The sequence below is a fragment of the Falco biarmicus genome, chromosome 3 (assembly GCF_023638135.1).
Source record: "Falco biarmicus isolate bFalBia1 chromosome 3, bFalBia1.pri, whole genome shotgun sequence".
Taxonomy (NCBI): domain Eukaryota; kingdom Metazoa; phylum Chordata; class Aves; order Falconiformes; family Falconidae; genus Falco; species Falco biarmicus.
The window spans coordinates 96,091,957-96,213,852 of NC_079290.1; the positions used below are offsets into that span (position 1 = coordinate 96,091,957).

The window sequence follows — 121,896 nt, forward strand, 5'->3', positions numbered from 1 at the left end:
CCCTACACGGTGGCAAAAAAATGTCTTGTCCAGGAAATGGGATCATGGCATGTGCCCTCTGTTTTCTCCCCAAGGGACCTGCAATCTTGGATTTGACCCCTTTTGTGTTGGGTTAGAGCTACCCAACACTGCGACTCTTTCCTCCTGGAGATACAACGATGCCCTGAAGGCTGCAAGTAGGCCACCTTAAAAGGGACAGCTAGTGGTTTTGCTTCCAGCAAAATTCACAAACTGTTACAACTGACAGAGCTTTTGTAGGGGTAGGGAAAGAAGTGTGTAAGGGCTGACGAAACTTGCTTTTAACAAAGCAAGTTAAAAAGCTGCTGGTAGCAGCAAGGTAAAAAGCTGCTGATGGCTGCTGGTAGTTAGGGAATGCTTGTATTGTATACATCTAATAATATTGACTGGTAAGTTTTTCTTGCCATTGTATTTCCTGAGATGCTGATTTCTTAATTGTTCTCCTGATAATGCCCCTCTGTGCCCGGTGTTAGATGCTGCAGAAGACACCTAACCCTACAGTAGAAATTCCAGTGCATTTGATGGAGACTGTATCTGGTCTGGGGTGGGACACACCTGACTCATGAAGCAACAGAGCTTTGGGTACCCACATCTATCAGCTGCTCTTGTTAAGTATTTGGATTTTGTATTGATTTGTTTGGTTTTTCAACTGAGTTGGTTCTTCTGTATTGTTCCTTCCTTGGGGAAAGGAAGCCCCAAGAAAACACTACCATGGGAGGTTTCTCCGCTGTAGTCCTACTAAATTAAAGTGCCTCCAAGAAGAAATGTCACTAGTCAAATCTGACCAGTTCTGGCATGTTTCGGTGTGCAGGTCTTTACCCTCTGCCTTAAAGGGTGTTAGGGTTGGGGGGTGCTGCAGCGGCTCTGACATAATGTTTTGTTTTCAGTCATCGGAATTGGGTGTGGGGAAACAAACAGAAAAATTGCAGCAGTGGGGATAGCATAAGTTACTAAGAGTGGCAAAAGGAGTCTTTCAGACTGCCACGCAAAGCAGGCTTCCTGAAAAGCTAGATAATTTCTTCACTGTGTTGGCACATATCTGAAAAAAATGTTGTAAGCGTTCTTATATATTTCTGATTATGTAAAAAAAAATAATAATGGGGAAGATGGGTTACGGTGTTACCCAGTATCAGCATGCTTTATGTAATTCTGAGGCTGTAAAGTTACAAAATTCAGAGCAGTTTGGTTTTATTTTTTTTAAAGATGTTATACAGTGTAACGTCTAAAGCAGTTGCTACCTATCAAGGGGGAAGAACATTTTCTGCCAGTTCTTAAATCAAGGGTTATGTTTGCAGAAGTGACCTTGGTTAAGGCTTTGCATTTCAAAGCTGTAATCTTCTGAAGTCGTGTTCCTAGCAGAGCTGGGTTCTGTTGGTGTGAACGTTAACGCCTACATGCGCAGCCTCACATGCAACAGTTAATGTTTGAACAAAGCTTTCTGGCTCGATTGAAACCTCTCACAATTAGTAAGTAATTTAAAAAAAAATATAGTTTGGGTTTGGTTTTTTTTTTCAGTTTCTCAAAGCCAGTGTAAAACCCCCAAAACCTTATTGCTGAAATAATGGGAGAGGAGATCTTGTGTAATGCGTTGACATCTGCAAACCAGAGTTAATTAAATCTTTACAATAAGCTTTTCATAGGTAATCTCCTTTATCGCTTCTTGGTGAATGGAGCTAGCATCAGCTCCCAGCCGGAAGAGCAGGGCTACCCCACAATCTGGTACTACACTGGCAGCAGAATAGCACAAGTAGATCTGGGTTAACCAAAACTACCCTTTTACTTCTCTGTAGCCTTGACTTGGCAGCTCGCATTGCCCATTGACCAGAGTCCATAGCCATGCATCATCCTCTTTGCAGTCTGGAAATACAATGAAGAATATGCTTGGCTGTCTGATTAAAATCTTCCTGGCAGAGCTAATTTGAAAGTCACAGTGGAGTCTGGTCAATGAACTAGCAAAAAGGAGTAATAGGATAGCAAATTTATAGCCATGAACTAGGTATTACTTGGCACCTGTAACAGTCTTGGGATGTTAAGAATGATGAGACTAATTCTCCTGCTATTTTATTAATTAGTTAAGGATAGGGCAGCAGAAAGATCTTTAGGCTGTTATAAGCGAGAGGTGCGACCTAATGTTTTTCCAGGCTAGCATTTGCTATTCAAACAATCTGCACAGGGTTTGCAAAACCACAAATCAATGTAAAGGACGCTTACAAAGTGAATGCCTGAGGGAGGCGTGGATATAGAAAAAGCAGAGACAGCAAGCCGCTCTTCATTTTTCCCTCTTCTGAGCAGAGTATGTGTGATGTGCCGTCTCCACCACCAAATCTACTTTGTATTTGTTTGCATGATTTTCTCTGCAGCCCCATCTCTTCCACCAGTCTCCTCCTCTGTGAATGCTTTTGACTGCACGTTTCTACTTTGATAGCAGGAGTAAGAGCAGGGAGTAAGGGCAGAGAAGACCTTTCCTAGTTAGTCTGTTGTGTTCCGAAGTTCTCTTAATCCCGTGGTGGCCTGGTTGCATCCCTGCTTTATTTTCCCTTTAAGTGCCGAGTGACTTTGTCCTTGATGGAAATCAGATGTAGGTTGGTTTAACACCCGCTCCCTCCCACCTCCACCCATGGTTTATGGTTACTTTACTTAGGTTGTTTCGCCTCTTTTAATGTAACAGGTGGCAGGTGCTGAAGGCCTAGACTAAGGGAGTGTGATGTAGCTTTAAACATGATTTAAGTCTTCTGCGTATTCCTCAGGTTAGCAAAGGGCATTCCCACTTGCATCAACCTAAAAAGTAGTTGAAAACGGCAGCTATAAATATTCATCCATCACAAGCAAAGTCTGGGAAAACTAAACCCAGAAATTTTATGCTCTTTTGCTTTACCCTCAAATAAACTTTTTTTTTTGGCTGGATATTTTAGATGTATTTCCTTAAATTCCTCTTACGGACCAGATACCGTGGGTTTTGTTCACCATAAATCTTGTTTTGAAAGTAACTCCAGTGCAGTTAAGGCATTAATTGACAATGGGCACATAGCAAGGCATTACTTGGAGCAAGTGTGTATGGCAGAAGCAAGGTCTTCTTTATCTGCAGTAAGTGTGTCAACATGCGTCTTGTTGAGATTTTAACTGTGAGCACATGAAAATATGGGGGGGTGGGGATTGGGGGGAAGGGTGTGATTACAAGGCAGAAAGCTGTTACAGAGCCTTCCTCTCCTGAGTATATAACAGAGTCCCCTTTACTCTTTCAACCTGCTTTGAATTCAGCTGGGTTAAAACAGTGAACAAATATTGCATAATTGTTCACCAGGACTATGATGATCTGGTGACAATTACAGCAGAGGACAAACGTGCTGAAATGCCCAGTAACCTCATCACCATCCAGCAATTATGCTGGTACAACATCGAGCATAACTGAAATGCTGGTTAATAAAATGTAATGAGGTAATTCTAAAACTGTTTTCCTACTTTTCTGCTGGGCAGTATGAGAGGTTTCTAACCATCAGTGACATGGAGGGGACTTCACAGGAAGAGGGGAGAGGGAAGTCTAGAGAAAAGGGTTGAGACATCTGTGCATAGAGTCTTCCCTTAAACCTAAACAAAGATTTTTATTTTTTTTTTCTAGAAATGTGCAAGTTTTAGGATGTAGTTACCTGAAGCATTTTGTGTGTTGGCAAGTCTCACCTAAGGAGACTACCGACCTCTCGCTCCCAACGACTGTGCTGCCATATGCCAGCCTCTGCCTTGGCCGGTGCAACCATCTGTGGTGCTGCATGCTGGATGGGTTCCCCTGCCAAGGGACATGGAATGCCAGGGACCACCCCCCTGTGCAGCAGCAGATGCTGTGTTGAAGAACTTGACAGGCTTTTCTGGATACAGTCACATAAAAGCGGTGGCTGATAACACAGCGATAGGCTATTAAAAAAAAGCCCAACAAAACTGAAAGAACCTCTTGGAGTAGAAGCCCTTAGAAGGGCATGGAGCTCTGATTTCTCCTTACAGCTGGGTTATGAATTTTGGCAAGATCACTTCCTAAAACGCATTCCAGAAGACTATTCTGGTCTTTCTTACCACATTTTTAGAAGCGCAAAATAACACATTGGGATATCCAATGTCTCCTCTTCCTGCCTTCCCAATAAGGTCCCTATGAGCTGTGCTTGTCCCTCCTTCCCCTTTTTCAAGAGGTAGAAGCTGTAGATGCGAATGAAAGTTTAGACATGTAAATTCAGCAAAATGTAATTGCCCTGCAGGCAGAAAACCTGCCTGCCTGTCCTTAATTCCTAGCCTCTATGCACAAACTAGTCTTCTACAACTCCAATGCGCTTCATGGTTATTGTGTCGATTAAATAACACCTGTCTGCTAATATTCTAATTGTTCCAAAGTATAAAGCAGGGAGGGGGGAGGATTGCAGATCAAACTGTCAAAGGATATGCAAAGTATTTGGTGGCCTTCTGAATAGTATAATGTATACCTGCATTTTCATTAAAGTAACAGTCTACTCCCGAGCAAGACAGAATGCGTGTTGTGCCCTAAGGAAAGGTATGTGACAGAAGTCTGTGTTCTTAGAAAGCACCAGTAAGCTGTGCCAGCAATATCCGGTAGATCAAATGTTTCTAGGATCTCATGTTACTTGTCTGTGAAATCAAATTGAACCACTGGCTCCCAAGGAACTTACAATGTGAGTAAGGTTCCCCGCTAAAATACTGCTTTGTAAACCAAACGGCACTAAATGTATATTACATCTCCTTCATCACTACCACTAGGCAGCCCAGCATGCAATTGTTAATTCCAGCTGCATTTTAGTGGGCTCTTAGGCAATGAAACACTAATTCTCCAATGTAATTAGCTATGCTGGCTGCAAAGTCAATGCTGAATTAGTCACGTTTCTATCAACGTTTAGTTACCCTCCCCAAAGAGATCCTCTGGAGCTCAATAGCCTTGTTGTCTTTATTAACTGAATAAAAATGCAAAAGAAAATTGTCTTTCAGCCAAAGTCTACACTGGCATACGGAGGGTTTCTTCCTTCTGACTAGTGATATAGGATGCATAAGGTAGAGCATGCATGTTTCTGGACCTGCTATACACTGCCAGCCCAAGGTGTGTGCATACCATGCCTTGAAGTTTGACCTTTGCTTCCACTTCATTTGTGGTATGTGGTTGAGTCAGCAGAGGAGTCAAAATGAGTTGCAGCTGGATGATAGGGAGGCAAGAGTAGAGGGAGCAAACGGCTGTGCCCAGTGATATGGTATGAGAAACAGAAAGGGATTCAAGTTCAGGAGATTGCCATTAAAACATCAAAAGTTGCAGGTTATAGGCACTAACAGACCTTTGCTAGGCTTGTAGTATTATTATGTTAGTAATATGAAGGCATATTTTTGACTACGGGCAATGTATTGGTGATAATTGTGATGTTAATTCTGCACAGAGCTCTTCATTCACACTTGGTGCACATCTGGCGTCATCTTAAAGGTAACTTTGAACTTGCCACAGAGATCTGCATGGTACTGAGTTTATTGAAACCAAAACTGATTGATGTAAAACCCAGTAGGCTGTACAACAGGAATCAATATGATAAGTGGAGCAATTTCAAAAGTGTGCTTTTTTTGTTGTGTCTGTTTTCACGAAAGATGCCATTTCAGCCTTATGTGGAGAACCTGGCTAAAGCCTAGGCAATACTCCTGGACCATCTAGGCTCTAGCCCTTTGACTGATTTGGAACACTGTCAGAGTAGCGTATTTTTGGACTACTCACTCTGGTGTGGAATTTGACCTTTGGGTTTGTATTATCATACTTTGTTGCAAAAACCTGGTGAAAAACTGATTCTGAATATGACTACACTCTCCAAATATGCCTCCCTGAAGCTGACCTCTTTGCATTTTTTATCTGGCTACATTTAAAGTTGATGAGACTTTTAGGTAAAATTCAGTTCCATCTACTAGAAAGAAAAGACCAAATCTAACTGTGTTCTGCAGAAAACGAGCACAGCTACTGTAACTTATTTCTCCAGGTGGTCATACAACAGCCTATGATATTATGTCAATTGTTCTTCTTGTTGTGCTTTTCAAATTAGCATCCCAGAACAAAAAGTTTGTATCAAAATATCTGTTTAAGCACTGAGGATCAGCATCTCCTATTTAATGCCCTGGCAGGGGATGCTCTGCTGGGCGATTCATATTTCACAAATAGCGTCGCTGTCGATACTGGAGCCTGTAACAGAGTAAATAACTGAGGTGTCAAAAACTGACCTTCCACCACACAGATTCTATGTTTCTTTTGGATTCTTACTGTATTTATGGCTCAGCCCGTGAAGATCAGAGTGAGCAGAGGTAATGGTGACGTTGCAAACCATGGGATCAAACATCAGTATAACTTCCTGCTTAGGAAAAAAAGCATAGGGATTCACCCTTGGCGTGTAGGACTAAAGGGATTATCTGCTCTGCTAAATCCCATCCCTGTGATCACCTGACCAAACCAAGTTCCCCTCATGCATCAGAACCTACAAAACATCTCCCAGTACCTTGTAGCAACTGTAAGGTCTGTGGTGAAAGATGAAATGTGACGTAATGTACACCAGCTGAGGACCTGTTCCTTTCCCTCTGCCTCCCTCGCTCTTTTTGGTTGTTTAAGATCTCTCTAAAGTTTTGTTCTTACAAGTCAGGATATGATTAGCTTTTTGCCACATTGTGCCACCAGTGCCCAAAGTAGCAATAGTCTGTGCTGTGCACTGAAAAACAATATGAAGGGGACTAAGCTTAAATATCTCTAAATAAAATTTGAATGCAAAATAATAGCCTTCATCTTCTGTAACATACTGAACATAAATAAGGTAATACTGGTCTTGATCCAAAAGTCACAAGTTGCTTTAATTACACTGCTGAATGTTCCTGCTGAATTTTCTACGTCAGACATCTGTATGGCAGTGTTAGGTCAACCAAGCTAAGATTGTTATTCTAAGTACAGGGTGAAAAAACTAACCGTGACCTGGATTATAAAACGTTGACATTAAAGGTCTGCTGCTCCTTGTAAAGAGCGTGGTTTTGTAATTTATAGAAATCTGATCTCCTGAAAGTGCCCTGCTGGGCCTGCAGCTGACATCATGTTTGTCTGAGCTTTAACAGATTCAGCAGGACTCGTATGATTAAAGCAACCCTCAGCTCCCCGCGTTTTTGGAACAGAGCTGTGGAAAAGACACTTGGAGTTAAAGATGACAGCTCCCTGGAGATCTTGACTTTACCAGCTTCATTAGAAGTTAAATTATGAAACTTAAAGCTATAGCTGAAAAGGGTCCAGAATTTATTTGTGATTCCTTGGTTACCTGTGAAAAAAAGTTATTTTTTTAGCTGTGGTCATTTAGGACCAGTGCGAAAGGTATGTGCCCAGGAGCAAGTAAACTAAGATTGCATTCATCGGCTCTCATTTATCCTGCCGTAACCGGCTGTGCACGCATCCTTACCCAGCTACAAACGCGTGGCAGCTACTTCTCAGCAATGAATTCATGGCAAGGCAGGGTAATAAGACGTTGTCCTTGCTCCGCACTGATTAAATGAAGAGTAGACTTTCAACTCTGTAACTCTACTGTTGACATTTTATCACAACCCTCATCGAGAAGACTATCTTGGAAGGTCCAGAGGGGAAAAAGTGCACATAATTACCACATATGCAAATAGAACAATTGTATGATCAATAAGATAATCCTTATCTACAAAGGTCAGCAGGCAGGTGCCAGCTGTACTGCACTTGTACACAGCATGTTATCTACAATGTAGACAGGTATATTTCTGCACAGAGACCTGAAGTCTTGCTTTAAAGCAATTATCTTTTTTCTGCAATCTTTTAACGATACTGTTTTTCAATTATGTTAGGGGATTTCTGTATCTCTGCCTTTCACTTCAACTGCTTACTTGTCTTGATTTGCCCAAACTCCTTATCTTGAACATCACGGCTCCCATCACCATTATTACATTTTTGTCAAGAAACCCTTCTGGAAAACTACTCCATTACTTTACTAAAAAGCATTGGATGCAGTTCACCACTATGAGGCATATGGGCTTGCTTATGTTATTCACCAACAAGATCTCAGCTCAGTTTGGAAATGTGAGTGATGTTCTAATTTTGTAATGACTTCTTCATTTAGCAGTGATTTTCTCTTCTTAGAGATCCCTTCAAAACTGCAAAATCAAAACCCAATATAATCAGCAAGCCCCTGGCATGAAAACCAGATTGTAGTTGCAGAAGTCAAAACAAGAGTAATACAGCCAAAAAGACACAATGATCAAAGCACCACCCACTATAAGCCTTTAGGAATATACATTTCCAACTAAAAGGTGCTTGAACTTTGCTTTAACCTAGGAATTGTTACTCTAGACTTTTTAGCTGTGGCTGGAGGGAGTGGGTTGCCTCTGAACATGTAGAAACAGAAGAGCTGAAGGTGAGAGAGAAGTTCAAAAAGTGTTCTGCATGGCTATAGAGAATTGCAGGCAGGACCCCATCTGCAAGGAAGGCAAGGCAGCAACAATTAAGGTACTTCAGCGCACACCCTACCCTGGGCAAGCCTTGCAGCGAACCAGTACTGTGCCATGCAGCCTGGAAAGAGGGGTGGGTGACGGCAGGGCAGCTGTAAGCCCTGGGCAGCTCTCCAGAAGAGCTCTGGCAGCAGCAGCTGCGGATGGATGGCGTTGAGCCCTCGCACCCCGGTGGCACAGCTCTTTCCAGCTAGTGCCACCCGGGCTGTGAGCAGCACTGCTCTCCTTTGGTAGCTTGGGCTGCAGGAAGGTTGCAGCCACTCACTCCAGCTTCCTCCCCAGACAGACAGGCTGTCTGGAAGGCTCCGTGCCAGGGTTCGTGCTGTCTCAGGGGTTCAGCCCCTAGTTAGGAGGATTTCGTTACTAACGCGTTTGTAATACTGATGCTATTAGTACTTGCAGTACTGTGGTGCTTTTTACAGAAGCTGTATTTCTTCGCCTCTACATGAACAAGTAGAAACAGAAAGGGTGGGGTTTTTTTTTTATGTGATGTAGTGAGAAGTGGAAGCCAACGCTTAAAACCTTTTCCCTAACGTCCTGACCCACTGTGCTGCTTTACCCATATAGGCTGACAGAAACAGAGAACTTGGACCAACATGTATTTCTCCTCGTTTTGCAAACTGACCAAGTTCCTCTTTCAGATGCAAGGCAGTACGTGTACACACACTGTAAGACCAAACTGTTAGTTAATCCTCTGTTCTGGAACCCATCTGACAAAGGGGTAGGTAGTGAGACATTTTCCTTTTGTAATCTGTTTAAGTAAATGAAATTAAATCTCTTCTTGGCCAGTTTTAAAGATCAAGTCATAAAAGCCTGGAATAGTTCTGTTGTACACATTTCCCTTGGAAAATATCTGCTTCGGCTTTCTCTTTGCTAATCAGGTCTGAGACCTCCATTAGAGAATAGTTTATTCCCAGCTTTAGTTAATACTTTTCAAATGTGCTGTATTTGTATACATGAATTCCTGCTTTCTCAGCTCTCCAAGATTATTTGAGGACAGGACAGCTAATGTCTACCTGAAACGAGTCAGATTTCTTCCTGATGTCAGAGTAGGGACAGGAAAATTAGCTGTAGAAAACAACTTATTAAATTGGCTGTGGTTCTTTGTCTTTTGTAGGACTCCTCTTGATCATGTGGGTTGTTTTCCTGAGTGGTGGATCATTTAAAAGCAGGTTAGTTATTCCGCACACATTACGAACAAACCTGGTTTATTTCTGATGTCTTCAGGAAGTTTTTTCACCTTATGCATTGATTTTGCGTTATCATTCCTGTGATGACTGCTACCTGCATGCACTAATTCTGCTGTACTCTTTCTGTTCCTTACCAAGCAAGCAGAAGGTGAGGAAAATGTTTGTGAGATGATGTCTATCATCTTATCAGGACTTGAATTATGTTTAGGGCAGGGCCATAGCAACTGTTGCAGTCAAAAGCTAACATCGTCTAAGCTGAGAGTATTGCCATTGCACTCTGCCACTTGGGGTCAGATCCTGCCTTTCCTAGCAGCGATAAGTTTGTTTTACCTTCTCTTTCTTCCATTATTGCCACACAAGCAAGGACTTTGGACATACTTGTGTACAGATCCAGCTACACATGTTTTAAAAGAATGCTGCTGTCTTAACTACCTGTTCCCTCCCTCTCCTATAGGTACCTCAGTTTTCAGACCCCTCAGCTCACTACTCGGGTCTCAGTGCACAGCTTTGCCAGTGCAGGCTCCGGGGAGGACCCGAGGGAAGAATATAAGATGGTAATTTCCAGCGTCATTGCAGCCTTAGGCATATTTAAACTGATTGTGAAACTGCACCTCTAATTAGGGCTTTGGACAGCAAGCCTGGCCATGAGTGAGTGTGCTTGCTTACAGAATACCCCTGACTAAGGCATGTCCACGCGAGCAGGTGCAGATTACTTTCACCCAGTTCAGCCTGCACTAATGCTTGAACTGGGAGTGCAGGAGAATGAAATGTGGGAGGCAGCGTTCCTTCTCTTGGGCACAGCCCCGTGCAGAGGCGTCCTGCTGCTTCCAGACCCAGAGGGTGTTGCACTGTGTGGCTTTCTCGGTTCAAGTCTTTATCAGCTAGGTGCTCTGTACAACCAAATGGCAAAATTTTCCCCTCCTGAAAGAAAGAGATTTCTTACAGCCGACCACAGAGGGAGGCTGAACCCAAACACAGTGACTAAGGTCATCCTTTGAATGGGAGAGCATAATTCTCATTCTCACCTGTTTCCGCGTTCTTAAGACCATTGAGTATCACAACAGCTCACTTAGAAGGGTCCAGAAGAATGCTTCTGAACAGGGTGTTAAATATTGGCTCAATCACGTACTTCATTCCCCTACCTCCCCACCCTTAGGTTTTTTAATCACCTGGAGTTTACAAATCTAGTGAATCAAATATTTCTCCTACCAGTGGTATTAAATCGCATGAAAACACTGTGGGCAGGTAGCCAGAACAGTAACAAAGCTGCCTTGAAAGTATTTATCTCTGGCAATACTTTGTGCTTCTCATCTGTCTATCTGAATCTTTCAGTGCATTTTAAGCAGTCAGTGAATCAAACCTCGCAAATAAGGTTATCTCTCTTTTTCCAGTTGGAGAAACCAAAACCCCAAGGGACTACAAATAGAATTTGGAGGCATCTTTTGTGTTTTGAGTGTTACCCAGGCTCTGGGACCCACTGACGACAAGAGGGCTATTCACAGAGCATGATACTGTGTGATGTGAGTCTGGCCGTGTGACTTACCTGTCAGTGAGAGGGTAGTCTGGAGAAGCTGTGTCTCCTGATTCTTGGTTGTGCACCCCAGTTACACTGCGGCTTTTTCTTCTCTTTAGAAGCAACGTTACTGAAGAGTCAGGCAGTATTGAAGGCAGTAGGAACAGGCACTCAGAAGAAAAACTTTGGTGTGTAATTGGGTCACACACGCAGAATTTTATGAAGTATCAAGGCCTGGCCCAAAAGAAATGCAAAACTCCACGTATTTATTGCTTTAACAGTTACAACTACCTGCAGTTCCATATGACTTGGGATTTCTTTTCCTCACAACATTGGTATCCCCTTGCTGTACGCGTGAGCTGATGATTTTTTAAATTATTTTTATTTTCCTTTTTTCTACCCTGAGTCATTTTGCTCAGCAATGCAGAGGGTGGATACTTTTGGAAAGCATAGTTGTGTGGCATATTTATATGATCACCTTGAACTATGAACTAGGAGAGGAAAATCTAAAGGGGATGAAAAATTCAAAGACTTGTTAAAACAGCTTGAAAATTCCAGGAATTCAGATGGGAACCTCACAAGGGTCTGAACTCGCATATACTAGTGGTGGTGCCAAAAATTTCAGATTAACCAGTAAATTAAAATCAAGACAGGAGTCAGATTTTGAATTTCATGGGATGGTGGTAGAGCTGGAGGAACCAGGGGAGATAAAAACATGATGGCATGGTTGTACTTTTTAAAAAAGGGGAAGTGGATGCCCTTAAAGATATTATCTGAAGTAGACTGTATCGATAAAATGAGCAATTAGGTTATGTAAATCAGCACTGCAAACATGTTGGGGTAATCAAGAACTGGGTAAGACTAGATAAAACTGTTGTATGCTACAGAGGAACAAAAATACATACCTGTGGCTTTTTACTGGCAGAAAGGAACTGTTTCTTCCCTAAGGCAACTGAATCTCTAGAAACACCTGTAACAATTCTACTAAACATAATTATTAGTTGTCAGATGAAAAGATGATATGATAAGATCAGATAACTCCACCACTTGGAACTGAATGTAAAGTCCACTGAAATCAATTAGTTATTTCCAGGTTACTTCCATGGATGCCAGGTCAGTGGGGGAAGAGCCTGCTTAGGAACTGACTCTGGTATTGTAAAGCATGGAAATGATTTGTGCATAGCACAGCTGCCTTGGGGGGGAAAACTAGGAGTTTTGGGAAAATATCCTGCTTTGTGGTGCCGATGTGTCACCTCCTGCCTGTTCAAAAGTGCGTTGATTGAAGAGCAAACAAGAGGAGACATGGAGCTCAGGGTAAGGGCGCTGCAGATCATACATACATGCAGTTATTGCTTTAATTGTGCAGGCTCAAGTTACAGATGTTTCCACAAAATTTAGACATTTTGAAGCTGAGTTTTCTTGAATTCTGAATCACAGAAGAAATGCAAATATGTATTGCACATTAGATACCCAGTGCCCAGGACTGTATATAGAAGCTACGCTTAAATACCCATATGCTATCTGGACAGTAACATGCATATGTGAGGGTTAAATAAAAAATAGTTTAAAGAATGAACAGATTTCTCTACCAAGCTTCCAGCAACTCCAAGCCAAATAATTTTAAAATAGGATATTTCAGAAGTAATAACTTGACAATATCCTTGCTAGCTAATGACCTAAGCATATGAGAAACCTGATGTGGCTATCATGCGTCAAGTTGATGTGGATCTTGAGAGTCTAGTACATTATTTTAAAAATAGTTGGTGGGGAGGGGCTATTCTAAAAGAAATAAGTCTTGCAGCAAGTAAGCTTTTTGCATTTTAGCCCAATAACCTTTTTGAACATGGCACTGAAGAGAAACAAGGAGCAAGGGTTGTTCTCCACTTTTACTTTATACTTAACTCCTGAGGGAACAGTGAAACTAGATTCAGCTATGTTTTGAACAATGGTTGCTTCTGCTAGCCTATTCCAAATGTTTTCCAATGACAGTTTTCACAGGTAATTGCCTACTTTCAACCAGCTTAAAATGGGAAATGCAAATGATAAGTTAGACTTCATGTGAACTCTGATAATAGTCTTACTCACACGAAAAAATTCCTTTAGAAGTGTTCACACAGAGTGAAAAACAATCCTTTTATAAGTAGCTGCATAGTTGATATTAACTGTAGTCCTGAGTTAAAACTGTTCTGTGTGTGAGTGCACACTCCTCTGTGTGTGTGTGTGTGTGTGCAATGAGGGTAGGAGAAACCTTGTTTTTCTGAGTGGGGGTATGGTTTAAAACAAATACGTGGGTTGGTCTTTAGAGAGAGCGGACTTAAATGCAAAAAAACCCAAATTTAGATCCCAGTTTAGGCAGGAGTTTATTTACAACAGCGCTTTACAAGTCTTTTTATAGTAGTTAGTGAGACTTTGACATGTATTTCATGATGGGTCCAATCTTTAAGGCTTTTAATACATGCAAACTACTGGCTAAAAGTCAGTCTCTTTTACAGAGGGATAGTCTGACAGGACTAATGAATTTTTCTTTCAAAGCTTTAATTAAAAAAAAGGGGGGGGGATTCTAACTGCCGATTGCTAACACAACCCACAGGTATCGTGGATTCAATTATTATTAAAATAACACTGCAAATAAAGCCGTGGCAGCACGCAGCAGATGCTGCACGAGTCCAGGGTGTAGCCGGCGGTGCGGGGGGACCTTCAGTGCCCAGCGCTCCATCTACCGGTGCTTGGAGAGGTCTCCTGTGCACCTCCGCCTGCCTCTGCAGCCCTGGAAGCCCTCTTGGAATGATTTTTGGTGGCTTAGATCAACCTGTGAGGCTGCTTTCATGCTGGGGAGGGTTGCGATATTTAGCCTGTGATATCGCCTTACTTCCTTCCTCTCCTACATCGCCGTCAAGGCGTCTTCATCCATCACCAAGGCTAGGGCTGAGATCGCGTTTCAGCCTTTTAAGAGCTGAGATTACGAGGCCAACGATCTCCGAGTGACCCGGTTCTCAAGCCACAACTAGCTGTGGCTGCCAATTCTTCTGATGGAGCAGTAGCTGCTGTGTGTAAAATGGTGGTCGGGGGAGGGGGGGGGGCAAGTATGCAGAAATCTGTTGCTAACGTCTGAGGTACTCATTTATTATCTGCACTTGGTAATGTCAGCAACTTGAATCATAGGCTAAAAATAATCCTTTTGAAGTGGGGGGAAAAACATGGCCTGATATCTGAACAGTGCTGGGGTTATCCATTCAGGAAAAAACGATCTTTACCTGCAGTGCCGGTCAGCCTGCATGGCTAGTGCTGGTTAGAAAAACCTGAGTGGAAATTTTTGTCTTCAAGGGCACCGGAACATGTTGTTTCAATTTTGACTTTTTAGAATGACGAAAAAGCTTGATTTCATGATGCAAAAATGTGAATATATTTGCTTCAAAATGTAACGATGCAGGATGCTCTGTGTCATTTGTTTCCCTAAAAAGACGTGACTTAAGAAATGGGTTCATTTTGAACAGCATTACCTTTCCAAGTGGAAAATGATTCAGCCAAGGGCTCTCCAATCAAATTTATCATTATTTCTTCAGCTTCTGAAAGCAATACCAGACGTTAGCAACAGCTTATGTAGACATATTCTATTCTTTCACGGGGCAGAGAAGCTAAGCTGACCCTGCTCCTCCACCTGTAAAACTAATTTCCCTCGCCTGAAGTCGGGGTTTACGGCCAGCTCCTTGGAGTGCTTCACATCCACGCAGCTCAGGGAAGCTTCCAAATCTCCCGGCTTCTGTGAGGGAAACGGGGAGCTGGAGTTATGCTGGAAGGAAAGCGAGATCGTCTGGAATAAGGATTAGTCCGTGTGTAAGAGTGCAGGCGTTCCTCAAGGACCTCTTCATCGGTGCGTTCGTACTTTCGTAAAGTACTTCAAGGCTTTAACTACCCCGCGGCGCTGAGCGCTGCCTGCCGGGCCAGCGCTGCCCCGGCCCCGCAGCCGGCGGCCGTGAGGGGAGGCGGCCGGCAGGGGGCGCAGGCGGGCGGGCCCGGGACCGCCCCGCCGTGGGAACGTCGGCTGTGCCCGTACCGCAGGGGGGTTGTCTGTGGGGTGGCCTCCCCTCGCCCCCAGCTTTTCTTGCGGTTACAAACCTTCTAATTTCTGCTCCTACTCGTTTCTGTTTATCGGGGTCGGGTGTCCCCCTCCTCCTGCCAGGCTGCCAGCAAGGCCCCCGAGCCCCCTTATGCAGCCACCATCCCTGGTCTGTCCCCACGTCCTCTGCCGTCCTCGTCGTTGTCCCCCATCCCAAGGTACCACAAGGGTATGGAGTGGTCTTATCAGGCCTTCACAAAACATCAACTTAGCTTTTTAAATCCTTTAATACTTTAAAGAACTACCCTATCTGATTAAATACTAAGATCGTGTTCCTTTTTCTTTTCCTTTCCTTTTTCTTTTCCTCTCTTGTCTGCTTTATCTACCAGGGCACTGCTGCCCCTTGTGATTTCTCCTCCTTGAGATCTTTCCAGCCATCGCTGCATTTGCTTGCCTTGCCCAGGCGTCCCCAGCTTATTCTCCCCCCGGGTCACAGCTCCAGCAGCAACCTAAGCCCAGCTGCCTCAGCCCTGCTGGGGACCCCTCGATGTCACCGCTGTTGCTCCACGTGTTGCCGCCTACAGAGCTCATAAGAATCCCCACAGGGAGCAAATACTCTCAGGACTTCCATGGCAACACCTCCCAGGTGAGATGTCTTGCTGAGGACAAAACACTGGCCACAAAACCCTGCTCATATGTAGTCACAATATGGAGAGATGAATTGTGGTTGTTTCTGCTGCTTCGTCCAAGGCACGCTGAGAGATAGATGCATGCTCCCACATAAGCCTCTGGCCTACCAGATGGTCTTGCCGACATCTGTCAGTAGGTGACGATAGGGTTTCTAAGCTAAAATATTCACAAAACATTGGTTTTCCTTTTGTCTGAGAGTTTCTCTTATTACACCACAGTGTCCCTTAGAGTATACTTGTTCTTGGGGCATTGGTCTACAGTACAGATTGAAGATTGGGGATATTTCTAAGCACATTGAAAAATGTTTGCTTTCTCAAAGTTCAGCATGCAGAAGTTAAAAGGAATAAACCAGAATAACTGTTTCTGAACACTTCTTTGGATGTTTCACATACAAACGTAAGTAATACTTTATTTTCTCACTGAGCCCTACTCACAGTATGGAATAATTCTGCCCTAAAAATGAATCGCTAGCGTGTAATGAAAGCAATCATTTTCTGTGAGGCCTGAATTACGCAACTGCAAGGTGGCGGGATTGCAGGGCGAGGGAGGGAGGACCTACCCTCAATCACAGAACAGGACCTGGCTCAGCAGCTGCGTTCTTTATCCATCGCAGTGATCCTGTGCTTAATCAGTCAAATCCAGAGCCCTCCGGGGAGCTGTTCACTGTGAGTTTCTCATTGCCTGGCTTGATACCTACTTGCAGAAATGCCAAGCATTGTCAGCAGCAAACAAAAGGCTTTGGGAGCGGTCCACTGAGCCAAACATCCCACAATAGTCTGTCTGAAAAAAAAACGGGTCATTGGCATCAAGCAGGATATTAGCTGATTTATTGGTTGTGGCTCTTTATCTATAAATTGCAAATTACTTTACCCTTACATCAAAGGATGCTGACATAAAATGAAGAACTATAGCAAGCACTGTTGAAGGAAGGCCAGTGAGGAAATGCGCGCGCTGAATACGGCGTGGGGACACATATTTAAGAACGAGGGGGAAATTGCTGGCTTTTGAATCACTAAGAGCTGTGCATCCTGGGCTTTGAGAGAGGCAGCGTTCAGCTTAAAGACTGCATTTTTTAATTAATTCTTTAAAGCAAAGGAACTAACTGAAGGATGGTTACAGAATCCAGATTTGCGCAAGCTTTCTCACGTTTTCTAACTTCGGAGGGCTTTAACCGGCAGCAGCAGGGCCTGTAGAGCTCCGGGGTTCAGAGGAACAGGCGGGGATGTCGCAGCGCCGGATGCTGCCTCATGATGACAGCTCCTCGGCGGCACAACCGGTTATCACCCGAGCTGCGGCAGCTCCGGCCGTCCCGGGCAGCATGCACCTTGTGTGCCCCGGCTGCCCGGCCCGGCCCCGCAGCTCACCGCCTCCTTACCTCCCCTCAGCGGCGACCGGGGGCGGCCGGGGAGCCTCAGACCCGCCGCGGGCTGCTAACGGCCGCGCTCCCCGGAGCTTGGCGCTTTAACGCCGCGGGGAAGAGCCACCCCGTCTCTAACTGCCGGTCCCGGGCCGGTCCCGCCCGCCAGGTGAGCGGGCCCCGGGCGGCCCCACCGGCCCGAGCGGCCGCCAGCGGCACGTGGGGCCAGCCCGCCCCCGCGGCCGGGGCCAATCAGGGAGAGGCGTGCGGCTCGCGCGCTGCTTGACGGTCGCCGGGCCGCTGCCCCTTCCCCACACCCGGGCGGCGGCGGTGCCCGCGCCCCGCCCCGCGCCTGCGCGGGGCCGCCCCGCCCCTCCCCCTCCCGCCCCTCCGGCGGCGGCGGCGGCGGGCGTCTCGCGGCGGGAGCCGCGGGCGGCACGCGCCGCCCTCACCCCTCGGCCGCGGGCGGGGCCGCTGCTGCACGGAGCCGCCCGTGTGAGGCGGGGGGGCCTGGCAGCCGCCCCGCTCCAGGTGATGCCCGCGGCCGGCGTGACGGCGCCGTTGGCGAGGCGGCGGCCGTTACCGATGGAGAAGGAGGCGGCGACGGGCTCCGCGCGGGCCCTGCCGGCCGCCCCCGCCGGCGGCTCGCACCTCGGGGCCGCCCCGCCCTGCCCCTGAGCCGCGGGGAAGCGCCAGCGGCCGGCCCGATCGCTCGGCTCCCCCTCCCCAGCCGCTATCTCCTCCTCCGTCCTCGATGTCTCCCCCGCGGCGCGGAGGCCCCTTTGCCGCCTCCCCGCCCTCTCGCGCCTCACCGCCGCAGCCCTCCCGCCCCGCGGTCCGGCGGCGAGAGGCGCCCGGCGCCAGGCCGCCGCTGCCGCCCGTCCCCCCCGGCTGAGGAGCGGCGGCGGAGAGGCCGCCGGCCCGCCCGCCGCGATGAAGGTGGAAGCGGGAGACAACTCCATGATCAACCTGTCGGTGCAGCAAGTGCTGAGCCTGTGGGCTCACGGCACCGTCCTCCGCCACCTCACCGGTAACGGCGGCGGTGGGCGTGCGGGGCGGCGGGGGGGCTGGCCCTGCCGCACGCGTGGGGGCCGGGGCGGGCGGGCTGCTGGGCCGGGGGGGGGCGGTGGGCCCGGCGGGGCGGGGGAGCGACCCCCGCGGCACACAATGGCGGGCGTGGGTGTGTGGCATGGCGGGGGCTGTGTGCCCGAGCCGGCTGCGTGCGAGCGGGCCGAGGTGCTCCTTGGGCACCTACATAACGTGTGTGTATCCCCGGGGGAACGGGAGGGAGCCGCGTGTTCGGCGGCTGGAGGACTGGGCTGTGTGCCCGGTGTCTGCTCGAGTAAAGAAGCCGAGGGTGTGACTGTGTTCGCTCACTTTTGTAGTATAGATATAATAAAAGGCTAATGGTATAGGGTATGTGTATATGAGCGAGCTGGTAGATCCCTGTGTGTGAGTAAAGGGTTGTAGGAAGCATGTGTGAATATATAAATATGTATGGAAGGCTGGAGTATGTTTGGGGGAGTGGTTTGGTTTGGGTGGGTTTTGGATAGATGCTCGTTGGCGTTTGACAGCTATGAAAAAAAAAAAAAAAACTACAAAACCCCCAGAGAAATTAACAGGGAATTGGAGGCTTCTCCCCCACCCCACCACCAGCTCCATGGACAATGGGAGCTGTAGGAGTTAAGGAGGTGGCAGACGTTTCCTGACTCATAGACATGATCTTGAGCATCAGGAGTTCTTAGACTGTGCTTTTCTGAAAGACTTCTGTGAACCAAAGCAGAGCTTGGGCTTCCCCCTCTGTTAGGAGAGGGGAGCTTTAGCTGGCTTTGGCAAGAGCTGGCTTTTTTTCTGCTTAATCTCATGCTCAAACTTGGATGTGGACTTCTGTGAGACCCATGGCATGTAGTGGAGAGGTGTATCTTCTGATCTCCTATTCTGCCCAGGGGTAAACAAAATCATAAGCTTCCAGCTCTGAATAAGCAGAGATTTGGTGTCAGTAGCAGAGATGTTACTGGGTGAATTCTTTCTTCTTGGTATAGGGGTATGTCAGGTGGTGATGGATTAGTGGAAAATGTTGATGAAGGGGATGTATTTTAAATATTTATGAAAATACTCTAATATTAATGAGACACTCTTATGCCATCTTTCCCCCCCTGTATAGTAATGATTTATATATATATATAAATATATTTAAAATCTATTCAAGGTGGAAGAAGTATGATGAAAATAGAGGTCTAGGTGAAGTTGGAGCTGTAGCAAAAAAAGTGATCATCCTAGGCTTTATTACTTTACTTGTTCTTGTAAATGTAATGAAAAGGTTATAGAGATTTTTTTGTTTTATTTGATCCGTGAACTTTTTAAGATGTCTGATAATTGTTTTCCAGATACTAGTGTGTCACCACACTAATACAACTCATTTTCTGAGTATTTTTACATACTTATAAAAATACATCTTGTACTCTTAAATCCATTGTGAACTTTCCCCTTTAACTTTTCTTTGTGCCAGACATCCTCTATAAAGTTTTTCTTATTAGAACATTTTGCAACATACACATTTCTGTGAAATTCAGTGCTGAGTGTTAAGTAAGCAAAACAGTTTGTTTCTTCATTCTTTTGCAATAAGCCAGTTTGTTTCTTGACACTTTTGCAATATAACGAGGGGTTGTGCAAGGTATTTTTAATGTGGAATGGGTTTTCTTTTTAATTAAAAGAATCTGAAAAATAATGATTTATCCCTGGTAGTGTTGTTGGAGATTGTCTGTGTCAGTTGTAGTTGCGCTACAGTTCTTGAATTGGAACTTGAATGCCAGCCTGTTGCACTGTATTTTATGGACTGTTGACAGTTAATAATTTCACTGGATTTTCTATATAAGATACACTGTTACAGATTATATCTTAGGAGATTGTTTTTAATAGAAGAATTAATATTAAACAAATAATTGTTGTTAAACTTAGGTAAAACGCTCCTGAAATACTTACCAAAGAAAACTCTTTGTTCAGAAACATAAATTCTTTTTTTCGATGCTAAGAAAACAGCTGTGTGAATGAGTTTGTCTTGTTTGACTACTTAATTTTATTTGCTTTTCCATCTCTGTAAAGTAAAAGTAGAAACTCCTTCAGAGTACTGGGAAAAAAAATACATAAATATACAGTGCTCCATGAATATTCTTTAAGACTGTGTTGTACATACTTTTAGACTAAAAAGCTGTGGTCTGGACTTGGCTTGTAAGTTGCACAAGTAAAAATTTACCGTGTTTATCTAAACAATGTTGATTATGTTTGCACAAAGCTTTAAAATTTTACCAACATCCTTCTTAAAAATTCATTATTTTGTCAAAACTTCCAACAGGAACCTGATATGAACTCCAGCCTAAATCAGGAATGCTACAAACATGAATGGTTTAATTTTAGTGTTTTTTTCCTCTTAATGAGAAGCTGAGCCATTATTTTTTTTATACCTTATATCTGATCTAGGTTCAACAAAAAGAAATTCTGTCTTTCATATATGGCCCAAAGTACCCAGGAGACCGCAGACAACTTAATTCCTGCCACAATCACAACACACTGCAATAGCTAAACCTGCAAGCACTGTTCGTTGTAGCTGAATCTAGGCCTACCAACACAATGTACTTTGCTTTGTGTTTTCCTGCCTTGACGTGGGAGGTGGAGGTAAGGCTGTAGTAACCATGGGAGAGGTGTCTTTTACATCACCCTGTTTTACCTCCTCCAGCAAATCCCAAGAACAGCCCCTTTGTGTGAATGGGTTGTGTTTTAGAGTTAGTGTTAGATCAGCGTTTGCTAGAAGAAGTTGGGTAATAGCTGAATCTGAACTGAAAAGAAAATAATAATCCCAGTTTGAGTACCCATTAAAATAAATTATTTCTTTAAAGGCTACTTCCACAATGAAGAACTTGGTGATATTTCTACTCTTCCTGTAACCAACGTAGATGTTTTGTTTGCATCTGGTTATTGCATGTGCAAAAGGTATAAGCTTCTGGTCTGAGTAGGTTTTATATTAGCCACTGAGGAGGTGTGGGGAGAATGTTGTTTTCACTGTGTGCAGAAAAGTTTATGGGGGAAAAAAGCATGTGTTGTACTGTATTGACTTCTGAAGTCAGGGTTTTCTTCCTCCTGGTGTCCTAAGGTGGTGAGCTCAAGACTCCAGCAACTGTTTTTATACGCTTTGAAATAAAAGTCCATAATTTTAAAGTGCTAGACACTAGTAACTCCTGAATTTGTTGAAAGTGAACATTTGTAAGAGATTATGGGTGCCACATTGAAGATATTCCTTGTCTGTTAAATTTTTATTCTTTTTTTCCCCAAAGTTCTATCTTCTACATATTCGTCCCTGATTGTCTGGATGATGTCTTTGTCCCCTATCCTGTAACCTGAGAGGACTAATCTGTAATTTACGATTTAAATACTGTTGAGCAATTGCTTCTCTTCTGCTTAATGCAGCAAAACAATCAGCATCTCCAAAGAACAGTTTGACTGTATAGTCCTGTTAACTTTGAAAGTACTGGTTAATACAATAATTAAGGAAAGGGACCCAGTGATGGAGGAAATACTGTTGTATGTAAAAAAACTGATTTACATTTGCAGGTATAATATACTGTCCTTTCTTTATCTGAGTAGTAGATGGTAGGCTGGGTGCATAGATCAAAATCTCAAGAGATAATTTCTTTTGAAGTAATCTGTTTTGATTTATGAAATGTTATAGGCGATCATTATTTATTTGGCAAAACAAGCTAAGGACTAGAGGAAAAGAAAAATGCTGAAGATGAAGAGCTAAGGAGGTACTCCACGTTTATTGATGCTGAGTGGCAGTAGGACAGCATGCTCATTTATATAGCTAATACTTGAAATTGTTAGCATTTATAGACTTTGTGTGTTTGCATTTTGGTTTGCCCAGGATGAAGCTGTTGATAGAATGTGCAACTTCAAGTGTTGATATGATGGAAGTGATATGAATGCTATTCTAAACTGTGGCATGCTTTAAAAGCTCTTTTTCTAGTCTTGAAGGTTGTGTATACCTACACTAATATAGGTATAATGTGTATATATAGTACACAAGCATAATGTATGATATGTATCCAATATGTATAAATACCTAAATCAACAAAATACGCCTCTAAAACTGGAGTGATAGGGCATGAATTAAAAGCCATTTGAGCCTTGCAGCTTTTCTGGTAGAAAAAATCCCCACCCAAATCAAACCAGTGGAAAGGAACATAAACTGAAAACAAGGTTTAAGGTAGTGGTTAAGTGCTGAGAATTTAAAATCAACCTGAAAAATAGGTCACGGTTGTCCTTATTAGAAAACCTATGGCATCTGTGCAATAAATTGGATGTGCTTGTAAGCCAGTAAGTACTGGATCTTTCCTAGTTCCCTGTATTTCTTTGGGAACTGTAGAATTTTGATACAAATAAGTTGTGTTTTGGCTACTTAAAGTGATTTGGATACACTGAAAGTAAGCTTTGAAACTCTTAGGGTTATGCAAAAGAAGTTGGAAGGTTTTTTTAAAATTTTATTCTATTCATGTCTCTTCACTAGCTCTATGAGGACTTGACTGAATGTTTGTATCACCAAAACAGCAAGCTAATTAGTATTAGCTACGCAAAGACTGAAATTTTTTGACAGTGTGCTTTTTTAATCAAGGTAGCAACAGTGATCATTTAGGTAAAGTTATACCTCTTAAAGTGTCAATCAGTTAGTATATAGGACATAAGAACGTGCTGGTACAGCTGTTTAAGACACTTCAGTCTCACTTCCTTGCCTGTATAGGTATTGCAAAAAAAGTTCTCACTACTCGGGTATTTTTGAGCAATCAAAGTTTGGCCCATTTGTGTTCAGAGGTCCACATTCTCTGTTTCCTAGTGGCATCTCTCAGTGTTATCCCCAGCCCATTCTTTGCTTAAAGTTTTGCGTCAAGTTCTCTGCCCTCAGCATGTCAGGATAAGAATGACTGTATTGTCCTCTAGGTTTGTGGAGCTTGTAGCCTCCTCTAGTTTGCTTAAAAGATGGGCTGTCCTCCTTACCTTGGTCATCTGTGTTAAATACCTTACTCGGTTGTCTTCATCACTGGCCCAGTTAATCAGCAGAAGTAAATAAGTGAGTGTGTTGAACTACCAGGCTTAAAAAGAGTAAATAAAGCAGGATAAGAAAGGATGATTCTTCCTGCCTTTCCTAGGGAAGGTACTAAAAAGTGATTTGTCCTGTTTCAGCTTCCCAGACTAAGGTGATGTTTTAATGAAGTGAGGTGGTGGTTTAACCAAGTGGATAGTACCTATTCAGGAAGACAAAGAAAATTCTTGGATTCAGAAAAATTGCTAATAAATGTGTAGTCTGTACCTAAAGAACAGGAAACACTTATGTAAAATAGTCAATTGATAAAATTCTCTGAATTGCAGATTTTTTGTTTTTTAACAGCAACTTTAACATGACAAAGATGACTGATAAAAGGTTCATAAATTATTATAAGGCTCTGATTTTGTATGTCTTGTAAGTTTTCTGAAAGTTATGCTGCTGTTGAATTGAGTCCCTCACAAGAAAAGCCACCTTTGCAAGAGGAAGAAAGAGATGATCTAAATGAATGATTAAAAAGCTTTGTGTGATCAAGTTCTCAATTTCTTTGATATCGGATTTTGAAATGCTACTGTCATATGATGATTAGGTAAGCTGTCATTCCAGAATATTTGAGTAGTGTGGTTATTCCTTTTTTCTATTGTTGCATCCTGATACAAAATATTGTCTATTCATTGCTAATAACAATTCAAAAAAATATCCTATAATGGCTCTGTAGGAAACTTAGAGGATCTTGGTACTGAGGGAAGATGCTAGAATAGTTCCAACTGCAAGATTAAGTAGCAGAGTTGTACTTTGTTTCCTGTTCAGGGAGACTTTTGTCTTCCTTTGCTTTTAAAATCCAGTTCTTGTTGCAGCAGGTGAGGATCTCTAGTGAGAATGTGTGTGTGTGTGAGGGCAGGGGAGGAATGAAAAACCCAACCCTTCTAGTCCGTCTGCTCATAGCTTGTCTAGTAACTTGATAAAGAAAAGCTTTTCAGCTACTTTCATTTAACAGATTTAAGTATGTCAGTTGGTAAAGGGTGCATAATCTAGAGCATGTATATTTGATAGAGTTGCCCAAATCAACTCCAAATAGAAGATGAACTCTTGAGTAATTTGCCTACATACAGGACAAAGACAATTAATTCCACTGCTTGCTATGTCCCTTACACTGCTGCCTGCCCTCTGCAAATAGAAGTATCATAGGTGTATGTCCCTAACTTTTTTGTCCACAACTGTCACTTCCCCCTTCTGTCTCCTTCTCAAAGTTTTGATTCTTCCTCCCTCTTGCCTTCAGCTGGACTTGAAGGTGTTCCCCCATTCCACCCCACTCGCCTCCAAGTCTTCTGAATACCTACAAGTTTTAGCATCTACAGTCAATTTGGCAACATTATAAGGTATTATGGATAATTTATAGTAAGAAAGTACTGGGTTATTGCAGGTGTGTGTAACTACCTGTATTTCTTGCATCACTGACTTGACAATACTACTGACTTGGCAACCTAAGCCTCTGAAGTGCTGGTTTCTCACTGGTTTCTTTAAACACTACAGCTGCATTTGTGTGCAACAAGGAATATTTCTGGGTGTTCTCTGATTTCCTTCTGAATGAATTCAACATGTGTGTTGCTTTTAAGGACCAGGAGAAGGAAGTGTGTATCAAAGAACTCAAGTTTATATTCTGTTACCCAACAGGACATTTGGGGCTGGTTCTAGTCTCATGTCTGGTGGCTTAAATACGAAGTGAGAGGTGATGCTGATTTTCCTTGAGCTCGATTTGGAATGTTGTTGTGGTTTAACTCCAGCTGGCAACCAAGCACCATGCAGCTGCTTGCTCACTTCCCCCCCACCCAGAGGGGTGGGGAGGAGAATCGGAAAGAAATGTAAAACTCTAGGATTGAGATAAGAACAAATTAATAATTTAAACAGAATAAAAAGGTAACAACAACAACAATAATAGTTATAATGGAAAGGTGGGGAAAAGGATGAAAACCAAAGGAAAAGGGAGGAAGGAAAAACAAGTGATGCGCAGTGCAGCTGCTCAGCATTTGCTGACTGATGCCCAGTAAGTCCCGCAGCAACAATCACACCTTCCAAACCTCCCCCCCCCCCCCCGTTTATATACCCAGCATGATGTCCCATGGTATGGAATACCTCCTTGGCTGGTTCAGGGTTCAGGTCACCTGTCCTGGCCGTGTCCCCTCCCAATTTCCCATGCCCATCCAGCCCTCTGGCAGCCAGGGCCCAAGAAAACAAAAGTCCTTAACTTAGTATAAACTTTGCCCAGCAGCAACTAAAAACATCAGTGGGTTATCAACATCGTTCTCAAATCAGACCAAAAACACAGCACTGTCCTAGCTACTAAGAAGGAGGTTAGTTCCATCCCTGCTGAAACCAGGAAAAAATTAAAAAAGACCTAAGATAGTTGCTCACTGTGCAGCTATTTTGTTTAAAGGTTTGTAAATATTTTTGGTTCCTTAGTTACAGAGCAGTAGTTAGCTTTCCCATAATCTTTTCTTCTAAAAATAGACTCATCCTAATAAGTCTGGAAAGGTCAAAGACTGGAAATCGGTTGCCTTTTCTAGCTGTTGGGGGCTGACAATGTCTGCAGACACTGATTTCCTAAAAGGTGGTGCAATGCCTATAAACTCTGTGGATGTTAACAGGGAATGGCACTGTCTCAAGAGTCACACTTTCTTGGTCCAGTTTCAAGCTTTTCAGCTGCAATGGTATTTTAGGAGAGAGTGACTGGAAGTGCAGCTTTCAGTGTCTAGAGCATCCCCCAGGTACATTTGCTGAGAGACAATGTCAAGAGCTTTGCTGCTTCTCCTCGTAGCATATCTATATATTGGCAGCTCACTCTAGAGTAACTGGCTGCTGAATAGGCTGCCATAATTGCAGGTCCCCCTCACCTGGAATGATGGAGTCTGCCAGTGTTTGGATTCATGTTAAATGAGGATGAGTTTATCTCATTCTGATGCAGTTTTATGAAATCAGTTGATATGAACCTGAAGTCAGTATCCATGACAGCACACCTTCCAGAAGTTTGTTTATAGATTGTGGAAGGACTGGTGGGATGATACTGATCAATACCCCATTGTCATAGTTATGGAGTGTTTGCCAGTCTTAGAAGCCTGCGGTTGTTGTGTAACCTTACCTAAGAACCAAGCATTTTCTTCAACTGCAGATTTGAAATATGTGTTCTCAGAGTATCTCTGGAGTATCAGGTTATCTTTACTTTAGTAATATTGCAGAGGTCCTTGATTTTTTTTTTTTGATAGTTGATTCATCTCCTGCAATCTGCCTTACTCAAGAGAAATGAAAATTTGGGTCAAGAATATTGTCAGCACTGTCCTGATAATCCAGGCCTCTTTTACTGAGTAATTTGCTTATTAGTGTATGCTGAGTGGTATGGAAATTGTGTGACAGACTTAATTGCAGGAAAGGATGTTGTGTCCAGAGAATAGACAGCATTTCCACTACAGTATTTACTGGCACACAAAGCAAAACACCCTCTTTTGTATAAGAACAAGTTTTAAAGCTGCATTCAGCATCACGTTCACCTGCCAACAGTTTAATTTTGTGCTTCTCTGAGTAATCTGGGAGATGGGCTCAACCACATTACTGTGGAGAACTAAATTGGGAGACTGAAGAATAGGCACATAATACCTTGTAGGTGGAAGGTCTTCAGAGATCAACATCTGCAAGCAAGGAAATGCTTTGTCTTGCCTACTAGATACATTCTTTCTAATTTCTGTTCTTCATGGTTACTCATATGGTAAAATGGAGCATAGACCTTGTGGGTGATTTCACTGCCAGTGTTGCCAAAGCAGTTTAGACTTGAGGACCTGTTCAGTCTATTGCTGAACTAGTCTGCTCAGTCCATACCTCTAAAATTATTATTTGTTATCTGTGAACAGTCTATTTGGTCCTCATGGAAATGATCCTCCATGGGACAGGAGCTTAGTTGATATTTTAATAGAATAGTGTTTTGAGCTGTTAGGAATCTGTTTTTGTGACATCTTTCGATGAAAGGGTCATCCCTGGCAGCTCTTCTGATGTATGCTAGAAGAATGAAAATGTTCATTCCTGACAATGTTTTCCCACCTGAAATTGTATGTGATTTACTTTGCAGGGAAGTAAACTTTTTTTACTATCTTCTAAGGCTTATTTCTCTATGGCCAAACTGTAGGTCTAGCAGGACTGCTGGGTTCTGTATTGACAGATCCTTTGATTCATCTCCTTGCTGATTTGCTTCCACTAGAAAAAAAACAATGGGAATACCCAAGCTGTACCAGTAACAGACGAGGCCTGTTAGGACTACAGGAGAGGTTCCCCTCCCAAACTCCCCACGACCATGGCAGATTAGATATCAGCAGTTTATCTTTCTTAATGCTAGTAGAAGGGTTTGTCAGGTGTTTGTAGAGTGACGACTTGGCACTCTTGCCACTGTTCTGTCACAGTAGCTTCTGAGAATGGTGAGACATCTAGTGAAACCGTACTGCAGTCGTTTTCCTTTTGCAAGGATTTTTGGCACCCAACTTGGGGCCAGAGTGAAGGGATGGAAGATCTGAGGAGAGCTGCTTGGAGCCCCTGTCGGTATATGCGTGTGTATATCCAAGCACTTGGGAAGGAAATTTAGTTCTGGAACTACAGCTGAAATCTTAATTGAATTTAATTTACCACCCATCTTCCTTGCTGCTCTCTGAAGAGGGCCTTTTGGTTGCCATAATTCAGAGGAGTTTTAAGGCCTGTGACATAGTTCTGCTTTTTATGTCTGTGTGAACGGGAAGGGGTTGAGTTACTCTAAGTACTAAGTGAAAAGCTTAAACTCTGTGCTATGATTATACATCCAATATTGACACTGGACCCAAAGGGCTGTGGTTATCATGTAGCAACCATTCTTTCTCAGCATCCTTTCACAGTATGTTTTGTTAGAACTGCTAAGTACTTAAGTTAGCTAATTGAGTCATATTTCTGCTCCAATGACTGGTGTGTGTCAAGCTGTGATAAATAGTACAGGCTCACCTCATAGACAGCAAGTATCTTGCTGTTGTAAGGAAGCTGTATTATTTTTTTGAGGTGGAACTGCAGCAAAAAATCTGAATTAATGACAGTTTTGTGGGATTATGTCAGTCAGCAAATTGGGGCACATTTTCCTGAATTCTGTGATGATCTATTCCTACTGTAGTTGACTTAAAAAATAAATTATTTTTTTCTCTTTTGTTGCATTTTGCCACCCTACTAAGTTATAGTAAAACCAAGTGAGAAAGGTTCTTTACTACTTATGTAGTTTCATTGATGGTTCTTGCTCATTTCTTTGAAGGTAATGATCATGTCTGCCATTCTTCAGTGAAATGTTTGTACTCCACATGTTCTCACGATCTATTTCCTTGCTTAGTCGTTTAAATAATAGTGACTACCTGTCTCTCTGAAGTTCTGTGCTAAGCAATTGGAAGCAAGGAGTTAGACGTGTTAAAATTTCTTGTTGAAATTGTAGTGTTTTTATTTGTGCCTTTGAAGCTAATTCAATAGGACGCTGTTACAGCTCCTGGGTAGATAAACTGAAGTCTTTAATCTCAGTTTTCCCATTTGATGTTACCTGATGCTGTCTCTGTTTGTTTGGCTGTTTTTTAATACAAAAAAAAAAAACCCAAACAAAGAAACAACCCGCAATTCTTGACTATTTTTCTGGTTCGGTTTTTGTTTCAGAGAATATTTCATTCCTCGGGAGTAGTTACAATACCTGGTAAGAAGCTGCAATTAACATTGTTTAAAGACACCATTAAAAGAATGACAGAATTCTTGTAATAATACATCTGAGTTAAGAATTGTGACAAATCTTTTTTATAGTTTTTTGATCATAATAGTATTGTTGCTTTTTGATAGACTGCTAGAAGTGGGAAAGTGTCTTGAGCATATGCTGATGTTGTCACATTCATTCCTTGTAAGATTGAAATCAGTATTGCTGCTCCCTTACTGTTGGTTGTATGCAATGTTTTAAAGTTTCTTACTTACAAAATACTTGTCTCAGAAATATTAACCCTTTATTTGACTGCTTTCTTTCAGAGATGTGGTACTGGGTTTTCCTGTGGGCTCTCTTCTCCTCTCTCTTTGTCCATGGTGCTGTGGGAGTATTAATGTTTGTGATGCTGCAGAGGCATAGGCAGGGGAGGCTGATCTCTGTCATTGTGGTCAGCATTGGATTTCTGGGTTCTGTAACTGGAGCAATGATAACCAGTAAGTCCGTCTTTTGTTTTGGTGTTTGTATGTTTTTTTTTAATCTAACTTCTAAAAAGAAAAACCCCACTTTTTCATAGTTATTTAACTGTTTATTAAGGATTTTGCCTTAGTTATATAGCTATCCTAATGATAGTGACAACTGAGTTGCTCCTCTATTGTGTAAAGATAAAACTACTATAAATTGTCAGAGGAGTACAGAAATCATCCTACTCTTCTCACTTTGGAAACATTGGGTACCAAACTATTCAAAAGGTATATACTCAGCAGGTAATATCTTCTTGGGATCAGGAAGAGCAGTCCTGCCCTGCTGTGCTTGTTGCAGATTATTATTATTTTTTTTTTTTGTCAGAAGCTTTTGATCAAGATCACCTCTTAGTAGCCTTAAAGGCATGAGTTTCTTTTGGAAATGAGGCCCTGATTCCATTGGTTGCAAGGCTGAATTCCTGCTCATTTTCTTGGGTCTGCTGGAGGTTTTTAAATTGCACTTGGATAGTATAGTACCTTGCTCTTTTAAAAGAAATTAAAGTGCAACGTAGGTAGTGATTCACAGCTAAGAAAATATGTTTGGAGAAGTTACGCTTGGCTCATGGATTTGAAAGAACTTTCCAGTCTTGACTTGGCCATAATGTTCCTTTCAGTTTTATTTGGGGTAAGGAGGAAAGGGAGGAAGGCCATTAGACACCCTGCCCCACCTCCCCCCACCCCCCTGCAAGCACCCCCACCCCGAATAAATTAAGCTATGCTGCTGTTTTAGGTAAAATAAAATGCTGTTTGGGAAGGGCATCTGTTACAGAGTTTATGTTGTTAGTCTAATGCCTACCGCTTGATATATTTTTTTAGACATTTTATATTTCTTGGCATTGTATCCACAGATAAAGAGCTAAGCATTTTTTGTTAAAGCAGTATGCTGAAATTTTCATCGAAGTATCAATACTGTTCTTCCATCTTTCCTAAGAAGTTCTGTTACCTGTGTCAATAATGAAATATGTACTATAAGATCAGTAGGACGCTTTGGCTTTATCATATCCAGCCGTGTTTATCTAACTTATAAATAGACTACGGTAGCTTTCCTAAGCAAGTAGAACCATGGTGAGTTTTCTGTTGGAGATGGGGGGTGAGAAGTAGTGAATATTATTTTTACAGGAAAGAAGTTTGTGCTTTGTTGTTTGAAACAATGCTGGTAAGGAGTTCTCAGCATCAAAATCAGTTAATTGAATGGGGCCTGTGTTAACCCGAGCAGTAGTTTCTGCCAGAAGATCTTGTTGACAAGATAGTCTATCCTGAAAAGCCTTGGAGGGTAAGGAATTGTAAAGCTAACCACCATCATATAGTCTGTAGGCAAGCCTTTCTGCCTTTCATTCCCATTTTTCTGCGTATTGCCCAGATTATCGGAACAGTGGTATCACTTCAACTTTACACACATTCATGGAAGATTTCCAACAGATTATTTCTTACTGCTACTGAAAGTCCTTGCTTGTTGGTTTTCAAGATTAAATAAAAATGCAAATTTCATTAAAAGTTTCATGAAGACTTTCCTAAGAAGGTTGTTTTGATTGCTGTGTATTTCTCAGCCTAGAATTGCCATCATGTAACACAGTATAGTTCAGTATTATAACTCTCCTGGTTGGTATTTTTGCTAAGGTGAGGTGGAAGCAGTTGAGTGCCTTACCTTACATGTTATGCTGATTTTTGTCCTATGATTAAAATGGCAGTGGCCCTGTTACAAGGTCAGCAGTGTACGAGCATTTCTGAAGAACTGAAGATAGGAAATGTGATGCTGGAATATGAGGCTTTTACAGTATTCTATAGTGGGGAAGGTTCGGTGTTTCTCAGATGAAAATACTTTGTCTTTTATCTGTGCATAAGAAGAGGAGCAACACAGTTTATTTTTGGCATCCCAGTTTTGCAGGTCAAAACATTTAACAAGCAAGCAGTACTGTTTATGTGTAAATTCACCTGGAACTTTTTCCAGTCTTAGACTGCAGGCTTGTTGTGCTGTTTCTAGAGGTTTTGCACAGAGCACTGCAACTTGGTTAGCCGAATACTTTTACTTTCAGATATTTTTGTTTCTGGACAGCACTGGGTAGTTTCATGCAGAAAAAATTCTGTGGGGAGCTTCTAAAGACAAATTATGGTGATAAAATGTTAGAGAGGATTTTTAATAGCTATTGTGCTGCAAACTGGGATTGCAAGTTGAAGTATTTAATTGTTTGGATATGCCTGGTCCAGTGCTTAGAAAACTGAAATAGCAAGATTACTTTAATTTTGTATTTCCAGTCCTCTGCATTGCTTGTGTAGGTGAATGAATGCAGTATAGATTATTAAATAATGCAAGTTTAATTTTGCTCAGGTAGATCTGTCAAACTTTCTGGCCTTCTGGGATCTTTTTACTAGCATATAGAAAAGCAGGAAACCCTTCAGTTTCTAGGCTTTGAAAAACCATGGAAATTTATGATTATTAAAAGAAGTATTGAGATTTACTAAATAGCAGTGGATACTGTCCAAAAAAACTCCACTCAACCAAACACAAAACCTAACCCTAAGCCAACCACAGATAAATGTCAGGCAGTTTGAGGCAAGGTTTTTAGCTGTATTTTATCCAGAAGTGTCTGTTCTTCCTGTCTCCAAGCACACTCAAAGCTTTTTGGTGACTTATTCTCATTTCCCTCATTGGCAGCCTATTGTGGTATACTTTGGCTCTGTACCAATTGTGCTGGGTTATGCATTACAGTCTGCATTGTACACTGTTACTTGATTATAAAAACATAATAATTAAACTAAAAAAAAATGTTTTTATTACTGATGTTTTCCAGAATAGCTCAGTGTTTTCATAAGAAGCCAAAAATTTCTGTTACTGATTAACTAATAGCATCAAAATCTGGTATTCCAATTTGGTCAATTTGAATTCACTTTGAGAGTTCAATCATCAAAATAATTTCAGTGTCAGTACTGGGCTCAGTCTAAAGGATCTCTTTTCGATTTTGACAGCAAATACTCAAGGAAAAAATGGAAAAGCGTATGCAAGGTAGCTGAGTGAAATAATGTAAGGCTAGCCTTCTGGTGAGATATTTCTGACAAAAAAATACTTTACAGAATGTTTTTTTTAAAAGAACAACGATAAAAATAAAAAAAACCCAAAATTTACTCGCCTAACAGTCTCATGAATACTGTTTGTAGATACTGTTATGGCCACAATTATTAGTGAATTCTGTTCTTTCTAAAACTTTTGTAAAAATGAAGTGTTACTTTTTTAAGGCGTTCGATGAGTCAAATACACATTGTGCTTTCAGAAAATCTGTTGGAACTTAATGTATTTGTGTCATTAATGTTTTTTTGATTACTTCAGCAGACTATTCCTGTTAATGATGCTGCAAAACCAAGAAAATTCAAAAAATGAACTCTTGCCTATTAACTAAAAAATTACAGTGGCTTTTTAGTTGTCTTTTGAGCCTGAAAAAGGCTCTGTGATCTCTGAAAGCATTTAATTATAACTAGATAGCATCTGAGCCATACACACCAAAGATCTGTAATTGAATGTTGAATTTTTGTCTTTGGGAAAAATTAATTCATTCTGAAATAAAGGACAATAAACTTAATGTTTGTTTTTCAGGCAAGGAAAGCAAGCACTGTATAGAAATCACTAGTTCAGAAAGTATCAAAAGCTTCATTCTAGAGGTTTAGATTGAGTAAATTTTTTACCTATGGACACAGGTGTATACAAGCCTGAGTTTTTTGAATGAACATTTTAGATTCTTTATAAAGCTCAGAAGTTGCTTGCACAGAAAATGTTGTTCTGTATTGACATCCTTTTGATTGATTGATGCAAAGACTCTTCTTTTTCTCAGGCATTTGCTCTAAGACATCACAGCTGTACATTTGCTCTGAATATTTTTTGTTCAAATGCATGTGATAAATTCAGTATATAAAAGAGAGTAGAAGGCAGTTAGTAGCACCTGGCTTTGTTTACACGGCAGTATTTTATTTCTGGTTTATCCTGGCCATTTGATGTTATACATTGAAGATTTGCATTACAACTGTAGAGGAAAAGTGGTTTCTTAATTTTTAATGTGTTATAGCTCAAAATCTAATCATATTAGCTAGAAATTTCCTTTCATACATATTCATGGATAAGAATGCAATACTTTGATCTTTTTCTTAATTTTTTTAACAATTTAGTAGTTTAAATTAAAACTAAACTGGTAGAATGTGACTCAGTTATTCAACCAAAATATTAAATTAAGCTGATAGATGTGTGTTTACAGTTATTTGGTAGACATTAGAAGTTTTTCTGTTGTCTTCTCCCTGCCTATACAAGCAGTTTTTAGAGGATTTTTTGCTACTTTGTCAAATTAGTGGGAGGCAAAAATGTAAGAAAAGATTTGAAGATGTCTGCAGGGAAATGGCAAGATTCAGTTTTCTTAAATCACACTGATGTTGGAAAAGTTAATCATTTTTAGTGGGGAAAATCATTCCTGAAGGACTGACATAACTAGACAAATAAAAGCAAGGCTAATAATTTTATAATGCCAGAAAGTAATGCAGTGTTTGGTAATGTTCTATAAATAGTTGATGCATAGGCACAGTAAATATTTTTTTTTTTAAAAAAAAACCAGCAACATATTTAAGCCTTGGCTTTTTCTGTGATTTGATCGTTGTTTTTCTTGTGATTCTTAGGTGCTGCAGTAGCTGGAATTTACAGAGTAGCTGGAAAGAATATGGCTCCCTTAGAAGCGCTTGTCTTTGGTGTTGGACAGACAGTACTGACATTAATTATATCATTTTCAAGGATTCTTGCAACGCTTTGAGACTTATGTAGAAGGGGAAAAAAATCAACCAGTGCAAAGAAACCTTTAATCTGAAGAGAAGCTTCCTGAAAGTGGATTCATCAGTTGATGAACGTGAATTCTAGTGCAAGAGAAAGGAAGCATGTGGAATGTGCACTACAAAATCCAGAGGTTCAGTCAAATGAGCAGACTGCCCTCTAATGTCAGAACTGATGGCCTTCTGCACTGCGCCTGATGTGCCTCTGTCGCAGGCAAGGTGCAAGTCGTGTGTTCGAAGCTCAGATGAAGCACCTTGAGTAGTTGCCAGTCAGGTTGATGTGTGGGGATGGGGTCATTGTGCTTGACAGTGTTGTAATAAAATAAAGGGGCGCTCCACAAAATTGCTGTATGTGCCAAACTTGGAGTCTTAGTTCTTAACTGTTGGTTGGGTAAGCTTTGAAATTGTAATTATAGAAAAATGCTGTGAACACACACTCTGCTTGAATTCAGGTAAAATAGCAAGATAACTGACTTTTGTATCAGCAGAGTCTCTCTGAATGCTGAATATTCTTATTTAGCATTCAAAACAACTGTTAGGCCTGTTTTGAAGTGTAGGTGGATTTGGATGGGGCTTAAGAAACAGCTTTAGCAGCTGTGATGTCACTAGCACTATGTGTAGAACGGCTCATGGTGGTTTTCTGAGCACATCATTCCCTTATGGTTTTAGCTTGTCAGATATCAGTAGTTTAAGGAGACTGTATGAAGGTTTGCGTATGCACAAACAAATCTTAAATTGATGGTTTCCTTAAAATTACTTTGTCTTAAACATACAGATAAGCTACCAGCACTTCTGAAAACCTCAAAAAGGCTACTTGTTGCAAATAAGCTCCCTGTATTTATTTAAGCACTGATAGGACTCTTAACCCTACACGTATTCTTCCAAGAACACACAAATATAACAGACTTGAAGAGAATTAAACCTATGAGGAAAATGGAAAGTGATAAAAATATGATATTGGGTTTCTACTGAACAAAAAATATTAAATTTAATAAAATTGTCTCTATACTCCAAGAGTTTGCAACTGGGCAGTGCTAATGTATTTACTACCTTGTTTCTGAACACTTTGTATCTTTGGAAAATTATGATACCTGGAACTTCGAAATACTTAGTTTTCAGTAGAGTTTGTGCTTTTCTAGTTTAAAAGGGACAGTAGTGTTGTGCATGTGAAATGTCTTAAATGTGAATGTTTTGGAGTGAATAGAAATTTGAAGTAAATATTTATGAAATAAAATTTAAAGGGCACGAAGTTCTGTGTGAGGAATATGGATGTTTTACATCTTTTCTCAGCTGAATGCTATTCAGCAGTCAGCTTTTAATGCTGACAGTAAATTGCTCAAACATTTTGCTGTTAAGATATCAAAAAGACTTCTAGGACTGTTGAAACAGGATATAGTTAAAACATAACTTACAATCGAGTCATATTGCTTAGTGCTTCAAGATATTATAATGAATTAACCTGTCTGCCTTTATTTTACTCCATGTACACTGTTTTTGTTTGTTTTGGTTTTTTAAGTGCTGAGGATGCTAATATTATTTCTTTTCTTCTAAAGTATTTAAGTCTGGTTTGAAAAATGTACAAAGTTACAGGCTTTGCAGGGAACAATGTAAAATGTTATAAACCTTTTCAGTGTTATATTTTTGGCTTTGAATTACTTTAAAATGTGGTTTAATATATATATATTTGTTATTTTAAATGTCTTCAAAACCTTAGTTTTCATGGTTTGGGGGTTTTGTCTTGTGGCTTTTACTTTCTGCTGATACTTTTGGCATAACAATCATTGCACTTTAGTAGACAATGAAATTACTACTTTTGTAAAAGGCAATTTAAGCTTCTCCCCATTGTCTTAAATTATGAGAACTGCTTTCAGGTATTTAAGTCAAATTGAATAATAAAGTAAATGAAGATATTTCTCGTAATGTGCCTTGTTACATACATTTTTAGGGGAGAGGATTTTAAAAAAAAATCAAATTACCTTATCTTCATTCTTGTTCTATTTTTGCTATTTCTAATTTAGTTATTTGATGTCTTAACAAACTTTTAACACATTTCTGTTTGACAACCTAGAAATGCTTGTCTGGATTAAACCCAACAGTTTAATGAAACACTGGATTCAGTAATTTAGATTCTCATGATTTTACTTCACACTGGAACTTCTTCCCAGTTTCCAAATTTTGATTCTTATTTATTGTATAAGGCTATTATGCTACCACTGATCAATGGCTTGCTGTCTTTCACCAAGTTAAACTAACGGACAACTGCTATCTTACGAAATGCATATACAAAACTTTTATTAACGTCATTCTTCTTTTTAATTGCAGTGCCAATGAAATTGCTGTTGTAAGTTTCCCCTTTTGACAAGGAGGCATCTTTGCAGATGTTGTTACCTTCCTCCCAGCTGTTTTTTATTGCGTAGATCATTGTAATCACTTTTAAGACATTGTTAGGTGCTTAGTTGTCTCTGGTTTATATGGCATTATTGCCTGGCAACCATGAAGAGGCAGGTAATGTAATGCCTAAGTGGCTTAACAGAGACGAAGTTATGTATTTGGTAGAAAATTGTTTTTAACTATTTCTTGTGAAGAATAGATGAGGCAAATAGTTTGTCTATGATGTATTCTTTGATCATAGCATGAATTTACTGCATAATAATTCCAGCAGTGAAAGGAAGTGTAAGTGGCCTTATGTCTGTGAAACTTTAAAATTTCATTCCACATCCTTCGAAAGAACATTGTTAAACATAAGGTGCTCTAGTCAGTGCAGTGTATGTGTGTATATATGTGTGTGTGTATATATGAATGATGGTTTTGGAGTGTGTTCTATACCTTACACATACAACTGAGAACTTTTGCAAGAAAAAGAAAAATTATTTCAGATAACCTTTTTCTCCCCACTGCACCTAACGCCCCACCCCCCCCCCCTAGTTGTTAGGCTACAAAGATATCTTGTGTATGAATGGCACTGATAGTACTCTGGGTCCCTTTGGACAATACAGCGTTGTGCAGATGTCCACACAGGGTCTTTTAGTGCTATCTTCAAATAGCTCTGCCTGGCTCTGCATCATATCACCAGGCACATTCTGCATTGTTAATGATTAGTTTCTAGTAAAGAACAAATAATACATCAACACAATCTCTGGAGGAGGGAGGAATATTTAATGTGAAGAAGCTTCTACTGCTTTGTTGGAAGGTGCTGCTGTTAATGATTGCAACATTCCACACATTTCCAATTTATCAGTATGAACATGGAATCATAGGTTTGGAAGGGACCTCAAGGATCATCTGGCCCAGCCTTTCTTGGTAAAAGCACGGTCTAGCCAAGCACCCTGTCCGGACACATCTTAAAAGTGCCTGATGTCGGGGAATCCACCACTTCTCTGGGGAGATTATTCCAGTGGCTGATTGTTCTCACTGTGAGAAACTTTCCCCTTGTCCCCAGTCAGAATCTCCCCAGGAGAATTTATACCCATTACCCCTTGTCTTTTCCGTGTGACTCCTTGGAGGCTCCCTATTTACATCATCTTTGTAGCCACCCTTTAAATACCGGAACATGGTGATAAGGTCTTCCCCTAAGCCTTCTTTTCTCAAGGCTGAACAAACCCAGTTCTTTCAACCTTTCCTCACATGGCAGGCTTCCCACTCCTCTGATCATCTGTGTGACCCTCCTCTGGACCCTCTCCAGCCTGTCTGTTTTTTTTTTTTTTTTGCATAGAAGGGCCAAAACTGAACACAGTATTCCAGGTGTGGCCTGACAAGAGCTGAATTGGCATGGGATAATGATGACTTTACCTCTGCTGATGATGCCCTTGTTGATGCAGTCCAGCATCCTGTTGGCTTTCCTTGCTGCAGCAGCACGTTGTTTGCTCATATTGACCTTGTGTTTGCTAAGGCCCTCAGGTCCCTTTCTGCAGAGCTGCTCCCCAGCTGGGTAGATCCCAGCCTGTGCTGTGCTCCTGGATTATGTTTTCCCAGGTGCAAGACCTTGTTTTTGTCCATGTTGGAACTTCATAAAGTTTTTGTTAGCTTACTGTTCCAGCCTATCCAGATCTTCTGGCAGGGTGGCGCTCTCTTCCAAAGTGTCCACTTCTCCACTCTGGTGTCATCAGCAGATTTCATCAGGGTACGCTTGATTCCATCATCCAGATCACTTATGAAGCTATTGAAGAGCATTGGGCCTGATATTAATGCCTAGGGGACCCCACTTGTGACAGATTACTGATTTGAAAAGGAGCTATTTACCATCACCCTCTGGATGTGGCCTGTCAGCCAATTCCCCACCCACCACACAGACCACTTCTCTAGACCGTAACACATGTTTCTCTGGGAGGAGGCTGGAGGAAACTGTATTGAAAGCTTTGGAAAAATCCATGTAGACAATGCTCACCGCTCACCCCACATCAGCAAAGCAGGTTACTTTGTCATAGAAGGTGATCAGGTTTGTCAGGCAGTTTGCCCATGGTGAATCCATGCTGGCTTTTCCCAGTCACATGCTTCATTTGACTTGCGATAGCCCTCAGGAAGATTTGTTCCATAACTTTCCCAGGGGCTGAAGTAAGGCTGATGGGCCTAAATTCTCTGGATTGTCCTTTAAGCCCTTCTTGTAGATGGTGGTGACATTAGCATTCTTCCAGTCTTCTGAGATGTCCCCTGTTCTCCATAGCTTCTCACAGATTATGGAGAGTGGCCTTGTAATGTTGTCAGCCAGCACTCTGAACACCCTCCGGTGGACAATGGTCAGGCCAATTGATTTGTAGGGGTCAAGCTCTTGTAATAGTTCACGTACCAACTCTTTCTTCATGGGTGGTGGCCCTGGGTTTGCATCAACCTTTGTTTTAGTACTAACACTTGGTGTGCTCAGCAGGATCCCAAACTCCCCATTGTTGTGATCACTGCAGCCAAGGCTACCACTGAGATATTACAAAGAAGCTTGTCTTGGTTTGTAAGTAGCAAGTGTAGCAGTGCCTCATTCTTGGTTGGTGTATCTAACGTTTGTATGAGGTAGTAGTCCTCTGTGCGTTCCAGGAGCTTGATGGATGATGTGAGCTGCTGTATTGTTCTGCCAACAAACACCTGAGTAGTTGAAGTCACCCATAAGAACTAGGTTCTGTTGACCTGAAGCTTGCTTAAGTGACCCAAATACCGCTTCATTGGCCTTGTCGTCTTGGTTTGGAGGTAGGTAGTAGATGCCTAGTAAGATCCCCCTTGGAGATGGCTCCTCTGGTCTGGACTCAGAGGCATTCAACAGGACTTCCACAATCACTGTAGCTGGCTTCTATACATTCAAGACTGTCCTTAGCATAGAGCACGACTCCTCTTCCCCGTCTGTCTCTGTGAAACAGCCTATAGCCATACATCACCATCCTTCAGTCATGTGAGTTGTCCCAACACATTTCAGTTTTTCCTATATCAGAACTGTCTGAGCGCTCCTCCTCTTTGCTCCCCAGCCTGTGTGCGTTGCTATACATACACTTGAGGTTGTTGGTCTGGTCCTCATCTTGGGAGGCAGCTGAGGAACATTTCTCGCTGCTCTGGTTGGCCTGGCTTATTCCCCAGATCAAAAAAATTTGTTTTGACTCAAAACCCCAGCTACGCTGCAGAAAAAAATCTTCCAAATAATTATTGTCTTTCATTTTATGGGCAATTCAGAGTTCATGAAACTAATCTATGTACCATGACTGGTGAGATAATTTGAACTTTGCTGTTGATAATTTTTTAAAGAAACCAATAAATTAGGCAATTTTGAACGTTCAACATGGACCAAAGAGAGTAGTCCTGATTTTGTGTAAAGTAGCTTTCTATTTTTGAAGTACACTGGTTTTATTACTCTGATGGAAATAATATTCCCTCTTCAACATATTGCACAACGATATTTATTTTGCTTACAAGTTCCATTTGAATTCTGTTGGAGGGGGAGGCATATATAATGCCATTTGAGTGGAAGCTGTAGTGGAGTCTAAGCTCAAATAACTGTAAGAACTGATTTAATCATTATTTTCTGGTTTAATTTATGTATTTCCTGTGCTAAGTGTATTCTAATAATGCTTTTCCTGCATTAAATCTGAATATGATATCACGAGTATATTAAGCTGCATGGTTTTGTATACAGCCATTCAACATCACACGTGTATTTCCACATAAGCACGAACAGTATTGCTAAGTGTAACAAAGTGTGGATGAATCAGTTAAGGCCAAAAAAAAAAAAAAGAGTGACTTTAATAACACTTAGAAAAACAATCGTGAACATAAGAATTTTTTTAGTTACTCTTCTGTTTCTAGAAATATGCTTTTTCATCTTGTGTTTCTCAGTTAAGGGGTAAAATGTGGAAACTAGTTGTTAGGATGACAGCTGCAACCTAATCTAGTTCCAAGCAATTTGAGGTAAAATGAAATTCTGAATTTTGTTCATAAATTATAACGGAGTGCTACATATATGTAAATGCTAGAACATAACCCTATTCCAGTGTGACCAGAATTTAGCATACAACTGCATCAGCATATTGACAGAATACCTTTTGAATTATTTTGTTTTTTCAACCTCTAGATTGGGAGCAGCTCAAGGTGAAAAGACTGTTCAAATCCTCAGCTGTTGCTTCAGAAGGAGTAAGTGTTCCTTGTGTACAGGTGAATTTAACACAGCTGAAAGTTTGTATTGGGTTGAAAGTCAGATATCTGTCACCCCTTCATTACCACCACCACAGCCTTTAAGGTCAGTGGGATAAGTATTCTGTACTCCGTTACGGCGGTGAAACTTCAGCTGAGCTGCATTAGTTTGTGTAATTAACTGTAAATCCTTTGATGAAAATGAAGTTGTCATAGAAGTTAGACTTTAACCCAAGAGTAACCCACCATTTGATACCTTGTAAGTGAGAAAGATTGTGTCCCGACAGCATGCTGTTTCCCAAACTTGTGCCTAGAATTACACTGGAAATCAGTTTGCGTGTTAAGTTTACATGTAATCACACAGATATCTCAAAGTCCACAAAGACACGTTACTGCTTAGGGTATTCTTGCAGTACAGTACAGCAGGCGTAAAAACAGTTCTAAAGTAACGACCTAAAGAAGTGTTTTCTTTCAGGAACACCATTTTTTCACTTCTAATTGTTGATCTTGTAGATACTGAACACTTTAGGAAGTTACTGCAGGGGTACTAGTAGGATTTGTCAGTTGTTAAAGGGAATGGATACTACGTCCTTTTGTGCCTCTTCTGTGAATTGGAGAAAAGCCAGACCTATAAGGCACAGTAAATACTGAGAGATACTTGCAATAAAATAAATAATACTTGATATAAATGGCATTTCTTTTTATTCAAATCTAAGTTTAATTCAGGTATTTAATATCACCATTGTAAAATCTGTTTCTGGATTATCCATTAATATAAGATGGATGGATGAAGGCATAGGAGCTAAAAATCTAAAACCTTTTAAAATGACTTGGCTGGAGGTTTTACTTGTTTGAAACGTGTTTAAATTTATACAGGTAATGAAGTTTTGAAGGCCTGTAATATTTTAGGGGTTTAGAGAGTAATCAGGTATTCATGTAAATAAACTTTTGACTGTGCCAATATATAGAAGAGCACATAATTCTTCAGTGGTTCCTGTAAGCATTTCTGAAGATAGATACCTATTTTACAATCAGAAAAATCCTACAGTATTTGACATCTGTATTGATAACTGTAACAGTTGTACTATAAGCTTTACAAATACAAATAAAATCAGTATTTTAACCATTTGGATTTGGCTGAGCAAATAAGGAGGAGAGAAAAAAGGGATTTTGAAAATCTTTAAAAATGAAAAAAGCAAAAAGTATCCATTAGCCCACTGACAAAATTGTGCCCCACCAATACTGTTTTTCATCAAGCATGACTTAAACAATAGATCATACACAATGCAGCATAATATCTCGCATAATATCTCTCCATAAAGTGTCTTGTGGATAGAATGCATTCTGCAAATTTGTATTAGAAATAAATGTTTGTATTTTCACCTGGTGAAGTTGCCTAAGCTGGATCGTGAGCTAGGCATTGTTACGAAGCTCGAAGGTAGTGACAACAGTGATGGAGAGAGTGATTTAACATATAGTTGATTTATGTTCATACAGGACTATATTACACTGCGAAAAAGGTATTCATTCAGAGTTGTTGATGTTCTTCATGTAACAGTTTATCTGCAATTAAAAATAAAAGGTGAAATTTAAGCTGTAAATACTGTATACTATTATCTTTCCTTTTTTTAAGGAACTTTTTTATTTCCCTGTTTGTGTATAGTTCTCTATGTATATATTAAAAAAACACGAACCGACCAGAACATTTTGAGAAACTTTTCTAGTTACCTTCTGCATTTAATTGCAGTAACGATCTAAATGTGTCCGTTCAGCTGTTTGTTTAGTTCCAAGTTTTCATGGTATGCTTTCAGGTTCTTTGAAAAGCAGCAATAACAGTTGAACAATTATTTAGAGTAAAACTTTGTTCTGCACAATTTCCACTTCCATGCTTCAGAGTGGAGGCGCAGTGGAACACTCACCCAATTGTAAGATTTCAGGATCTTTTAAGGAGGTTTTATCTTTTTCTTTTGGGATATGAAATGTTTCGTAGCAGCTTATATACAGAATTTACAAGTCAAACACAATTTCTCATGCTCATTTATTTGATTAAAAGTTTCTGTTAAAATATTTTCATAAAACTTCCATAGCTTATTGCATGTTCTTATAAGTAATCATAAAACTATGCGTTGACCTCTGTATGAAATACTCTGATAACAAAAGTTTTACATTTTGTGAGCCTGATTGAAGTGTACAAATGTACACATAAAATAAAGCTAAAATTGGTAATTAAGTGATGTACTTTCTTCTAGACTGTAATGGTGTGTTCCTGCAAGCGTCTTATTTCTGTTTTATAGAGAGAAAAAACCCTCAGTGGGACCTGTGTTGTCACAAGACTGAAGTGAGCTGTGGGTGAGACTTCCATGTCTCCATTTTTTTCACATATTAATACCTATTGCCTCCGTTTCTGATAGTTAAATTCTAACGTGGAAATAAAGTGCCTGAGCAAATGAAACATATGTAAATGGCTAGTTATAAGTGGAACTGAGGCAGCTGCTTTTGCAGTTACAATAAGGATTTGTTTATGCAACTGGGTATGCATAGTTTAGAAAGCAAATTGGTTGCAGAAAGGAAAACCAGATTGATTTAGTTCATCAGGTTCAGCCAGCTCACAATGGAATGCTATCTGGGGAAAAATATGGTTAGTCAGCATGATGTAAATGTTTTTATCTAGTTTTTTGTTGACCTGCTGAGGTATATAGATGATACTTATTTCTGCTTTTGTCACATGTGCTTAATTTTTAAGGAAGTGTAATTCACCGTGAGTGTTATCAGTTGTTACCTCTTGGAGATGCCATTTTAACCAAGTATAATGTAAGCTTTGTAGTACTTACTTTAAATAAAAGTTAGTATTGTTTGCTTTAGATTTTATTAAATCAGTTTGAGAATGTTCACCAGTAAATCTGTATCTCTTCCATGCAGACTGAAAGTACTGCTTTTAGAGAAGGCATCACAGTAGCTAATTTCTCATGAAGAGCTTAAGGGGCTCTAAATAGAGTGTAAAAACCAGGTTGCTATGTCTTGAAGTAGTGGTGGGAGGTTTTTTTGCTGGGTGTCTTTGAGGTTTGGTGGTTGGTTTTGTTTTTGGGAAGTGGGTGGGTGTTGGGGGTTTTGTTTGTTTGTTTTTTGTAAATTAAAGTTGCTTTCAAATTAAGATTTTATTGCAAGCGGTGGAGGCACAAGAAGGGAAATCAGTCTGGAGGAAAAGATTCACAATGCCTGAATCTTCTGATTATAAACTCTAGAGAACTTGTGTAAAATACAGTGCCATATTGTGCAAAAATCTAAGCTTTCAGAGCCACTGCCAGAAGCAAGTAGCTACTTTAATTTTGTACCCTGCGTGGGCTCGGTGCCTCTGCAGAACATCTGGGTACCTTTGGGATCCGCCTCTGACCGCAGCAGGGATGCCTGGCTGCCTGCCCTGACCGCTGCAGGAACATCTGTGGAAAACTGAGCTGTGTCCAAATCAGGAACCAGGGGTACAGCAGGAGCGGAAAGTGCCAGAGCTGCTCCGAGGTAAGTCATCTCTGCTCCCAAACTGGAGCCTTCCCTCTGGGAAGGATGTCCAAATGCCATTTCTAGCATGCCTAAACAGCTCATTCGGAACTAGTTTGGGCACGTTTTCCTTCTTGACAAATCAGATGTGTTTATTTTTAAGATACATTTTCTTTTCACAGAAAGGTTTTTAAATCGGTTTCACTTTTTCTGATACAAAAGAAATAGTTTAATCTTTAAAATACTGAAACTAGCCTGGTAAGGTGAATTTTACCAGAATAAAACCCTAAATTAATGTGTTTTATTTATTATAAAATACATAACATGTCTACATAATACATGTGGATATAGATGTATAATACAGAATTTATATGTATGTCAGTGTTTAGTTGAACTGGCTATACTTGTGTAAATAGTGTGTGTGTGGGGTTTACCCTCTTTTTAAAAATAATACCTGTTATTTCTCTTTTTAAAGTATTTCTAGGAAGCTTGGGCACAGAAGTGTAGTGTAGATGGAGCTTGTTCCGCTGTAAAATAGGATACGTGTTTAAATTATTCAGAGCACGAAGACCTGATTTTTATTTCAAATATGTTCCATTTGTCCCAATTAATTATGGCCTGTATCAGCCCAACTGCGCTGACGGATTACAGAATAGCACTGATTACTGACATTCCAGGCGTGAGAGATCTTGGCAGTAGCAGAGATTTTTTAAAAATCGTTGAAAGCTGAATGAAAATATTGTTGTGGAATAGCAGCTTAAATTTTTATCAGTAGACGGCGAGCCAGAGTAATTAGTTGTCTGAGCATATAGCTTCCTACTTAATGCGTAGAGTTCCAAGACCAGACAAAGCTATTCCATTGCACAGCACCTAAATGTCAGCTGAGCAGTACCTTTGTACATTGGTTGCATTTTACTTCAGAGCTGTCTAAACTGTCCTTGGAGCTATTAAAAAATAAAAAAGCTGTCTCAGAAAAAGGAAGTTTCTAATGCCTGCACTCTTTCTTCAGTGCTGCAGCAGCTGCAGCTAATGCACGCCTTTCTGTTTCACAAGCTTGCTGGGCGTAGCTGCTGCGTGTAGTGCAATTCCTAGTGCCCTCCCTCACTAGGATTTAGATGTTATTTGTTGTCCTCTTAACTATTCAGCATGAACCATTGCTTCACTTTTTGTTCAGCCATACCTGGGAGAGGTGTGCAGCCTGGTTTCTAGCACTGGACAGCCTAGAGCTTGAGTCCCTGTGACTGTTCCCCTGCTGTGCTAGCGTGCTCACCTGCTGCTAACAGGCTAGGATTAAGTGTAAGGCGGTAGAAAGCAGTCCTCTAAAGACAGGATGGGAAGTACGAGGTGATAGACAGTGTTGTTCGGCATGCTAAAATGGTAGGGTTTAAATAATTATTTTTTAAAAGCCATAATTTAACCTTTTATCACAAAGCTAAGTAACTTGGGTGGTTAAGGATAAAGCATAACAGGGTTTGAGAAGTTAATGGCTGCTGGATAGCGACATGATAAGCCCATTGGATGTGGGTGAACATACCCTGTGCTATATAAGATGGCTGGAGTGGTACCAGCTATGGAATACCTTGAAGCAAAAGCATGGAACTTAGATGGGATGGAGGGGCAGTGCAAGGGATGGGGTGCCCAAGACTAGGATGCGCTGGGTTATGGCAAGGCTCTGTAGTGTGTGAAAGGAAGGGAACAAGGAAAGGTGCATGTCTCAGGAGTGGGGGAAAAAGGTAGTGCAGTAACAAGAAGGTAGGTGACAGGAGCTTCATCTGAAAGGCTAGTTTCCGACACGTCTGTCCTGTGTGTAGGAGAGATTTATTATTCAGAACATAAAAATGTAGGTCTCTACATCAAAGATCACGCCTCAAGTTTACCATTTTGGATGATGGCAGTGTTATATGGGGAGGGAAGGAAAGTAGTGAGATACGAAAGAAAAGAATAATGTATTTTGCTGGAAGAATTAGGGACAAATTCTAGAGAATTTTCATACTTCATGAAGCATCTTCATACTGTAGGAAGGTACATGCCCAGGGCCGGTGCCCTCATGGAGGAGGAATGCTTCCTCTCTCGGGGAGTTCTTATTCTGTGTTTTTTGAGGTCCCAACAGTTCAGAAAACTGCCTCTGTTGAGTAATGGCAAAATAATTTATTTTTTAAATGTTCAGGTTCAAATAATATTTAACTTCTTGTTATCTGTATTGTTAGTTTAGGGAATGTTGGAACAGGTGCTTTGCTAAATTAACCTTCCACAAATGCAAGAAAATATTTGTTCTTGATTATTTTTAAAACAGGCCAACAAAAAGAACCAAGTATTAAGTACCTCACTGCTATAGATTATACGCTTTGAATTTCTTCCTAATCGTGAAGGAATATATATAATCCTTACATTTAAGGATTATTATTGTAAGAAGTTTGGATGATTTGTTTCCCTGGCACAGTAACTTGTCTAATATTTAAGCAAACCACCTGCAAAACTGAAGTTCTGTCACTAGATGGTGGGCTTAGCCTGTGCATCTCTCTTTCTCCTCCCTTCTCTCCCCCTTTCCTCCCTCACTGCACTTCTAGGGAATGACTAAAGCAATAATTCTGTTTTAATGCTGCTTCTGAATATTATGTCTACAAAGGTAAAAAGTCTTAGCATTTAAAGGCTTAGGGCAAACTGAAACTATTCATCCGCATCTTTTGCCTTTCAACTTTATCTTTGCTTATGATGCCCAGTACTGAAGGCATTATTTATTATTTGTGGTTGGTAGCATGTCTAACATTGTGCTACACAACATGAATACTTTTTAAAAGTCAAAATAAAGACTAAAGAGTAGATGAGAAAATACAGAGCTGGAAAACTTAAACGTTAAATGACTTTTTTAAATGACCAGCAGAAGAAATGAGTTCTTTAAAAATAGAATAGAGTGGTAGTGTGTTGGTTTGGAAATCCAGGGCAAAAATTTCTGCCTGGTGACAGGTAGTAAGGAAACAGTAAAAATGGGAGTGGGCAACAAACTGGGACAGAAGGGAATCTCTCCTTGAGACTTGGCTTCTGTTGGACTTGCTCCAGCCGGTGCTTGCTCCGGTACACCTTCTTTTTTCCCATGCAGTGCAGCTCTAACTTGGCACCTCTTACAGACCAACAAAGTGGGCCTGTAAAACTGGGATTTTTTCAGGAATGGGATGTGATGTTTTTGTCTTCTGTATTTGCTAGTGCAAGTCCCAACTCAGACTCCCCCAGGCCAGCTTTAGGCTCACCTCGGTCAGCGTGTAGCCATGGCATTAAAACTTGCTATCGTTCCATTGTGTGTTTTGGAAAGTGAACTCCCCTTTGGCTTTCTATTTGGTCAGATTCCTCTGCTTCTAAATATGAAACGTGTTTCCAAAGCTGAGATTTCAGATGTATTAAGATGTGAACAAAATTCAAATGCTAATTCTTCAGTTTTGTGTAGATAGCGTTGGCCATTTTCCTGCACAAGAAAACATTGTGAACAGAAAGAAAAAAAAAAGAAAAGGGAAAATTTCATGCTACAGCTCTGTTGACCCTTTTCTTCTACTGTCCTCTGAACATTTTTGTTTTAACGAATTCCCTTTTGAGTCTTACATACCCAACTTTAACAAGTTGGCATCTTTGGCAGTTGTATCTATGAGAATAACTGATGTGCAAAGGTTTTCTTGCAGTTTTCTTCTCCCTAGCTCTAGGATGGGGAAATTGAAGAGACCTAATTATCCTTCAGCTTGTTACTGCATCCTATCATAGTAAAGAAACCCCTTTTTTAATGTTATCCTACTTGTCTGCCATTCTCTGGGTAGCAGTAGTGATTAGTTTGTGTAATGTTAAACAGATTGCCCATTTGGTCGAGGGGAAAAAACCCACCACCACAAAAAAAAACCAACAAACCAAACACTGAGAAACGCGGTGCAGTGGGTGGTAGGGTGCTGGTCTGTGGTTGTGGGTTTTTTTAATGTGAGTTATAGACTTGTATATCTCATTTCTCCCACCTCCAGAACTTCAAGAGTTCTGTTTCAGGTAGGAGATACTTGAAGAAGAAACACTTCAGTGCCAAGACAGGGTTGTGCATGTTAATCTTTGCAAAGGACTAACCGTGTGTTTGGCAGTCAGAGTAGTTTCTTTGCACAGAGAGATGGCCTTGGTCAACTAATACCTCGACTGGTGGGTCTAAGCAACTGCTATCAGTCAAAATTACATGAATATCTCAAAGTTAGCTGCAAGAGAAATTTACCAGTTCCCACTGGAACTAGAGCTATTTTGCAGGACTTAATGTCCCATGGGGAAGATTCCAGACAGTCCTGTAGTGAACTTCAACTCCGCTAGCTATTACAGTGGAAAAGGAAACTGCCTGAAATTCCTGATATAAGAATTCAGACCTCCAGACTTTCACTTATCTGCCTGAAGAGTCACATAACTGAAGTGATTGCCTATGCCCAGGGCTGAGCCACTCAATTTTGTATTTAAGACTTATGACTTCAAGCCTGACTCCACCTCTCAGAAGACCTCTTAAAAACAGATACTTGAACCATCCAGTTAGTCTGTCTTGGACTTGATGATTATCACTTTTCTGCTCAGTATTTTCCAGACCAGGTTATCCTTTTGGCAGATTGGTTTTCAAACATAGTGATCTGAGGACGCGGTGTTGTAGAATATATTTTCTTTATATATACATTTTCAAAGAAACCAAATGCCACCACCCACAAAACAACAAAAACAACACAAAAAAATCCACCAACCCCCCCCCCCCCCAAATCCAAAACCCAAACACCAAAATACCAAAACCCAAACCTCAACCCTGTTTTGGATCAGAAAGACTAGGTGACTGAATGCAGAAGGGGCTTTTCTTTACACAATTTGTTTTAATGTGCAATCTCAGTCTTCATTGAAACTTTTTGCCACCGTCACAATAGAAATAGCAGCACTTGCACTGCCTTCTGTACCTGATGGTTTGTATCTTGATTGAGAAGCATGCTATGGTATAGTATTAATGAACATAGCAGACAAGTTTGTTCATGCTATTTTTATTTATTTTATAATAGTATATTATCCTGCAATGAGTTGGGGTGGGGGCAGGAGGAAGGACTTCAGCCTTTGTATTTGAAGTGAATTCCTTTTTGGATCAGTAGGATAGTTGCACCTTCATGTTTACTTTTGTCAGCTTCTGAGTACAGATTTCAGTAGGTTAATAATATAAAAAATACTTCAGATCTCTTAATTTAAAAGGTGTGGGTTTGTTTTTTTGTGGGTTGTTTTTTTTTTTTCCAACCAGGCTACACATTCTTTGGAGTGCTTCTGCTAACTGAAGTCATCCAACTAATTATTTCAACAGGGTTAAATCTAAGCTATAAACATCTTTGAGATATCCTGTGGAAACTTCCAGTTGGAAAAATAAATGGTGAGTCCCTGTTGTAAACTTACAACAATGCCAAGAACAGCAATATTCTGCCTTTTACCGTAGGTCTGAATAGTGAGTTTTCTAGGAAGTTTGCAATGCAATAGTTGAATGTTCTTGCTTTTGCTAAGGGGCCTCTGAGCACAAACAATGTAGTATGTGGATCGTGTGTTTGAAAGGTACTTTAAATGAACTGTAAGGGAGAGATTTATTACCCCAATAATTAAACAGCAAGAGTAAAACAAGCATTTATTAAATGCCACAGGTTGCATGATGGGCTGTTGTTCCTGCTGTCAAAAATACTACCTTAGAAGTAGAAGAAAATTCATTAGGTTCAAACAGTTCCAATTTTGAACATGAAACTCATAGAGCTGTGGGTTTTGAAGAAATAATGCCTATGTTTAAAAACAAAGCAAACAAACGAAAGTCTAAATATAGCCTGATCTATTGCCAAACAAGTCCATACCTGAAGGTCAGACTGAAGTTCTGGAAGCACAGGTGGGATGAGTGCTGATAGCCATCTTCTGGGAGCAAACAGTGCAGCATACCCAGCACCCATCAGCACCTCAGTCAGTATGGAAACCTGGAGCTATGGCTGAACAAGGGATTGTTGCCCCTGACTTTGGATGTCCATGTGAGAGAAGGGGATGGTCTCTTTTAGCGAAGTCTCTGTGTTAGCTAAACAATGAACCCTATCCAACTATAAAAATGTCCATTTGAGACTTGGAAGAATATAGTTGCTGTTTGATAAAGTGGCTATTACACATCTTAAACCAAATGTCGACAAGGTACAGCCCGGTATCAGGCTTCTTTAGTCTTCTGCTGACCTTCCTTCAGATGTTTGACACTGGTCTCCCTTGGTTCATAAGGGTTGAACCTACTAATTTCACCCTATACCTAAATTAGGGACTTAAAGCTGAACATCTAATAGCCCCATGCCAAAAAGAGCAGAAGCAGCTGGTGCTGCACCTGTGTGAAAGCATTAGTGATGGTAACATTATCTGCCCAATTACTTCCTCTGACTAATAGATGGGTCATGACCAGGTTATATCGATTGATCTTTCCAGCTTCTCTTCTGTAATTGCCAGGAAATTTCCCTTTCCAGGCTCAGTTTCACAAACCTGTAATTTAATAGGGGCATGGCTGAATCGCTTGGCATGTATGGTTGTATGAAGACGAAGGCTGAGAGCTCGAGAATGTAAAAGCATGTGCAATTTTGGGGGATGAGGTGGTGGGTCATAACATTTATGACTAGTCCTTAGTGAAAAAGAGCCCTGCAAAAAGTGAACTTAGTGTTAGCTTTGGGTGCTCCTTTCTACTGCAGTGAATATTCTGCCAGATCTCCCCGGCACCTGCGTAGTCTCTGCTTTTGTATAAAGTGTGTCCTAAAAGCCTGACCTAAGCTTTAGGTGGGACCCCCTTTGGGGCCAGCTTGCTTCTCAATACTTCAAGCTCACCAACAGGTGCTACTCTGTTGCCTTCTGGTTCACAGGTTCTTGATGTGGGTTTTGCAGCAGCGCTCTTCTGGAAGGCTCTTACCGACCTGCACTGCTCCCTGCTCCCTTCTGGTTCCCCTGGCCTCCTCTAACTCAATCTTTACAGTGAGTATGAGATTAAGTAAAAATACGGGATGTATTTTTTTTTTTTCATTGCTGCGACCAACTGAGGTCTTTTGATATGAAGCAAAAATCCACTAGGCACGCTCTGTCTCATACATACATACTAGTTAGGGTAAAGCAAGCTGGAGTGAAGGAGCAATTCCTGGTGCGTACCAGTCCTGCATCACACACGATGCTACTCAGTTGCTCTGAACAGGTTTTTAAGGGTTTCTAAATTTCAGTAGTCTGCCAGGTCATATGCATGCTGTATGTTGGCTGGCACCTGTGCAGACTATGTGCCTTTTTTTCCATTGAGGATAATTTTCTTTCAAATACCTTTTAATTCCCGCTGGAGGCTTCTCTCTGGCTTCCCATTTTTTAATTAAGATGACACTTTTTTTAGTGGTTTGATTTATGTTCTGATATGGAATTACAGCTGCTTTTGCATGTCCCTGCATAATTTCCCCCTCCTCCCCCACTTCCAATAAAGCTTGCCTCAAAATATCCAAAATTATTTGTCTTGGGCTGCCTGGGACAGTTGATATTACAAATACGATGTTAAGCATAAGCACTGTCAAATATTTCTCTTCTCCAAATTTGCTTTTGGCTGCATCTTATCGGCTGGATTCCTTAAATGGGCTATGGAAAAGAGAACCTTTCCTTCATGCAGCTTGAGACAGAAATCAAACAGCCTAAAACGAACTTTTAAAAATAAAATCTATGCAAGATAAGAATTAAAAGAAAACCCAATATTATACTAAGGGCAAGCAAAGTTATTGTTTGCTCCCTACCCATGGGAACCTTTTTCCAGGTGCCCTAAGGACGTGCAGTAGCTGTCTGAATGCATTTATGACTCTTTTAGCTATAGAAGAGAAAGGGGATAACTGACTCATGCCAGACAAAAGGGCATCTGTACAGAGAATGTAGTTCTTGGTTTTTAGGAATCATTTGGGCATAGAGTAGCAAAATCTCTCCTCCTTGTTCCTTGGTACTCTAGGAAAGGCAATCTGCTAGGGAGCAGTAGGGAAATTCAAGATGAAGATGTGGAAGACTTCTGCAAGGGTGTCTACAGGGTATTGTTATTCATTTGCTTTACTGCCACGAGACCATTGTGTTGCAGCTAGAGTGGAGAAAGGGGAAAAGATCTGTTGGTGTGCCCTCATGTTTCATTCTGAGACCTGGGGTTGTTTTAGAAAACAGCAGTTCTAGGATAATGGCTTAAGTTGACAATATTCCTTAGCTAGATGAGCACTATCACAGCTTTAGTTAGCAAATATAGTGTTTTAAATTTACTTTTGATGAGTTACATATCCTAAAATCTCTGGTACATTTTTCCTAAGCCAAATGACACTTCAAAAGAAAAAAATAATAAGAAAAAAAAACACCCCACCACCAAAAACCCCAGACACTCATGCCATTTGAAAACTTTTCAATGACCCAGGATGTATTTTGAAATATATTGATGATTTCATCCTTTGCAGATGACTGTTCGTATTGCAAATGCCACCAGAAGAAGCTATTAGTGTATTTTGAAAGATTATGTGTATTGAACGGGCTTGGCAGTTTCTTCCTGTAAGAAGAAATTTTCTTTCTTCATTTTCCCGGGGCAGTGGTATCACAAGGGCTGAAGGGGTAGGGAAGAGAAATATGAGGAAGTTCCATTGCTATTTTCTGTGGCATCTTATTTATGTGTAGAGAGAGTATTCCCTCTCTCATTACTGAATAGCATTTGCAAGCCCTTCAGGAGAATTACAGTGATTTTAAACAGGCTCTGATTTATTTTCATAGATAGACTTTTGGGTAGATGCTTCGTGCCACTGACATTTGTAAGCAAGCGCTCCATGTTTTGCTGAAGCAGCAGTAAAAGCAAACCATACATTAACAAATGCATTTCACTCGTTCGTTGTTGCTGCACGCTTCATGGGTGCATTGATCCAGTGTCAAAAGTAGAGGTCAACTTTAGTTTTAAATCTTTACTCTTGTGATAGCGGTTCAGGCTCTGGTGAAGGATAAAACATACCATGTGCAACGGCTACATAAACAAATTGCCTATGGACAGGCAGAATCTCAAACTCTTCAAAAACCAGAGGGGCTTGCAAGGTAAGATGTGTAGGGCCTGGCTTCCTATGGATGTTTTCCATGATGTGAAATTAGGTTGAAAAATAATTAATTCTGAAGTAAGAGGGTCTGCATACACAATTAGGTGGGAATGGTTCACCTAGATTATGTGTAGACAAGTGTTGTTAAAACCAACATCTGAAACTGGTGTGCTAATGGTCAGCTTGCGGGAGACTTAATTGATGGGTCCTATACGATGCTGACAGAGATATCTAAAGACCCAGATGCCTTCCAAAAAGTGTTTGATCACACTAATGACTGGCTAAAGCAGCAATGACAAAGTCCTAAAACTTTTCACCTTTCCTCCCACTCTCCACGTTTACAATATTTAAAGAATCCAGTGAAAATGAAGTAGCAGTTGTTCACCGTTCTACCTAGCTGTGCCGGCAGTGTGGTGGCATGTTGCACACCCCTACCACCCTTCGCCTAGACGAAGCAGCACCTTCTAGTTCTCCAGAAGTGACTTTTGCCATCACCAGCAGTACACCATGATCAATATCTGGAAAGAAAAAAGCCCAATGTGTCGGTTAGGGTATGTTTTCTTATGGGCAAATGAACAACTGGTGAGAGGGAATGTCCAGTGGAAAAGGTTGCTGAGTGATGTGGGATGGTGAAAGGAAGCAAACGAGCAGTTGGTGATTTAGAGAGAGAGGGAGAAAGATGTTACAGGTCAGTTACAGCAGTGAGAAATGAGGTATTTCAAGCTAATTAGCTGGAAAATATTTGGCATGTTTTAATTTCCTGAACAATTAGAATGAATAGAAATGTCTTTTGCTTTCTTTGGAAAACATTTTTTAAAGCACATCGTGCTAGGAAATGAATTAAGGATCTGCAATAACAGAAATGGGAAGTTTAATAATCAGCTAATTAAACCTAGACAATAGATCCGGCTCTCATATATAATAAGATCACTCTCATATATAAGATCACTGTCTGTCTTCTGGGTGGCACTGAATAAAATCAGACCTTTTGCAAAACGTATTTTGAATGAAGGCTAATTCGCTTCCATACAGTTGATGCTTATTTTCTTAGAAAAAAAAAATAAAATAAAACAAAGCACCAGGACATTGATCTTGTAAGCTGAAAAGGGAAGCGTGAAATTTCAACAGTGGGATTTTTACAGAGTGCCAATGATCCTTGGGGGAGCAGGTCTCCAGCTGGTACAAATAATCAGAGCTTCATTATTCAGCTTCATTTTGTAGGTGGCTTTACAGAAGCTGTAGGTTGCCCCTGGGCAACCTAGATGCCTAGTTAAATTTTTTCCACAAATTGTATAAATGGAGAAAATCTTTAGCTGTGTGTTGAGGCTATGTGGGAGGGAGGCATCACTTCCATTCAGGACTGAATGGCTCACTCCCCTTTTTATTCTCAAACCCCACGGCATCCTCATGGCAACCTCATTATTATTTGCCTGGAAGTTAATCACAAGTGTAAGTGCATATTTTTAACTTTCTTGAATGTGAGCGGCTTTCTGTACTTGCAGGACTGTCAGCTCCATCACTGCAAAGCGAATGGAAGGAAGGGTGATGTGTGTGATTTTCTGTGCCGTGTCAGGGCTACTGGCCCTGTGTGGAGGCCCCTGTACCAGGCGGCTTCACTCTTCTTAAATTAAACATTTTAGGTGAAGCCTGGCCAAAGTGAGTTCCTGGGGTAGTTTTTTTTGTTTTTCACCTTTGAACAATAACAAAACTGGCACGCTACCAGGAAGGGCAGTGGCTGGGGTGGGTAGGAAGGAAAGAATCATATAGGAAATAATTGTGTAGGATGTTTCTTTAGCATGAGGAAGCAGAAACCAAGAGTCGACTCTATAATAGATTTGTGATTAATGCATACGTTCAGCTATAAGTGGTATCTGCACAGAAAATTGATCTATTTCTGTTTGCAGGCTTTGTTTCACCATTCCAATGTGCTGTCCTTGTTTTTCCCGTGAGCAACTCTGAATGCTGGGGAAAACTGAGGTTGCAAATCTGAACGTGGGATTCAGACTCATCTCTGGGGCCTGCGAGAAATCTGAGCGGAAGAATCACCTGGAGATTTGAACTTCAGTGGAAAACCACCGGGCTGCCTGGGAGCTGTGGAGGGGGTGCGGGATGGAGGGAAGGAGACCCGTGATTCCTGCCTGGCTCAGGTACTTGGAGGGCTGCATTCGCTCTGGTCATGGGAACAGCAGAACATCCCGACTTCCCAAACCACGAAGCGCTTTCAACTGCCCGTTGGCCGGACAGCTTCTGCTGTCTCTCCAGAGCGGGCACACTGCTGTGGACAGACGTTGTTTGGGGAGGGGGGGGAAGGAACAGCCTATGGAAGCGGGTGAGTGACATTGCAACTTTATTTCTCTGGCTCCGTGTTCCTTCGGAAGCACAGCTGTGGGGCAGAGGAGAAGGGGAAAGCTTTGTCAGTATGTGGGTTACCAGTGAAGCAAAGGGCTGATCGCCTTAAATGCACTGCTGAAAACAGAAAGCAGAATTAATCGCAACCTTTGGCTTTTTCTTCAGGAAACAGTTATGCAGGCAAATTGCACTTGTTAAATAGCTTTTTAGCACTTTCTCTGATCAGGCTGACACTTTTGGTATTCTTAATTAGAGGCTGCTAGAGCGCTTGCGGATAATTTTCGGTCCTTGCAAGATGAGAATGCCTGGTAACTTGCTAATCTTTATTTAATTTTTTAAATATGGTAGTCTAAACAGTGCCTTCTGAGGTCTGTGAGAGGTTGTCATGTAAATGGTGTTAGAAATAAAGCACTACATAAACAGCAGTACTGACAGCCAGGCAAAAAGATGCCTTAAGAAACAGTGCCAGAGAGAGAGCTTACTGTGCAGGACACCCACTGCATTTGAACCTTGATGGTTTTCTGGTCAGCGTTACACACTTGCGCAGCAGATCCTTTCCTAGGGGCTCTCTTGGTAGCTGTTTTCTGTTGTGGATGTGTGTTTTGTACTCACCCATGTAGGCATTCTGGATGCCTTTGCAGACTAAGGAGGCAGTGCCTCCCTTAGCCTGACTTCACAGCTCTACTAATTCTTGGGTTCTCTGTGAAAGACATAGCCTTGACACAGCTGCTGTCTTGGCTGTCTTCCCAGCACTTTTTTTGGTTGTTGGGTGGTTTTTTTTTTTGTTTGTTTTGGTTTTTTTTTTTAAATACAGCTTTCTTACCTGGCATAGAATAATCTGGGTGCTTTTTTTCCAAACTATTTTTCTGCTCTTATGCTCTGCATTTTTTTGGCTGTTTGTTTGTACACTTCAGCTAATCATCTCCATCACAAAGGCCTTTATCCTGCTGTTGAAGTGGTGTGTTGTGAGGTGCACTGTAATACTGTGCTCGGGAGAACTGATCTTTGATGATATCAAAGAATTTTTACAAAGCAACACCAGAAAGATCTGTGTAGTTTGTACTGCTATTGGCAGGAATATCTGGAACAAAGAAGCAAATGAGCTTTCGGGTGCTTCGGATCTGAAAGGGAAGCAGCAAACCTCAAGGTTGAAAGCAGAGTGAGGTAGTAAACTTGATCTGATTCACAAAAGTGCAATGTATTTGCTTTCTGAATTCTGAGGCACTCTTGATCTTTCCTTCCTCGGTTCTTAGGACACCATGAGTCATGCTTCTCCTGTGAAATCTGCTGCATCACATACTTCATACATGCATGGCAGGATTTTGTCTGTCACCTTCACAAGGGTGTTTTGTTTGGTCTCCCATTCCATCCAAGCCTGTCTCCCGCAGCCTGGGACTTGGCCAGTCAGTCAACATCAATAATTAATGGTGAACAAGAAATACTCGTTGCAGTTAATTCATGATCTGCTTGTTTGCACAGACTAGTCACTGCGCAATGGCAAATAGAAGCAGCAAGTATCTTGGACTGTTGATGCTCAATTTATGAACAGCAATGAACTGACTCCTTATCTATGAAAGATGCTTAAATGAACAGGGTATGAAAGCTAATTTAAAGACATGGGTTTAATCTTCCTAGCTGGTGGCTAACACTACATTCAGGCAGGTAGTTATTTGTAATATACTATGGAAATATCCGTTTACCACTTGTGTTGTGGCATTTACTTAATTTTCAGTGTTGTGGGTGCATATACGTATTTTTTAACCTGTTAAAGATTAGCGAATCTTAGAACTGCTTTCTGCTGTTACTTGCTTGGGGGTTTTGAGAGGGACTAACCCTAAACTGTTCTGTTTTGTTTTCAGAAAATAGCCAGAAGTGACAAAACTTGCCAAATCTTTCCTTTTCCTTGAAAGCCCAAATGTCTAAGGGAATGCTGCTTTGCAGGGGCTTTTACAACCTTTGTTTTTAACTGCTCTGGAATGTGACACATTGTTATCGCAGTTGCCTAAGAAGGCTTTGGTTGCAGGTTTATCATATACTCCAGGCTCATAAACTATTTCCCTGGGGACCACACTGCATTCTTGATTTGCATGGCGTCTCGTGGCCAGCCAGCACCATTCAATTCCTGTCCTCTTGGCATCCTGTCTTAGAAAATGACCTTCTGTTCTCCGCCAGTATCTCCAAGTTGCTATTGAAAAAGTGCCTGCTGTTCAGGAAGACCCACAGGGGTGTCTGGCAAGAGAAAACAGCACTGGAGTCTAGGAAGTTTCAGTGATGCATATACATACACACAGAGAGGCAGTCATCGCAGGAAAAGCAGGGTTGTTTATATTCCTGTCTTTGAAACGATAAAGAATACAGAAAAATTCCAAGTATGTACAGTATGAAACAGGTGCAGAGGAGCTCAGCGACACACAAAGGGCAACCCATAAAACCCCTGGCTTCCAAAACACGGGCTGAATTTGCACTTTGCAAAGTGCAAATTCATAATTTATTTCCAACATACAGTTGGGCAGATGCCAGGGGTTTTTTTGTGTGCCTTTTTATTTTAGGCTTTTTAAAAAATGAGTTTTGAGGGGAAGAAAATAAACAATCCCTTTTTAGGAATTCATTGCCAAACCATCTTGCAGTTCTTGAATGGTAACACTGTAGACATTAAGACATTTGTAGGCTTGGCAGGATCCCTGTAGAACAGCATTTTTAATCCAGTATGCACTTAATTATCTTAATTAAGGACACAAGTCAAGCCATTATATTTTTGGGAACAGGTGCCCACTATCTCCCCTACACAGAGGAATGACCCTCTAAAAAACACATTTTGCTGATAGCAAAAACTCTTTAATTTCCCTAACCATCTCTAGAAAAAACGTCAGTTGTAATTTTTTTATTCATGAGAATTTTCATGACACAGAAAAATATCTTTCATCTTACATTCATTACACTGCCATTCCAATCTTTAACTATGCCTTCCCAACTGAGAAAATGGAACAAGAAATTCCTAATTTATTTTGTAGCAGTTCCTTGCAAATCTTACAGTTTCCAGTTTAGCAAGATGGGTAAACATATATTCAGCTGCACACATGTTGTTTTCAATGAGTTAAAGTTGGGGTACATACTTAAATTCCTTGCTGATATGCATCTATCTTGTGCAATCTACTAAGTTTGATATTTTCAAAAAACAGTCTAGCTGCGTTTTAGAAGAGCATTGCTTGTGTGCAAACACAGTCTGCAGGGAGCATATGCATGTGTATGGTGATTTGTAGGATACTTACATATATGAGTGTACATGTGAAGTCTCTGCAGTGTATAGACCTATGGTGACTTCAGGAAAAAAAATATAATCATGCTTTTAGTGGGTATAGGCTGGCCAATATAAAGCATAAGATCCAAATTATAGAGTTGTCAAGGGTCTCTTAGGGAAAAGAGAAGAAAGGAGCGATTTATTGTACCTACTGCACTTCTACTTGGGCTGCATATCTGGGATTAGAGATGCTGCTAAGCAGTTAAGGATGGTAAAAAAGCATGGTTGGGTGGGTCTCTGACCAAAGCCCTTTCCCTCACCTGGAGGGCAAGGAGTATCCTGAGGCACAGACAAAAGGTGCCCCTGGCAGGGCTGTGGTCCCTCTGCAGGGTGCGGAAGGTGTGCTGATGCTGGTGCTGATGCTGGTGCAGTGGTGCTGATGCTGGAGCTGCCACCCCAAGCTCCGCTGCAGATGTGCATCTCCACCCCAGGTGTGGTTCAGCCTCACCGAGCAGTGTTGCACTGCGGCTAGCAGCTATATTGCTTTAAAGAAAAAAGCTATAAAGCAATTTACTTATTTTTTTAAGTGTTTTCTAGAATGTCTAAATACCAAGCTAAGGAACAGTGCCCTAGGAAACCTTGGCTCTCTACCCAAGCATTTTTCACTTGTTGTTTTGGTTTCAAAAATAGCTCTTGTCGTTAAGGCTAATCTCAAGACAATAACAAAGTAATGATGATTATGATAATAAAAAAATCTCCACCTCCCTCAGAGACTGGGTAGAAGTTCATACTCTGATCTTTCTTTCAAATTACCCTTTCCCTATCATAGCTTTTAAGGCAATTTGGATGCTATTAATGACTAAAAAAAAAAGTTATATCACTGCGGAGTACCAGGCAGGATTTTTTTCCCTTATCATTTCAACACCAGAAAAATCCCAAACTGTAAATTTTGTTCTCTTCAGATATTTATCTTCAGCACTGACAATGTTGATAGCGAGAGCCAGAGGCTTATGTCTGCAGGTTAAGTGCTTTTCCAGTGCTTTCAGTCTCAGCAAGTTTCAGGGCTGAGCGCTGCCTTGATGGTGGTGGGCAGGTTTTGGGGTGCAAAAAAACCTTTAAAACTACAAAACCTTTCCCTGATTTCAGCTCCATGTCAAGCTGAGGCCAGGGAAGCCTCCTCACCTTGCTCAAAACTCCATTCTTGATATTATTCCCAGGTCTTTGCCTCGGATACTAAAAGCCAGTGTTGTAGTATGCCCACGGTTTCATCTGGTTATATGATCCCGTGCTGATTTTGATGTTAATCCTTCAATTTGGTTTAACCACGTAGATTTACATTGATTATACCAATAAGCTCTTCAGTTAGGAAGGCTGAATCTAACTGCAGTCAACTATCAGCACGTTAGTGCTTAGTAATGTTTGTTCTGACAAGTCCTCAGAACTTGCTGTTGAAACAAAACAGTTGTGCTTTCTTATTATTAAAAATAAAACAATAAAAATGTCAGTAATTCCTTTTCCCTCTCAGGAAATGTTTAATGGATGTGGTTTGAAGTTTGTTGGTTTTTTTAATCTCTCATGACATTTTTATGTGCCTGTTGAATTGAAAGCTGTAAACAAAAAACTTACATATAATGCTTCTGAAAACCTTTGGTAACAATTTTGTATTAAAAAAATGAAATTCTTTATGATTAGAAAACTAAGCAAAAATAGAAATATTTTTGCCAAAAGCTTTTTTTTGCAGCTAAAAATGTTCCAGTAGACAACATATAAATATTTATAACGCTGCTTGAAAAATTCTTTTTGATTTAAGTAGTGTTAACAATAGGAGTTCAGTCAACCCTGATTACTACGGGCATTGTTTTTTGGAGGGCGGGCATATTCAGTGAAAAGAATATCTGAAACATGCTGCAATTTCTTCCCAAAAGAGCCTTTTGCTTATCTGTTGTTTTTGTTGTGTTTTTTTTTTTTTTAATCATTATAAAATATTGCTAAATTAAACTGTTAATCTGAACTTTAAGGAGACTTGAAATCAGGGAGGTTCCTTGCTAACTGGGCTAGGAAACATAGTTGAAATTGATCACCTGGATTACACTGGGAGGCTGCTGATGGTAATTAAAAAATAAGAAAAGACAAGAAATTTCCCGACTGGACTAATACTGGCTGTGTGTACAATGTCTTTTCATTCCTGACTAGTTAGGTGGTGTTTCTTTGCTGGAGCAATTATGCATTCATCTCCCCAGGGGCCCATGTCCTCATGTAAATGTTAACACACATTCCTCTCTAAAAGTTTTTGGGCATGTCCAGCTGAGGTCATGGTAATTAGAGATAGAAAAGACCCTTTGGATTACTGTGTCTTTCCCCCCGCCAATGCAATTCTGTTTTTTTTAAGAGGTGTATTTACAATTGTTTTAACAAAACTTTGGAAAAGTGACTCAAGATATGAGGCAAGTGCTCTTCGCTAGGGGAGACCATTCCACATCCAATACAGCATAAGAATAGTCTTTTTTTTTTTTCTTTTCCTGATGTTTTCTTATATTTTCCTTTGCTGCAATTATTTTTTCATCTGATAGGCACTTGAGACTCCCCAGTAACAATTCAGTTTGGAGCTTGTCTGTCATTAGCAACTTCCTACTTCATCACATTGTGCATTAGCTCACTCCCTGGGCAGACATTCGGTTCCGAGCTCAGCGCATGATGCGGAGTTTCTTAGCTTTTTATTACTCTGTTGTTGAGCCACTTTCTTTCCTGGGAACTCTTAAGCTCTCCTGGGCTTAAAGTCAAGTTTGCTATATGTGAACAACAGCATGGCAAACCAAGTGAGATCTGCAAATAAAGATTTTGGTTTGAGGGAGGTTTGGGTTAGTGGAGAATTTTTTTTTTTCTGAGCTGTTCTGCTACTTCTCGTTTGTAATACTGTCTCAGTCAAACCATAATTACTGGTCAATGTTACCTCTCCCCAACACGTCTTTTGACTAGATTTAAAAGACGAATTATGAGCTCACTTAGTCTGGGTTTACATCATTGTAATTCCATATGGTAAAACCATAACTCTGTTGAAAGCAATAGCAGGCTTTACCTGTTTTCCCTGGAGTTAACTGGTACAAATCATATATCAGCATTTCCATTGTCACCACATGTCCTCTCTTGTATGTGCTAATGTATCTATTTACCAAGAGAGGGTTTTCTTTCCCTGCATCCTCCTCTGAGTACCGGATGATAGGAAAGCTTCATGTTCTGTCATCGTTAAATAAATACCCTTGTATTTTAAACAGGGAAAAAACCCAAAACATTAAGATGTATTTGTTTTCAAAAGCTGGATGAGAAGGAGGCTGCTTTCTAGTTGCATGTGGTGTTTAAGATATAAACAAAAAGGAGTGGGAGATTTGTTTTTTAAAACCCCCATGTTCATGGCTGCCTCTGCTTTAGCAGGAGTGATCTCCTTAGGTTCCCCCCAACCCGAGTTAACCCATCACCCTGTGAACCTGTTTGAGGTGACAGTGGATAATCTAGATACATTGCTTGGGGAAATGGCAGTAATAAATGATTCAGAAGAAATGAATTGTCTGCTTCTGCCTTGCATAGCTGTCTTTTTACGAAGAGCCACAGGAATTTAGAATTTGGGGGGGTTATAATTCTCAGAATTTATCTCCCTTTTCTTTGCTCTTTTCTGATATCAGACACTATAAGAGACCGCAGTTTTGTCACTGGTAAGTTAAATTGCCTGCCAGGCTCTGCTTTAAAGTCAAACTGTTGCTTTTACAGAGAAGATAAAAGCAAAAAAAAAAAAAAGAAAATCACACAAAACCACAGCAACTTTCAAATAGCATACAGCCAGCAGGGTGCCATATAGGCATCCGTGCTTACAGTCACCTTTTGAAACAGCAGCAATTACACTGCATGAGGCACTATTGCTACTCATGTGCCAGTTTAAAAAGATGACTATTAGTTATATTTCCTCCCTGTGAGACACTGTGAAGTTGTTCAGCATTTTGAGCAAGCAAGCATGTTTTCTAAATCACATGCTCCCCAAAAAACACCACCACACAAGCAAACAATTCGGCATCTTTAAGGGGCATGGGATATAGACGGTGTAAGTAAAGGCTCACTTATTGTTGCAGGTGAGGGCTGCTGTCCATATTGCCACCACAACCTCACACTGGAAGAGCATATGTACAACACACAGAAGACCATAAGGGAAGAAAGCAAAAGCAAGTTGTGGAGTAAAAAGTAAGTCGATGTCACCAGCTTCACTGTTAAAATATTTGTGTATCCATTACGCAAAATTCTGATTCCTGCTCCTACACCACTGTGGGGTTTTTTTTAAGCAGTTCTTAACATTTCTAATAAGAAATGCTCTTTTAGGCTCATTGAACTCTTGCACACAAAGGAAAGAATTGAGAAGCTGACTCGAAGGCAGTGGAATAACGTTGTACTTTCCAGGTGCCTCTTTGTCCTCCTGTTGGTCTCACCGTGCACTTGCAGAAATCGTGGATGCAGATGCAGCTTCAAAAATAAAAGCTTGGTTTGTCAGAACTTCCCAAGGTCTCTCCGTTATGCTCCTTTCTTACTCTGTGGTTGGTGTGAAAGAGGTGGAGAAATGGAAAACAAACAGAACCTAGCATTGTTGCCAGGAGGGGCAGAAAGTGGACACAGTCTTTTTTCACCTGTATGTCAGCTGTAGGGTACCCTGGTGCTCACTAGCTGGCACAGGGATAGCATCCTGCCTCCCGTGCCGCCCTCCTCCGTGCTGCATAGCCTCGCGGCAGCCGAATGCCTCATGTAAGGAGACTGTACCAGAGCCTGGAGTCATTCAATCAATAAATAGTGCTCGTGCAATAACATGCTCGTGTCACTGTTCATCGAGAAGCAAAAGGAGCCTGAAACGGGAGTATCTGCTGTTCTGGCCTTTCTCAGGAGCCTGTGTTGTGTGAGCCTCATGTTAAGTAATTTCTTGTGTCTGTCAGATTTAATTATAAGCATTTTCAGACCACAGGAATGAAATAGCTAGTGAAAAGTCTCCAGTACGAAACTACGCCACTCATTTTTCATTGTGCTACAAATTTGCTCTAGTGACAGATGAATTGTATTAGAAATCATGCTCAATGAGTAGCACTGAGTTCTTTCCATTAGTGGCACCACTTTTAAGAAAATGGAAACTGTTCTGTGCTCTAAAAGAAACACAAAAGGTTGCTGAGGTCAGGCAAACTAGGTGTTTCACACAGAGTTAAATGAAATATGGCTGGTACTTACCACTGTGTGCTGGTTTCAGCTGGGACGGAGCTAAGTTTCTTCTTAGTAGCTGGTACGGTGCTGTGTTTTGGATTTGGTGTGAGAACAGTGTTGATAGCACACCGATAGGTTTGGTCCTTGTTGGGTGATGTTTGTACTAAGTCAAAGACGTTTCAGTTCCTCGAGCCCTGCCAGCGAGAGGGCAAGAAATTGGGAGGGGACACAGCCAGGACAGGTGACCCGAACTAGCCAAAGGGATATTCCATACCATATGGTGTCATAAACTGGGGGAAGAAGGCAGGTGGGGATGTTTGTCTTCCCAAGTCACTATTATGGGCGATGGAGCCTGGCTTCCCTGGGGATGGCTGAACACCCACCTGCCCATGGGCACTGGTGGATGAATTCCTTGTTTTGCTTTGCTGGTGTGCATGGCTTTTGCTTTGCCTGTTGAACTGTCTTTATCTCAGCCCATGAGTTTTCTCACTTTTACTTTTCCGATTCTCTTTCCCATCCCACTGTGAGCAAGCAGCTGCGTGGGGCTGAGTCACCAGCCAGCGTTACAGCACAGCACCCTGTAACTTGGTTCTGAACCTCTTTGTGTCTCTATCAGCTACCCAGTTTAGATACCTACAGCCATTATTAGTATGAAGGTCAGGGATGGCATTGAAAAAGTAGGTATAAAAAAAGAGAAGTATTTAAATCTGGTTTTATTAAGAATAAATAATATTTTTTTCTTTTTCTTTCTGAACTGTTAATTTCCAGGTACAAGTCATCGTATGGTTTGATACCTACTGTTCTGAAATTATATTGCTGCTTATTTGCATTTGAAGAGGAAAAATCTTCATCGTTATGGGTGAGTAGTCACAGGAAAACTTGCTATTGAATCAAAGCTGATCAATACTGTGCTTAAAAATACATTAGCTGGGAAAGCAGAACAGATGCTTGAGAAGAGGGATACTACCTGCCATTCTGTTTCTGAAGAAAGTTAGTTCTTGCACAATTTTTTTGAGGAATCCTGACCAGATTGTCCTGCTTGTTTTTTGAGAAAGAACAAAAATAGTCCGTTTGCTCTATCAGATCTGACCTCTGATCTCTTATCATAGAATTGCCTACATCTTTTTCCTTAATTTTTTTGGGGGGGATTCCAAGAATACTTGTCTCCGGGGCCTTGGCTTCATTTGTTCTGAGATCTAGAGAAGTCTGGTTTTGCCACCGTATTTGAAACCTCTTTAATTCTTGGGAAAAGGGTGAAGTTTACTGTTTAATTAAACTGAATGTGATTTTTCTGTGGTTGCATTTATGAAAAAGAAGATAACTATCCTGTGACAGACACGAAGTTTTCTGCTAAGAATAGACCTGTGTGGCCCATGAATACGCCTTGTGTTAAACAGGTTTTGATGGAAGGCTCACTGCTGGATTTCAAGATAGCTGGCATCCTTTTCTCCCAAGCTAAAGAGCTGAAGAAGAGCTACTTAAGGCTCCTCTATATGGAGAAGCTGTGGAGAGATAAACTCATGGGGGAAGTTAAAGAAGAGAAGCTGGTCTCTGGGAAGAGGCTATTGCTCCAGGAAGGCACCTTTGGGTCACCTGGTTTGGTTCCATTCCAGAGATGCTCAAGGGCCTTAACAACTGCCCTGTGTCCCCCGAGTACCAAACCACACGTGTACTCTTAGCCTGCCATGAAGCTAAGGTCAAATGTGGGCTTGCACATCCTTGACTGTGCAAGCAGGAGAGCAGGTTGTGTGCTGTGTGCCAGGCTGTTGTAAATAGCTGTGTTGCAAGCCCCTGCTTTTTTTTTTTTTTTTTTTTTTCTGTGAATCATGGTGGCAGCTTGGTTTAGGCTCCACAGTTCTAGTGTCATTTAATTATGAGAAAAACTGATTTTTCATAAATAGAGCATAAAAGACAGAGAAAGAGATTCTGATCTTCATTTTGCTTCTGAGAAAAGCATAGGACTTAATGGGTTATTGGGGCAGAATACAAACAAAAAGAACCTTGGCTGAAGTACTCTTAATGTCGTGGGTTAAAGACCGTGAAAAGCAGAGTGGAGTGGCAAACTACACTTATGAGTAAGCTGAACCTCTAAAAGGCATAAATAAATGGAACCAGGCAAGGCTTAAATAGGTAAGACTACCCATCTAAGTTTCCAGGTATTGAATTCAATCAATTAATAAGCCATTTTAAACTAACCTATTGAAAAGCTTGAATATCAGCATTCATTGCAGTGATCTGAGCATTAGTACCTCATGCTAATTCCTAAGAACCAAAACTTGACATGCTGAATCTAGAAGTAAAATGGACTTGCTCAATGGCACAGTCCAAGATGGGTGAAATGTAAATAAGAAAACAGCCATATGGAGCAATGTATCAGGTAATAATCACTTTATGTAGGTTATCAGACATAACCTTTTTTACCAGTAGAAGTTCTGCTAAGTTGCAGGGGCCAAAATGTTGATGTAGTTTACATGTGACCATTGCCAGTGCAACTGAGAACAGAATTTGTTCTACAATTTCAGTCTTCTGTGTGCACTTTTATTTCAAAATACCTGATTGCATGCCTGTATGATCAAGCTGTTTGTTTCTTTAGAGTCGGGATGAAGTGAAAGGGGAAGAATGTCCAAATCCCTTTTTATCTATCGTTATTGTTTTGGCACAGGAAGAACTCTCAGTCAGTTCTGGCATTTGAATCCTCCGGCTAAGAGCAGCCTGGCTTGAGGTTGAACTCAATGCGGCACAGCTACAAACAATGTGCTTTGTCCGTTTAAATGGTGTCTCTTTGCTGTAACATCGTTTACCGCAGCCTCGTTGCCAAGGTACACCCGTGTCGCCCCTGTCAAAATGTCACTTTAGATCGGTACAGCGATAGGACTTAATTCAGCTGTCTACATGATGCAGGGTCACTGCTCACAACAAAGCAACAGTCCCGCTGCAGGCTGGTAAGCTGGCGGTGGGGCTCGGGGGAAGGGAAGGCAGGGGAGGAAGGTGAGTGTGAATAAAACAAATAGGGAGCTGTAATTGCAACAAATGTGCTTAGCTTGATTACTTGATAACCACTGTTTTCGGCTCAGTGTGACCATGTGAACTTTGTGGCCCAAACTTTACTGAAACAATAGATGCAGCCGGTGTAACCTTTACTAATTAAAACCATAATGATAGCACGCGACTGTACGGGAGCACATGGTTGAGTGGATGGCCAAAGTTAAAGCCCAGTGGAAACATTTCTTGCATGTATTGATCCAAAGCCCAGTAAAAGACAAAGGGAATGAAATGAGGGTCTTGTGCCAGGAGGCAGAAGATCCAGATCCTCTTCCGATGTTTGGAGCGTTCTGACTGGGCCTTCTAGCTTCATGTGTTTTAAAAGTAGCTTTTGGTTTATGTGCTTTTTCTGTTTGAGGGTAATCCAGTATGAGACCTCTACGACCTGGACATCAGAAGTACTGTCAGGCAACCATTTCCCCTGACTTCTGTTGTGCCAAACTGTACTGAAAATCCTATCCTGAGGCATTTTCATGTGTACCCATCCAGAAGCAGCAGATATCATGGATTACCGGGGTCTTGTCTTCTCAAGACTCAGTTTCCCTGCTTTTACATATGGTATTAAAATATTTGTCCTATTTTTAGGCTTAATTAGTATTTTGGGGATATTTAGATTTTCTTAGATGAAAGAGCCATAATACAGAGTTACGTTATGCGAGGCTGGCAACTCCAGTCTTAAATTGACGTGATCCCACTAACTTCAGACAGAGCTATGCTGACACCCAGCTGAAGTTCCTACCCAAAGTACCTGGAGATTTGTTCAAACAAAAGATTGTTTAACATCCCCTTAGGAGGGAAGTCAATCTGCTGAAATAGAATTTCTGATTATTATTCTCTGACTTTCCCTCTTGCTTAAAGCTGCACAGAAGCCGTGGCCCTGGGATGCCAAAACCTCTATTAATATTTAACAAACTATGGACCTTTTCCTGAATAACTAACTCTTTGTTATCTAGGGTTAATAATGTTTGATAAAGTTTCCATGTCTGCCTCGGAGCAGAAGTTTGGAACAGGAGAATGAAGAGGAATGGTGCTTCTGGGAGGTCCTGAGAGGAAGGAGGAGGGAAACTTTGAGAGGGAATATGGCGTTTTGTAGAGGGTGGGTGATGGGCATCTGCTAGGGAGTCAAGTCTAGGATGGAGGAGGAGGAAAGGGGAGAAAAAAGAGGTAAGAAGCCTTCCTGTTAACTCAGTCTGTTTAAGACAGGAAAGTTTGAGGTGGTCCCGATCTTTCCAACCCCTCCAGGGGATAAGGGGATGCCCTGAGTATAAATTGAGAACCAGTTACGAAGGCAAAACTTGGATTCAAATTTAGGTGCTTTCTTCAATATTTGGCTTTTAGAAATGCTTTCATGAATGGGCTGAGGGATAAATTGGGTGACCAAGGTTGAAGTGGTGGCAGTGACCTGTCCTTGGACATCAGCAGCCTTGTCATGGAATAAGTTGTGAAGTTTCTCCTGTAGAAAGGCTGGAGGAATAGAATGGTGAAGGGCAAAGTGGGGCAGCTGGAAGCAGATTGTGCTACCAACTGGTGATCATTCTGTGTTATATAAAATGTTGTCATACGTTTTGAGGTCTAGTAGCGTGAAGACAATTTTAGCAGGGCATACTCTGGTACAAATATGAGGGGAAAAACACAGATGGAGAGGTTTGAGAACAGGACAAAGCTTTTTAGGAGTGTGAGGCTCAGAAAAACATAAAACCAGAAGTCATCCTTGGCGTGGCTATATCCATCAAATCACAAGGCAAAGACCACTCGGATGTATTCTTGTAGTGTGGAACTGGAGCATCATCTGAGATGTCAGAGGCTAAGTGGCAGTAAACTGTTATGAACATCATCCTATGGACAGAAAATACTTGAAAAAACCCACAAAGAATAATCAGCTGTCCTGCAAAGCGAGTATTTCTCCCAGGCAGAAACCAAGGCCAGTGCTTGTGCAGGGGAATGCTGTGCAAAGTTGTTATAAGGTATGTGCAGAAATTAAAAAAAAAATGTTATAAGGTATGTGCAGAAATAAAAACTATATGCAAGCGTGGCAAGGCATTGTGGCAGACTGATAGCTGCACTGTAGGAAAGGGCAATGTACTTCAGACTTGAAAAGTTGAAATAGTAACAGACTTTTCCTAAAGCATGGGGCATAAATGGCACTTACTGAATTTCTTCCACAAGCAAACGCAAGCTGGGTGAAGAACTGCATCCTTTGCATTATATTCTCTCCCCTTTAGCAGTCGCTGCAGGTGGAGTGCACCCAAGGTGCACAGATCCTCTCCCCATCCCAGCCAGGGATGTCCTGTCACCTGGGCAGGGATGGAGTGAGACATCCTCCACCCCCCAGCCCATCCTCTCCTCACACAGGAATACCCTCATCAGGGTGGTATGCACCGGCTGTTTAGCGAGGGGTCAAATCCATCTGGATGAAATTCCAGGGCTTCAGGAATAACAATGGCAGGAAGAGGGGTCCTTGAGCTGGCCCATGCCGGCCACCTGGAGCAGCACGTTGTTGACTTGTTGCCGGAGGTGCCACCCGCTGCTGCCTGATCCCTGGCTGCTCCCGACACCGTGGAGGACCGAAAGCTCACCACAAGTAGACTAAAACGCAGGAACTCCTCCGTTAATTACGAAATTATTCTATGACTGTACCGCTTGCCCAAAGCTAAACCTCCTCTTCAGCACTTTGGGAGTTCTAGGTGTTCCATGGCATGTATATTAGCAAGCGGTACGTTCCCCTGTGCTCCTTGCTTATCTCCCGCAGGAAAACCCTCCCACACCACCCCCGTGAGCGTGCTTTCCCTTACAAACCCAGGTCTCAGCTATTTTCAGTCTGTCTGAGGGCAATCACGCTGGACTGATGGCTCCTCGGAGTGTGTGAGGCAACACAGAAATAAAGGGGGTGGTGGGCTTTGCGAGCCTGTTGCTAATGTTTGATGTGACGGCGTATTTTTCATTCCTTCAGCTACTGTTTTTTTCTGTTTTGTTGAAACTCCCCATCTGTTAAGGTAGATGTGCAAATGGACCCAACCCAGGGCACGAGGCAGAATCTGGCAAGTGCTGTAGCCTGGGAGATGTTTCCCTGTCTGGTTCTGGCCCTGAGATGAGGCGGGAGGAGGAACTGGAGGGTTAGTCCAAGTTAGACAAGAGCATAAGCACATTTTTTCATTTCTAACATGCCATGCAGCGCTCCGACCGCCTGATAGCAACTGTATGGGAAAATTCCAGCTTATCAATTTGTTAAAAATGTCTTTCTCATTGGGGAATAGGAGAGTGCACTGACACGCTCAGACAGAAAATGTAGGAGTGCTTTGTGAGTGCTCTGATAATTGGGGAACTCCAGCCCCCAGCAATTAAGCAAAACAAACCAGAAACTCCTAAAAGGAAATGCATTTTTTCTGTCCGCCTATTGACCAGATCAACCCCGTTTCCATTGTGACTGTTTTGTTTGGGGGTTTTTCCCCAGCCGATGACAACAGAGTGACCTCCTGCACCATTTCCTCCAGGTCGTGTCTTTTCCCTCCACTCTGGAAGCAGCTTGCACCGGGTGGACTCGGGTGGTCAGACGTGGACCCACCTGCTGGTTTCTCTAGACGTATAGATGCTGGCTCCCCCCAGGAGGAAGTTACTACAGCTGTCTGTTCCGTGGAACATGCTTGTACGATGAGTATATAGATGTGCCACCAGGGACAGAGCTTGGGGGATGCAGGCTTTGCCTATAGACTGCTTTACGTTGCTCATGTTTTTCTCCCTTTTAAGGGATGGTCATATGGAAAACAAGCGTAACTGAGGCTCTCCCACAGCCTGGGCTTGCTGGCCCCTTGGGGTTTGATTTTTTCTTTCTCCCCCACCCCACCCCAGTGTTTGTCTATTATTCTGTGACCTTCTAACACTGCAGATCGTTTATCAAATAGCCGGTAATGGCTAAACAGAGGCCCATTAGAGCAGTCATTTGCAACGTTTTGTTAGCAATAAAAATGCTGTGGTTATTAAATATGTTGTAATTGGATAGCATTACGTGGAAATATTGGCTTCAGTATATGCCAGAATTTTAGACTGGACTATAAAAAAAATGGCTTTTTAAAATTAGCTTTCATCTGAAATAGCTGAGGTGACTTTTCTTGGCCTGCTATGTTTTTTTCTACACCTATAATTCAGGACTCCGGGTCAAAGTTGAGCTCTAAATTTGTGTCAGTCTAGAACTGGGACTTGGGATGACTAAGTAGACTGATGACTAGAAGCAGAAATGTAAAGGAGAACTCGAAAGTCAAACTTTCATACCATGCACAGCATGCATGTGGATTTGTCCTTTCTTTCAGGGCTTTCTTCATCAATAAGATAAATATATTACTGATAGAAACAAGCAATCTTTATTTTATATGAGGAAATGTACAACACAGTCAACCACAATACAAAGTTCCATGTTTTATCTAAGATGCCTCTGCTGTGGCCTGGACTATTGATGGCAGAAAAGCTAAGCTGATCCTTCACTGCTATTTTTTGAACGATATGTAGGAAATAAATTCAGTTATTAAGGAGGCACTTTGAAATAACTCCCTTTTTTCTTTATTCTTTTTTTTTTATTATGTTTTTCTGCAAAGTTTTAAATTCAGTACCGACCACCCATAAGCCGCAGGCTGTGCAAATTTTGCTGTGTGCCTGCGATCCCTATGATTTGCAGCTATTTCATCTTCAAATAACGTTTTTCCCCAACCAGGAGGGGTGGCCATTTTATGTTCCCTCACAAATACTCATTCAAACTGATGTTTGTGCCTTGAGAACCAACACTGGCATAGTTGTAGTAAAAATTGAAGAAAGGAGTGGTGGGGGGAATAAAAGATGACTATTTCCGTAACTTTTTCCCTCTTTGCAACTCATTTTCTTTCTAAAATCAGAGCTGTATGAAAGCGTCATGTAAGGTGCATCGTGCAACCACCCTGCTCAAGAATAATATGCAAGTTTTAGTGATACAAGCACGTGGACAGAGTAGTCAAATATTTGTGTTTTGTTTTCATTTATGCAACAGCATAAAAACAGCTGCTTAAGTTAAACACTATCTTTTGATATAAACTTTTCCCTATAATGGGGGTGGTGGTGTTTCTGTTCCCTACCACTTTCTTATTCCTACTCCACCCACCTCCAACATTTCTACCCACTTTTTCAAGTTACCCTGCTCTTTTTGAGTTTATTTGTGCAGCACACCATCCATAAAATCACCTCTGGAGCTTGTAAGTACTTTTGCAAAGGCAGCAGTAGGAGGGCCGTGGCACACAGAATGGTTTTTGGCGAGGATGGTTTTTGGCAAGGATGGTTTTCGGCGAGGATGGTTTTCATCGAGGATGGTTTTTGGTGAAGATGGTTTTCATCAAGGATGATTTTTGGCGAGGATGGTTTTTGGCGAGGATGCTGCAGGAACAACGGCTGTTGTTTGGCAGCTGGCAAGAGGAAGGTGCCTTGCATGGGTTAGAGCCTAGGGGTTGTTCCTCAAAAGGTGGTGGCCCATTTCAAGGCATGAGTGACTCAAGGGCAAAGCCATTTGGCAACATGTGGTTTAAAGAATAATAATAATAAAAGAAGGCAAAGCGCCCCCAAAGCTCAGACCGTGGGTGGAAAGAACGTGGTCTATGAACTTTTCTTTCTTTGCTCGTGCACACAGCTGTTGGATGTGCTGAGCAGAATAACCAATTTGCTCTTTATTCTGCCTGTGGCTGGGGCTGTAGCAGCGCTGGTGGGCTGTGGGGGGGTCGGGGGGCAGAGTGGGGGCTCCCCTTTCGGCATGGGCTCGCAGATGCGTGTGGGCAATGGCCAAAGCCCCCCCACCTCGTGCCAGCCAGGCCAGCCTGCTGCGTCGGTGGCGGGTCCCGCAATATTAATTAACACCGCTCGTGCCCTTGTGGCACCCCCTGAACGTCACCGGTGACGTTAAAATAACCCACAGCTGCAGCGTTTCCCACAGCTTGCAACAACTTGGAGTTGCGGGGGGGGGGGGGAAGCAACTCGCGCTCCCCCTTGTCGCTTGTCGCGGGGGCTCAGCGGCGGGGGCGCCCGCGGGCCCCGCCAGGTGGCGCTGTGGCGCCTCGGGAGCCGCGGCCCCGCCCCCCCCGCCGCGGCCTGTGGAGACGCCGCGGAAGGAGCGCGGGGCCGGGGGAGCGTTTTGCCCCCCGTGTTGAGTCGTGGGAGCCCGGCGGCAGCGATCGCCCCGCTCTGAAGGCATCTGTGCCGCCGGTGGGAGGCAGAGGCCTCCGGAACGGGCCCGCTGCCCGCGGCCTGGCGGCAGCAACGGCCAAAACACCGGCCCTGCCGCCCGGGCACAGGCGTCCTCCGTCCCTGCCTGGCTCCGGCGCTGGGGCTGTGCCCGTGGTGGCGGCAGGTCCCGAGGCAGGGAGGGGTGATGGTGGGCCTAGATGAGAAGAGCCCAGAGTTCCTGCAGGGGTCTTGGGTGAGAGCTCCAACAGCCAGGCAGGGAGGCTGCAGCCGCCACAGGAGCGGTCAGCTCCGAGCCTGAGGACAGTCACCTCAGCCTGCGAGGGAACCATCACCTCTGATGGTCGTGCCGAGCTCAGGGATAGTCACCTCTGAGCCTGGGGATGGTCATCTCCAAGCCTGGGGAGGTCACCTCTGAGCCTGGGGTTGGTCATCTCCAAGCCTTAGAGGGAATGGTCACCTCCAAGCGTGGGGATGGTCACCTCTGAGGCTGGGGATGGTCACTGAGCCTGTGAATGAATGGTCACCTCCGAGCCTGGGGATGGCCACTCTGAGCCTGAGGTTGGTCACTCTGAGCCTGTGAGGGAAAGGTCACCTCAAAGCCTGGGGACAGTCACCTCCGAGCCTGGGGATGGTCACCCCTGGAGCACAGAGCTTGTAAGCTGGAAGCCTGAACTCCCCACAGACAGGCCCCCTGGGTGAGAGTGCTGTGTCAGAGCCAGGGGATGCTGCTACCAGAGCTTTTGATCCCGATGTGGAAGAAAAGCAGCAGAAGGAAAAACTGGTGTTTCCAAACCCAGACAGAAGTCATGGTGTGTTGTAGCACACAAACTTCTAGTAGACTAAGTGACGAATTGTGGCTTTTACCTGCCAGCTGGCAATGGCATCATCGCTAGGCAGTTCCACACCACAAACCTTAATGAACATCTCTAAATGAATTACAGGTGTGTGTTGGTATATGGAGATTTCTATCCTTCCTCCTTGAGGAACGTAGTCCTTCCTGACAGTGAAACCAGATCACCCTGCATCCTCGGAGGAGGTAGTTCTGTTTGTCTCGGGTGTAGAAAAAAGTGTTATTTTCTTATAGGTGTGCTGCTCTTTGGGTAGTGAGGGAAATCACCCTCTCGAGGTGAAAGGAACATGAAGGTTTGCTTAAATGTTTTGAGAGCATTTGAGAGAAGGTGACATTTGAAACACCATGTGTTGTTATTAAATCTTATGGCTCAGAACTATTATTGGGCCATATCCTAGAGGTTTTACTCAAAACTATGTTTTTAAACACCGATGTCTGGAAGTTAAATTAAAGCATATTGACATCAAACACCTTAGGTATTTGCTTTGCCCTTCAGAATTGCTGAACTCCTTGCAGGGCAGGTCCCCTGGAGACTTTAAAAAGGCAAAAAATTCACTTTGGAGCTTTCAACCACTTGTTACAAGGTCTGGCCTATTGTAATTGTGTTTGGGGTTTACCTGCTGTTTTTTCCAAATGGTTAATTTGATCACAAACAGTTCTTAGCTGTAAGCAGTAGCTTGAGTTCAAGAGCAGAACTTGATACTGGGTTTATTCATACAAATCCACACAGCCAATAACCTCTTCCTCTGAGGTAAACAGATAATCAGTAAGGTTAAATGCTAACAAAAATTATTATGAACCCATATATGAATGCAATGATTTTTTTCCAGTACTTACTGGTAACTTGCCTGGGAAATGGGTCTTAGTTTGGCTTTCATGGTTGATTCCAAGCGTCCTTTTACCAATACCCCTGAGACTCTGGTTAATTTTGTGGCACAAAATATTTAATTATGTGCTCTGCCAAGTGAATACAAGGTCTCAAATTGAATATCAGCATCCCTGGGCAACTATTTTAGACACTTTGGTAGAATGTAAATGCATATTTTCTGCATGCCAGATCCTGGACCCATATCCATCAAAGTAGATCTCCAGTAGTTCCATTGAAGGCTTGGAACAATCTTAAATTACGTTATTGAGGTCAGATTGTGACCCTGAAGCTCTGGCAGAGACCCAAACCAAGAAATTTGTGTGGGAAATTGGGGAGGGAATAAATTAGCACTTGCCTATGCTTTTTGTGGGACTAAACTGTTACAAAGGTGTGAGCTAAAATGAAAGTTCCTAAGCATGGTGGATAATGCTTTCCAGCCGTTTCTGCTGGAAATAGCTTTCTGTGTGTTTATGGGATGGGTCCTTACTTTCTGGTGGTGCTCTGTCTCAAATAACAACCAATTTTACTTCCCCTGACTGTCCCTGTCCCCCTAACTCCCTCCAAAGAAAAAAATGTTTAATCCTGTAAAAAGAAAAGTGCAGGGCTAGGTTCTAGTTTGCGGGGGTTTTACTCTGGTGAATATAAACCTTCATTTTCTCTCTCTGCCAACCAGAAGTGGTAGGTCTAAATAGTATTAAGTAATTGTGGTTGTCATACTGCACATTGTACTGTGGAAAAAATTAATTGCTGGTTTTTTCGCCCAAGGGTTTAAGCAGCGGTCCCTTCATCTGACCGGGAGCATGTCGTTTTCCTCCCGACTGAGGCTGCGTACCATCAAGCAGCAGGAAAGGATTCCTGTACAGCTGCACTGGGTGAGTGGGCGGGCATCTCATTCAGTAATAACATCTAATTTATACAGCCATGAAAATCTACAGCTATAAATAAACAGTTCTGACTGACTTTGCATACTTAACTCAAAATAGAATGAGAGAGAGAAACAGACTGGAAAGAGAAATCTAGTGTAAATGTCGTAAAAGCCAGATCCTTACTTGGAGTATTTCAGTAAAGCCTTTTTGAAATCCCAGGGAAAATGTTTTGTGAACAACGATGCATGCTTTCTTCCTTACAGGGCTCCGTGTGCTTCAGGGAAAGGAGCAAAACAAACCCAAGATCCCAACACTTGTCTTTCAGGGACAGGCATTCCTAATTGCTTTCCCAAAGCACATGACTGGGATCTCGCCTCCCCATGCAGGACACAGCAGAGAGCAGTGCCTCCTCTGAACCCTTTTCAAAGAAAGAAACAACCCCACCATGATTCTCCTCAAACCCCTGTGGTGCAGCAGCACAGTCACCATGCCAGATCCCAGAGGCAGTCCCGGCACGAGCAGGAGCTGAGGATGTGGTCTGGCATTCAGCTCCTCTGGTTGGACATGGAAAGAACTATAACCCTCCATGTCAGAGGCCAGGCTTTGTTCTGAGTTGCTGACATTAAAACTGTTTGCACTGGACTATTGCTACAAAATCAAATAATTTGAGCGAGAGAGAGAAAAACCAAAAAACCTGTACAGAGAGTCTTCTGAACTTTTCCCTCTTCCCTAATTACCTTCATGGCTTTTCTTCTGTCTGTCTCTCAGACACATTTCCTTTGACCAGCATCTTTCAGCTGACTTCTTTCCATGTTCTCCTTTAGCTTCAACAGAAAAGGAGGGAGGGATGTGTGTGTGTGTAATTGCTTACATTCCCCTTGCAAAGTTAGCTGGAGCGAGTTATCTAGATAAGCTGGGAATTATTGAATGCGTGCGTGTCTTTCATTGAGTTAGCTTAGTTTACAGTCTAGCCTAGTATGTTAACTTCCCAGACTGGAATTTTATCAGGTGCTTAACATGTGAGAAGAACAACCTTATGTATACACATTATCTTTTTATTGCTCACAGGCAGCTTACAATGTGTTTCGTTTTTACTAAGCTCCAGCAGCATTTGAAAGATTAAAATAACACCCTGGTGAACTGCATACACAGTAGCTCTAAGCTAGGGGGTTTAGCAATGGAGATGGAGTTAGACATTTAAGTACTGCAACTAGTTTCAAATCGTCTTTTAAAAGCGAGGCTAATAACAGAGATCTTTCTTTTTCACATTGACCATTAAGGAACACTTAGACTACTGTCAGTTTTGCCTGTTTATTGCAGTTTGCAAAGCAGATCTCCAGTGTTTTAGATCTTAACAAAATGTTGAGGCTAATAACAGAAATCAACTATATTGAGGAAGATTAGTAAACGTGAATGGAGTGTAATTATATGGCAGGCAGCTTTATGTTAAACAGTGCTTTAAATTAACATGCTTTCTGTCGAAGCAATCATACAGTCAGTATAATGAGGTTACGTTTGCTGCAAGATTAACTGAAACCAAGAAAACGGAAGAAAGTGTTGCATTCAGATTTCCTGTTAAAATGGAGGGGAGCTATTATGCATATTAATATTCCAGAAAGTTTCTCGTTAGAAGAACTTGGCTTCATGGTGAACTTTCTGAGCAGACATTCCTAATTACAGTCCTTATTAGCCCAATTTGTTATCTAGCTAGCTTGGAAGTCACAGCACTGTTAGAATTATCCCTCCTCTTAATTTTTTCCAGACTTGATGAAGGGCAATCCAAACAAGAGCTGGCTTGCATTCACAGGTCTTTTACAGAGTGGTGCCAAGCTCATGAGGGAGTTCATTTACCAGTGACGAGTTTTAACCATGGACACATCCTCACGTACATTGTGCAAGAGATGAGAAATCTGTGTAAACAGATGAACACAGTTTTCTTATTCATAGCAGTTGCAGAGTTATCATGTAAGAGGCAAACATTTCATATTTTCCACCAGTTTTCCATATGTCTGATGACATAATGGCTTCACCAGAAGCTGCAATGCATTGGAGAAAGGATTTATCACAGCTGCATTTATTTTCCTCTACTTCATGGCTTCAGCATTCATGGAGAGATTGTTTGGCTTGAAGAGGAGGATTCACTTGCCTTTCCGCCTGTAGTCCAGTATTACTATTGAATCTCCTGTATAGAGGCAGAGGAGAAGAGATTGTCAGGAGCAGAAAAAAAAAAAAAAAAAAGGCACAATAGAGAAGTCCTCTTGCAGGTCAAGCATTCTGTTAGGAGGAGGACGTGAACCTGGCTCCCGCCTCCCAACATCCCTGGGGAACCAAACCCGTCTGGGAGTGGGAGTAAGCTATGAATGTGTGGCTTGGACTAGCTGCTAGTGCCGAAGTGCTGCAGGAGTCAAATGAGCCTGGGGTATCCCCAGTGAGTAAGGGATTACTTGACTCCTGAGGAATGGTTTGAAATCTACCACGGGCTGTATACACTGAGAATAATGGTGCTTTGCTAGTGAGAAAAGTACCTGTCAATAAAGAAACTTAGCTTGGTGTAAGAATATGTGAAAAGCTTTAAAAATAAAGCCTGTCTGGAAAGGCAGCAAGCAGATAATTGATCCGTGCAGCTGAGATCTCTGGAGCATCCCCACACGGCTGGCCAGGACAGCACAGGACCTGCTGAAGACCCGCAGCTTCCTGAAGCACCAGCTGGAGACCAGATATGCTGCCATGGGGCACCAAGTGTGGCAATAACCAAATATATTTGGGTACCTTATCTAATGCACTGTCTCAGCCTCTTTTCTTCCCTGTTGATGATCATTTACTTGCAGGGAACCTTCTTTTAGAGGTGCTTTCCTTGTCCATAGACCTCAGAGGCTCCGAAACACTAATTGCTATATTTTATTTATCTCCAGCCTGTGTAGCATTTGGCAATTGACCTGACGTGGAACAAAATCCTGCCATTTCTTCCTTCCCAAATGATCCTGTAAGTATTTTGTACCGACCAAATAGATATTTCAAAGATGGGGGAGAACAAAAAAAATGGAAAAAAAAAAAAAAAAAAAGACTAGCCTATTAGGCCAGGGAACAGCATATTAGCAAGCACCTGTTAATGTCTGGCCTCCAGTGATGAAATCGTAAGCCCTGGGTTGCCAGAGCTTCCGATCCGGTCTGCCTCCAGTGGATCATCAGATAAACTTGTCAGCAAGAGTAGGGCGTGTGACAGATGGTGCAGGTTTCCTTTAAATAGTTAGACTCCTCTACCCGAGGGGTAAACTGCAGTTGGGGGAGTGACAAATATGAAGGATATAAATACACCATCACAGGTTTGTGGCACGACTAGGATGAACGGATGAGACAAAAGTAAGTATTTGTATTTAGTTTGCAAACTCAGGGCTGTAAATCCGCTTAAATTTCAGCTCCATTTATCACTGACAATGTAGTGATATTGTAGGTATAAACATTATTTGTTCACTGGAAAAAATAAATATACCCTGGACTCTTATTCTTAGTTTTTAAAAGCATGATAGAACAAAAGAAAGTATCTTCTGGAAAGGAGGCTCAGTTTAAAAATCCCTCCTGGATACTGTAATATTGAAGGGTGGAACCTGTGTCTGGACTGATAACTACCTGCAGAACGTGACCTTTTTAACTTTCATATAAAACCTGCTGTTCATAAGCCTGTACCAGTGCCGTGGTAGAATGGCTTCATACCCCACACAGTTGCCCTTTGTATCCCTTTATTTGCCAGCTGAGGTTCTGAAATCTCAGCAGCTGCCTAGAAGAATGAGAGCATCAAGGATTCAATTGTTTTATAGTATTGCTTTGTATTGCGCAGGTTCGTGCGCTGTCACATAGGCTGGGTTTCCCAATAGGTGACTACGGGGGATTAAGTGAGCTTGGTTTCACAAGCACGGAAGTACAGCAATAAAATCCAGGGAAAACAATCATGTTATATGTTTCTGGAAGACACATTGAAAGCAAAAGTACTCTGAAAAGAAAATGAAAAATACATTAAAGATTGCTATCTAACTTCAGCTCAGCCTTAGGTGACTATGTTTCACCAGTGTCTTTGCAAGGACACTCAAGAACTCATAGAAGATCTGGAGGAACACATTCATCCACGCACTTGGCATGAGGAAGTTATTCCACCATGTCTCTTCTTTTTCCTGAGAGCGATGGCTCTTAGGCTTGTTGTACTGCCTCATCCCTTGCTTTAGAGTATCTAATCCTGGCTTTGCCCTGCCTGATGTTCCTCAGCCAGCTGCTGGACAAAGGTTTCCTTTCTGGAGGGCAGCGAGCATCTAGGCGTGGGGCTGTCGGAGCTGCTGCCTTCTGCCCTGTATCTCTCCCGAAGGACAGCCCCACTACCTGGGGATGAGCATTTCTCTGGACTTGGCAGAGGCCTTGTGGCTGTAAAATCTCACAAGTTGTTTGCCAGTGTCCCCCAACAGGCATTTAAATCACTGGTGGAGCGGGTGGCTGTTGCTAGCTGTAGCTGCTATCCACTTGCATCTCAAAGTATTGAAATGAAGAAGCTGATGAATGTTTTGGGGTTTTTGTTTTTGGTTTTTGGTTTTTTTTTCAGGTGCCCTAGATGGAAGACAAATGAATCTGCTCCATCTTCAAATGCTGGTGCTAGAGAAGAGCCCTTGCCTGAAATCTTACTCTGCCTGTTGTGAAGAACTTTGATTCAAATTTCTCCCGAGAATCTGGTTGTCTCACCAGGAGCAAAACCCGAGGGAAAACTGCTTTGCTTCATTTTTGAGGATTCCGGTTTGACTGGCCAAAGTGACATGATCAGTTGCCTGCATTATATTTTCTACCCATTGGCAACAGGAGAAGCTATTGCATGGTTCATCTTTGGTACTCGGACCCTGCAGCCAAATTCTTGGCTGAGGTAAATTTATGGCAGCAAAAGAATCAGCCCATTGTTTCAAATTATCCTCTTTGGAGTTTCTGTATTGCTCAACATTGTCTAGTACTCTAGAAACTCTGGGATTTAAAACAAAAAAAAGGTCATTACTGGTACTATTTTCTGTGCCTCTCAGGCTGTGCAGCTGGGTTGCCTTAGTTACCATCAATCCAACTGTGCAAGGGGAGGGAGAGGCACATGAGAGAGAATACATTTTTAAAACCTCCAATACTGTATGAAACAGTTTGTCTATAAATAATAAAACAAATTTAGGGTCTGGCATCTTTCAGTTGTTCTGAAAAGGAATAACAAGGTTATATTATTTGACAGCCTGGATTTTCCAGCTCTCAGAAATGATACTGCATCATTTTGGTCAAGCGCAGGACAGAGCTTTAAAAATGACTTGCTTGAAGCTGAAAGCTGCCATCCATAGACTTTGGAATCAGTTGAAACTGAGTATACCTTTAAGGGTGAAAAAAAGTAGAGTATTTATTTAGCTGGTTTTAGGAAAAGTGATAGTGGCCTGAAACTAAAGGAACATGGAAAAGAGCCCATATGAAGCATGGTATGCTGTGGGACAAGCTTCATTTGCAGCCTGCAGCTGGCCACAGCATGTAAGCTCAGAAGGAAACCAGGCTTACCACTCATGTGGAGCTATTTGTTAATCATTCCTTGCACCTTCGAATAAACACAACTTATCTGGGCACGAATTCAGCCAGCTTTCTTCCTTGAAGTGGGAAAGAAAGAAAGAAAAAGAAGTTGCCCCAGAGCCTTTGCCTTCGGGGAGAAGCCTGGTGGCAGCAGCCCAGGCAGGGCGCTCCGCCTTGGCAGATGCCACCAGCATCAGGTCCGATTGCTTGGTGGCTACAGATGTTATTGGAGAAGGTGTTTCCAGATGTGCCTAGAGGAACCCAGCGGACAGTTGCATTACTCTGGAACTCAAACTGTGCCTTCAGGGGACTGAGGTCCGTCCTCTACCACCAAGGATTGTTTTGTTTGTCTGTGCCTTTTCCCTTTTTTTTTCCCTTTTTTTTTTTTCCTTTTTTTTTTTCTTTTTTTTTTTTCTGCAGGGTTATTTTAACTGCGTCATCTCCCTTATTGTGATGGGAAGGTGAGACAGCAAAGGGTAGGATGAAAAAAAGTACGTGGAGCCATTTTTTGCTGTGAGAAGAAAGGTATGTTGGAATTGCATCTTCCTTCAGTTTGCAGCTCTTTTTACTCTGGCAATGCTGAGCCAGAGATTTGTCTCAGTCAGGAACATATTAAGATTCTGGCACACTGTAATTTGGAATAGCTTCCCTCTGGCTGTGTTTCAGTGCTTATTGGGACCTTGTTATCAGTACCAGCTTAAAGAAGTCCTACCCTTATCTTGGGTGGACACAGCTGGGAAATGGATCGGGAAAAAGATCCAGGTTGAGAACAGCTCCTACTTGCAGGAAACAGGCGTGTGGTGGAGTGGGAAGGAGTAAGGGGTGGTAGACAGGACCTTATTGAGAAGTTATTGCTGCCAAATCCCCTGTATAACCAAAATGCAGCCTGAGATATCGCAGTTACCAGCTACTGGGGTGCAGCTTGCAGCTTCTTCTATCAGTGTGCAGCAAATCCAGGGAATACTGCCTGTCCTGGGGGCAAAGAGCTGAGGATGCATGTGAAGTAGCAAGAGTGTGCACAAACATGGGGAACTGTAGCTCAGGGGGTGTGTCCTGCACGTGGATGAAAATACCATGTAATCATTATGGCCACGATTTTGTGGCTCCTTTGAAAAATATCAAGTACGTATGGAGAGGCAGACCCACCACACACAGGAGGCCTCTGTGGCTTGCAAGAGCACACCAGATATCAATGGAGGATATCACGTATGCCATGTTTATATGTATTCTCTGAGGTTACGTTCATGCTATCACAACTGGGAGTGCTTTTCAGCCTTTTTGTGCACACAGAAAAGAAAGTTGAGTGCTTGTCCCAGTTTCTTTAGAAATCTCTTAAATGAACATCTCTTAAGCAAGTATATTTACTCAACTGTTCAAAATTAGTCTAATTTATGCAGTTACTTTGATCTCTGTTCGGCACAACCTTTTATCTGATCAATTAACACCTTGGGAATCAAATTTTTTTAATTCTGATTATCTCCAACTTATCCATCAGGCATACTGTCGGCCTGGAATTACTCATACGTACTCGGTGATGAAAAAATCTGATACCTAGATGTATCAGATATTGGACCTCATAGAAAGACCTACACTGTCTTGTAGTGCTGATGTGGTCTTTGATTAGTATATAGTTACTATTTGTATGATGCCTCTTACACCAGAGCTAGTGCAGAAAGGCTGCAGCTCTGTTTTCATTTACCAGCAATCCTCATCTCGCATCGTGTTTATGCCAGAATAGAATTCAGCCAAAATTTCCAAACATGGACATGTAGAGCAAGCATCTTATTTGCAAAGGTATCAAGTGGTGAAGTTGGTTATTCAGCACATTTGAAAGTCAATCTGCTGCTTTTAGGTAGCTGAGTACGGATGGTGAGAGACAAGCTACAGACACTCTACTTTGGCTTGACAGGCATGTGAGACTTCACAAAATGGATCAGGCATCAAATGTTCCCTGAGAACAGAGGGAGGTTGTCTTATTTATTTTCAGAGGTGTTTTTGCAGTGTTTTTTCTTTCATCAGAAAGCTAGTTTAAGAAATTGCAAATGTTCACACATTTGTCCTAAATAAAATACACACGTTTTCCTGACAGAAACACTTTCATCCTCAAAAACTTAATCTTGAATGAAAAAGGAGAGAGGAAACCAGAAGAGAAAATAATAATAATCATCATCAATCATCATCATAATATCCTATGCCAAACTCCCAAAGCTGCTTCATCAGTTCTTTCTTCTACCTGTTGAATGTGTCATCTTAAACTAGGTTTTTTTTTTCCTAACTGCCCATTTGTCCAAGGAAGCTGTCTTTCATTTTCTTTAAATCACTACTGTTTAAACCACTACCAAAGTAGAAGGGAGATGTTCTCAACAGTTTGTAAAACTTTCTGAAGTGTTGTTTTACTCATGGAGCTGCTGCAATGCTTTCACTTGGATATACTAATGCCTTCCCATAAATTGTTAGTAAACAGTGCCATTCCTTAGTCTGACAAACACCACATGATGCTGGTGTAAGAGTGTTAGCCAGGGAGATTTGGCTTCTCTGGACTTTTGTTTGAGGAGGAATTCAAAATCCAGTGATAATGCTGGTAAGTGGTGCTTCTTGAGCTACATTGAAGAAACCTGGCCCAGCCTGTTATCCGGTAGGGTTGGGATTCCTGCTCCAGTTGTTCTGTGTGTGCTAGTAATTGGTTAGGACCCGGCAATCTCTACCAGACACCCAGATGGCACCCTGCAGTGTACAAGTGCCCCCTTCCTCTCCCCCCCTGCCTAGGCAATCACAGGAATTCATTTTAGATAATTTTTTTTTTTCATATGGATAGAAGTGAAAAACAAAGCTTGGACTGACCCCATATCATACGGTTGAGGAACTCCCCAAAGTTGTAGAAAGAGACGATGACGGCAAAGCTACCAGCGAAAAATGCTGCTAGGCCGGCTGGGCTGAACAAAGCAAAGAGAGGATATACCCACTCTCCCGTTACAGAATAAATCCACAGGACCCTAGGCAAGAAGAGAAATGACCTTTGGTTAGGACCATTCAGTTAGAAGAACCACTTCATGATTTCTAACTCCTGAAGGGCCAAGTTATCAAAACAATCTCGATACAGAGAAAATTAACTCAGCTGTTGATACATCTCAGCATTTGGGCTATTTGCTGTGAAGCACACTTGAGCCGCTGCTAAATTAGATGGGTTTCAGTGCAGGTTGAAATACACACAAAGTTCTGCTGTTATCCTGGTTGCATTGGCTATTAACAGCGGTAAAATAACAGTAAAATAGCAAAATTCTCAGAAATAGGGATGTGCACTTGGCTACTCTAAGTGAAGCTTAGTCAAATAAGCTCTCACATGTGTGTTTACTCTTTGGTTACAACAGCTTTTCAGCCCCTATCCACATCTTGAGGGTCTGTGGAGACAAAGTGCTGCTTCTCACTGTCTCTATCCTGTCGTGCTGCTGTTGACTGCTGTTTTGGGGAGCAGAGTGGAAAGTTTTCAGGAGGCAAGAGGGCAAGGGGAATTCTCCAGCACATTTTCTCTTAGTCTAAGAGGAGGGGGAGAGGAGGGCAGGTAGGTGGGAAACAGAGGTAGCTCTTTTGCTCCTTTGTGCCAGAACCATTTGCAAAGCACTGCTTGGAAAAAGAAGGGAAAGGAAGAATTTGCCTGCTTTATAGGGTTTCTTTTATTTTACTTAGGCCCTCTCTTTCTGCCTTTTTCTTCTTTCAAAAACCATGTTGTAGTGGCTGCCAGTTCGCTGATACTATTTTCATTGTTTACGGCTCATAAGAACAGTTAGTAGCAAATGCCTAGACTTCAGAATATAAAAAAGGCCTTTATATATTAAATGTAGGGAAAAATACATTGTTCTGGATAAAATTATATGCATTTCTATTGAATATGTAAAGAACATAAAAAATAAGACAGGTCTCCAGTGATCGTTAAGAGGATGTGCCAATCTAACGATGGGCAACACTTCCCTAAAAAGTACCTTTGGGTCCAGAGAGTCCTAAAAGGTTTAATTCTCGATTAAAAACCCCTCATCTGAGGAGTATGCCATAATTTCCACCACCAGTGCTAACACGGGAATGCAGACTCTCTCTGATGGCACCCAGCCTGCCACCTCACAGAGTGTCACGCCTCAAAGAGAAGTGACAAACAGGCTGCCCCACCAGCCTGAAACTGTGTCATGAAACTGAGGAATGAGGGTGCGCTAAGAAAAAAACCCAAAAAAGTCTGAAACGATGATTTCTCCTTTCTCTAGTTAGAGAAGGAAGAGGTAGGGCATAAAAAATGATGGGTTTTTACCTTGCCTGTAAAGAGAGATTTACTAATACCCACCTAAGGGGTAGAGTGGAGAAATGGAGAGGGGTGGTACTGGAGCTGTCTGGGATGAGCATGGAAACGTTAAGTGTAGAGACTCATTTTCATGATTTAAGGTTCTTTCATCAAACAAACAGGGCGGTGAAACAGCTAAGTAATTAAAAACAAAAAAAAAAAAAGCCTGCACAAAAGGCCACAGAGAGGCTGAGCAGAAATACTGAAGACTGTGTGTTAACTGGAGCCCATGTAAATGTGAGCATGTGTTCTTCACTGCACAGGGCAACTATTTGCTTAATGCGTCTCAACCAGTAAAACAGAGAGTGACAACCGCCTTTATTTCATGCAATGAGGAACTAGATGATCTGGATGCAATTTGGCCAGCTGGCACGCCTCACATGAGGTGCTCCGACTTGTATTTTCAAACCTAAACAAATGACTATGCAGGAGCGCTAAAGCACTTTCAGCTTTCTGACTTGGTAGTAGCTGTGTGTTACCAGGTTTTTTTATCTTGGGTCATACTGCCAGGTTCCTGAAGCACAGAATGCTTGTCAGGTTTTGGTTCTAGTTGTTTTTTGTTCTGAAGAGTTCATTTTACCAAATTTCATTTTTTACCAAGATTTTACCTTGGATATCAGGGAGTGAGTCAGAAGCAGACAATGGCCAGAATTATGGGGAAGATAGATTGAGATAACAGCCCTGGGTATAACCAAGGTTGCCAAATGGCTATAAGATATAGGACAGCATATAGATACCAGGGAGAGGTGATGTGCTGTCATAGTACAACTGGATGAAACTGCGAGACTTACTCTGTCCGTTAACATTAATGGGACCACTGTGTTTACGGAAGGGAAAAAAAGTATATCTAGGGAATTATTAGATGGGAAGATTCAGAAAGGAGAAAAGAATGTAGGCCACATAATAGCTCTCTGAGACAGTGGTTAATTCAAAATTAAAAGGTGGTGAACTGAAAATGAGCATGCAGTAGAGGAAAAATATTTTGATTCCTAACTGAGGTGGAAAATGGACATACTACAAGAAAGCCATCAGTCTCTAGATTTAATTTGGTTTGGATTTTTATGTCTTTTAGTTTTATATACAGAGTGCAATCTATAATGATTTATATTGCCTTGCAAAGGTAGTTTGACCTTTTCTCCGAAAACGCATGCAAAATTGTGAAGATTAAGATGTATTTTAAATCAATCTATCACCACTGAAGTGGGCAAGAACAATCTATTGTTACTTCCTTTTTAAGATTTAAAATGCCAGTTCTAAAATTTATGTATTCTTCACTGTTTTCAGTCTGATGACTCCAGGAGTAAGGCACTACTTAGCACAACCAGGAGATGCAAGATCCATCCTTGCAAGAATTAAGTAACATGCCTGATGGTTCCCTTAGCCCTGGTGTTCTGCAACCGAAGCTGCCTTTCCTTTTTGAACAGAGCTATAGTGAAGCCCCGCTAGAGGCAGGTACCTGGCGCAGGGTGTCACCGGCCACTCCATTTCTCTACTGCCTTGCAGGGACCAGCCATTTCCCCGGCCACCAACTCTGGGGAAGCGCAGCGATGACGGTGACAGTTCAAGGCTTTTAGGAAGGACTCTGTTGCTTGTGAAACATGAGGTGCCCCAGTCAGGCTATTAAATCACCAGGCTGCAGCAGCAACAGTAAAATGTGGTGGTTTTTAACTTGCACAGGCTAAAAAAGTGTTCTGTTAGTTGAAAGCTGTTATCTGTGGCTGCAAGGAACCAAGACAAGGAGGCAAAAAGAAAGCAGCCAGGAGGTTCCTTGCTGCCTCAGGAGGAGAGAAAGCAACAGTATTGAAATCCTGATGTCTTCTATCCAGTTATTAGGGCCCTGGGACACGGGGAACAAGCACTCTAAGGGACTGCCTTCCACTCAGGACCCCCGCAGCACCATGCAACGTCAATCAGAGAAGATACTGGGAAGACTCAAATGTGTTGATGCTTGTGTTGATCCTCATCCTTTGATGAGGATTCAGGTCCTGGCATGAGCTGTGTCTCCTGTGGGGTGAAATTGCTGAGCCGATAGGGGCTTTAGGGGAAAGCATGGCACACACGACTGCAACAGCTGCCTGGAGAGCTGTCTGGTCTCAAAGACTGTAAAACCCAAATGCTGTCTGAAGACGAGCAAAACAAAGCTGGCATTAAGCAACTGGGTGAACCAGAACATAGAAAAGGAATTTAGGAAGCCGTGGTTGTAATCCTATTAGGCTCTGGGCTGGATTAGGATAAATGGCTCCTAACTTGGTTACGTAAGGTAGCAGTGAAGTCCATCGCTCCCACAGCCGCTCTGATGGGATTCAAGTCACAGAAGTGTTTTGTCTGAGCAGTTTATTTTCTATCCCAGACTTTCATTTGGTGTGCTGAAGGTAGTCTCTAGCTGAGAGTGAGAAGTGGTGGGTAGGAATGGGAAGGATGGTTTCTCTTATCATCCCAGCCACTTCTGAGAAATCTTTGCATGAGGACAAGCCACCTCCCTGCTGGCCAGTTGTCCTGTATCTCACCCCCACCATCCCCAGGGGCCATGTGTTTCCTGAGCTCTGAAAAGTGGTATCACAGCATACCCTGAAACTATATGGACCTGTTCTTGAGCAGAGTCTCAACATAAGGCATGCTGAGAGGGGTCTGAAGTGTTGGCAGCTGCCCATAGTTAGATGGAGCAGGCAGTGCCTCCAGACCCCGGCCCCGCAGCCTCGGTGCAATGATCAGGAACGGATGCAAACCCAGCTCCAGGGGTGCATGATGCACACAGGAGGTGGGTGGACGGCTGTGGGCTGGCGGTGGGGAGCTGATTAGATACCATTTATCCTGTCAGGATCGCCCTCCAACAGGTTGGAGATCAACTGCGGTACATTGCTGGAAATGTAGGCGGTGTCCACTGGTGGAGTGGGAGGTGGTAGTGGGGCAGATGCCTCCTTGCTACCCGTCACTTTGCACCTGGCTCTGAGTATCATTTTCTATCTCAAGTTTCTAAACCCAGCCATGTGTCCCTGCCAAATACCAAACTGTGTTTTACTCCTCTTCTGCTCCTGTGACCCCCAGACCTTTGGGGTTTTGTGTTTTTGCAGTGAGCAAGACAGTGAGCAGAGGTAAATCTGATGGTACTGGTAGAAATAAAAACTCCAGCCCAGTAGAAATAACTCAAAGTAACCCAAAGTTTATGGCAATTTAGTTGTTTTCCTAGAAGAGGCCTTAGAAAGAGCAAGAGATACTATGTATGGGCTCAGGACCTGTATTGTGTTTGAAGAAACCTGCTCTGCCTACGTCTGGAAATAGTTTTCCTGGGTCTCAGCTGAAGTTTAAATGACTTCTCCACAGAACAGACTGCTGTCTCCCGTGTGCCTGGGAGGGGACTTAGATTGAAGTATAGCATTTGGCTTTGGTTTGCAAAGCAGATCACTTGAAAACGTTTTAAAATACGTAATTCTTACCAACTGATATACAGAAAAGTGACAAATCCTAATAGGATCAATCCCTTCTTCTTTGCTGGGTAACGGTGCGGTGTGGCAAAGATTTCCAGGACAGCAAATGGCAATACAGCCGTGTGCTGAGGAGAAAAGAGAGTCCGTCACTGACCTGTCACAGTGCCTGGCCTTCGGACATTGCTGATCATGAAGCCCAAGAACCTGCCCCTGAGTGTAATCGTATACAGATGTGCAGACTTCATTTTTTTTATAGTGAAGAAGTACCCCTCAGTAACAAGCACCGACATTTTGTTGTTAGTATGCTCTAAGAAGTACTCTAATGAGGTCTGCCTGTAGAATGATCTGCATCACTTTATAATAGGTGAGCTTTCCTTTTACATTTTATAATGCAATAAATTTTTTGGTAATTCCCATTAGAGTACAAAAGATATCGACGTCTATTGTTATGTGTGCTTGAGGATGTCGGAAGCCTCCTCCTTGAACTCATTAAGCAATTGCTGAACTGCCTTCATGTTCTCTTCAAGTCGTTACTGTATTGTATTATATTGTCATTTATTATTTACTCCAGTGCAATTGCGGCATGTTGTACTTCTCTCTGTAAACTGAAAAACATGGTTGTAAACATACAGTGCACATAAGTTAGTGGTGATTCAAGATGATGAAGGAACTTCAAACAAGCTTAGCCAAGAGTTAGTAAAGAGTTAGCTGGCTGGAGAAGCTTTTTGTTCTCCTCTCTTTTTTTTTTTTGTCAGTTTGATTTGTATTAAGTAGCTTCAGTTTCAAGGGCTTTTATGATGGCGACTGTCTGAGCACAGAGGATTTTCAGCACAGTGCAGAAACCTTGGTGGCACTGTTTGGTGGGGAGCTGCCTCCAAGAGTGATGCCCCTCTCCTCTCTGTGGGGAGGCTGGGAGCACTGCGAAAATCCTTCTGGGCTCAGATGTTAAACAGACACTGTGGGGTTCTTGGGACACCTCAACTTGTCAGCTGATTTGTGGCAACTTCAGAAAATAATCTGTTGGGGTGAAATTTCCCCACTAAAAAATTTGTTATTGTCCCCGTGCAAGCAAATGATAGTCTTAAGTAGCAATACCTAGGGCAGAAGGGCTAAACAACACTGGGGAATGACACAGTAAGACCAGTCAATGAGGTGCAACAGGAGAAAATTATAGCAACAACTGTAGCTGACCAGTTGGTAAAATTCCTATTAATTTAGCGAATAGTTTCATGGGTAGATGGGGGAAGAAAGTGGGGGAGGGCAGCAGAGAAAGATAGATAGACTTTTAAATAGAAAAAAACCCACCAAACTAATGATTTTTTTTGGTTTTCCCTGAAGGCACAGCCTGCTGGGTGTATGGTGAGACGTTTCCTCTTGTCCCAAGGGAATGGTTGTAGTACCTTCAATGTACGTATTTGTCAGAAGCTGTGCTGAGTATCTGGTATGAGTATGGTGTCAAAGTTTTATTGCTGTATATTTATAGTACAAATTGCCACAAATACACATGAAATTCTTTAAATGCACATTGAGCTACACACAGCATGCATGAAAACATTCTTTACCTATTTGGCTAAGAGGCAGACATCCGTTTGTGTCTGCTGCTGCCAAGTGACTGCTCACTGGAAGCTACACGTCCTCCCTCAGGCCCCCCAGGAGCTGCTATTCACACCTGGCTGTCCTACTGCCAAAATAACCCTTTCATCTCAGTTATCATTTTTCAGAGAAAAGAGATAGGAAAGTTTTATTTGATGTTCCGGTCCCTCACACTCACAGGCACCAAGATTTTCGTCTGTTCTGTTTCATAAAGATATTCTTCAGCTCTACAGCCTGCTTGGCTGATAGCAGAGCTCTCGTTGTATTAGTACAAGTGATGCCTGGATTCATTTAACCAGAAGAATGTGTTCAGTGCACACAGTTTTCATATATAATCCCTGTAACTTTCTTTTAGTCAGAAATCTATGTGTTAAGCTGCTTTTAGAATGATTAAAAAAGACGTTTATTTTCGACAGGTGGTCAATAGTTTGTCTTTGAATAAAACCAAAATGCCTATGCAAGACAGCAGTGATGGAAACTTGCACTTTGTCCTCATTTCTAGGCTTTAGCCTTTCACGGTGCATTTGTCCATTATGCAAAGCGGATATAAGTCCTGGTTTTCATCTGACATCCAGTGGGCTACAAAATTCCTTTCGGACTCATGAAATGTCCTTGCTAGTCTTTTAATTAATTTAAACACTTTTAACAACTGTAAGCTGGTTGTTCCAGCTGTATTACTGCTGCCCTAGGAGTTACTAGGTGAGATAATCCTGTGTTGAAGTGAACAGTTTTTAGGCAGAGGGGGTTTTTATGCTCAGTTTTCGGGTTTGGGACTTCTTGTTCTCAGAGGAATGCTAAATAAGCACAAGTCAGCAATATGATGCTGCTTAAATAGAAAAGGCGTGTAGTGTACTGGGATGGTATTAACAGGAATATTGTGTGTAAGCAAGACCTGGGAGGTAACGAAGCTGCTCCACCTGAACTGATGAGGTTTTGGCTGGCACTCTGCCTCTGATTTAGGGTACCCCATTTTGACAGGTGCAGATAGTTTGGAGCATGTCCAGAAAAGGACAGCACCAACAGCAAGAAAGTGTGAAGAACAAAGCAGCCCAAAGGCAGACGTAGAAATCAGGACTGAATGCGTTGTTGCGCGTAGAGAGAAAAGGAAAATGAGAGAGGTTTCAAAGGCTTGAGAGGTTGATGCAGTGATAACTGCAATGGGAAAGTTCTCTGCATCCATCGCAGGTAGGACCAAGGGCGATTGGCTCAGTTTTCCTCAAGAGAAACGTAGCTTTATACTGGGAAATATGTAGCACAGACAAGCAGGGAAGTGACCACCTAGGGGAGCTGGGCAAGCCCTTCCCAGGAGAAGCTAGACAAGAAGTTGACTGTGATTCTGCCAAGTGCCCTCTGGGCATCTCTGGCCCAGCCTCAGCTTTCCTCTGAACCAGCTGCCAAGGGCCGTGCAGACTCCAGAGCTGGGGCAAGCACGTGTGTCCAGAAGCAGAGGGTGAAAGCATGCAGAAACGGGGGCTTCCCTCTTGTGACGGGAGCAAGCTATCGTGACTAAGACCACCAGCGTCTCCACGTGTTTAGCCAACTTCTCTTTCTCAGTTCATACATCTCTGTGCTGCCTTACAATATGTGAATCCCTCAGGAAAGGGGAAGAGGGGAGAAAAGCGGAGCTCTGCACCTCATTTACGATTTCTCATTTGCCTCACAGGAGTGAGCAGCACTGCACGGGATGATGATGATGCGGACAGCGTGATAGGGTCACAGGGAGCAACAAGCTGGGGGTGGCGGGGGGGAACTCACGGCTCTAACACACACAGTGGCACTGCAGACGGGAAGCAAACTGGTAGTGGTTGTGAAAGACAGTTGGGAGCTCTTCCCTTTATGCCGTGTTGATTTAGAAAATACCGATTTGCTTAACTAGTCATTTTTTGGTGGGCTTTTCCACTTATGGCAGAGTTTGAGAAAATATTCAGGGGCCCATAAATCAAAGGAGGTTTGAAAGTTATGGAAAAATCTGGAAAAACTGGCTGCTTTTAGAAAGAACCAAAAGTTTAGTGGAAGGGGTAGGTTCAAATTTCTGCTCTGCCTGGTTTACAGAGGCTTGAAGCTAAGCTTCCCACCACCTGGAGGGGTGCTTCCACCTCCAAGAGCAGCGAAAGCAATCAGGCATGGATTTTTGTGAACAGTTTTGTGAACAGTTTTTTAAAGGTCTTGGATCTATCTTGATTTGGAGGAAGGGAAAAAAAATAAAAGAAAGAAATTCATTGTGGCATAGGAAGGCTCCCTTCTTCCCCAGTCCAATGGTGACACTGGTACATGACTAAAGTGTGTGCTGTACACATGATCATATCTTTTAAAAATATTTCGCTATCTATTAATCCAATTTTATTTATTAATAGATTGTTAGCTTATTCCTAGTTAGAAGGAATCACTGTAATAAATTAACTAGACGTGTTTTTTGTTGGGCCATTTAAACTTGCCATACAGTTGCCTTCTTGAGACAGATTTGTACAACAGTTCTCAGCTGCTTCATGCACCCCCAGGATGAAATTTGTTTGGTTTAGCATTTTTACTTTGTGGATATAAAGCTTTTTTTTTTTTTTTCTCCTCCCACCTCCCCCTTTCCTTCTTATGTACACATACACCCCCAGGCCAAATCTGTGGAAAAATCTTCCCTTGCACTTCTGCTGTCCCAAGAGTCTGCTGGTGACTTCATGTATTTCTGCTGAGCCCAGTTTGTCCATTAACGGTAAAATCATGGTGGAATTTCTACCGAATAACCGAGCATGTTTACAAAAGCAGATGCATATTTATACAGCAGACACCAGAGGAATGTGTGGTGCAAAGCCTGCCCTTTGCCTATGACATGCAGTTGGCTTTCCAAATGATTTCCCTCTCACAGCTGATAGACGTTGACTTTGGCAGCATCGTTAGTGATAGACCATATATCATGGTTAATCATATCTGCTGAAAGGCTTTAAAGACTTCTCGTATCTTTCTCAATAAAAAAGATGTATTTTCTCATTCAAGTTATTTTTACCATAGGTCTCTAGTGCGTGCTCGTTAAATATACTTTCAACCCTATTTAGCTGTGCTTTATATCCTTAAACTGACATATGTTTGAAGAGTGAAGTGTTTGTATGGGGCCAAATTAAAATACGAAATTTTGCCTTTTGCTTTAAAGAAAACTTAATAATTAAGCTCAGATTGACACAGATCAAAACATTGGCAAAAATTGCTGGAAACAGTGACTCATTTTTTATTTCAATTAACAGTTTCTCAGTTTCACATATAAACAGTGAAACTGTCAAAAATAATTATCACAGGGAGGAAAAACCTATTTCACTCCAAGGTAAGGAAAACAGGCTAAAACAATAGCTGAGAGTACAGACCAGGCTATCAGTGAACCGAACTGAATCAGACAGGTTTTTTCTTCTCTTGCCAGGAATCCTGTTAAATACTTATTCTTACATTCTTTTAAATATTAACATATTTACTTGTGTAGTAGCCTCTGTTTGTTGAAGAAAGCTTTCAACTTACAGATTTTTTAAGGACAGAAGTATTTGAAATGCCTTTTTGAAAAAAATTTGTACAGTGGAAAGAAGTTATGGGACTTTCAAAATTATCAGAGACATTTTGTTAACGAATTGCACTTATAATCTGAAGTCTGACTCCAAACATTTGATTTAAAAATCCTCTGTGGCTCCTTTTGGCACTTATTATGATTTTTAACTTTAGTTTGGTTTCTTTGCTTTTTTTCTTGACGAACTCAGGTAAATTTGAACTAGTTATAAAACTGCAAAATTGTTTTTGTTGCTCATAAACTCTGGCGTATGAATACAGGGGGAACAAAGTTTCTTAAATGTATGCTGAACTTTATCTGAAATTTTGGCATGTTAACTCATCTCCTGCGGAGAAGGATGAAATTATGACATTCTCCTGCTTCTTTTTGTTTCCTACCCTACGTTGTATGTTTCCCAGGATACGTTTCAGGTTCATGAGTTTAAACTGAGATAAATAGTCCTCTCCGGATATTACTTCCACAGTTTAGTAAGACCATAAGGAATTTTTACTTCCCGTATTTTGAGTAATTTGTCTGTTTATTCAAAGTTTCATCCTCGTTTTGCTGTTGAGAATATAAGTAAAAGCAACTTTCCTGGGGCTGAGGAGACAGGGTTGGGTAGAGTCTGTGTTCAGCTGCAGGCTCCAGCCTAGGCTGAGTTTTAAGCCCATGAATAATCTCCCCAGAGCTGCTGAGATCACTCGTCTGCCTAACGCGTGCGTCGCAGTTTGACCCTGTTTGACTCCAGAGTGAAGGAAATGATGCCTCAGTTGACCATAGCTGTTTGTTTCTAATTCGTCTGCATTTACATATCCTCTGTGTCTGCTTTCCATTAACATGTGAGACTTCAGCAGGGGATTGTTCACAAACAGTTACCACTGGCCAAACTAAACTCCACTGGGCACAGTTGGACACCATCGGGTGCTTTTGAAAAACTGCCCGTGTTTCTCCTTTCAGACAAATTCCCCACAGAGCTTGTGTGCTGGCAGCCACTTGTGGCCAATACTCATGCTTGTATCTTCTCCATCAGTAGGTTACTGCAAAGAAAAAGTAAAAACGCACTTCGGTGCTGTCTTATGAGGCTCGCAAAGCCCACGTTCATCAGTTGACCCTTGAGGTATTCACTCAGTTATTCAGCTCATTGTTGGGAAACGTCCTCTTGTCTATGGAAATTTCCTTGGGTTGGATGCTTTCATAAACGATTACAGCCTGTGTTATCTGAGCATAATAAAACTGAATGGCTTCCTGTCACCATAACCTCTATTTAGTTTTATACTCCTCATAATTTTCTGGATCTCTGTACGCTCTCTCCTTTCATGGCTTCATTTTGGAACAAGTTCCCTCTTTTGATTTATTTTGCTATGATACTGCCTTCATTCAAACGCCTTCTTTAAAATTTCCTTTTGTAATCTGTCCTTACACATTTTTCTTCCTCTCTTAATTTTTATTTTTCAGGGTGGGCGGAGCTTAAGCATTATTGTTCATTTTATGTGCGCAACTAGGACATTGATGTATTTAGTCAAACATATAATTCTCTCTTAGAGTCACTACCTGTCTTTTATATTCCCAGACATCAGTGGATTTTGAAGGAACCACAAATTTGTTTTATGGCTGGAGCAGGAGGCACAAGGAGTCCTGTTACAGAGCAGGTGCGGTGGCAGCAGCCAGGAAGCCATTGCTCGGTTGAAGTCCACCAGCACTCCCCTCCGAACTGTCAGCTACTAACTGCTTCTGCCCTTCTCAGGTCCGTTCATGCTCAGCTGAAAAGGACCGTTGGGGTTTTTTCCCTGCTTTTTCTGAGATGTTTAGGTGGTTTGGAAGCAGTCTTGTGAAAAATGGATGAAACGTCAGACCAGTTGTATGATCAAAGTTAAAAGAGCTTTGGAGATAAGATTGCCTGCATGCACGCATGCATTTTTGGAAATAAGGCCCTGGCTGAATATCCTATTGCTTACTAGCAAATGTTTTGTCTCTGTGTCAATGCCAGCATTTTAATTGCATTTCTCCCTGACATTAGATACGTAGTCTAAGAAACTGATGTTGCACTGCAGCTGGAAGCTGACCTGAGACTGAAGTGACACATCCTTTGCTGTGGAATATTTGTCTCCAGCTGTTCCTTCGTGGGATGGGTTACAGAGACTGCACCTGTGCACACCGGGGTAGCAGCAGCCCGGGAGGAATCCCTGCCATAACATTTCTCTGTGAAACACATACTTTCTCCCTGAGGAAATGGGCTTATGTCAACAGAAATGGAAACTTCAAAAAAAATAGATATGTAGCGCTGGGAAAAGCTAAGCATCTTTGCTCTTAGATGTGTGGGGTGATTAATTTCATGTGCCATATCCCTCACACACACATTCTTCTTCTTTGCCAAAAGCTGAATGTAATTGGAAGCCTATGGATGTCCATGGTTGCCAGACAGCTTAAAATTGAGATGCTGTGAAATGCAAACAAATGGAAATGTTTCTCTTTTGTGTAAATCTGCAAGAATTATTAGGCATTAAATACCAATTGCAAGGAGACTCGTTTAGGATGGTCAAAGATGAGCCTGAGCTGGTTCTTGTGTACACTCCTGGAGCAGGAGTCCAGTTAGAGTGGCTTGGACAAGTGGGTTCTGCTCCACACACTGATTTTGCACCCCCTTGTTAGTTAGTGCTGCGGCAGCTTCCTAAAATAGCGGTAGATAGATATAATCCTTCACATAGATGCCCTCACAACAGAGTGAGAGTAATTTGTATTCATATAACTGGTTTTCTTTTCCAGAAGTAAAGCATACTGATCCAAAATAACATTTCTGTTGATGTAGTTGTGTCCACACCGGGAAAGGAGTGGTTTAGGTTGGTGGGCAGAGCCTGAGCAGCTTGTAGATACCAAGGAGCTCCAAGATGAGAGGGAACATGGTGAGTCTTGCCAGTATTCTCACTGCCAGGGCATCGGTGGCTTGCTTCAGTGAAGGTAAATTACTTGTGTGCACCCAGCTTGTTCTTCCACTCCCTTACATTTTCTTTTTACATTCAGATACTGCTTGGCTACCTTGGGGCAAAGCGCAAAGGAGCTTGAGAGGCTCAGGCCCTGTGGGGTCTGTTGTCATCTTTGCTGAAAGTCTGCCAGGTAAGTAATTTTTCTTCTGTGCTTCCATTTAGCATCCCTCCTCCTTTATTCTTAGTTATTTAGCTTACAAGGTCTGCAGAACATGCATGGCTCACAACTGTATGTCAGTAAAGTGCCCAGGACACTAAAATGCTGATTTTTGGAAAGCAGGGAGGGCAAGACGGTTACAGAATAAATTAGGAGAAGAGATGGCTAAACTAAACTCAGCTGCAGCCTGAAAATAAAGAAAATTGTGCTTTTTACAAGAACATTTGTGTTTTACAACAGCAGTGCCTTACAGGCTGAAAAGATAAACCTCCTTTACAAAAAGGCAATTGTACCATTACCATTTTTGTGAACACATCTGGTCAATGTTGGTGCGTATCTGATATTTTCTTATAGATTAATATGGGTTTGAGTGATCTCTTCTGACCCACCACTGTCCTTTTTTGTTTAGCGTTCAATTCTGTCAGCCCCTTCAAAATGTAGTGTTCCTGTATACTGCCATTAAGTTGAATAATACATGCATATGATTTAATCCAAGCTGTCGCCAGCAGTCAGTCGCCTTCTGGAGAGTATCCAGATGTTGCTTGAAAAGAGGTGGCTGGGAAAGAAATAAACAAATTCACTTGAGGAATTGGCCAGTGTATCTTCTGTCTCAGCCGTCTTCCACTTCGAAAATCTTGTTCAAGTAAGATAATTGTGCTTGAGACATAAGTAGGGGCACTTTTTTCATCCATAAAGCTCAAAGCTTTATATCAAGATGGAAAAACATAATTATCCCAGGCAGAGATAAGTGGAAATTGAGCTGCAGCCCTTGGGTTAAACTCAGAAGGCAAAGAGAGAAACCCAGGCAGTCCAAAATATTTGGCCTCCTTCAAATATGAGCAAGAGTCCTTTCTGCATTAGCCATCCTTTGTGCAAAACAGAAAACGTTTCTGCTCAGAATGTAAAAAAATTGTAACGCTCTCTGTATGACTCTGGGCTACCAGGTGGGCAACGACACTTTCCCACTGTAAGAGCAGTAAATGTGAGAAAAATAAATGGCTAGTTCAGTTTTTGCAAGGAAGGTGCTGCAGCATCACCACGAACTCAAGGAGCTTGGTATTCTTGAAGTGTTTTTGCATGCCTATTTTTTAGGTTTGCTCTTCAGTTACATAACAACATATGCTTTCCTTATTTACAACTTTAAAATAGACCGAGAAAAAAAAAATACTCCCACTGCAAATAATATGGCACTGACATCTACTACTGATACGCCAATGTCTTTTTCCACCAAAGCCAGCTAGATGCTGCCTCAATCTGCCATGAAATGTCTGTAATCTCAGAGCCATAAAGTGTAGCAACGTGCAAGGAAACGAACCCAAAAAGTGTCTGCTTGGCAATCAGAACTTGGAGATTGTCCCTTAAAGTGTCAGTAGCTGCCTGGATCTTCTTAGTGTTCCCAGTAGATATTCTGGGTTGGATAAAAGAAATGCCTCAGATAAGCCTGAAGGCACCTGTTGGAAGGTGTCCCAAGTCGTGGGGGTCATCAAGAGCGAGCATCAGTCTGTGCTGGTGGCAGATGTTTTATGCTCAGTAGTAACTGGGAGGAAAATTTCCCACCCAGGGTCTGTAAAGCATGAGATGTCTGCAGTGTATTAAGAGCTTTAGAAATAAAGTACTAGATTGTGATAGAGATTTGCTTTCTGTGAAGTTTGTCTCTCGTCAAAATAATTTTGAAGAATTGTTTTCTTTTTTTAACACCTGTTTTTGACATTTCTGAAAAGGAAAAGCTTTTTGTTGTTGTCAGAATGACTCTGTTATGAAATGTAGGTGTAGGTAGGGTAAGAAAGAACTTATAACGAGCGCGTTTGACGGATTTCTGCAAAGCGTTTCTGCACATGAAATAAAAACGTACATCCTAGCACCTCTCAACCTTCCCATGTCATAAACAAATGTGGAAATGGAAAGGGCAAATTCTCAGCTGTGTGCCGGGATTAAACCAAGCAGCAAAGCCCATCTCCTCTCAGCTGCACCCTGTGCCTCCCCTTCCCCACCACCTCCACTACCGTGAACATTTTAAACTTCAACCAGTCATCCACACCAGGTCCCAGACCTGAAACCAGTGTGATGCTGAGGACACAAGGAATCTTTCCTTTTGGTGGCCGATGGTTTTGAGAGAGAGCGGTGCCCATTTGCATCCATGCCGAGGTTTGGGCAGCGACGTAAAGGCCCTGGTGGAGATGAATTGGTGGGCAGAGAGCAGGTGATGAGGTTAAAAGTGCACGACGGCTGCAGCTTATCGCTCGGGTATCAGCAATGCGGACATGCCTATGTGTGTTTGGATTCCGGGCACACGTATCTGGATACGCCTGTGTAAATGAAGTGGCTGCTCAAAACCTTTACCAAGTGTCCTCAGCCAGAAACCCCGAAGCCTCCTGCATTTACCTTCAACATGCATCGGGGACTGCTGCAGCGGGCTGCAAAGCATTGTACTTAAGAAATGGAGGCTGGAGAGAAGTGAGCCTTCTATGCGATTATTTCATACTTTTTGGCTTCTCTGATTCAGTCTAGCGCTGAACCTCTCCCTTCTCTCCCCCTTCCCATTAGCCCCACGAGGCCTCCCTGACCTTACAATCCACCCACGGTTTCCATGTTACTGTCAGGCTCCTTACACTTGACTGATGAGAAATATGTGATTATTCAACACATCATAAAAACGGCCAGAGCAAATGAAGGAGAAATCTGGAAAGTATTTATAGAAAATCTGTAAACAATCATTGCAATTCAGCTATTCAAAGCTGTGCACACATTAGCTTATTAGCTGTAGAGCTGTCAGATGTTCTTTGGTTCTTTCACCTTTTAAAAAAATTAAGAACTGCTTTGTTATACTCCCAGCCATTTTGTATTTCATAGACCTCTGTTTGCAGAAATTTATTTTTTGAGCTACAGTAAGTGAGGTTTGGGGTTTGTTGGGGGTTTTTTTTGGTGGTTTTTTTTTTGGTTATGACTACACATCACCTCATTGACTTTAGAGGCTTGACAAGCACTGATTCACTGACATTCCTTGTGTGCTAAAAGGCTTCTTGAGGTGGCTTCAAGCACATGCAGCTGTTTGCTGCGTACAGCTCAGCATCAGATTCAGGTAAGTAGGAAGGAGCAGGTGAGAAAGAAGCCGTGAAACTCTTCTGGAAAGGGACACAATGCAATGGTGGGACACGCGTTGCAAATTCTCTCTTCTCTGCAAGAGGCAGGGGTGTTTCTTACTCACCATAGCATGGTTTAACCAGATTGGGATGACTCCATCAAGGCTTTTGGGGTAAACCAGCTCCCGATTGTAGGTATATAGTGTCCAAAAGGATATAGACACAAACTGGAACCAAAACACACAGTGAAAGAAATTTCAAATTTGGCTAATGCTTTCATTTCTGGGAAGGCAAAACATCTCCTACATGAAGAACGGTGATATTGCCAGACAAACTCACGCATCTCACGTTACAATATAAAGAAAGGAATTTACTCTGAGGTGCAGTGTTCTGTGTTGATACTGCGAGAAAAACCTCCTTTATAAACTGCCAACACTGACACTTTCTGTGGAATACTAGATTAGCTTTAAACTTTTTTTTTTCTTCCTTTGCAGATGGGATCTTTTGATGGTCCAGAAGTTCTGCTCAAGGGGTTGGCTGTCAAGCCACGGTGTTTGTTATGCTCAGTAACAAAGTAAAAACAGATCTTGGTAGGCCCGTTCACATAAAACTTACCCTTACCGTCACAATTCATAAGCCTAATTCCTAAACTGCAGGTGCAAGCTGCACTGTGGGCACCCATTTTTCTCCCAACAGAGGAGGATTTGCAGTGGGAGAACTTAACTGGAGGAAATGAATCCTGGTATTGGTTACCGATACCTGGAAGCTTATTTGCACATTTCTGGCCTGGCTTTGAGCACACTTTGTGCTTGGAGTTGGAAATCAGGGGCGTGAGATGCTGGAAGAATGAGACTGCCCTGTGCCTCTGTCCTGCGGGCACAGTGAGGATGCCTGGGGCAGGGGGATATGACAGCAGCATCATGAATACTGCTGTGCAGGGAAGATAAATCAGCCAGTCTCTCTGTCTCCATCCCTGGCAGGATTTTTTTAGTAAGCCAGCTGGCTGAGCTGCTCATGGACTAAAATTAAGCAGCCCTTTGGGGTTCAGAGGTGGCTGCAGGCTTCGCTTATGCAGAGAGGTACCTACATGTATAAGTAGCCCATCAGTTCCCATCCAAGCCTCAGCACCAGATAAACAGCATTTTGATAAACAGCATTGTCAGTGAGGGAGTAAGTGATCTGTGATGAACCTGACATAGGCTGTGCCTATAATTGTCCTGTGAATCTGCTTCTCTCCAGTGCTTATTTAAAGCCACCCTGGAGTCAGAGAAGGAGGTGTGCGATTTTGCTGCCTCTTAGGTACTCTCTCATGTCCTCCTGTCCATGCTGCCCTTTAGAGAAGCACCCTAAATCAATAAATCAATAAATCCACAGCTATTTGAACTGTGAGATTAACGGGGAGGTTGCATCTCGTTCACCCTTTGGGGTCACGCTGTGTTCGCTCGGGGACAGCCACCCTGAAGCCTGTGCAAGAGGCTTTGCGTTCAACCATGACAGGCTTCAGCACTGTTTCTTCTTCTAAACGGTCCAAATCCATTTTCCAATGGTGAAAGAAAGCCCGCAGTTGTTATCTATTTTGGACATGTGCATGTTATGCTATACACCCCTAATCATTTATGCAAACATTATTTTTACAGAGGTTACTTACTGTGGATGTTGGGAAAGCCAGGACACTGAAAAGAAGGTCTCTGCTGGAAATTACGCACTTAGCACATCGCAGTTTCTTAATTAGTCTCAACACATCAGCCAGGAAGGACACCCCATAGAAGGCAGCCTGCAAAACCTAAAGTAATTACACCTAATGAGGGAAACTCATCCAGCTTTCATTAACACGTTCCTCAATGAACTCTGTTCTTGCTCTTCAGGGAGCCGTTTTGTTCGTGAGCTGCAAGCCCACGTGAGGGAAATAGCTGTTGGCTAAATCTTTTTTACTGTGACTGAATAAATAAAGTTGTTCAGCAGATAACTTTAACAGTATCTCATTTAACAGACTAAACAAGAGATGTGTGATGTGATTCAGATGGGAGAGGTGGAAGAACATGTTGAAAGCCAGCTCCTTCACACTTCCTATGTTAATTGTTGGGTTCAGTGTATATTGAGCAGGAGCAAACAAAATACGCCAGGAAATGTTTCCTGTAAAGCAATTGCTAGATAGTGTCTCCCACCATTTACCCAACACGAGGTCTGCTTTCCGGGGACTCGCGCTGCAGCTGATCTCAGCGTTGAGCAGCTCAAAATGTTTAAATGTGAGAATTAGATGTAGAAGTGCTCAAAAACGGACCCTCTTCTGCTGAACTCCAGGGGGTTCAGGAAAGGATTTCAAGTGCTTAGAAGCAGAGATCCAGACTTCGCTAAGTAAAACTGAGAAAGTTAAACCATTTATAGTTGGAGTCGGGGGGGTGGCTTGTGGTGGTTTTGGTGTTTGGGCTTTGGTTTTTTTTTTTCTGACTTCAAATCATTTACAGGCAATGAGGGTGGGGTTGTTTGGGGAGAGTGCTAGGAGGATTTGGTAAAGAATTAGGTATGTGCACAGTGACAAAACAGAATTCCGCAAATTGTGTATGAAATTGTCACAGTACTGTGGCTCAAGCCAGTGTTGCTTTTCTGATTACTTCATTTTCTCTTCTAATGCTACACAGCGGTTCAAGCTGAACCCAATTTGTCAGGCACACAAAGGCAAAACCCTACAGAAAAGTACTTCTCCCGCGGGCTCCCTTGCATTCAGCACTGAGTCTAGTTCGGTTCTGTTAACTCAGGAGGTGGCCTCTGCTTTTTCAGGCTGGGTTGTCCCGGCGTGATGCAATATTGGAAGTGCAGCCTACTGCAAGCACTGGACCAGCTAGTGATGCTTAAACGGAAAGAGGCTCTGCTACAGCTTTCAGGGTGAGATCTCTTTTGCCATGATCTTACTCTGAATCAGATATTTATGTAGAGCAAAGTGTCTGAAATTGTGGCTGGTTACTTCATCAGTTTCTGAAGGAGCCGAGAAGGGTGGTGCTTGGGAGGGGACAGAATTAGTGCAATGCTTTTTCATCAGAAATTCCTTTATTATCAAAACATCTGAGGGAAGGAAGGGACTACGATTTTGCCGTGCCCATTTGTTACACAAGGGTTTCTACAAGCTTTAGTTTGCAGAGACTGAGTCTTCCTGGGGATCAAAACGACAGTAGTTTGCATTTGACCAAAGCATCCTTGCAGTTATCTGTAAGCCTCCCCATCCATTATGTGGCTTCCCAGCAAAGAGAAAAGATACATCCTTCCTCGCCTATCCTTTCCACAGTCCAGGTGGTCGCCATAGTAGACTGCAGCCAGGTGCCACCGGTGGAGTGTCCCCCCTGCCTGCACAGACCCACAGCGGTGGAGGCAGGGACGTGCTGCCGCAGGCTGGGTAACTGGCCCGGGGTCACCCAGCGGGAGGTATCGGAGGTCGTGCATCACCCAGGTCAGCTGCAAAGCCCCATGTTTCCTTCCAAAAGCATGGGGTGAACAGCCACATTTTTACATAAAACCCCCCAAGCAGCTTCATCAGAACCCACATATGGTTTGGGTCAATTCTGAGGCACCCAAACCAGCTCTTTTAAATGTGGTTTTTTTCTCCCTCTCTCCCCATTACCACAATTAGCGTCTGTAACTGCAGGCACACTTTTGGTCAGTAGAGATTCAGCCCTCCAAGTCACGGGGTCTCTTTCAGAAAAGCCTATACCGGGGCGCAGCACCTAGACCCAAACACACGTTCAACCCAAACATCTGTCCCAGCCCTTGGCCTCGCCAGGCCACCAGACTCAAGTCCCCGAAGCGCTAAGAAAAGCCTGGTTACAAACAGAAGCTCTTGTTACACCCTGTAGAGTCAGCAGTAACTTTCCATAAAAAGCATGAAAAATGAACGTGAGGGTGGTGACAGTCTGGTGACACATGGTGACTAATTGCCAATAAAGCAATTAGGGAGAGGCCTGGTTCCCAGAGGATGGGGCTATTATTATCTTGTTCATGGTCAGCCTTACATTAATCATGGGACAGGGAGAGGCTGCTTCCCGGCCCCCCCCCCCCCAAAAAAAAAAAAAAATTAACTAAAACAAACATTTCTGAAAAGAAACAGTCCCAAAACAGCCACATTCTCAGCCTGGTAAATATTCTGTCAGATGCAGGGGAGGACAATATTATCTTCCGTGTGGAAAATGCTTATCTGAATGCATAACCTGACCCGTTTCTCTGGCTGAACGTGGAGAAGAACAACTCCTGAAGAAGTTTAAACTCAGTCTCAGACCAGGTTTTGCACTGCTTGTGCAACTGTCACCTCAGGTTCAAAGGGTTTTCAGTCAGTTTGTGATCATCTTGTATTTCCAGGAGCAATGGAAGAATATACAAGTCATTCCCAAGCCAAAACCTGAACCTAGCTAGAACCGTCCCTAGTAATGCTCAGTCTGGCAGGGTCCACCACAAGTAGAGTTGAGTCAGAGCTCCAAACCCGTGCTTTTCCAGGCTTATTCCTATAGGAAAGGTGCATCCAAATATCAGCCCTTCACTAATGGGAAATTATTGATATTAAAAAAAAAAAAAAAAGTTGACAGGAAAACATCAGATTATTCTAGATGTCCTGTGAATTTCCCAAACAGCAGTGCTGGTGCTCACAAATCCATTGTGACCGCTCATGGAACATAAATCCGCTGGCTGTAAATAAAGAAGATTCCCTAATGTATTCCCACACGAACAGAAGGAAGACTGGAAGCGTTCAGAAAGCTAACGATTAACCCAAAGAGGAGAATATGGATGTGATTATCCCTGTTGGAGGAATGCTGCTTTCCCCTCTAGACCCCGCGGAGCCCCATGGCGCTGGGTGCTGTAGAAATGCTTAATTTGGCCAGATTGATTTTCCAAACTGAGCGTCGTAGTGACAAAGACAAACCTTAATTTTTATCTGCTGCAGTGATCAAAAGGGTGTTTCTGTTTAACTAACCTGACATGATTTACTTTCGCATATAAGATCTGGCCATATGTGTATATTGAAATCTCCAACTAGTACAAATAAATCGGGCTCCAAGCTCTGCCCTTGAGGGGGGATAAATCCAATATTCTGATATCCAATATTCAACTATTAGACATAACAGTCAACATTTAGTGTGGAGACACATCCATTCACATGATAGAGACCTGGAAAATATGTATAGTAAATACTGTGTCTATTTTGAAATACAAAACATCTTTCAGGAGAGATGAAAAGTATTTCAATTATGAGAGACAAGAGCGTAAGGAATAAAATGGGGCAGGAATGCAATTAATAGTTTTTAAAGGTGCAGCGTGCTCATTATGCAATGATGTACTAGTAGATTTACAGCAGTGAGCAGATTTTTATGAGCTCATATTTCAGGCGATGAATGATTCAGCTTGTACTCTTTTGTGTCACGGACAAATGAATACAAAATTGTTTTTATCTCTCATTTCTGCTTGTTCAATAATCGGTCAATGAACTCCTTTGATACCAAACCCACTTATCCTTTTTTTTTTTTTTTTTTTTTTTTACTACACTACAAAAATATTTCCTTTCTGAATCTTGATTGCTATGATCATTAACTAGATAAATGAATCTGGAGTAACGTCAGAGCTTAGCTCTCTTGGGAGAGCCACATGACTAGCAAGGAATTGAATGAGGTGCTAAAAGAGGGTCATATCTAGAAGAAATTCTTCCAGCATCCCTCCAGCAGAGCTAGGAGTCAGGCTGCATTTCCATCCCCGGTAAATGTCATGTTTCCCAGTATTTCCATTTCAGATCAGAGTGAGCTGGCCACAGCAGCTTTCCACAGAAGGAAATTTTTAAATGCAATTCCAAAGAGCTAAGAGGAATTGAGGGGGGGGGGGGGGGGGGGGGCGGGGGAAATTTCCAAGCGAATCAGCCAGCTGGTGCCAGAAGCCAGGCACTGGCAGTCTGGCAGGAGACAAGCAGAAAAGCTGGACAAGGGCTCTGCCTGCTGGCCCCGGGGAAGCCTCCAAGGCACAGCCTGGCCGATCCACTAAACCAGCAGAGCCCAGTGGGAAGCTTTTGCCTGCTCTTCTCTGGGATGGTACCTCCTGGCATCCCAAGATCTTTCTTGGGGCTACTTTCAAAGGCTTAGAAATGTAACACGTTGGGTGTGCACCTGATGGACCTCTGTGGCTGACAGCCACCTCTTGTTCCTTGATGGACTTCAGCAGTGATGGGGAGTGGTTTAATGCCAAACCATAGGACAACTCTTCTAGGCCCTGTGTCCCACAGGGAGCCCTTCTCAGCCTCTTCCTCTCTTATGCAGCAGCTGAGGAACCTTTTTTCCACCTGGAGATACTGACAAGCACCGTCCAGATCAACGGGAGAAATGGGGATGAGGGCATGTATCTCCCTGGACCCCTTTCCATGTTGGTAATCCTTTCCTGAAAAAACCCACATCTCTGTAGAAGGACTGCCAGCCTTAAAGGAGTAATTCTGCAGACCCTGGCCCCCATTGCCACATTTTCTGCGTGACAGATAGGCCATACCTTCAGCCCAAACCATCTCCCCGCTGGCTGACAGCTCCATCTCATCCGTCCCATCCAGTCAGGATCAGATCAGTATGTGGTTAAAAGATGGGAGACAGAACTGGAGAAGTGGAGCAAGGGCCCCCGCCCACGGAGATTTAATGAGACCTGAGCTGTTCAGCAGATCCATAAATGAGCTGGGGAAGGGAGCAAACACCGAGGGTAAAGCTTTGTAAATCTTTTTTCTTTTTTCTTTTTTTTTTTTAATTCCTTTTTGCTGTCAAAGCGAAGCCTGACTGCAAAATTGTCAAAAAATCTGAGGATACTGAGTGCCTGAAAGATCAAATAGCAGGCAAAAATCAGTGTTGGTAAATGCAACGTAATGTATTCTAAAACAAAAACAAAACACAAAAACAAAACCAAAAAACCCCAAGCAACTTCAATTATATATTTTTCAACAGTGGCTTCTAAATTCAGAAAAGAAATGTTGGACTCACTGTGGATAGCTTTCTCAAATTGCCAGCTCCTTGCTCACCAGTAATCAAAAAAGACAAATAGTTAAGAATTGTTAAAAAGAAATAAACAACAGACAAGGAAACACCGTTAGGCCACTGTACAAATCCATGCTGCGCTCACAGCTCAGCGCTGCCGCTTGCCCTAGTTACCCCTTCCTGAAACCAGAAAACCAACTGCAAAGGGCAACTAGGATGCTCTAATGAAAGAAGCATCCCTTTGTGAGGAGAGATGAAAAACGCTCGGACTTCCAGCTTGCAGAAAAGAATAACCAAGGGGAAAAACCTGGTAGAGGTCTCTAATGAGCGACAAAGGAAAAGTGAACAGGGACAGGCGATTAAATTGTAATGCAGAAGTAAAGAGGCATCTGATTCAGTTGTCAGGAAGCAGGTTTACACCAACGAAATGAACTGCTCTTTCACACAAGGCACGCTTGCCCTGTGCTACTCATTGCCGTGGGTAAGGAAGGTACCAGAAGTATAAACAGGCGTGTTTTTCCTTTGGATGGATGAAGGGAAGGTTTTGAGTAGGTATTAGCTACCTTGGCCTCAATTTATTTCCTGGCGGGGTATGTCAGTATGGCAGCGTGAGGGTGGAGCCATGGGAGCTTCATTTGATGCTTACACGTCCTCTTGTCTTGTACAGTCTTCCCCTGATCATCTGCTGCTGGTCACTAAGGGAAGCTGGATGATAATTTCGACAAGTATTTCTGCATCCCCAGATACTAAGAGATGGGTCTCTTGCTTTCTCCTCTGGATCTCGTGCTGTAGAGCTGTGTCATACACTGGGTGATAGAACTCATAATGGTGCCAAGGGGTGGGGTGGAGATGCGGTTTTGCCTGTTACTTTAATGAGGCCAGCTTTCCCCCAAAAACCAAGGAGAGAAGCTAGGCACACAGTCCTTTTCCTGGGACTCGGCTGGTGGTGTTTTAGTCTACTAACATATGTCCCAGCCAGATGAACTGAATATCCTTAAGGCTGTTGAATCCTGCCCATTTTATCGCTGGCATTTCAGAGAAATTAATTTTTAATGCATCACAAAAAGCCTAGAAGTACTGATACAAAGACAACGTAGCAACAAACCATACATACGCCATCCTGACTGCAGTGATATACGTGCCTTCATCCTTCCACAGCTGGCTTGGCCGCTGAGAAGGACACTGTGGATCCCCGAAGCCCAGGCTGTTGTAGCCACCTCACGTGCCATTCACCGCCTTTTGGTTGCAAATATTTCACAGAGTCACAGAATGGTTGAGGTTGGAAGGGACCCAAATTTCCCAAACCCCTGAGGGTCTCCAAAGGCCCCACTTGGAGCTGGGGAACCTTTGAGCTTCCATTGAACTCCACCATGGGAAATCTCCTTCTGAAGAATAAAAGTAGAGATGAACATACCCCAGGCCAGACCTCCTACTGATACTTGAGTTCTGATGGTCACAAAGAATGGACGAAAGGCTATGGAGGTCCCTGTGGCCATCCTTCAGACTAGCAAGTGTCCCTGAAATTTTCCCCTTGTAGGAACCCTCTCCACACTCCCAGTCCTGCCACCCCACTGCCACTGCTGCCACGAGTCACCAACGAACTGCTTGGGCTGTGAGCAAGCCTTCCCCCCCCAGGGTATCTATCTCACGTGCTTTCGTTTGGATTTCTATCTGGTGAAATGTTAGCATATTTAGGAGAAGCAGAACACATTACGGTCTATTTTTTTCTATATACTTTTATGAAATGCAGCAAGCAGTTGATAACACTGTTAAAACACGTGAGATAATGTCACAAGCACCTCTCTCCACAGGCTGGAATTTCTTTCTCATGCTTTCAACCGATTGCCAAACTAAGCATGTACTCCAAGCGGCTAAATTAACACCATCCCATGCTTTGTTTTACCTTTTCTGTCTTTTACAGGACATAAAAACCTATTAAAAAAAAATGAAGTAAAACTCCAAGCAGCATCATAATGTGTATTGAATTAAGGGTTAGATAACATGCATCAAACTTGCACGTGTGCTGGCTGGACATACGCTAGCTTTCTGCCCCTCTCCTCACTGAGGGCTTGTCTCTTTTACAAGGAGGCAGCTAGCTCTGGAGTACTTTCTGAAAGCCAAGCAGCTTGCCAGCCAATATTCTTTCTGCATAAAACCTGTGAATACATTTCACAGCACAAGCATGGATCCCTACTTAGTTTCCTGTGGGGTATAAACCGTTAAAGGAAGCAGTTTAACAGCAGCAAATCTACCAGCTGCATATGTCTTGAGGCACAGATGGCAGCCAAACAAATAGACATATTGGTATCACTGTACAACACGGTTTGCTTACCAGATTGAGGACTGTCAAATATTTCCACTGCCCACCGTAAAGGAACACTTCAGATGGCCGCTCTTCTGTTCTGATGTGTGCAATTGAATAGGCAATGAAAAAATACCAGACAAAAGCGAAGCAATGGTACGTTGCAAGGGTAGAGATTTCCATGTTTCAGCTAAAAGCAAGTGATAATCGGTCCAAAAGCAGATTTTCTCTTAAGGTCCTTGGTCACTGTGCATGGGAAATGGCAGGGCAGGAGGGTTTGCTGCAGAGCAAGCTCGGGACACGTTGCCACTTTGCTCTCGTCAACGGGAATAATCGCAAGGCTGTGAACTTTGCTTCGATTTGTTTCCCTTTTCCCTGTACAGATGGGCTCTCTGTGTGTGTGTGAGAAGAATAGGCTTATTCCTCAGATTTAAATGCCTCAAGATTAGCAAAGATTAGTTGCAGAGTTACATAAGTTTTTGAGTGGATTTTTTTTTTCCTCCCCGCCAAAAGTGGGGGAAGCTTTGCTGCTGATTTTGTGTAACGGGCTGTCATGCGTCGGATAGCGAGTGAAAACAAGCGGCATTTTCCTCGCTCCTAGCTGTGGGTGCAGCCGTGCCTCCAGCTCAGCTTGGGGAGCCTCTGTGACCGTGTTTTTTCCTTGTTCCAAAGGAAGAAGTGGGAAACACAGTGGTCTGTGAAAGGAAAAAAAAAAAAAAAAAAAAAAAAAAAGAGTTGATTTGTTGATAGGCTACGGAGGTGGCAGGGAAGCTGAGAGGATTCGTAGGCAAAAGTCCTGGGGGTTGAAAATCACTGCGAGCGTTGACACTTTTGCATGGGAAGAGGCTTGGCTGCCTTCACGCTGCTCCATGCAGCCATCCATTGCAGCCGCGCGTGGCAGGTTGGCCAAGCCCCGAGTCGCTCCAAAGCTCCAGCTCTGGCAGGGATGGAGGTTCAGGGCAAAGGCCTTGGAGCTAAGCACTGAGCAGGGCATCTCACCTGCCTGCTTCTTTACCTGCTGCCCTTCACCGCCAGAGCCCCTCTTCCCTGGCATGACATTGCCGTGCCGTTGGGGCTGGGGTAAGGGACAGAAGGACTGATACTCATGCCATGACCCTAAAGTGAAGTGATCAGAAAAGTTCCGGTGGAAATTTTTGGTTTTCCTTCCCCTCCCGCCTCTCCAAGCAGCCCTGGAAAAACACACAGAGCATTTCCTATTTGGGCTCGAGGCTGGGTAACCGCCGTGCTGCCAGCATTAATTGTCACCTGGGTGTTCCACAGGGCCCTTGGTGGGGAGCAGGTACCAAGCCCCAGCATCCGCACCTTCCCCACGCAGGACGGGGACAAGGGCTGCTCTTGTGGGCAGGGCTGGGCTTTGGCCAAGCAAACTGTGTAAAGGGTTCTCTTTTTTTTTTTTTTTTTTTTTTTTTTTCCCTTCTAACCATTGAGCAATCTGCTGTGTTTTGGTTTGTTTTGGGTTTTCCCTTGGATTTCCCCCCCCACCCCTCCGCCTGGTACTGGCTGTAAGGCTCCATGTGGGATGATTTCCTATGAACTCAGACAGCGGCGTGCATGCATGTTGGGGCCCTTGCAAGAAGGCACTTCAATATTCTCCTGTGTTTCATTGACTTCTCCCCTAATTCAGATTGTGGGCATCCAGATTCCCTAGGCATTCCAGCCATCATGATCCCCAAACAATATTTCTGCCTCACTTAGGAAAAACTAAGGTGTAGATCCCTTTGTGATGGTTTGAGGTTGGAGGAGAAAATCTTTTGCAAAAAAAAAAAAAAGAAAAAAGAAAAAAAAGATGGGAATATTTTTTTTTCTTGGACTCTGACAATGTCACTCGTCTTTTCCTAGGAAATCTAGCAGGAAAGGGGTTTTGATTGCCTTTACAGCCTTTCTGGGAGGCAGTGCTGTCACTCCTTCCTCCGTGCTGAGCTGCTTCTGCTGCTTCTCCTTGTCAAGGCTCATCCATGTGACAAAAGGCAGGAAGAGAATAGGACTGTGGCATGGAAGGGCCCTTTTTATTAGTGATTTGCATATCAAAGGCACCAGACAGTCGGCACTTAACAAGTTATCTTCACACCAGTCTTTCTGAGGTTTTGTTATAGTGCAGCTTTAAAAATGGGAAGGCATGTGCTTCTCTGCTCAGTAGGTGCCCGAATGCATGCAAATGATTGCAAATGTATGCAAAATGGCAAGGTGTGTTTTTTCTTTTCTGGAGGATCTTGGCCAGTATGGCTGGGAAGGTGTCAAGTACGGTGACAGTTTTCTGATGCGGACACCTGTCCCATAGACTGAGACCATCTGCTTTGTCTTCCCATACACAAGAAGCAAGATATATATCCTTCAGCCTAGATAAGGGATGAAGTCTGGCTGTAGAAGCATCACAAAGGAAGGATGAGCACCAGATAGGATCCAAAGTCTAACATCCCACACTTCATGTGGTCTTTCCTACTTCACCGCCAGGGTGATGCAGCAAGCAAATACACTGGAACGGTTGTATCTTACGCCACCTCTCCTTTGGTATGAACATCTACCACAGGTTCTGTGGAATAGGAAATGCAGCCCACAACTTTTTGCAGGGAGTGGAGAGAAGGAAGACGGAAGGAGCACATCAGGGCACAGGCAGATGTGCTGCTGCAGCTCTAGAAGGATGGTTTGGGACCAAAACTGGTTTCCATCTGCTGGGTACTACACCCCAGCTCACATCTGCTGCTCCCCTGGAGCTGAGCCACATTCACACTCTCTGCCAGTGCTCCCAGTCCGCTTTGGGGGCTCACCCCATTGGAGCAGCAACAGACTTTGGGCTGAAGCAAAGTGGGAGCTCCCAGTTAGTCCATCAACATGGTTCAGCTGAAGAACAGTAAGAAGTAACTGGAGCTGTAAATCACTTTGTTTATGCAAAATGTCCCCTGCTCATGCCCTCTTCTACAGGAATGAGTTAGGCCAGCTTGCCTGACTTCACACGGCAATGGGTTTGACTCACTGATATTATTAGTATGTTCCAGCTACAGAGACAACAGCAAAGTGTAAACTGGTAATATCTTAGGCCAACACACCTGCTTGCAGCACAGTTGTGTGTCTATGCTGATGGGCACGGCACTTCCAGGCTACCCAGCAGCTCCCCATAAGTCCATTACTACCATATAACGTTCAGTTCCCACCTCAGCCTGTCGCCAATGAGGCAGCTGGCAGAAACAAATCTTCCTGCTTTCTCATGGGCTGACAATTCATTTAGAGGCCAGTTAGGAGCCTTTCAAATGTTCTTTGATATTTTTGCACTGCAAAGGTTTCCTTTCTGTCAGGGCAGCATCCAGTGATGGCAACACAAGTGAGAGTGAGGCAGGAAATTACTGGCAGGTGACAGCAGTTAAGCCAGGTGGGAGGAAAGGGTTCAAAGCCAAACAAAGCCCTAGGACAGGTTTGGGGGTCTCAAAAAGCAAAATTGTGTCTTTGTGCCTAGTTCTGTCTTCTAGGCAAAATCTAAGATCAAGGAATGGATATGCACCTGGGACTTGCCTCCATCAGAGGGATTTCACAGGGTGAAGAAAACGCAAGGAGCTGGGTAAGTACATTTTTCTTCTAGTTTTCTGACACTTGTTTCTATCCTCAGTGTGGTTCTATTATCACGTGTGGATTCCATAATTTATTTGATTTTAATTTACTGCCGTTGGCACCTGGCTTGTGTTATAGGTGGCATTCCTTGAACGTGGGTCCTGGGGATGTTCTTGTGCAGCATCCTCTGTGTGTTATGTGAACACGGCTGGAGTTAACAGCCTTCATCTCTGCCGTGTTCTGGTTTAGTTGCAGCTGATGCAGGGGTCTGTGCGGAAGAAGCATTTTCTGACAAACATTGGCCAAGAGAGCTCTGTAACGCATAGTAGGTGGCTGACTGAGCTCGGTGTCCCCCAGACACAGTGGTCAGAAATCATACGTTTCTGATGTATAAAATGAAACACAATTGACAAAATTGCATGCCTCGCCTAGCCTGCTCCAGGCATCCTCAAATCCTGAGGCACACCCCCCGACACCTCCCAAAAAAATCGTGTGGTTAGTGTAATTCACAAGATTCCATTCTCTTTGGTTTTGTTTTGGGCTCCATTGGCTTCCAGGGGTCTGAGTTTCCCAGCTCTTCCTCAGGGCTGTGTGAACAAGTGTCAAAATGTTTTAAGTGCTAATAAAACTTTGCCCGGCAATGTGGCAGTGAGAGCAACAACTAATGAAGATCAACAAAAATATTTTGAGTTATTTCACTAAAAAATCTGAGAACGGGCAATGCTGCAACATCTGCCCATGTGTACGGCAAGCAGGAAAGTTACACCACTGAAAGTGCTCCTGCATGGGCCTCTCCTCTTTCTTGAGTGACAGTTTAAAAATGTATTATTTTTTTTTTTAAGGAGAAGACAGGAAGTGGTTTATCCCATCTTGATATGTTTATTCCGAATTGTTTTAACAATTTATTCCAAAATGCCAAAATCCAGAGGGATTTTGCGGCAACTGGTGCACAAGCAGAAACTGGATGCGGTAGCTGAAAGTACTCGCTGGGATGGCAGAGCTGCTCCCTCTTGTTGAGTCCAACTGGGTTTTTGACTGTCTGTTTATTCAGGCTGCCAAATGAAATGTCACTTTGATCCAGAAACAAAACTTCCTGTGTAACAATGATTTGACATTTCTGACACTTTTTAAAAGGATGAAAATTATAACACTAATCAAAACAAAACCTTTTCAGCTAACAGCTTGGGTTCTAAAAGTAGGTACGTTGAAATTAAGAAACATTTGATTGGGAAAATGCTTGCCTATCTCATTACCTCCAACTTGCAGTGGAAACAAGTGACTGTCTTATTGCCAAACCCCAACAGTGTCTTGTCTCTTGATAAGATGACTATTTCTTAGAAATAAAAGGCTTGTTTTTCTTTGATTCTCAGCAGTTTCCAAGAACATACGTGCTTTTTGAAGTGATATATAACATTGCTCCTCAATTTTACCTCTTCCCTTTTCTGTCAGAGATGCAAAATTAATCTTTGGCCATTTAGGAAGATTGTGCACAAGCACCTTGAAGTTCAGAGCGAAACAAACACACCACAGTGTAGTAGGGAAGAAATGCCGGGCGTATGTTTTAGGTCTTGGATACACAAGGTATGACTGGCTCTCATTAGACTCCTTCCTGCTAGCTAACTGTGGTGGGCAAGGTAAGAAATGCATTTATATTAAAATGTTTTCCTTTGCCCTTTCTAGAAGGGGCTAAGAATATACCACCTGTCTTGAAAATAGATGAGCGTTGAAAATGTACTGCATATCAAAATATTTTCATTTGTGGGGGGCTTCTTCCTCTACCACTGAAACTCAGCAACTTCTCGGGCAGGACACGATAACTCTTTGGAAAAAGCATTTCAAAAGATTTATGACATAGAGACACCTTGCTGGACTGATGGATGGCAGGGTAGGGAAGTCATTCTTCTTTGCTGGCTCCAAGAAGACATCACTTGTGGCTTTTTTCCACTTGTGGTTCAGAATATTAGCAGATCTAGTGTATGTTACTCCCACCTTTCTGTGGGCTATGTATAATTGCAAATGAATATTCCATATATAAGGCAATAATCATCCAACACTGACCCCACCAGCCAGTGCTTGCTGAAATGGTGTAGTTTATGTGCAAATCTACCTTAAAGAGCAGATACTGTCACAAATGGGTATTAGATAATAAAATAAAGGCTATGTATGGCTATAGCCCATATTGGCGTAGTACCTAAATCTGTTACAACATTTAGTACTCGGGTTGCAACAAATGCTGGGCAGAGGAAGGAACTGTTCATCCCCACCGTGTGCATGGAGAAGTGCAACCCAAAGCAGTGACTTGGTGTGTTCAGGGTCACACTGAAAGCCTCTGTTGAAATGCAAATTAATGGTCATTCTCCTGCAGTCCTGATAACACCTTTAGCACCTGTAAGGAAAGGATGTAACGCTGCAAGAGATATTGAAGAGGCGCTGTCTCGCTCCCCACCACTGCTAGCATCTTGACTCAATAGGTTATAAAACATGTCACAACCCCAAGAGCCTCCCAAACCCTGCTAGATGCTGGGAACCTTGCAAGTTGGCCAGAGTGGCAAGTACAAGATTCTTCTCTCCTTGGTATACAATATCCTTTGTACACCAAAGTCATGTCCGGTTCCCGCTGGTTACCAGCGCTAAAGAGCAAAGTAAGTTTTTCAGTCTGTCAAAGGCAAGGGTAAAGTGAAGATTGTGATGTTTTAATGGTGCTAACAGCAATGTGTCAATGACATACCAAAGTTTGAACCTGTGGGTTGGTCAGACTGCCTGTCTAGCAGTGAAGGCAGAAAGCAGGGTCCCTACCTAAGAGCAGTCACACTGTTGTTGTGGCGTTCACACAAGGTTATCGGCGTGCCTGATGCAGCTCGTGGCTCCGGACCCTACCTGTGTAACGAGCAGCCAGGTGGTAGTGGCTCCGTACTGGAGCAGGAGTGACCCAGAGGGCTGCGGAGCGGTGCAGCCTGCACAGCCGTGGGGTGAAGCGTTGCCTTGGCCATCAGGCTGGAGCCAGGTGCAAGTGTCCAATTTACTGTGTCAATGCTGCTCTTCAGCTCCTTCTCAAACAAAAAAAGCAAACTCTGCAGCAGGGGCTGTGTGGGATACCAGTGGTACCTCAGTGTCTTAGCTACCGCTCCTCACCAGCGATGTACGAGGGCCAGTGCTCCTTGGGAAGAGCTGGCAGGTTGTTCCCTATTGCGCTTGTGCCCTGGGAAGAGCTCTCTGAATTTTCTTGTTGGAGATGGGATGGGGGAGGGTCATGTTCAGAGCAAGCCCTACGCTGCTTCCCCAGCTGAAGTGGCCTGCTGCCTCCTCTCCACTTCTTCTTATCCTGATCCCTAGGACTGAACCCCACATAAAGGTGTTCCACATCACCAGCACCTTTGTGAGGAAGTCAGTCCACTGCTTCTTACCTCTCACGTACGCCTGCTCACTGTATTTCTTAATTTGCATGGATGTTCCCGTCCGGGTGGCTTTGCCTCCTCAAGGAGGTGGTGAGGCATGTGTTACCTACCCAAAGAGCTGTGCTGGGTGAGACCCAGTTCTGACACCCAGCACCTACCGGAGACCTGCCTGTGCTGTAGCGGTGTGATGGGTGATGGAGGCGGCAGTGAGAGACCGCTTTCTGTCCGCTCCTCAGCCCCGCGCTCTCCGTTTGCCGGCTGCCCCGGGCACAGCCTCGGCTCTCCCCCTGCCTGGGAGCGGGATGCTGCCGGGAGCCCTGGGCCTCCTGCACGGCCATGGTTGCCTTTGCATCTGCAGCCAGGGCTGCCTCACTTGATGCAGCAGTCACCATCTCACTGACCAGGCTGATTTAGCGGTGGCTTTTGGCAGAGTGTTTTGCCGTAGCTGTTTACAGGGCAGGCTGTCTCCTGTAACAAAATTTTTTTCCTCAAAAGTTATCCTACGTAGAAATGAACTCAAGTGAGGGAAAGGAGGGGATGGATGGATGGATGGACAACACCACCAAAACCACAAAACCCTCAATATTTTTTCCTCCTTGACAAAATCCACCTTAACTTTCCTTCTGCCACTGTCGATTCCATTATGTGACGTGCCTTGGCACGTCTTCTTTCCTTACAGCTATGTTCAGTGCTGAGGAAAAGTGCCTCCAGCTTTTGCAACACTTCGTTTGGTTCTCGGTCAGATAATCAGATGTATTTGTGAGGCGTTTGAGTTTGGAATACGGCCATTTGCCACAAAACTCGTGTGCTGACCCCTTCCTTCTCACCGCCCTCTGAAAACGCATTGTGTTTCATTAATGCTAAATGCATTTGAGGGATCTGAACTTTCTCGGTCATGTGCTTTAGCTGCTTAGTGAAAACATAGGTGGTTTGTATACCTTTGTTTCTGGGGTCAGCCGGTGGGGGAGGCGGTGTTTGCTGCTAGCTTCCCACCTCCAAGGCTTGGAGTTTTCCACCCCCTGCTTTTAGAAAGAGAGAATGGCAGAAAAGGAACCCGCCCTTGCCAAATTCAAGATGCTAGTTATCGGCTAATTCTACTGTTTACTGTTTGCACATCTAAACAACTGCTTGTGTTTGGCAGCCAGCTTGAGTTCATCGCAGTGTGCAGGACAGAGCTCCTGCCTCGTTAGCGACCTGCAGCACTGCTCTCTGCTTGTGCCTTTCCAGATGCTGTATAAAGGGGGGCTATCATCGCCCTTGCCTTGAAGGAGAAAACCTGAGCTTCTAGGCAAGCTGTGTGGGAGTGTTGGTCCCAATACGCAAGATGGACACTGGTGAAAGGGCAAAGAACAGGTAGGAGTTCAGAGAGTCCTGTTTCTTCCCAAATCTTGCCCCACGCTAGCGGCGTTGCCCACACTAGCGTACACTGATGCTGAGCACTGCTGCTGCAGGTGGCTGTGAGGGCAAGTTTGACTTCTGATGACTCCTGGTGCTGGAGATGAAGGCAGGATAATACACGGTGAGGGGAAAACAAAGGGGTAAGAATGGAAAAATAATCAAAAGGACCCCAAACCTGGATGAGGCTTTTCCTGGGTACCATCAGCACCAGCCTCATGTAAGCCAAGCTGGAGTTTTGCTGGGATGCCAAGCCTGAAGCTGCTTTTGTAGCCAAATGTACCCAGGGCTGGGTAGCACTGCCTTCTAGCCAGTGCCACCTCTCTGTGCCCTGGGCTGCCAAGAGGAAATATCGCCCTTTGCGTCATTAGTGACAGCTTCATGTTGTTGAACTAGTCTTTGAACCCTTCCTCCTCTGCAAAACTGCACAGTAGGTGGTAAATTAATCCCTGGAGTTCAGCCCTGCACGTATACAGAGAGCACAGGAGGGGAAAGCAGGTGATCCTGCGCTGATGCTGAGAGCCCAGAACTTGCCTGTGCCCTTGGCTTTAGCTTGGTGCTGTTCCACTCGCTTCGGTGGCAGCAGCTCTCACTTGCACAGATGTACACAAGCACAGTCTGTGTTTCTTTCCTCATGCCTGCAGATCAGGTCATGCAATAAGCATGGATTCAGGTGCCACTCTTCTAATTAAACGTGTAGCCGCTGTGGAATGAAACAACCTGGTTTAGTCTAGCATGGCTGCAATGGAAGGGGGTGATGTCAGCTAAGTGGACTTAGTGTTAGGAAACCGGACGATATTTTATGTATGCTCCATGATGAAACCAGAAGCAAAACAGGAGAACCCAGGCTGTCTGTAGTAATGAATGGAAACGAAGGAATAACTGTATAGCAACTGTAGTTAGTTAAAGCAAGTGATGTGAAGTTCACACCGGAATGGGAGGGATGGAGACTGGCATGCTAAAAGGATGATAATTCCCAGTTTCACTTATTTTGCTCTCTTGCCCTTTTTCTCTCTCTCTCACTCTCTTCTCCATTGGGATGTGAATCTCCAAGCAAAAAAGCTAACATTATTTTAGGACAACTGAAAGGGGAACGAAGTTTTCCTTTACATGTGACTGGGAAACAGAAAAATACACTCTTACCATATGAAAGGCTCTGAGTTTTGTAACCTGCTAGCCAGTTTGGTGTTGGAGCTGAAGCAAGGCAACGCTGTGCTAGAAGGTGGCTTTGCTAGGAATCCCAGCAATTGAATCAAACTACTGTCTGCTGAAAACGTCTGGTTCAATCCCCTTAGCTGTAGCTAGGATGTGGCACATGACTGCAGCACATGCTGAGGATGCTTTGAACTGCCTTTTTTTGCCCTCCCCCCCAGCACTTTTTTTTTTTTTTAAATTGAGCTGTAAAGCATGCAGTTCAGGAAGGCCAAGTATCACGTGTGAATATTGCCGGCTGTACAGCACAGCACTGCTCGGTGCTAAATGGTGTTGGGCTTTTTTGGTTCTTTGCAGATAGTAACGACCTCGAGCAGAGCATCTCTGTTTTCCTCAACAGTTCCTCTAGTTCAACAAACACGTATCCCTCTCAAAGAGCAAACTATGTACCCTGGCAGCTATTTTCGAGTAAAGCTGTATTTCACTTATTAAAGCATAAAAGTTAGGCTGCATACATTTTCAGAGAGCTTTGTTCAAGGCGGAATAGCTGCTCCAAAGACGGCGCCATGGGATAATGACTTCCAGACTGTCCAAAGCTGCATTCCTTCAAGCTTCTCTATCAGTGCAGTAATAAAGATGCTGCAAGCCACCTGGGCTGCATCTGTACTGTGTGGGAGGTAGGAGCCGTGGTGCACCCCACAGCCCTGCTCCCCTGGCTATCCAGATGAGGCTTGCTGGTGAGCTTCGCTCCTGCCGCATGCCTGAGCCTCCTTCTAGTAGAGCCAGGAAATGCAGCGTGATGGTGTGTGTGTGCGCACACGTGCAGAACAGACAGAACACGACCTGTGGAAGGAGCAAGGGCTGGATCATGCAGGAGATGGTTTCCATCAGCACAGCAGAAGTCAATTAGGAGAGGTCCTGCAAAGGACCAAAAGGGATCATGCACAGGACAGCTTGCAGAACCTGGAGCTGGCAGAGGGATTTTACTAGCGCAGCTTTGCACTGCTTTGCTGGAAGCCTGTTGCAGAGGAGGTCTTCCTGAGCAGAGTGAAATTAATGCGTAAAATATTGAGTAGATCTGACTTGCACCACAGAAGACTTGCACCTTCATGAAACAGGGTCTTGTTTCCCAACAACGGAAAAGTCAGGGCATGTAAGGGCTTTGCTGTAGATTATTGAAATCATTATCTGGGGAGTAATTGGTTAATTTAAAAAAAAATAATCCGCCAAAGCCCAAAACCAAAACAGCTAAGCTGCCTGGCATTAAAATCCCAAATCTGTTTCTTCCACAAGACTTGTTTTTGCAGCTCCCCAGTGACTCCACGGCAGTCATGGCTGCACTGGACATGCAGAAGCCACTCCAGTACCGACCCCAGCTTACGTGAGAGTGGAGATAACAGATTTCATGAGCAAGGCCCGTACAGTGCGGGGAAGCAGGCAAGGTTTGAGAATAAAAGCCCTTTAGGTCTGCAACAGGAGCCTTGCACTTCAATGTACAGGGACTTGGAATACATACAGTCAACAGCAAATGGGATATCTTGTTTACTCTTTAGTCTTTAGTTCTAGATATATAGCAAAAATATGAAATGCTGCCAGAAATACCATGTGGCAACATATAGGAGAATATAGATTTAAGCGAGCTCTTTGAACTGACTCGGTAGTGCAGCAGTCTGGCCACCTTTAAATGATGGGATGGAGGATTGCTCTTGCAAATGTGAAGTTAGCCACATAATTCTGTGGGGCACGTACAGACTCTTAAAAATTTATTTGAAGTGTATTTCTGCAGTGGAGAAAAAAGCCCTGTGTTCTGTGTAATTGGTCTCACTGAGCACACCTTCTCTTTCAATGAGCCTCGATGGGTAGCTTTGCATTTGGGCCACTGAGGGAAGTTTGGCAGGCAAAAAAAGGTGAAGTCAAGGAATGAAAAATATTATGAGAACTACAGGAAGAAAGTAGGAGGGCAAGGGGAAAAGCAGCCTAAAGGAATGGAAAAAGGAAATAGCAGTCTCCAGGAAGCTGGAGTATAACTTTTTTCAAACTTGTTTTGCTTTTCAAATGTAGAAGGTCACTTGGGCAAGTGGGTAACTATGACAGGAGCAGCAGTTCAGAGCGGCCTTGTTACCTTTGGGTACTGAGTCCCTGAAGGAGGATATACAGCTAAGGCTGTTGCTTTAGAATAAAAAAATGGCTTGGTGAAGC

At 42.7% G+C, this 121,896-nt stretch overlaps 2 protein-coding genes and 2 long non-coding RNA genes across 5 annotated transcripts; 3 read left to right on the forward strand and 1 right to left on the reverse strand.

The window, feature by feature from the left end:
- Positions 1-17,718: 17,718 nt before the first annotated feature.
- On the forward strand, positions 17,719-43,313 carry TMEM170B (transmembrane protein 170B). Its single transcript, XM_056332279.1, has 3 exons — positions 17,719-18,369; positions 29,476-29,646; positions 34,324-43,313. Exons 1-3 carry the CDS (start codon positions 18,273-18,275, stop codon positions 34,452-34,454), a joined length of 399 nt encoding a protein of 132 aa, XP_056188254.1. The 5' UTR covers positions 17,719-18,272; the 3' UTR covers positions 34,455-43,313.
- Positions 43,314-44,205: 892 nt separating this feature from the next.
- LOC130146282 (uncharacterized) lies at positions 44,206-66,217 on the forward strand. Its single transcript, XR_008820851.1, has 6 exons — positions 44,206-44,583; positions 49,832-49,957; positions 51,447-51,555; positions 55,556-55,798; positions 63,357-63,465; positions 65,230-66,217. It is a non-coding gene; the product is annotated as an uncharacterized LOC130146282 (long non-coding RNA).
- An 8,438-nt stretch (positions 66,218-74,655) lies between these two features.
- LOC130146360 (uncharacterized) lies at positions 74,656-102,884 on the forward strand. 2 transcript variants are annotated; one of them, XR_008820873.1, is made up of 8 exons: positions 74,656-76,285; positions 79,192-79,262; positions 80,865-82,366; positions 90,929-96,444; positions 96,718-97,600; positions 97,719-97,811; positions 100,808-100,917; positions 101,413-102,884. It is a non-coding gene; the product is annotated as an uncharacterized LOC130146360 (long non-coding RNA). The 2 variants fall into 2 exon arrangements; XR_008820874.1 differs by having other exon boundaries at positions 74,657-76,285; positions 90,929-97,600; positions 102,556-102,884.
- Positions 77,577-110,834, reverse strand: ADTRP (androgen dependent TFPI regulating protein). The gene is made up of 6 exons (XM_056332416.1): positions 110,225-110,834; positions 102,567-102,701; positions 101,044-101,145; positions 89,600-89,715; positions 84,683-84,834; positions 77,577-78,461 (listed from the first exon to the last, which is right to left on the reverse strand). The coding sequence occupies exons 1-6, from the start codon at positions 110,375-110,377 to the stop codon at positions 78,418-78,420; spliced, it is 702 nt and encodes a 233-aa protein (XP_056188391.1). The 5' UTR covers positions 110,378-110,834; the 3' UTR covers positions 77,577-78,417.
- Between the last annotated feature and the right edge of the window lie 11,062 nt (positions 110,835-121,896).

Bases quoted from the DNA above. Each gene is read 5' to 3' on its own strand.
- ADTRP (XM_056332416.1), bottom strand. From the start codon at position 110,377: ATGGAAATCTCTACCCTTGCAACGTACCATTGCTTCGCTTTTGTCTGG. The intron at 89,716-101,043 runs GTGAGTAAGAAA...TTTTCTCCTCAG, and splicing joins TCTGGTTAAACCATGCTATG to CACACGGCTGTATTGCCATT. The intron at 84,835-89,599 runs GTAAGAATTACG...CTTCTTGCCTAG, and splicing joins ACTTTTCTGTATATCAGTTG to GGTCCTGTGGATTTATTCTG.
- TMEM170B (XM_056332279.1), top strand. From the start codon at position 18,273: ATGAAGGTGGAAGCGGGAGACAACTCCATGATCAACCTGTCGGTGCAG. The intron at 18,370-29,475 runs GTAACGGCGGCG...GCTTTCTTTCAG, and splicing joins CGTCCTCCGCCACCTCACCG to AGATGTGGTACTGGGTTTTC. The intron at 29,647-34,323 runs GTAAGTCCGTCT...TGTGATTCTTAG, and splicing joins AACTGGAGCAATGATAACCA to GTGCTGCAGTAGCTGGAATT.